Source organism: Meriones unguiculatus, chromosome 10 (genome assembly GCF_030254825.1).
Source record: "Meriones unguiculatus strain TT.TT164.6M chromosome 10, Bangor_MerUng_6.1, whole genome shotgun sequence".
NCBI classification, from domain to species: Eukaryota; Metazoa; Chordata; class Mammalia; order Rodentia; family Muridae; genus Meriones; species Meriones unguiculatus.
The window spans coordinates 79,977,134-80,121,312 of NC_083358.1; the positions used below are offsets into that span (position 1 = coordinate 79,977,134).

Genomic DNA, 144,179 nt, shown 5'->3' on the forward strand with positions numbered 1-144,179 from the left:
GGGTGCCATTTGCTGGGTTCCACCCCAGGTAAGGGAAGGGCTTGAAGGAGAGCAGATGCAAAAGCTAAGAGGGACAAGGGATGAAAGGATCAGACTCGGGACACCATTCAGTTTCATTTCATGAGAGAATGGACAGAGAGGAAGCACATCTCAGTATGGCTTGACCTGCTCTGACAACTTGTGTCTCTTGCAAGCTTTATTTATACACAAAATCATTTCTTCAGAAACTGTGATTATTGATTACATAGCTTTAAGTCTTCCTTGGTTACATAAGTATATAAGAACAAAAGAAATAAAATGAGCAAACAGTAAATTTCATAAGAACTAAAAATTAACATTGTGATAAAATCAGTTTTCTTTTAACTCAAAGTTTCCTTTTTTATGATTAGTGTCATAAATCCCTGCAGTTACAAAAATGCTAGACAGGTTGACTCTACTTGAATTTAATTCTGTTTTAAGTTGCCATAGAATTAATCAGTTAAAATTACTTCCTTTCACCTGTTACATCAAGCCTATCTTCCTTCAAAAGTTCAATTTTACTGACATAAGTTGATCCTTCTTTCCCGTCCTCTATATTTCTTTTATATTTAAAATAAAACTATCATCCTTTCCTTGGATTTTTAAAAATATTGTGCAGCCTTTCTGCTTAAAGGCAGTATGTCCTTTTGTTTTTCTGTAATATCAAAAAAGTCCTTGTCTGACAAGTTTGTTCAAAAGGCGGGCAGTTCACTGAGACAAAATGCTTGTCTCTGTGACTTTGTCATGAACCCTTGTTTCAATACAATTTCTATCTATTACAATCCTGTAAAGAATAGCATACGTGGGTTTCTAAACTTGCTTACTTTGTCTTCAGGAAGGTATCAAGGTCTGTCAAATCTCTTCTTGCCCACACTAGTTCCTTGTTTCTGAAGCTGAACACAAAAGCCTAGTGATTTAGTTACAGCTTGCGAGCTTCCAAAATTTCCCAAAGTTTTTTCTTTTTTAACATTTTTTCTTAAATTCTATACATTATGCTTATTAATATGCTGACACCAAATCTAAATAGATTCTATGGAAGACTCAATATTCTGCATAGCTGTTTTCCCAGGCAACAGCCATTAGTGTTATTATTTTTATTAACAGCAGCTTTTGTTACATTATTCCAACTCTAGCTTTTGGAGAGAAGCCTTTAACAGTAACAAACATCCACCAAGGGCAGTGATGGGTCAATCCAAGATGTTCAGGCACTGGAGCTTTGTCAAGTAAGTGTTGCCCCTAGGAAGTATGGCAAAGATGCTCGGGTCATCCGGGTACTAGAACTTTGTCAAGCAGTGCCCCCAGAATGCTTGGCCTCACCTCTTATACTTAATTCCAAAATATCAGATTCTCCTTAACTATTTTATATTCACCTTTTAAATCATATGTTTAGTTAAGGACAGGAATAGCTTCACATCTAGGAGGCACAGTCTTCGATAGTATCATCCCTTTCTTTGTGAATGAATATCCTTTCTAACAAGTGTTACTACAATTTAACTGGAAAATATTCTTAGGTACAGTATATTTACTATTCTCTAGTAAGTAAACATATTTGGTAAGACTTGCAAGTGGACACTTAAACTTTTAAGCAGCCCTGGCCTTCTAATCACTTACTTCATTAATTACAACATTCACAGTGCAGGGCAGTGAATGCACTTACATCATGAGGGCTCTGCTGAGCAAGGCTGTGATTAAGTATTCTATGATCTCTTCTTTGTTACATTTTCCTGTATGCCAACTCCATGAACATAAATGTAATTCTGGATATCTGTGATCTACATTGCTTATAAAAACTAGTGAAGCTTCCCACAGAGAAGTGCATCTTTGAAAATTACAGTAGCAGGCAGGATGAAACACAGGTTTATTGTAAATAGGTAATATCTTCTTGGCTCAGCTTGCAAATAGTCTTGTTAGTAAAAAGAGTAAATCTTCAGCCAGATGACATAAATGCTACCATCAAACAAATGTTTTTTAATCTATTGCTTATTTGAGATCAATCATATCATGCAATTACCCAGCAGCATTAATTAACCACATTTTATGCCTCAAATATTTATAATAGGTGTATTTAATAATTGGATATCTTGTTTCAAGTCTATGTTTAAAAATACAAGTTTCCTATTTTGTAAAAAGCTTATATTCACAAAACTTAATCATGTATTTCATTCACATATTTTGCTTGTATACTGCCTGGAGGAAGCCCAGATGGGTGAAATGTTAAAAAAAAAAAAAGCTTATATTCAACAGTAAAAATGGGTTCAGTTTGAATATATATATATAATTTGATTTGATAAATTTTAAGATTGACTTATTTTTACTTTTGTGTTTCTCTGTGTAATGTACGCTACATGTATAGGGGAGCCTATGGAAGAGAGGAGCAAGTGCTAGATCCCTCCCAACCCCAGGAGTTAAGGTTCCAGGTATTTATGAGGCACCTGACAAGGCTCCTGGGAACAGAACTTGAGTCTTCCGAAGGAGGACAAAGTACTCTGAACTTCTGAACCAGCTCTGTTGCCCCAGTTTCATAAATACTTTCAAATGTAATTACCTAAAATAATGTTGCTATTCTACTAGTTTTAAAGGATATCAACTGTTTGATTGAAGCTTTAATCCATTTCTCAAAGAAAGCTTAAAAGTTCCCATTTAGGACAACAAACTCTTTGGGAGTTGGTCTAGTGCTATGTATTCTAATGTTAATTACTGGTTACTAAGATCTGGTTGCTGCCTAGAGGAGTGCATTCTCACTCTTTGTTGTGTAAACCTTGCTCTACATAATTTAAAATTCATTGGTTAATAATGTTTCTGAAGCCTGTAACTCGGCAGAAGTAGGCAGAGCTTAGGTTCACAGGCTTGGGGTCTCAGAGGTTCCACAAGGCTAGGAGGAGAGGAGAAAGAGAAGCAGAAGAAGAAGCAGGAGGATAGGAAGCCTGGAAATAAATCACTATGAAACAGTTTGGACCATGAGCACGTGACGATGAGGGCTGTCCTGATAAAATAGAAACATCCAGATAGGAACAATTTAGGCAAGTAAGATGGCGTGTGTAGCTGGGAAATAGCAAATAGCTTAGAGGGTTGATACCAGCCCAGTTTCTGTGCTTTAAAGGTATTTTTTGTTTGTTTGTTTGTTTTCCTCTGTATTGAGTATATGGGAACTAGCCCAGATGACAAAGACACACACAAGTGTAATATCTTCTCAACAACACATACTAGTGAACAAGATGTGCTAGATATATAAAATGTTTCTAGTAGTCATTATTCTTTGACCAAAATACAGCTTTATTCAACATACCAATTTTTTCAGTTGTTTTTTGTTTGTTCATTGAGTTATCTCAGAATGATATCAATTGCTGCAACCAAATTCATAGAGAAAAAACAGACTTGTTAGAACAGAAAATTCTTCTAAGGATCATATCACAGGCTCTGTGATGGCCAAACTTCTACAAGATTAGATTTGGCTATTATTTAATATGAAATATTAAAGTAATTAAGTATTTTTGAGTACTTTTACCAATTAGTGAAATGAAATTCAACAAATATCTACTGTCTATCACAATTAGTATAGACACCCTCTTTGTATTTTTTTACTGACTCCTTTGCAAGTTACTTATTTTCCAACATTGTAAACAGAATTTTGGTTCTGTTTTCTGTAATATAGCAACTGTAGAGATGGATTTTAAGTGGTAAAAGCGCACAATGACATATTTTTCCTCTACTTCATGAGCTCATAACCTCATTTGGTCACTGAGAAATGAGAAAAAATCTAGAGAAGCTTCTAATACAGGTCTTCTTTATACAACAAAATAGGTACCAAAGCATAAAGTATCCATTTACATAGGCTTGTATTCTTGCTTGTTACCATGTATACATCTAAGGAACCATGGAAGCTGAAGATAGAAAAGGCATAAATCCAAATAGTTTCTGTGTGTCCCTGTACAAGGCTACAAACCTCCAGCCTGCTTCTTCTTTCTTCTTCTTCTTCTTCCTCTTCTTCCTCTTTTTCCTCCTCTCTTCTTCCTCCTCTTCTTCCTTGTCTTCCTATTCCTTCTCCTCCCCTTCCTCTTCCTCCTCTTTTTCTTCTATTTAAAGGAAGGTAGGGTTTTTTTTTTTTTTTAAGATTTATTGATTATTTATACAGCATTCTGCTTGCACATGTGCGTACATGTCAGAAGAGGGCACTAGATCTCATCGTACTGGTTGTGAGCCACTATGTGGTTGCTGGGAATTGAATTCAGGACCTTTGGAAGAACAGTGTTCTTAACCTCTGACCTATCTCTCCAGCCCCCAGGCTTCTTCTTAAATGAGATAAATATCCTACTGTTTATGTTATTATTTAATGGTAATACAATATCCATAGATAAAAGCATCCATACTGGTATAAGAGACAGGTAGCATGCTGCATCTCTTAGGAGAACATAAAAACATATTTTGATAATCTACCAAGACTGACTTCACAGCTGGCAAAAGCATAGCATAGTCTCTGCTAGAAACAAATCTTACATAGATTTACTACCTTTGACTAAAGACACATCTCCTGGCATGAGTGATTCTTGCTAATATTTCATTATAAATGATCTAACACAATTTTAGGATTTTTGCGTATTTTCTCTAGTTTGCTTTAAACATTTTAGATTGCTATAATAAGTCACATATTCATAATATTCTATGGATTCTTCACTATTTTGGAAAAATTAAAATCTGTTTTCTTCCAAGAGATTATACTTTTAATTCCATATCTCTTTATTAGATTCTTATGTCCATCTGTTTATGCATAAGGAGCAGAGATGTTATTATTGGTGTCCACAAGGAATTCATATTCAAATTACAGACTATTAAATTAGGAGAAATATCTTGCCAAAGAGTTATAAATACATGATGGAGGGAGTGTGCTATGGGAAAACTATCAATATGTCAGATATTTCAAGGACAGCTAGGATGTTTTGTAAAAAAATGGAAACAAAAGTACATTTTACAGCTCTATTTTATTTCTATCACAGCACATGGCTATAGCTTAGAAACTTGCTGGAGAGAACATTGAATAGTGGGTCCTAGTCAATTTAAGCCATATCTTGTGGAATATTAACCAAATGCTAATGTGCTTCTATTCAGCTCACTCTGTTCAACTGATGGAAATAATGATATTGTATGAATTTTATCCACACTGCAAGGCATGTGGAAATATATGTTTGGGGAGGGGTGCTTAGTGGAAGAACTGGATCTACTTGCCTTTTCCTCAGTTCTTTTTATTGTTTTGTTTTTCCATTTATTCATTTTATCAATTTCTTTACAGCCTGATCTCAGTCCCCAATCTCCTTTCCTCCCAGTACCACCCTCATGCCCCTCTCCCTACTCCCACCTCTCCTTCTCAGAGAAGGGGTGCCTCCCCTATGGTTACCAATCCACCTTGGTACCTCAAGTCCAGCAGGACTAAATTCATCCTCTCCCACTGAAGTCAGACGAGAGGGTTAGAGTCCCTGACCATCATGGCTGGGAGCATGGCAGCAGATAGGCTGGCTTGGTCCTGGAGCAGCAGCTGAGAGCTTGCATCTGCTCCACAAGCACAAGACAGTGAGAAAGTGGTAGCTCAGAATGGCATGGGCTTTTGAAATTTCAGAGCCCACCCCCAGTGTCACCCCTCCCCTCTAAAGGCCACACATCCCTAATACGTCCCAAACAGTTTCAGCAATTGGGGACCAAGCATTCAAATTTATGAGCCTGTGGGTGGAATTTTCATTCAAACTACAAAGCCCTTTAAGCTACTAGATTCTATCTTCCCTTAAATTCCTGCCTTCCATGCATGCTTAATAAGTTTCTGAGCTCTGTGATCAGTCCAAGTGGACAACCATATCTAAAAAGTCAAAGCTTCATTCTATAAATAAGACATACATAATTTGTCTTTCTAAATCTGGATTACCTCACTAAGAATTCCTTTTTACAGCTACTTCCATTTTTCTAATTTCATTTTGTAATAGCTGAATAATTTTCCATTGTATAAATATACCATACCATATTTTCATTATCTCGTCATCAGTTGATGAACATCTTAGGCTGTTCATATTTTCTAGGTCTTGTGAATAGAGCAATATAAACATAGATGATCAGGTATCTCTGGCAAGATAAGGAGTCCTTTGGGTATATACTCAAAAGTGATATAAGTTTATCCTGTGGTAGTTCTGTTTCAGGCTCAATGAGGAAGTTCCACACTGGCTTTCAGTGGCAATGCCAATTTACAATCTCACCAGTAATGAATATGTGTTCCCTTTTCCCCACATTCATGCTAGCATTTGTCATCATTTGCATTTTTCTATTTTTTATACTTTGTTTTTTATCATAGCTGTTCTTGCTATATTTGAGTCATATGACATAAAGAAGTCACACTTGTACTCAGCTGGAACCCTCATCCCATCTGGCTAGATTTCATAGTGCTGGAACTCTGGCAAAGAAAAGTAATCATTATTCTTATCCAATTGTGAACCTTAAAAGCTACAATAACAACCAGCCTAGCAAGACCTGTTACTGCTGCAATAGTGGGGAAAAAATGCCATGGGAGTAACTTGCTACTTTCTGCTACAAAAGTTGAAACCCGTTACTGGTACCATTATTGAGGCCAACAACATATACCTAGATAGGTCATAGGCATAACAGAAGAACCTACTGTTACTTAGCTAAATGAGTATAGTATTAAACCTGCTCCTGATGACTTATTATATTTATAGTAATGGGTAATAGAAGATAGAACCAAGGTCATACCTTCATACCTTTAATACAGAGGAAGAGAAAAGTGTGTAATTCAACATGCAGGATGAATTAGCCAAAGCACAGGGGCCAGTAAGCCTGGAGTATACAAAATAGTAACAGAAGCAAGAGAGACCTACTTCAGCAAGGTAAAGGAAGGAACCAACTTCCAAAGATATTCTCTGATCTCTCCTTTCTCTCTCTTTCTCCCTCTGTCTCTCTCTTCCTCTCTGTCTGTCTGTCTCTCTCTCACACATGTACACACAAGAGCATTCCACAGTTTCTCAGTATGTTTACCTTGACCAGTGGTGGAACTCTGCATTCACTGCCATCTGTTGCAAAAAGAAGCTTCTCTGATGATATCTGAAAGACGCACTGGTCTATAGGTATAATAATAAGTCATTAAGAGTTGGTTTAATACTACAATCATTTAGGAATATATTCTCTAGTGTGCTGGCTATTTAAGGGATTTACCTATACTTGCATAACACACCATATTCATTAAGGAGGCCTGCAAACTCATATGATGTAGAAGAAAATGTCCACTCTTGGATACCAAGAACACTACATTATTTGATTGGTCTTGGTTGCATGCCATATTACCCCATCATAGGGAGCATGCACTCAATAAAGCACACCGTCCCATACCATATGAGAAAAGTAGCCTTATTAGGATTTGCCTCTGCGATGCTCCCCTTTCACACAGATCAGCTAAGTTGCATGTCTTATCACTTATCGCAGGGGCCATTCAAACCACACTTCTTCAGTTCATCTTTGATTCTGTTGGTTCCTATTTGCATGCCAATTGTATTATGTTACCTTTTCTAGGGAGGAATGATATCTATTCACCCTAGATATGACATCAATGATAACCCGAAGAAACTATTTCACTAAAGTCAGTTTAGATAACCAACAAACTTATCAGAGTTATTTATAGGCGCATTGGAAGCCAAAATATTCACACCTCCAAAAGGTCCAACACAGAATGTATGACAACTCACAACATCTGCATCACTGGAGCTATTTGCTCTGTGTGTAGGCAGCCTCCAGCCTCTGTGGAAGCATTTTTTCTCCAACAATTGCCTGTGCTCTTATTAGCTGTGGGGAGGGACCATTAGGATACCTTATGTTTCAGAAAAACCCTGAATTTTTAAGTTTCATTTTCTTTTTTACCATAACAGCCTTCCTCCTCTCTCCAGGAATTACATAACCATCTGGAAAACTCCTTTACATTTTCCCCCTGTGTGCAGTGACTAGAAAGCCAATCAAAATTCTACCCTCATACAAAGGAGGATAATTGTAGTAGACAGGAATTCCAATGTTTGGGAATCATCATTAGACCCAAGACACATCTGCACCCAGTTCCAGATATTATAACCTTTGGTCTCATCTTTGTATCCCTCTACCAATTCTAGCTCATAAAAATGACTATTGGGCTTTAAATTGTTCTTTGTATTATATCTCTTTTTATAGCTTACCCAATAATTTGGGTTCAGAACTATTTAACTTGACAGGGGGTAGGCACAAATTATGAATGCTTATGTATATTTCATGTTAGAAATTTTTTAACTAAATTGTAAAGGAAACGTGATCTGCTAGAGAGTATTATTTTGGTGTGTTAGAATAAGGAATTTGTAAACAGAAGCAAGGGGCTCTTTCACTTACCATTGAATTTCATTTTTTTTTTAAAGCAAACTGTATCTGGTTTATGTAAGAGCCTGTACGAATACTACTCAGCAATTAAAAACAAGGAAATCATGAAATTTGCAGGCAAATGGTAGAAGCTAGAAAAGATCATCCTGATTGCGGTATCTCAGAAGCAGAAAGACACACATGGTATATATTCACTTATAAGTAGATATTAGACATATAATATAGGATAAACATACTAAAATCTGTATACCTAAAGAAGCTAAGCAAGAAAGAGGACCCTGGGTAAGATGATCAATCCTCACTCAAAAAGGCACACAGGACAAACATTGGAAGAGGGAGAGAACAGGGAACAGGACAGGAGCTTACCATAGAGGGCCTTTGAAAGAATAGCCAACAAGGTATCAAAGCAGATATGGAAACACATAGCCAAACTTTGGACAGAGTGCAGGGAATCTTATGAAATAAGTGGGAGATAGAAAGACCTGGAGGGAACAGGAACTACACAAGGAGAGCAACAGAACCAAGGAATCTGGGCCCAGGGGTCTTTTCTGAGATTTATACTGCAACCAAGGACCATTCATGGAAATAATGTAGAACCCCTGCACAGATGTAGTCCATGGCAGCTCTGTGTCCAAGTGGGTTCCCTAGTAAGGGGAACTGGGACTATCTCTGACATAAACTCAGTGGCTGGATCTTTGATCATCTCCCCCTGAGTGGGGAGCAGCCTTACTAGGACACAGAGGATGACAATACAACCAGTCCTGATGAGACATGATAGGCTAGAGTCAGAGGGAAGGGGAGGAGGGCCTCCCCTATCAGTGGACTTAGAGAGGGGCATGGGAGGAAATGAGGGATGAAGGGTGGGTTTGGGAGGGAATGAAGGAGGGGGGCTACAGCTGGGATACAAAGTGAATAAATTGCAATTAGTATAAAAATAAAAAATAAATAAAATAATAAAGAGAAAATGCCCACATGATACTGGTGTCCTTATATTACAGAGATATACTATTACTGAGAGATTTGTTCTCTTGCCTGACATACCTTCCATTTTACACTGACCTGTAGACAGTTTATTTGCTATGTTGTAGTTCTTTATGATACAAAATAAAGAAGGCAGTAGAGGAAGACAAGGCAACAGTGTTATTTATCACAAGGTTCCAATGATTGAGTAAAACTTGTTCTGGTAAAACAGTGATATTTGAGTATTAGGAAAAACTCCTTAATTTTTATTGTTTTTTATGTATATAGCAGTCTATTTTATTTCATTTTATATTTGTAGGCTTTGGAAGAGTCAAGACTGGAACTATTAAATAGCAATTCCAAGATTTATTTGGGAGAAAATGTCTAACCAGAGAAAGGGATAGCTAAGTAACAGGATTTTTTAAAACGTAAGTAAAAGGGCAACAAATTATTGCTTATACCAATCTTCTAGAAAAATTCCTTACTAATTTTCTTTTACAATTTTTGTTGGTTTGTTTGTTGAAATATGGTCTGTCTACGTTGTTTTGGCTATTCTGGAAGTTGTTATGTAGACCAGGCTAGTCTTCAACTCACAGAGATCCTCCTTCCTCTGCCTCCTGAGGGCTGGGATTAAGGACATGTGCCACTATGCCCAGCTTCTTTATTATCTTCTTAAACGCAATAAAATTTGCTTTTGATATAAAAAAAAAGTGAGGTAAATATCTTGAAAAGAATCATGGATTCTGAAAGCTTCCTTAACTGTCTCAACATGAGTAAGTACATTAGCAAATAAATTAATATTTAAAAAAGAAGTTATTTACTAACACTTATCATTACAGGACAGTATGAAGAAAAGATCAGAAAGCTTTGACATTTTAGTATTAATTATACTTAGTGAATTTAAAAGCTGTTTTGGATGGATTTTGTAAGCTTTCTCTAACACAATTAATGGTATGATAATCATAAATTCTGCTTGTGATAACCTTGTCCATAAAGTAGAGAGGTTGAAGGATAAGACTTAACCAAGGTCATTAACAAAGTAGCAAAATGGTGAATTCAATTGAGATATGTTTGAGTCAATAACTATGCTCAGAACTATATTTATTATTAGGGAATATCATTAATAAAACTGTGATTCTTAATCTAGTGCCCAGATAGTTAAATCCTCTAAAAACCATTTCTACTTTTAGGAGTTATTTATATGGTAATCATGATCTGCCTGCTGACTGGATTTTGGAACTAGTTGATATTGCCTTGGGCTTACAATAAATTCAAGTTATTATAATACTATTAAAATAATGTAATATATTATAAAACTCTTTATTGCCAGAATCCATCAAAGCATAAGTATAACAAGTTGTGTAATAATAAGTAGCATCTAGAAAGCACGTAGGAATGGAGCCCAGGAAATTTGCTGAACTGAGACTTAGCTTTGATATCATGTGGTATGGCTCTACTCTCCTGTAAAATTGTGGAAATAACCACAGTCAGAGAGTTGATATAGGATAAACAGTAATCCAGTAGAGAGGACTCTAGGCCTTAAGTTCATTAATAATTATGGAAGACAGATTGATGTTACCATGTATTTTCCATAACTGACTAAACCTGGTTCATCACAAACATTTAGAAGTCATTTTAAAGCATCCAAATAACTGGGCACTAGATTAAGAATCAGAGTTTTATTAATGATACTTCCCAATAATAAAAATAATTACAAGCAGCATGGTTAGTGACTCAAACATCTCAACGGAATTCTCCATTTTGCTACTTTGTTAGTGACCTCAGTTAACTCTTATCCCTTAGTCTTTCTACTTTATAGTGGACAGGGTTAATAATGGAATATTTATCCAGGATTTTCATGAGAAGTGAGTGAGGCATTTTGCCTGAAACACACTTGACCTAATGATTTAAAGTAGAAGCCACAATTTTAATAATATTATTAGAATTAAAAATTATTATTATTACAGTCAAATTAGACTTAATGAGTCTCTGTGAATATCCAGACACTGCTACCCAACTCTTCAGACAATCACATCTGAAGGAATGAAGATCAGAGGTACTTTATAAAGTTAAGAAGGTATGTGAAGCTGTAGATGTCCTCCTAAACAATAGGTTCAAATGTTTGAGATTATTAATACAGGGGTGTTGGAATGCACAGCAACCCATACTTCTTCCCACAACTGAACTTAAATGCAATGTGTATGTATTGCATGGTCAACATTTCAAGGTTGAACACAATAAAGATGTGCCATTTCATCTGCCTGTTTGCCTGTCATCTATCTATCTATCTATCTATCTATCTATCTATCTATCATCTATCTATGTATCTATCATCTATCTATCTATCTATCTACTTATCTATCTACTTATCTATATACCTATTATCTATTTACTTGGTTAATTTGGGCTTTTTAAAGAGTTTCTAATGTAGCCCAGACTGGTCTCAAAGTTACTACATAGACTATGATGGTCTTTTACTTCAGAATCTCCTGCCTCTACTTTCCAGTGCTATGATTACAAATGTACATCATTGTGTCTGTTCTATGCCATTTTATACTTGGTTGTGGAAAAAAAAAAACTATTTTTAAAGACTTTAAGGATATATTTATAGAACATACTGGTTTTAAGGGATTATTAATGCACTTATGTACTCACACCCCTGCTAGTGTTTCAATACCTCAATAAAACTTATTAGGTCCCATGGCATTTGTTATGAAGTGCCTAAAATCCACATAGATTTTTGAGTGTAAGATTTTTTCTTTTCTAGCAATTGTTTTCAAGAGAATTTAATATAAATTCTATTATACCTTCTGCAATCTTATTTTCTTAAAATATTATCATATATGGCTATAGGCATCACCCTACCTACTTTTTCTTTCATGTGTCTTGTAAGTGGGTTTGTCTGTGTTGTTTCTACTTGAAAAAAGAAAAAAATAGTGATTTTTATCAGGGAACATAACCGAATCAATGGCAGAGTATGGGTAATAATGCCTGAGCTTTAAAAGAGAGAAAAACAGGAACTCTAAAATTCCTTTTATTCAAAAGTGTCTTCTATTGTTGACCTGGATGTCTCAGCAGTTTAAGGATACTTGACTGATTTTCTAGCAAATCTAGTTTCAGTTCCCTTTGCCCACACGGCAGCTCATAACTCCCTGTAGTTTCAATTTCAGGGGTCTGGCAGTTTTACAGACATGCATGCAAACAAATCACAAATGCACATTATAAAAATAAATATATCTTTAAAAAAGAAGAGTGAGTTTTGAGGACAGCCAGGAGCTATACAAAGAAACCTGGTCTTAAAACAATTTTGGGGGAAAAAAAAAGCTGAAGAGGTGGCTCATCAGTTAGGAGCCTTTATTCATCATTCACAACATTTTCACTGTTAGGTGTCTGTGGAGCCTTCCTAGATATTCTCACTGGGTTCTAGCCTGTACCACGTCCAGCTTTTGTCACACTTACAGGATGAATCTGTGATTTGATCTTTCAGTCCTGAGTTCCTCTTGGGGCAGAGAATTGGGCTTCGTTCATATTTGAAACAGGACTGTAGGTTCTGCATCTATGGACAGTCGATTGTTCATTTGGAGCAAAATGGTTAAAAGTACAATAGAAACAAATGCAATAGGTTTCAATTTTGAGATATAAAAGTTAACTTTTTTATTTTTTAGTACTAAGTAATTTAAGGTAGTAGGCTAGCATGTTTGTCAAAGAAGAATAAAAAGCTATTTATCCTTATACAAAGTTCTTCAGTTCTTGACAAGCTTTCTCTGTTTTTCTTTTCTTGAAACAAATAGAATCTATTCTAAGATCCCCTAAACAAGCCTATATCAGGTTAATCTGTTTCCTCTTCCTTTCTCCTTATGAAGTACCTCATATTTAATGACACTTACATAATCTATATATACACTGTCATGTATTTTCTTAAATGTTTGTAAGATACTTCTCTCTCCAAGTAAGAGAGAGAGTAAAATACTGTGACAAATTTTAAGGAGACAAATTGTGTGTAGTTCTTACCAAACTTTTTATAAATTGGTCTATTTCTAAATAGTAGATGAATAAAACAAATCTAAAGATTGGCTTTAAGAAGTACATGGATATAGGATACAGGAAAAGACAACACAAGAAGAGCTCAGAGTTATTAAAAAAGCTAAAAGAATATGTTCTGCTCTCGCATGCTTCTCCAATAATCAAAAAAAATATCATTAAATTTGATACACTTGCTGGGGTTGTAGTTCAATGGTAGACCACTTACTCAGCATGTACAGTTCAATCCCCCATACTACTGAGATAGAAAAAAAAATGTCCTATAAAGCTGATTAATGTTCCCACTGTTGGAATTAGAAAGAGATTGCACCAAGTTAATGTTTATTAAATGCCAAGGACTAGGAAGCTCTGTCCTCTCTCATTCATGTTTTATATTTGGCAAATTTCACTACAACTTTATGAAACGATATTGTTACATTCATTTTTTAAGATTTGCCTTTACTATTTTAATTATGTATATTTTTCAGGGGTGGGGCACGTGCACAGGGCGCTCAAAGACATCAGATCTCCCCCTCGAGCTGGACTTGCAGATGGTCGTGAGCCAACCAATAGTTGCTAGGAATCAAACTTAGATCCTCTTCAAGAGCAGGACACACTCTTAACCTCTGAGCCTTCTCCCCAGCCCCACATCATATCCATTTTATGGGTAAAGAGATCAAGGCACACAGAAGTTGGCAACACAGCTAACAGATAGTGAAACTCAATTCAGTTCAGCTAAGCTATTATTTCTCACAAGCATTGATATTTTCCACTGAATTCATTTGTGTCTCAGAGTTTCTAGACACCTTGGGCAAAGGTGCTTCTTGCCCTGGACGCCCGCCTGGCAGATGTCGCTGCCAGCACGCACTTTCCGTGGGCATTTGAAATTAACAGGTGAATGAGCTGTAGAGTGAAGGTAGTAGGCAGCAACAACAAGGCTATTTTGTTCTCCCTTGGCTGAAACTTCCTCCACAGATATGTTATCCAATGGAACAATTCTGTAACCTGACCTGTATGAACACTTCCTGTTAATTTGAATAGGAACTTGAAGGATGGATTAAACATGAAAACTATGCTCTCTTCTTTGAAAAGCAGGAGCAAATGTTGTTCATTTTATTTAACCATCCTGTCAATAATACTAAGTTCCAGTTGATTTGGAGTATTTTAAAAAGAAGAGAGGAAGAGAGTGAGTTTTTATAAAAGAGCTTACCTTTATAGTTTCTTTCGTTGTTTCAAAGTCCAAAACCTAATTCAATTCTAATTTATGCAAGGGCATACTACGCTTACCTTGTGACATGCCCTTTCAGTGCTTGGTTGTGATAAACTGCCAGATCATAAATACAAAAATCATGGACATGGCTATACATAATAATCTGGAATGCATTTTTCACTATCTGTAAGTTTGACAAAAATTTACAGTATGATCAGTTCATATGATTTTATTAAGCACACGGATGTGACACAAACTATAGAAAAATAAAATCCAAATTATTAAATTTCTCATTTCAATTTTTGTCAAGAATATATGTATACTTTATTAGGATAATTACACCCAACCTACATGATTTTTGAGAAAATAAAGTTTTTAAAAATATTTACATTCTCTATTGATTGTCATGTTTGATACATGTTTCCAATTTTTTTCTAGCGCAATTTAAACAAATAAATATATGTACGCCCCATTAATCTCCTCAGATCAAGTACAATGATTGCTAACTTACAAAGAAGAAAAATGTGTCATCTCCTTTTTAAATAGGTATGATCTTTGGGCACTACAGTTGCTAAATAGACTTATTAAGAACGATAGTGAATAGATTTTTTTAAAGTACTATTACACAAAGTTTTTTTTTTTTTTTTTTTTTTTTTTGAGGACGGAGTTCCAAACCTGAATCTCCATTTGGAGCAAACAAAACAAAACAAAAAACAAAACAACAAAAACCCGAAAAACAAACCACGAATGACATTCTGAACATTGAAACATAAAATTTGCACGACAGCATTTGAGGTTCTGACCTGGTTTGTGCTTATTCAGAAAGTTGGATCGCATTCCGCTGAGTTCACGTACGTCTACGTGTACCTGTCCATGTGTGTACGACGTGCGTGTGTGTAGTGTGTGTTGAAAAGACTGTCTAGCAGGTTCCACGGGAAATCAGACGACCCTCTCCTAGAGTTCCTGACAATGACAGGGCTTGGCCTGTGGGGCCTGGGACACCTCGGGCACAGGTGCTTCCCGCCCTGGACGCCAGCCTGGCAGATGTGGCTGCCGGCGCGCACCTTCCGTCGGACCCGGGGAGCCCGACCCAACTAGACCAAACTTGGAGCGGGCGGCCCTTCCCGCAGAAGCCGCAGTCGGCTTTTCCGGGCGCCGCGGCCCGCGTCCGCAGCGCTCTCCACGTGTGCGCAGGCGTGCGCGGGGTCCCGCCACTCTCCTCACGGAGCGACTCCGCGTCTCTCAGGCCGGCGGACAGGAAGTGCAGGGGGCTGGGGCCGGTGGCGCCCCGCGGGCAGCTGAGGGGGGGGAGGAAAAAACCCAAACAGCGAGCGACCGGGGCGGCAGGTGCAGCGGCGGCGGCGCGGCGTCTCCGGGCCGCCCGTCGAGGCGCGTGCGCGCTGCGGCGTCCCGGCCCGGCGGAGGAGGCGAGGAGGTCGGAGCGGCGGCCCGGGGGCGCGCGGGGGGGTGGGCGCGCTCCCGAGCGCCGGCGGCGCGCGCCGGCGGCGGGGGCGGGGGGGAGCAAGGGGGGCGGGGCGCGCGGGGCTCGGCGGAGGAGCAGGCGCGCTGCGGCCCCGAGGGAGGGCACCGGGGAGCATCGCGGGCCCTAGAGGGAGAGAGAGAGGGAGAGAGAGAGAGAGAGAGAGAGAGAGAGAGGAAACAGAGAGCCCGTCTCCAGCCCGCGGGCGCGCTGCAGCTTCCCGAAGGCGACGACCGACGACCGCGCGCCCCACGGACCCCGTCCCGCGCCTGAGGCGCTCTCCGACTCCCGCGCAGAGGCAGCGGCGGCGGCGGCGGCAGCAGCCGGAGGACGCGGTAAGCGGCGGGCACCCTCAGGGCGCGGGGCACGGAGGGCTCAGGGACGCGGGGTCGGGTCGCCGCCCGAGGTGAGCGGGCGCCCGCGCTGGCTGAGCTGGTCGACCCCGGCGGGGGGGTTCGTGCTTGTGGAGAGTTCAGTCTTGTCACCCTGCGGGGGTCCCCGGCGGCGGGAGCGGGGCAGGGGGACCTTGCTCTGGAGCGGGGCAGGGGTAGGAGCCTGCAGACGCTCCTGCCCGCCCTCCCGGTTGGGGCTGGAGGTGTTTGAGGGGTGCACCGGGGAAGGAGCGGCCCCCGGCTGCGCGCGCACGCGGGACCTTTCGGGGACCGCAGTGGGAGACAGGGGCGGCGGGGTGGCGCAGACGGCGGTGCGGGGACGGGTCGGAAGGTGAGAGCTCTGCGGGCGGGCTGAGGAGCGCTGAGGCCCCCGGGATGGGCGCTGCGGGCTTGCGGGAGGGGAGCGCATCTCTGGGCGCTCGAGGATGCAGTGCGTCCGGGCAAAAGGACGCTCAGAGGTGTCTCCTGTCTGCACCTGATCAGTGCGCTCCAGGGCACCGGGTTGTGAGGGCTTATAAAGTTGGGTGCGTGTCGCTCTGCGGCACCCAGGGAAGGGGTCGCTGCTGTATCTGTGTGGATACCAAGGTGCTCAGCATCTTTTAGGATTCTGAAGGGCATGGAGTCTCAGAAACTTAATAGGTGGAACTCTCCTTTGGGGGAAGTGTTATCACAAGGAAGGAAAAGAGTGACTTTCGCAATCCTGGCCTTATCTGGAAAGGCACAACTGTTGTGACAGTGTCAGGAGTGTCACAGGCTTCTGTTTCACCTAGATGCCCTCTGAAAAGATTCAAAGAAAAGCACTAAGTTTTTGGTGATTTTTGGGCTGTCAAGTTGTACAACTTTCTCTCTCTCTCTCTTTCTCTTTCTTTCAAATTAATGACAGGAATGTGTGGCAGTTTGGCTACATGCCAAATATGCCATTGTTTCTATCTATAACTCCACATTTCCCCGAACAAACAAATAATACCCTCTTGAATACAGCTTTTCTTAACCCATGTGCCCAGACAAAAAGTACAGCTGTTAGCAAAAGGGTAGAGAAAGTCTTTATTAATCAGCATTCTAATAGCATTAACAGTCACAGATTGTCCCGGGGCTTTTTTTTTTTCTTTAATTATTTGAAAAAAGAAAATCTTACCCTTAAGTATGTGATAAGGAAGAACAGAACTTGTGTTAATCGAATTAACTGTGAGTTTGCAGTTTAACTTCTCTTGAAGACACAATTTCTTGTCAGCTTGAGGCCTTGCTCTGACCTATCTGCTCAGTAACTCTTACCTATTCTAGATGGAATTAGAAAGAGGGAGCATCCTTTGATTCACCTGCCACCAGCCAGCCAGGTTAAGTGCACATCTAGTTTTGTCTGATATAGTACAAGAGGAAGATTTTTAAACGATGGGGAGGTAGTGTCTTTGACATTTAGAAAAACAGCTCAGCTTTGTTTGGCACATTTGAACAACAGCACATAACATTAGTCTTTTTCTTTTGTGGAGATTTGAACTCTTTTGAGTCTAAACTTTACATTTTTTTTGTGTTTATACTGGTACTTAGAACACTTGTTATCATAAATTCAGCAAATAGATTTTATGTCGAGATTTTGTGAGATTATTTTTGATAAGAGTTGTTGATAGTTAATATTTCTAGTTATTTAAATTGGGGCATTTCAAGGTATCCACTAGCAGTCTGAGGTTAGTTATCATTTAAATATTGTTATAAAGCATATCATCCATCCTCAGACTTCTTTTCAAAGTAATCTATGTATCTGAATATCAAACAGTACAAATTTATTGATTAATTAATTCTCAATTTCCAGAGTACATCTGGAAATTTTCCAAGGCACATAAGCAGTGGGTATGTTTGTCTGCTTATGCAATATAGATTATAATGAAAATATTTGAGTTGGTGCTTATTTTCATACAGAAATTTTTCTGGGCAGGTCACACCACAGTATTAATAACCAGAACTTCAAAAAAGCTAGCCATTAAAATTAGCATTTCCTAAAGCTTAGTCTGCCTTCAGAAGTGAATGGATATGCTATTTCTCTTGTAAGTGGCTGGCTATCTTTATTAGTATGAATGTGTACAGGAGCTGACAGTGCCATTTGTTGGGGTATACAGAACTATTTTTGCTTACAGTTCTGCTCTGCCTGCTGGGTTGAAGTACTAGAATGGAGACAGAGGTACCATTCTTCTTTGTGTGCTTTGTCTGGGTCCCCTTTCTGTTATCAGCTATCACTTTCTGCTGCTTCAGGCTGGGAGAGGGTCCTAATGCTAGATTTTTTTTTTCTTTTTTTTGTCCTTGTGAAAAGGTGTTTCCATTGCCAAGTAAAAAGCCTGCAGATTCTGTGATAGATAATTTTTGTTCATGTGCTCTTTGCTGTACTATGTTCTGAATGATTGATATTCTCAAAAGAGTGATGTGTACATGCAAGGCTTTATTGTGTTTATATACAGAAAATTTTGTAGAAAGATCTTTCAAAGAATATCTTCACTTTAGACAATTTGGCCTTTTTAAAACATTGAATCAGCACTTTTAAAAATTATACTTTTCTTATGTAAGCTTGGGTTATTTTTTCTAGGACTATATGTTCTATGTCCTGTCCTTCTTTCTGGCATTGAAACTCATTAACCTGGTGTAGTGTTAAAAGTCCCCTATCCTGGATGCTAAGTAAAAGTGTAATTTGATAATGCTGCTAACTATACTGAGTGCTTGTTAAATTATTTAAATCTTACTTTGCATACCTGCCTAAGGAGGAGCTACATAATCAAATCAGTTTGAAAACAGTCCATTAGTCTTGAAAACAGTGCTAGTCATATGTTCTTAATCTGCAGTATTTTGTGAATATATATTCCTCTATTAAGTATTAATTAACAGCATAACAATTGCCACTCTCTACACTGAGTTTATGCAGACAAATCAAACTGAGATGGTTTCTGGGTCTAAGAGGGAAATCTACTGTTATGTGATAAAGGGCTATAGGAACATTTTTTGTTGGTTGTTGTTGTTATTCAGAAGTACAGTGTCTTGACGTTTGAACAACAGCTCAGTACACTATATCATGTTTTGCACATCGGAGACAAAGTAGTAAACTAATATTAATAAATGGAAGAGCACTGTCATTTAAGTTCTGTGGTGGGAGTGTGATCAGAGTGCCTGAGGAGTGACTTAGGAATAGCTAGTTATCAAGACTTGAAACGATATATGGAAGGTGACATAACATCAAGGTTAGCAGAAATAAGATCCTGGATGTTTGTTTGCCACCCTGAGGATTATGGGACTCTCTCTATGCAGAGTTGCTTTTAAAAGAGGTGTGATCTAGTAGGAGGTCAGCTTTCACAGCAGTCTACAATGATGGATCTCAGAAATCTGAGATAGGAAACAGCTTTTACGTATTGGGATGACCTTCATAAGAGGACCTAGTATGTAAGTGTTACTTGAGTAAAGAAGAGAGAGTACCAAGGTATTTACTTGGTAGAGTCGAGAAGAGCAGGTGATGGATGTGATGGCAGAATACTGAAATTTGGGATAAGAAATTGAGATTTGATAAGCAAAGGTGTCAGGTTCAGCTTAGTGCATAGAGAATCTGAAGTGATATAGAAAGTTTACTAGAGATGTGCTGTCAGTGAGTCACTTAACGAAGTTTTGAGGAGAGAGGTCCTAGGTTAGATAGTAGGTAGGTAGATTAATGCATGGATACATGGATGACAGATGTAGCATGTAGCTTAACCCTGAACATTGAAAGTTGATGTGCTTACCAGGAAGGATGGAGGAAAATCGACAGCTAGGGAGAGCCTAAAATTTGACAGCTAGTTTGCAAAACAGAAAGCAACAAAACTGAGAAAGTGGAAAGCAAGAGGGTAGGCAGAATGAGAGCAAAGGAGATAGCTCCAAGAAGTGATCCTTCAGAAGATAAAAGGAATATTAGACAATCCTACTCTGCCTTCAGTCTGGTATTTCCGTGTTCTGGGGCTTGCAGTTCCTATTCTTATCCTGCAAAATGGGGATCAAAGCACTTGCTTTATAAGGCTTATGTGAGGATCAAAGATCATCTGCCTACACACAGTGCCTAGAAGGTCCCCGATTTGTTGCCAATAAGTAGGAGCTGTTTTAGTGAAAATGAACCTTGGATTTTTTATTAGGACGCCCATAGTGGCAGGGGTTATTTCAAAAACATTTATAAAGTGATCCATTTTGTAGTCTTTTGCTTGAGAAGCCAATGGATTAACAGACATTGTAAAATGAGTAGGCAGCTAATTCATGTCCTAGAAGAGGGGGTAGGAGTTGCTTTTAGAGTTAAGAGGGGGGATGCTGAGTTTCCAGAACAGCCTCTGTTCCAGCTGAACTGTGTTTAAATACCAACTGTCCCTCAAACCGAGGTTCTTAGCATTTTGAGTATGTCTTGGATTATCTCACAAGGTATTGATTGTTCATTTTAATAAAACCAGGAAACAGAAACAAAACTGAAGATAGATATCAAAACTTAACAAACTATAATGTTGTATCAAATGATGTAAAAGACATTTTATAGTTATCAAAGGCCTTAAACTCAATATTGTGAGCAAGTAATGATTAACCTGTAAGGCAATGGGAGGATGATCATGTAGTTTCTTTCCCTCCTCCCTGGAAGTTTATTATACTAATGTATAAATATCCTTGCTTTCTATCTTAGTCTTTTTCTCTATTTGAATGAAGTAATGATGTTTTATATCCACGATAAACACTTGAAATTAAATTTTCATTAATTTAATTATTAAATATCTTGCTTTGTAACTAGTGAATATTTTTGGAATAAAATGTTTACGTATATGTATTGGTTTGGCAACCAGCCAATAACTAAACTCAGTACATAGGTTGTTTACATATTAATTGGAGGGCATAATAGTGATTGCTTTGTTATATGGAATTACACTTAGCTCAAATTAGTAAATCTATTAGTCACTTCTGTCTATGGTTGTTTCACGCTTTTTTTTTTTAATAGCACTCTCAGTGCATAGCTTCAGGACACAGGAATTTATTGAAAAATGAAATTTAATGTTTAACATTGTAAAGGTGAAATGCAATTTGTTCTGCTAATGGGTCGGCTATTTCTCTTTGAGAGTCTCTAGCCACACTTTCTGCTATCAGTATTTCTCTTTGGCAGAGTTGACTTCTTGGGATATTTTTTCCCACACTGTTTACTGAATAGTACATGGTCCTTTTACTTGAAAATCATAGAGAACAGTGGGATTTCAGTTTAAGATTTTTTTTCTATGTCCTATTTGTATACAGACCCAATTTTTCTCACTGGATATTTACTGTCTTTCTCAGTGCTCTATTAGAGAGACAGCAAAGACAAGTTGAAATTTGATTAGAGGAGAGTGTTACATGTAGATAAGCATTGAGCATTGTATAGTAGCCAGAACAAAAATACTTCTTTTGAATTGATGAGCTGTATGGTAGCTCTGCTAGCTGAGGTCAGTCGCTGGGAGGTAGTGCACAGCCCCAGGATGTATAAGAATTTACTGAAAAAAATTCAGTAAATTTCAGGTTGGGTAGTTGACTAAGTTTCAAAATATTTTAGTAGATGGGAAGACTGCATAGTAGGGACATTTTTGGAGATCTTTATTATGGCCTTAAAATATTTATGTGAATTTTTAATGCATAACATCTTTTCAAGATTTTAAATCATGTGTTAATTATTACATTAAGTATACTATGTTGTAACTAGAGGAAACTATGGGACAGCTTTTTCTCCAAGTGAGAAGAATTCAAGTGTATGCACAAGTATTGAAATTGAAAAAGTAAAATTATGTGTATAAATTTGCTATATTATCTGTAAGATTCTCTTTATGTTGCATAAACTGAATTATATGGATTTTAAGTCTTTAAAGGACCAGAAAGAAATAGGACAGACATTTGACATTTGTAAAAATACATCTGATGGCTAGGATGGTAGTTCAGTAGGGTAACCATTTCTTCCACAAGCCTCATGAATTTCACAAGCATGTGAATTTGGGTCTTTAAAACATACCAAGAGCCAGACATGGGAGTGTATCTGCCATCCCAGCATTCCTATGGTGAGATGGGAAGTAGAGACAAGAAAATTCCAGGACACTCGCAGGCTATCAACCCAGCTGTACACAGTTACAAGCAAAACAAAACAAAATAAACAAACAAAAGAACAAGCAACCTTGTCTCAAACAAGTGTTGAAAAGTGAACATTGAAAAGATGTTCTCTGACTTCCACACGTGTGCCTCAATTATCAGGGACACAGGTACACATTCACTACACTGCATATATGCATAACACAGATTTTAAAAATAGTATAGTTGATATTTTGCTATACTAATTACACAACTGTTGTATCACATAAATACTTTTTGCAGGAAAAGAAAAATGTAGCCAATGGTTTAAAGCAACTCATATTTTACATAAGCTAAAGTAAAGGACTTTGCTATTCAAAGCAACATCAAAGAACATCCATGGGAAGAATCTTCTTTTGAGTAACCTATTTTGCAAATTCAAAGCTCTTTATTCTGCTTAAGTACACACACAACAACAAAAATGCTTGGACACATCTCTAAAATTGAATGAAATTCAACCATCTGATTTCCTTTTTTAGTCTTTTTGGTAGCACAGCTGTTCTCAGATTTGTAGTCCCCTAGCCTCAGCTTCCAGAATACTTTGTCCCCACACATAGCTCTATTATAAATTTTAAACACCATTTCAAACAGTCTTACTATTATTCTACACCATTGCCATTGCAATGTTGATAATGTAGAAGAATAGCAAGAGGAATTTATTTTTAATTTCTGGCAGTAACATAAATGAGTATTGCTGAGGTCTCAATATTCTGAAAGATCTGCTCTACACTGCAAGTACTGTGCAACCTTCGCTAAGAAAAATGGCCTGTGTGTTTTCCATAGATTTATCCATTGTCCGGTTGGTCTTTCTTCAGAGTAGGGCAAACTAGTCAAACAGGTTTGCCTGTTTATTTGACAGGGCTGGGGGAGCAGGAAAGGATACGTTTTTATGGATAAAGGCAGGAAAGCTGTTTTAAGGAAATTAATGCTAATCACTAAGTCTGTTTTCTTCTGACTTTGAAAATTTGTTGCAGACATAAGATCATGTTTTAATAGAAATATGATTGGGGTAAGGAAATCTAGAAGGGAAAATAAGAAATGAATGAATAAGAATGAAGTGAGGATGACAGAGAAAGAGAAACCTTATTGGAACAAGAGAACACTCAAAGCAAAGCAGATGTGCTTCAGGGTTAGAGTCTGTGTTCTGTGAGCTGGCTGTGTGACACTAGGAAAGCGGAGTACTGATCTGGGGATAAATGTAATTAAAGCAAAGGCTTGCCTGTGGTATTGGCATCATATGTGGAACCTCTCATCCCAGGTCTGAGGTACACTATGGGTAGGATGGAGTTACTTTCCGAGTCATATGGTAGAAATGGTAATTATCTTCTAGAAAATAGGAAAATAGATCCACCCAGACTTAGGCTTTGCTTTTGAAACAAGGTTACCTGTAGCTGAGGCTGGCTGAAAGTCATTGTGTAGTAGACAATGACCTTAAACTGGTGATGGTCCTCTAGTCTCCACTTCTCAAAGAGCTAGGATTAAAGAAATGTATATAACCATGCCAAACTAGCTTTTTGTGTTGTTGTATGTTCTAACATTGTATTCTTGACTTGCATCAGGCACCTGGCTAAGAGGGAGGAGAATTTTGCTACAGGAATGATGTGAGGGCTCAGAGTTTTTAAATTGCATCTTGAGGTGACCAGTACAGTAAATGGGATTTCAAGGTTAGGACCTCAGTTCCTTGCTGAGAGCTATGTGCTGGAGCTATAACAAACACCTCATTTTCTGAAATCCTTTCATAGTCCTGTGGAAATTACATGATAAAGTTTATTTTAGGCCCCACCGTAGTGTCCATTCCTTTCTCTCTTGCTGAAGACTTCCATCCCTACTCTGTAACTGTGTTTTTCATCTCCTTTTCTGGTTCTTCCTCTGTGTATTTTTCTGGGCATTTTTCTCACCAAAGATACAGTATTCAAACATCATGGAATGTTATTTTTTGCTACTTACTAGTAAAGGTAAAGAATTTTTCCAGTTTTTCTGTACATGTATTGATACTTTTGCTGTTTTCTCCCAAACTAGATCATTCAGATTTGAAATGTTTCTCTTTTTTTTTGGGGGGGGAGGGTATTCTGTGTTGAAATTGTAAGTATTTCAGAGACCCCTGTTCCATGTAGTCTGTCAGAGTGGAAAGGTCTGATCCATAGAAAAGTCATGTCATAGAAGTCTTTATAAAGATCATATTCATATAGCAGAATTTTCTTTTGAATTTACATGGTGCTTCTAGTAGATAAAAATGAATTTTCAAGTAATTCTAAGTGAAGGTAAGAATAAGCAATAACCACAATAGTAATTAAATGTACTTTATGTTTGAGTGTCATGAAATAGTAGTTGGGGTGGGCTACATATACCAGAAATAAGACTTGGAAGCCTTCTAATTTCCTCACCTTGACTTTTTTTTTTTAATTTTTCATCAATTACACTTTATTCATTCTACATCCCCCATAAGCCCCTCCCTCCTCCCCTCCCAATTCCACCCTCCCTCCTCCCTCTGCATGCATGCCACACCCCAAGTCCACTGATCACTGATAGGGGAGGTTCTCCTCTCCTTTCTGATCTTAGTCTATCAGTTCACATCAAAACTGGCTGCATTGTCCTCTACTATGGCCTGGTAAGGCTGTTCCCCCCCAGGGGGAGGTGATCAAAGAGCAGGCCAATCAGATTATGTCAGAGGCAGTCCTTCTTCACATTACTATGTAACCCAATTGGACTCTGAACTGCCCTGGGCTACATCTGTGCAGGGGTTCTAGGTCTCACCTTGACTTTTTATAATAGCAGAAGATAATGAAAATGCTACCCAAGTTGTTTTGTTTTGTTTGTTTGTTTTTGTTTTAATTCTCTTTCTTTGTTCTATGTTTCTCCCTTGGTAATCACCAAAATTCTTGTTCAAAATGGCTCCCCTTCCATTCCTTCCTGGGCAGAGCAGTAGGAAAAGGGATGGGACTAAGGATATATTTTAAAATTAAGACAATCTTTTAATATATTTAAACCCAGGATAAAAATGAATAAGAGGAGAGAAAGAAAAACAGGAACTGTAAAGACTATTAAAGCCTGTACACAAGTTATCTGACTATGACTCAGGCAACTACCATTGGAACTCAAACAATCTAGGTTATTGCCATTGGTCTTAGTTGCCTGCTATAGCTGAACGTCAGGACAATGTTACTAAAGACACCACATAGTTTGATTATAAGACAGAGAATCCAAGCTCGAAATAAGTAGGAAACACTCTCCCTCCAGACTAGCTTCCATAGTTCTACAAGATGCCATATAGGCTATTAGAAGAAAAGATATCAGTGTTCCATACTGGACCCTGCAGCAACATGAAAGGCAAGATGTGTGAACTAATACAGTAGTGAGAAGACATAATTGGGTTAACCAAGAGCTCTCTTGATTGAGTTTTAGGTTTATTCCACAGCAGGGAATTCATGCTTGCTAGTGTTAATATACTCATGGCCTATGGTTAGGGAGGTTATATCCTCCAGCAGGAACCTACTATTATTGTTTTGATAAATGGGCATTTTTTCATACTGCTTTCTAAATACTTTATGTCTATAATTTTGTGCTATAAATTTGTGCTATTCTCAACTTTGTTAATAGAAGCTTTTTATTGCAATGGGTAGTGGTTAATGCAGTGATTGATAGCTGCTCATAGTGCTGAGAATAATGACTGCAAGTCTTATTCTCAGTTGAGGCATCCATATCAACTTCTTACCTGCAGGGCTCATAAAATGGGGTGAAAGAAGTAAGCAGAGGTAGAGAATTGGAAAGAATGCTGTGAAATGTCCTTTGATCATGATATGGCTGTAAATACATAATGAACTTAGAGCAGCTGTCTTTACCTGTATGAGACCTGCTCAAGATAAATCCAGACAAAATTCTAGAATGTATGGTGGAGGGGCAACCAAGCCCCCAACTGTAGCTGAAGAGCTCTTGGAAGTCTGATGGCTCTTGGGTGAAGAATACTTTTTCTTTGGGGAAAGGGAATGGACACTGGTAGATTGCTCCTGCTCCCAAGAAGAGCCACACACCTGAGCACATGTAGGCAATACTAATTGGACAACAAGATAAAGTGTTATGTGCCAGTTTGATCATTCTTAAAGACCTTGAGGGATATGTATTATTTAGAATGGTTATCCTTTAAATAAGTCCATTTTGCAATGTCGTGCCAATAATTTAAACTGTGCAAAGTACATAGACATATCTCTTCTGGACATCTTTGCTTTGTTCCTTTTTTCTTATTCTTCATTATCATTTTGGAGATAAAGTTCTTCTCTTTCTTAGAGAATCCTTCTGCTGGATCCTACTGATGAGCTTACAACCTGAAACTTAGCTGGGCCTGGATGCCCATGACTTTAATCCCAGCTCTTGGGAGACAGAGGCAGGCAGATCTCTGAGTTCAAAGGTAGGCTGGTTTCCAAAGCAAGTTCCAGGACAGCCATGTATCCCTGTCTCAGAAAACCAAAACCAAACACAACAACAAAACCATGGATCTGGTCACCAGAAATTGTGTGAACTTGATTGTGGCAACAAGCAACAATTTAGGCATTGTTAGCTTTTAAAGGCAGCTCAGTATCCAGCTAGAGTTGAACTATAGCCATGTGCTTAAAAAATGTCCATTTATCAAGCCAATTAAAACTTTACATATAAAGTTAATTAGGTACTTACATTATTTTAAGCAGATTGTCCTTTGTGCATTAATGATTTAAAAATAATCTACTTCCTTTTAGGTTTGCATTTTTGACTGCTTAATGATGAGCTTGTCTTGACTACTTTAGGACTGTTATAGTGTTGGCTAGATTCTGGCCTATAATGAGAGTGTATTTACTTTATCTGAGTACCAGCAGCCTGATGTTCCTAAGGAGCTTGTTTCAGAAATACATAAATTGGGCCTCCCACTCCTGGTCTGTCAAAGTGTAATTTGTATTTTAACACATCTTATGAAGTGTGTGTTGAAGAGTCTTTGCAACCTAAATTTGGAAATCAACTTGAATTCTTTTCTCATCTGTAAATTTAGTACTCCATTGATTTGATCTTAACTGTTTTATGAACCAGACAAACCACATCAGTCTCATTAAACCTATTTTTCCTCCCTTTCCTTTTTTTCCCCATCCCCACTCATAAGTTGTTTTCTTAGCTCTTTCTAAGTTTGTTCATAAATCCAGATTTGAGCAAGTTTTATAATAATAAAGCATGTTCAAGACCTTCCAATTTGATAGTCTCACTGTTAGTTTGGATAATTGGGTTCAAAGAAATATAATAGTTTATTTTTTCTTTCATAATAAGTCATTTAATACCCTGCTGGATAGATATTATTATCAAAGCAGATGCTGAGACTCATAGCCAAACCTTGGGCAGAGTGCAGGGAATCTTATGAAAGAAAGGGGAGATAGAAAGACCTGGAAGAGACAGGAGCTCTACAAAGAGAGCAACAAAACCAAGAAATCTGAGCCCAGTTGTCTTTTCTGGGACTGATATTCCAACCAAGGACCATGCATGGCGGTAACCTGGAACCCCTGAACAGATGTAGCCCATGGCAGCTCAGTGTCCAAGAGGGTTCCCTAGTAATGGGAACAGGGACTGTCTCTGACATAAGCTCAGAGGGTGGCTCTTTGATCACCTCCCCCTGAGTGGGGAGGGCAGCCTTACCAGGCCACAGAGGAAGACAGTGCAGCCAATCCTGATGAGACCTGAGAGGCTAGGGTCAGATAGAAGAGGAGGAGGACCTCCCTATCATTGGACTGGGGGAGGGGCATAGGAGAAGAAGAGAAAGGGAGAGTGGGATTGGGAGGGGAAAAGGGATAGGGGTACAACTAGGATACAAAGTGAATAAACTGTAATAAATAAATTAATTAATTAAAATAAGTCATTTAAATACTATTTCCATATTTCAGATATGAGCTAAGCAATCATAGGTTCTCAAATATACTTCCAAGTCGAAATCTTAAAAACTCATTTACAACTATTTTAATTTTATTCCTAAATGAATCTTGATGTATTTTACTAAGAAATTTCATTTTAGTAATGCACTAACAACATAAATTAATGTAGAGTTTCTGAAATGAATTAGATGAGCAAAGGAAAGCCTATTCCTAAAAGGAATGACTATGGACAAGATGGCTGAGTTTTCACTGCTGGAGTACTACTAAGAGCCTTATTCATGTGCTCTTTGAGTCTATAGGTCATCTTAGCAGGGAGAAGCTTATAAAGGTTTTGAGGTTGTTCAGCTGTTTATTCTGTGTTCCGTAGGATCCAGGCTATTACTATTACTCACCATCATTATTATTTTTAGGCAGGGTCTAATTCTGTACCTAGGCTAGGTTGGAACTCATGGTCATCCTCCTATCTCAGACTCCTAAATGCTAGGGCTACAAAGTATCAAATGCAACTTTGATGTTTTAGATAGCTAAATGGATAGTGATCAGGCTTAAGTGGATATGAGGTTTCAAGCGCAGTGTTTGTTGATATTCCTATCTCTCTGTCCTCTCCATAGCCTTTGCTTTTATTTTTCTTTCCACTTGATGGTTGAGGAGAAACTCTCCATATGGACAGGAGCCAGCTATTACTGATAAAGGAAAAGGGTTGAGTTTCTCATTACAGCTTTGCCACCTGTACTGTAGATGTTAGGAAAGAGATAAGTGTGGGTAGTTATAGTGAGGAGTGCTGAGTGTGCCTAGCTTTGGTTGTTACAAAAGCAACAGTAATACCACATTTCTTACAACCTTTTTAGAAGGTATTGCTGGTGATTATTTTGTTTTGTTTTGTTTTTTTGTATTTCATTTATATAAATCAAGATCTGCCTGTCTGTATTACTCCCAAACACTGTATCAGTCTGACTTTCTATAATGGAATATGTTATTATACAGTACAATACAATATGAATATGATATTTTCATCGCGATCTTCCAAATTTTTGTTAGTCATGGGTAATTTATTTTTCTTTTAAAAGTGATTGTGTTAGAAATTTTGACCAAAAACTTTTGACAGGGAGACTCAAATTAATTTATTTTTTAAATCTGTGAAATAGACCTCATTCTTCCTTTTTATTCAGAATTTTTTTCTTATGTATATATAGGTAAACTGTGCATACCTGCTGATTACACTCAAACAAGCATAGTAATGCTTTTTATTGTTGTTTTGTTTTCTGAGTAAATAAAAACCAAAAACTTAGAAAAGTTGTACATTTTGAAAATCTAGTTATCTATTCATTAACTGCTGACATTCATTCTGAGTTTTGTCAGCCTATGACTTTCATCCAGATTTCAGTTCAGTTAGTTCAGAGTACCAAACATCTACATCTATCTTTCTTTCTTTCTTTCTTTCTTTCTTTCTTTCTTTCTTTCTTTCTTTCTTTCTTTCTTCTTTTTTTTGTTTGTATTTTATTTTTTATGTCCGTGGGTGTTTGGCCTCCATGTTTGTCTATATACCACATACATGCATGATGCCCTAGAAAGGTAGAAGGTGTCAGATCCTCTGGAACTGGAGTTACAGATGGTTGTGAGCTGCCATGTGGGAGGTAGGAATCAAACCTGGGTCTTTTGGAAGTTCAGGCATTGCTTTTAACCACAAAGCTATCTTTCCAGACCTCCCTCCCCCATCCCCATCTCCTTTTCTTTAAGGTGCTAGCTAACTGATAGCAGGGGGTGGAGGGATGGGGGTGGAGGGATGGGATGGAGGGGTGGGGACATACTTTTCTAAATGGTGTGTTCTTTTTCCACCCCAAGCTGAGAAGCTCCTATTTTATGAAAGGGATTTTACTTTCTGTGGCTCATTTTCAAACAGCTAGTCATAATTTACTCTAGAACATCAGATTTTCTTTCCTGTGAAAGTAGTAACCATAGAAGTACAGCTGGGTTTTATCCAGTGTGTGTATGAATTGGAGACATAAATGCATATGTGTGAGCTTTTTTCCTCTATCTAGTGGGGTAAAGTGGATTAATTTACTAGGTATTAGCTTTTTCAAGTTCTTACCATTTTAGGCTCATTTCATAAAATGAGGGCACCTGTCTTAGTGTAAGTGAAGTAGTGCTTTCAAGTCTCAAGAACAACAACAACAAAATACTACAAGGCCAGAGCTATGAGGTGAGCCCTTTGCTTTAGTTGCTCGGGGATTACTTAGTTTTAGTACTGAAATGTCCATCCCTTTGGAGCTCTCTTAGTTCTGGGAAGACTATGATGATTTATCGCCCTGGTGTTATTGGCAGAGACAGTGCAGTGGCTGAGCAGGCAGGTTAGCTCCTCATAAACACTAATCTGGCATAAGCAGGGAGGAATAGCATTTCTGGCTCCAAGCATCTTTGTGGTTACACCTTTCTGGGTTTACTCTTTGGAGTACATGGTCTATATTGTTAATTACCACAGTCTCACTCCACCTACAAGGCATGCAAGACCGCAAGACCGATAACTATTATGGCAAAAATTAGAAAATGCACACAACATTTCTCCTCCTGTAAGAGTTTTTAGGACATAAGTCTAGCACTGAAAGCCCCAGCATTCTGGCTTTGGCCACCAGCCCCCATACACTGTTTATAGAGAGAAATTAAAAGCAGAGACATGTGGACATGCTGTGAAGAGGAACTAAAAAAGGGGTACAGTGACCCTAAGTCCTTCTTGAGGAAACTCACAGGAGCTTTAGATTTAGAAAACATCGTTTCTACCTGACATTGTTTGTATCAGGTCCTGGAAGGTGATCTCAGAAAGAAATCCTTATTGCCAGAGGGGCTGAGGTCATTCAGGTAATGGTTACTTCCATTCCAGGGCTGAGGTTGTCAATGCTAAACCCTTACTTTATTTGGGAGGGATTCATATATATGTGTAGGATCCATATATAAAGTGATCCAAGGATAGCGCTTTAAGCCAAAATAAAGGAGACAGATCAATGGCAAGAATATTAGCTTTTCATCATGTTTCAGCACCCGTGGGCCCCAGTGAGGAATCATTGCTTTTAGGCAAACGAGGTTTCTAGGTCCCCTGCTTTACTCCGTCTCCTGTAGGAAAACTTAGTTATATGACTGAAACCAGATGCTGAAAAATGCTCTCTTTTATAATTTTGGCCATGAACCAAGTTGAAGTAGAGGACGCTATTGCTTGAAAAGAGAACAGAAACCACAGTCATCGTCTTTTGCCTCAGTTTGCCATCTAGCATGTTCCAGAATCCTGTTTAGTGTATTTACTACAGTTTTGGTTGAGTATAATGGTGATTCTCTTAGCTGTTTGTAACAGTGCTGTGATTATTGGGGTTATCCAAGGAAGAAAAATAGAACCTCCAAAATCAAAGAAAAGCTCTCAATTGTCAACAGCAGTGTGGCTATTGGCTGGAGACTCAGCTCTACACTGCCTCACTGGAGCAGCCTTCGGGTTTCTCTTCAGAAATATTTAGTCAGGTGAAGCTGGGGTTTTTGACTGTGCCTCAGAAAATAATTTAGGACAAGTCAGAATGAAACAGTTGGAATTTATTATAAAGAGATTTTAACATGACTTAAGCACAAGGTTTAATAGGATGAGATAAACCCAGGTGTGGTGGCTTCTGGAGAAGTGCCTTTATGTTTAAGTATTCTCAGGTTTAAGTGCCTTTGCCTTTACAGTAACCATATATATGATTTGAGTGGCTTCTGAAGTTACTGATACTGCTTTACAGCCCCATTCAAACCTGCTCTGGTATAATTGCTTATTGTTTTACCTAACGTAAAACAAATAAATATTCTTTGAAATATATAATGCCAAGTGTTGTCTTGTGTCACACATTGGAATTGGTGGGTCATAGTTAATCTAATGTAAAATCCTCACACAGTGGTATAGAAACATCAGTTCTAATTTATAAATCAACCAATACATAGTCAAAGTGTTTTGATGAAGAGGAAATTTGTAAATGCTTATAGATAAGGGATTTAGTGCCACATCATGTTTTGTAAATTAAACTTTTTCCTATAAAGGTTTTTTAATTATTCTTAAATTATTATTATTTCTTCCTGTCTTTCACCTGAGGTGAGGGAGGGTAGATGAAGGGAATGGGAAAATGGAAAAGCTTTCCCCCACGAAAGCACCGAGTGGGAAAGCCACAAGTAGAGAGATCGGAGGCCACATTGTCCCCATTCTCCTAGATTAGGCCTCAGGTCTCTCCAGCCCTGAGTACCACTACTATCACCTGAAATCTTAAGATGAGGCCCAGGTCACCTGACCTTCCTCTTAATATATTACATCATCACTTTTAAAATAGATACAGGGTCAGGTCTGTCACTCCTCCCTGTGTGACCCCCCCCACTGTTGGGGGACCTGAGCAGCTATGCAAATGGACATAGAGGTACATAGTGCATGAAGAGCCCTGGGTCCCTGAACCTGCTCCTTTTAAGGACCTACCCAGGCAAAGAGGGTAAATAGTGCAAAGCAGATCCCAGGCTTCAATAGGAGTCCAGTGCCTAGCGAGGAGAGGGTAGGGGTAAAGATTCTTCCCACCCCACGAGAATTGGCAGTTAAAAATATGAAATTCGATTTCAACAAGACCATCAGAAGAGGCTATATATAGAATGGGGGTGGACTCAGTCTTAAGAGTGGCAGGCAAGGTCCAAGGAAAGTATCCCTGTCCCCTAGGTCTACTTAGCATCTCACTTTTCAGAGGGGTTGCCTAGCCACTTAACAAGAGGGCACCTGCTCACAGGCCAGGATGGTAGGATCTGAGTCTAGGTCACCAAAGTGGTCACTGGGGGCGCTCGCCCATACAAGGCATGGCCACCAGAGGGCGCTGCCTCACTGAACCCACCCTACTCCTATCTCCATCCCACCCCCCAAAAAGGGCTAACTCAACCTCTCACCCATCCTTCACCCTGCACCCTGCAGCCAGGGAAGGCTTGAGTCAGGGGCAGCAAGCAGCAGAGATGGCTCCTGCTTTCAGCTGGACAGGGAGGTAGGGAGAAGAGGGTAAGAAGCCCAGCCCTCTGGCACCAGGGAGGGAGCACCAAGAACAAACATTCTCTGCCCTGAGAAGAGATGGAGCTCTTCTGCTACCTCCAGGGTCAGGCAAAACAATTAGGCAACCCTGCCTCTTTCTTATCCAAGTCCCCGTGATTCAGTGTTGGTACTGGGTAGATAGGGACAGGGATGGCTCCATCCTTACAGGCTCAGTCCCGCCACCCCAGTCTTTCAACCTTCATCCTGTTCTCCCATCTACCCATCTTTTGCCACCCCTCTCTGAAGAATTTAATACCAGGAAAAAGAAAACAGGAACCAGAAAGGAATCTCTACAGGGAGGGGCAGTCCACTCCCTCTCACACAGCCAAAACCCAGGAGGCAAGGGAGTAGGGCAAGGTTTTCCTCCTGAGCCCTATCCTGTTACAAACTCACATAGTCAAAGTGGGACCCCACAAATCAGAGATACATTATGGCTTCAATTCCCCAGTAGCTGCTGGAGATAGGGACCCCTCCCTCTCCGTGTGTGTGTGTGTGTGTGTGTGTGTTTGTGTATTTGTGTGTATGCACTGTGTTTCATGTAATACTCCTTGGGTGATCATTCCAATCTAGAGAGCTTGTGCCCGGAAACCTCAGCTTGGAATTAGAATGAAGGCTCCTGGGAAAGGGGTTTATTCTGATGCCAACAAGGCTCAGTATCCCTGACCCAAACTCCACTTGTCTTATTGTGCTCCCTGTTGATGGCATGGCATCCCAGGCCTTGTGCTGTTCCAGCCTGGCTATTCATCCCTCTTTTAAGAGAATTCTATGGCACCTTCAGCCTATGGTGTGGTAGATGTTCCCTCTTCCTCCTTAGAGGGTCCTTGTGTAGTGACTAGGGGTCCTGTATGGGCCGATTACTCCAAGAATCGAACCAGAGAGAGGCAGAAGTGTCCAGCTGGCCATTGGAGAGGTCAAGGTAAGGGATGGTAGGTGAGGGCGGTGGGTTGTGCTGCTGTGTAGCATTCTTGCAGAGCCTTAGGGTGTGCACCTCCAGGCAGTTCTGGCCCTTAAAATGGTGCTACAGGTGTTCCTTGTTGCTACAGGTGTTCCTTCCTTAGTGGAAAGCCTTGTGACACAGGTGGCACTAATGGGCCTACCCATAGATTATCTTGTAATAGACTGGGCACTCAGGGCATCTGTGAATGGCATTTATTCGCCAGCTCTTCTTGGCCATCCAGGCCTGGTGCTAGGGCATCCTGGTGCAGGGAACTTAGGTAGTTTATCAGATCAATGGTATCTTCATCTGAGCCCAGCTCCTCTGGTGATAGTGGGGCTCATTGCTCTGTGCTCCAGCTCATCCTCTTCTTCCTCACCCTCAAAGCTTTCATAGGGCAGGGGCCCCTCAGGAGGTGAGGCAGCACCTGAGGGAGGACTGTAGCTATCCCCAAGCCCGCTGCCCCCACTGTTGCCCACTCTACCAACCATCTCTTCTTCTAAGGTCAAGGGATTGGTGAGTACTGTGGGTGCCTCAGGGACCCCTTGGTTTGAATAAAAGCTTTTTGGTGCTTGTGGCTAAGGCAGCAATAAGTCAAGGTGTTGTTGTTGTTGGTGGTGGTGGTAGGAGAGGGACCTGTGGAGAGCTGTCTTCACCATTGGGGGTTCCTGAGGTTGCAGCTCTGCTGGTGGCAGTGGCAGAAGCCTCCAGGTACTTCATACTTGTTCAGTCATCCTCATCTGTTCTGGGGGGCTTCTAGCCTGCTATCTTGTAGAATATTCGTGTAGGCAGCAGTGACACTGGGGATTTCCAGTAGCTATCTCCAATAGCTTGGAGTACAGCTGGCATGCTGACACTGCTGGTGGTCAGTGTGGCTGTGTAGGTGAATTCAAGGAGGAAACCCAAGGCTTCAGGCCCTACGAAGACCAGCTCACACGCCCTGGCCCTGCTCCTCCAGCAGCTGCTGTCCCCATCCCACTCCCCAAAGAGCTTCACCAAGTAGTGCCTTCCTTTAGCCAGCATAGTCCTGTGGGTTTTTTACTCAAGACCCTGCATCCTGATAGTGAGGTTGCATAGAAGGCCCAGCTGTTGCTGCCTATGGAAGCAGCTGAGGAGCTCATGGTTGTGCTCTGGGAATGGAATTCTAATCAGATCTTCCTCAGGGTTTCCCATCTTCTCCTCTCAGCTGCAGAGGCAGAGGATGTGGGAAGAAGCATGACCCCTGCTTGGCTGGGGGTTGGGGGAAGGGGCTTTTGGCCCTTTTCTCATCCTGGTCAGAAGGCCACAGTCAGTGGCTCACTGCTCATTGTTGGGGAGCACCTCTTCTGCCACCCTTGACTCCTCCTGCTTCCCCCCCCACCCCAGGGGCCACAGAAAGCCATACATTCCACTGGCTCACACCACTCTTCAGGACCTTGTCCTGCTGTCTCACCTGACCTCTTGCTTTCCTTCCATCCCTTCCCTCCCTCTCTCCACCCCTGTGATTCCCAAACTACTCCCAACCCTTGTCACTTCCTGGTTTTTCATTGCACCCCCTCCCCTGCACCTCCTTCTTCCACCCAATAAGGACATAAACTTCAGTCTCTTCCAACAGCTAGTTACAGCAGGGAGCTTCTGGGTTCCTCCCTCCTGTTTGTCCCTCCATTTTAGCTTCTTAGGCTTTCTGAACTTCTCCTGCACTTTTCCTTAGCCTTTCTATCTCCCTTCACCTGCCCTGATCTCTCTCCCTCTCTGCTTTCTATCACTACATCCCCCACTCCACCTTCACCTATAGAGTTTTTAATAAACAGTCTTCCTAAAACACAAATGAGTATAAAGATAAGATATTGTATAAAACACCAGAAGATCATTATCCAGTGGATGAGCTCAGATGATTCTGGACTAGGAGAACTTCAGCATTTGTTTGTAGCTGTGCTCCATCATTTCTTATTCACACAGTGATGCTTACCGTGCTGGTTTCTGTGCTTCGGAATTGCCATAATCTTTCATAATTGATCTTGTGTTTAAGTAGTGGAACACAGTGACCTAATTGGTGTTGCTTTCTTATAGCCACTGCTTTGTATTGAATGCATGGTAGACATTATTTTAGAAGGTATTTTACCTCGAGAATGTTGATATTTAGAATCAGTGTATGGAGCCTGTAGTTTTAAAATCTTATTTTCAAGGACACTACTCATTAGGTACATGTAGCTGAACTATTAATGCAATTTAGATCTCAGCTCTCAGAAATCTGCTCATTAGTTACTGATGAATACAAGATGGCCAATAGAAAAAAATGGGATCCACATTTTTCATCTCACAGAATATTCTCCTGCACAGAGCTATTCTAGAACATAAGTTCATTAAAGCAAAAACATCTTATGTTAATTCTTATTAATTTTTAATAAAGACTGAAATAAAATACTAAGATAGGGAAGAGTAAGAAACACAGAGGAAAGGTTTGTTTCTATGCTGGTAGTGTTAATGTTATTATTTATTCAGTTATTTATGATCATTACATGGCTTTGAGCATGACTGAAGTACATGCTAATTGTCAGACCAGCAGAATAGAAGAGTAGCTGTCTGTCACGGATCCATCCTTAAGTAGATCTTGGGTATGCACATGGTGACAGTAGACAACTGTATTTATGGCTTACCTGCTTTTCCATAAGTCTCATCCATAGAATTTATAGCACATGTATGTAAAATGTCTATTTTTTTCTTTAAAATTGGAAGAAAATAACATCAAAGAGACATATCAATATGAGGCAAAATCATAGTACATTTAAAACCCAGGAAGCTTTTTTAAAATTTTTATTAATTACAATTTATTCACTCTGTATCCTCCCTGTAGCTCCGTCCCTCCTCCCCTCCCAGTTTTACCTCCCCTCCCATTTTTACCCTCCTTCCCCCTTCTCCATACATGCCCCTCCCCCAGTCCACTGATAGGGGAGGTCTTCCTCCCCTTCCTTCTGATCCTAGTGTATCAAGTCTCATCAGGAGTGGCTGCATTGTCTTCCTCTGTGGCCTGGCAAGGCTGCTCCCCCATGAGAGGGAGGTGATCAAAGAGCTGGCCAATCAGTTCATGTCAGAGACAGTCTCTGTTCCCATTACTATGGAACCCAGTTGGACACTGAACTGCCATGGGCTACATCTGTGCAGGGGTTCTGGGTTATCTCCATGAATGGTCCTTGGTTAGTATATCAGTCTCAGAAAAGACTCCTGTGCTCGGATTTTTTTTTGGTTCTGTTGTTCTCCTTGTGGAGCTCCTGTCCCCTCCAGGTCTTACTATTTCGCACTTCTTTCATAAGATTCCCTTTACTCTGCCCAAAGCTTTTTTTCCACTCCAAATTTGACTACTTATTTCATCCTACATAGACATTGTAATTAGAAAAAACATTTGCTGTGGAAACAATTCACTGTTTTTTATAGATTTGTTTACAAATCTAAGTAGTAATTCAGGCAAGATTTAATATTTATAATATTTATAGAATGCATTGCTTTTATTTCACCTGGACATGAGAAGGTAGAAAACAGCTGAAAATAGAGTGTATTTATTATTGGAAGAATACAGCTTATTTTGTGTGTCATTATTTTAGATTGCTTGCAGAGTTTAAGTATTGAGAAAGTGTATTTGTTTCAATTGTGTTTAGATAGTGGGGATTTGCCTGAAGAGTATGGGTAACATACAATCATGAGCAAAATTACACAAGTGAACCATCATTTGTTATGTATGTCTAAACTTATTTTATGTTGATCCTTGAAATCAAAGTGTCCAGTTTCCCTGTGTAACTCTTGAGACTGGCTCTCTGTTTGGGAGTCTAACTTGGCTCCTATGTTGATTATATTGAGTAGGTTTTATTTACAGTTATTAGCTCTCCTACGCATAATATGTTTCTTTCTTACAAATATCAGAGTAAGACTTTCTACATAAGCCATTAACCTGAAAGGCTAGGAGAAATATCTGACTTGAGGTGTACATCCGTCTGACAATGAGGTTGGCACTCTAGGTGAAGGTGGAACATAGACAGTGTGGTCTGGAGCATATTCGTTCATCAAATACTTCAGTACTTGGTTAGTTACTCTTTGGAATTTTCTTTTGAAAGTCAATCACTTGCCCCTGAATTAATACAAATAAAATGTTACATAAATACAGACTGTCAGAATATTTAGTGTACTTAATGATTAAGAAAAACATACTAAAGGTCATTTTATCTGTGAGAGGGAATGCATTTTCTACAGAATTATTGAACTACTACTTAATTGTTAACTTTTTTTTTAGTATGACCTCTCTTAGCAACCTTTAGTCACAATTTAAAATGTTACCACTAAATTAAAATTATTTTAGTAATGATTGTATACTGATACATCTGAAAATTAAAAATTGCCACTCTTCTTGGAATTAACATTGACATTTTTTAAGAATAAGAATTTCTTAATACTGTTTCATAGATAATGTTCAAAGAAATGCTGTCACTTGGTTCTAGACCTTTCTGAAGTTTTTATCTAGGTTAAAATGTTCTCCTTTACTGAGGAAATAACATTTTCAGATTAGTCTTAATATATATTGTATGTTAATTTTTCTCATTCTGTACTTAAACAATATTGCTGTTTTGGTTTCTTTTTTTTCCTTTGGATCATATATTAGGCTTATTTTTTTTAAATAATTAAATCATTATATATTTTTAAAAATAAAAATCTTTGTGATTGTTTTGAATGGCCAGACTCTATATAATTGTTTTAAGTCATTTTCTGGTTGTCTTTGCAGCAATGAAGTCTTACACTCCATATTTCATGCTCCTATGGAGTGCTGTTGGAATAGCAAGGGCTGCCAAAATCATCATCGTGCCGCCAATTATGTTTGAAAGCCATTTGTACATTTTCAAGACACTAGCATCAGCCTTGCACGAGAGAGGCCACCACACTGTGTTCCTCCTCTCAGAAGGCAGAGACATTGCCCCATCTAATCATTACAGCCTCCAGCGATACCCAGGGATCTTCAACAGTACCACCTCAGATGCTTTCCTACAGTCTAAAATGCGGAACATTTTCTCTGGGAGATTGACAGCAGTTGAACTGGTTGACATACTGGATCACTATACAAAGAATTGTGACATGATGGTTGGCAACCAAGCCCTAATCCGGGGTTTGAAAAAGGAAAAATTTGACCTGCTCCTTGTGGACCCCAATGATATGTGTGGATTTGTGATTGCTCATCTTTTAGGAGTTAAATATGCTGTGTTTTCTACTGGCCTTTGGTATCCTGCTGAAGTAGGAGCGCCTGCTCCTTTAGCTTATGTCCCAGAGTTTAACTCACTCCTCACAGACCGCATGAACTTCCTGGAAAGAATGAAAAATACTGGCGTTTACCTCATATCCAGAATAGGGGTTAGCTTTCTGGTTCTTCCCAAATATGAAAGGATAATGCAGAAGTACAACCTGCTGCCTGCGAAGTCCATGTATGATCTGGTTCATGGGTCCAGCCTATGGATGTTGTGTACTGACGTAGCACTGGAGTTTCCAAGACCCACCCTGCCTAATGTTGTGTACGTTGGAGGAATCCTAACAAAGCCGGCCAGCCCACTGCCAGAAGTAAGGTTTGCTGAACTCCTTGGTAATTTTTCCTAATTATAAGAGTCAATTTTTATTCTGCAAGAAAAAGTATTGGTTAAGCAATTATTAGTATTGGTTAAAAATTTATTAGTATCACATTAAGATCCCATAGCTGATCAGCCCTCTTTGTGGATCTTTCACGTCTCTGGAATTCATCAGCTTTGGGTGAGTGTACCTGAAGTATCAAGAAACTCTCTGTTCTGTGTAGTGAACACATCGAATGGGAACTAGATTTTTAAGTGATAAGTATAGTCTATTTGTTGAGAATACTTAGCTGTTTAGTTTTACCAAACACAACTTATTTTGCTTTTAGTTAAACATCCTGTTTTCGACAATAGTATGCAGAACTTGCTGTTTATTAAACTCAGTAAAGACTGAAAGAATAAAGGTACTTCTTTGGAAATTTATAAAGACTAGAACATTTCCTTTCTATAAAGTAGGAAAACAACTAATTTAAATCAATAACAAACATTTTAAGAAAAGGATGCCCTATTGCAGGTAAATTTTAAAGACAGAATCAATGGTACTTTAGAAACATCTGTCTGCTCAAGCCTGCATACATTTTGCTAGTTGAGCCATCAGCAAATCCATTGTTCTTCAGAAATTATTTTTCCATCCTATTTTCTTTTAATTAGCTATCTAAACTGTCATGAGTCAATTATATGTGTATTACAAAAGCTTTTCTAACTTCAGGGTGGCTCAGTACTTGATACCACTTACAACAGCATTAGTGCTTATATAATTTTACCTGATCTTATCTCTGAAAATAGACACCTCCACAAATGGTTCATTTTCACTGTGGACACTAAATACAAAAGTCTGTCAGGCCCTCAATGAAGAGAAAACCCAGATTATTTCCTGTAGGTATTACATAAAAATGATCACTGGATAGTACTTTCTTACAGTGTAGTCAGGCAGCTGCAATGTAGATGTGAGGCTTTTCTGGTAGAACCATTTGAGTGATACTTAAGAAATACCTTGCTATAGTCCATGTGACATGGAAGCACAGAAGTAGCTGGCTTCATGTCCAGGCCAGTGTTAGCAGTTTGAATTGATGAAGCCACTGGAGTGTCAAGGGCACTGCTGCACTCTCAAGTGTAGAGGATGAGAATTAACCTTAGCTTATCTCAGCCTTTCATGACTTTGTCTCCGATTTCAGTCCTTAAATGTTCCCCGCACAAGTCACCTTGTAATATATCACTCTCCTACCTAAAGATAGGTAAAGTAGGATTTTAAAGGCAGATTCTCAAGGATTTAGTAAGCAGATCTGTCTTTACTCTAAGAGGGTCATTTATAAGGTCACAGACATAGCTTTGTTCTTTTCACAGCTTCATCATTTCCCACTGAGAACAGTGCTCTCTGCCAGCTTCATCAGTTTTAGCCTGAGTACATTCTCTCTGTCTTTCCACTCTCTCAATTAGAGAAAGATCTTCTGATTGTTTTTTACTCTTCAGTTTCTATGTGTATTTCTTGAGTTGCATCAACTTTAACAACTAACTATAGGTATACAAGACTATTTTATGCTGGCTTTTTTATGTGCTTTCTGTCTTAAATAAGATACTGCATGCACATTTTTTTCCCTATAGTTTGAGGTTATTGTTACTGCCTTCGTTCCCTCTGTTCATCCATATCTTAACTAGCTCAATTATTGTGTTTCTTTTTTTTTTTGCATGTGTTTTTCTTTTTTTTAACTTTTATTAGTTACACTTTATTCACTTTGTATCCCCCCATAAACCCCACTCTCCTCCCCTTCTAATCCATCTTCCCTCCCCCTTCTTCACGAATGCCCCTCCCCAAGTCCACTGATAGGGGAGGCCCCCCTCCTTCCTTCTGATCTTAGTCTATCAAATCTCATCAGGAGTGGCTGAATTGTCATCTTCTGTGGCCTGGTAAGGCTGCGCCCCCTTCAGGGGGAGGTGATCAAAGAGCAGGCCAATCAGTTTATGTCAGAGGCAGTCCCTCTTCCCATTACTATGTAACCCACTTGGACACTGAACTGCCATGGGCTACATCTGTGCAGGACTTCTAGGTTAGATATCTCCATGCATGGTACTTGGTTGGAGTATGAGTCTCTGGGAAGTTCCCTGTGTTCAAATTTTCTGGTTCTGTTGCTCTCCTTGTGGGGTTCCTGTCCTCTCCAGATCATACTATTTCTCACTTCTTTCATAAGATTCCATGTTCTCTGCCCAACAATTGGCCATAAGTCTCAGCATCTGCTTTGATAGTCTGTAGGGCAGAGCCTTTCAGAGGCCCTCTGTGGCAGGTTCCTAACTTGTTTCCTGTTTTCTTCTGATGTCCATCGTCTTTGACTTTCGGGATGGGGATTGTGTTTCTTTTTAAATTTAAAATAAAATTATTTATTTTATGTGTCTGAGTGTTTTGACTGTGCACCACATGCAGGAATTAGAGATGATTGGCAATCAAACTTGGATCCTCTGGAAGAGTAGCCGGCCTTAACTTGGTTAACACTGGTTTGACCTACTTTTTGAGTTTCTCACTTCCCTTTCCCTAGTTGGGTTCTCTGTAGTGATTCCTAATGAATGTGAGCTTCTGATTAGCAGCAGTTGCTGTATGTCTATTGTATGTAGCCCTTTCCCTCAACCCCTCCCAGTCTCACTTTTCTTCCCTTTTTCTCCTACTTCCTCCATCCCCTTCCCCTCGTCAATTGAAAGGGGGAGTTCTCCCTTGCCATCTACCCCTAGCTTATCAAGTCTCATCAGGACTGCCTAGATCCTCTTTCTCTGTGGCCTTCAGACACCAGAAGCAGTGGAAGTGGAAGAGAGGGAACAAGAAGGTTTGGATTCTAAATGCTGAATTAGTCTTTGAGTGTACAGTCTATAGTATGGATGTTTTGACAAATATTTATCTTACTCTTTTTGGTTTTCCTTACTGTGTTGAAATTTTATATGCTCTGAGAATGTTTTCCTACTGAAGTTTTTCTGTTATCTGAGATAAACTGTACAATAGTAGTATAAAAGTTAATGAGTTTCTCAGGTGTTCGTGTAGTTACAGGACATGTGTATGACACTAAAATAGGAGGTCCAGCAAGCAGCTGGTGAGAAATGTCATTTAATAACAACTATCCAACAGTTAATTGCCTTGGCATTTCATACTGGGAACATAGTTCTTTTTCTAGATGTTTGGAAATGACTTAACAGTGGATTTTCATTGTACAGCATGGGATGAAGAAATAGAAAAAAATTCTCAAAGATGTTTTTAGAAGTTTTTATGATGTTTGAGTATACAGAAATTAATGTATCTATACCAGATCCATTCAGTAAATTTTTCTGCCTTCAAAATATAGAGAATAGACACTGTAGCCTATTTACTTGTCAAATAGTCTTAAAGAGTATGAATGGCTTATCCAAGGCCAGAGTCTGGGAAGCCACTTGTAGCATGGTTTGCTGTGCTATTGATTAGTTTTTCAAAATGAGTATTCCCTTTGTAACTCATGCTATTTATTTATACATGTAATTGTGTACATGACTATACAGAGATAGCTGTTTCTTCAGTCTTATTTGATATCCCTGGTTGTGAGTGCTTAGTATGAGAATCAGTTGAAGCTCTTTGGACTTTTACGTTTTAAATATTCTATGTTGATCATAGGTATAAATATAAACATGATTTTATTAATAAAGTGCTTTATTGATATAGTGTGAAACAATTGTTTAACCTGGATAATTAAAGAAGTAAGTTAGAAATGTGGCCAGGGAAACTACTCCTGTCATGCCATGAATGCTTGACTGTCCAGAGTAGGGTCCTAAAAACTTGCTACAGGGAAGACATCTGTGTTAGGCCACATTCTGTCCCAGGGTTACCTACTATTATTACAAGTCAGTAGAAAATGCCAATTTTCTAAAAGATAGTTTGCCTTAGCCTAGAAAGAGGCCTTTTAATAAAACTGTGTTTAAATGGGCCCTTTAATGTTTACTATAAATGAAATAATGACATATGGAGTGAGTACAGCTTGAAGTAGTTATATTGGACACTATATACATATTATTTAGTGAGTCTATCCATTATTAAATTAAAATGTTTCCTATGACAATTTTTTATATTTCCTTAGTGGCTGCAGTTCTCTAGCTCTGACGGGCTGCTAGTGTCTGTCAGTTTTCAGAATCTACAATATTGAACTCTAACAGCACCTAACTACTGGGCCTTCACTGTTAGTTTGACAGATTTTGTTTCCTTAACATGAGTGTGGATACCTCAAAGGGTCTCATCATTTTTGTACCCTGAGTGTCTGAACAATTTCAGGCACTCAGTAGATGTTTTGTATTGAGTGAAACAAGTATAAGTAGCTGCCAAAAGATAAGATAATTCAGCTGGTAGCATATTGTTGTTAAAGATTAAAACCATGATCTCTTCCAAATTTATGTCTACCTGTTATTCTTCAAAGCAACTTAAACTTCCAGACCAATTATTTTAGTGAACAAAAATAGGTATACTAATGGTTTTGATTGATAAAACCTAACTGGTGAACTAAAACGTCACTTTGATTTTTCTGAATATGCACATAAGGAGTGTTGGTAGTGAAAGAGACCATTTGTTGCTATCTGGAAAGATGACTTTAGCTGGTATGCTTCTCCAGGTAAAGAATACTACTGCCATCTGCATTTTACCAGTTCTGTAGGTTTTTCTTTCTTTCTTTTTTTAAAGTTACAGAATAAAGTCATGGAGAGCGCTACAGGAACTAGATAAGAAAAAGATAAAAAGAAACAGGATCAAGGACAGGGTTATGACACACTCCTTATTTTTTGTCATTTGGTCATTTGCCAGAACTGCCTCATAGGGAGAAAGAGACTTGCATAACAGATTTAATAGATTAACCTCCCAAAAGGTTTGAAAGGCTAAAGTTATAAGCACAATGAAAGAAAGCAGTGGCTTTCCATATTCAGTATTCAGTTTCCATTGACTCGCTTGATAAATGAAGGATCTATGCTGTGATATGCTACCAGTGTCCTTGAGACTAAAAGGCTTAATCAAGCTGCAGTAGGTAGCTGTTAAAACTGAGGCCATTTTAACAATATGTTTTATCAATATCTGATGTTAAGTTATTGTCTTAAGGATGGAGATTAGATTATAGCCATTATATGCCATATTGATTGAAATGCTAGGTTTTAAAAGTGTCACTTATAAGGATGTATAATCCCTATCACTAGGTTCCTAGTATGGATTCCATCGGTTTATAAAATGTCTTCATACTGTTAATGTTGGTATTTAGAAAACAGAAAGTTGAGGACCATAATGTTTGAAGAGTCTGCAACTTAATTCCATTTGTGCTCAGATGTTCGCCACAAAATGGGATTTGGGGAGGAAATGGTAGATTCAGGTTTTTACAGTTTTGTGAGTTTATCAGAACATTTTGACATTTATTTTGCAGTAAAAAGCCAGAAGTTTTTTTATAATGCAAATGTATTGAGAAAGTAGTTCAGAAGCTGTGGGAGCCATCAGTAACTTACTATTCAGTTCACTGATATAGACATTTTCTACGAAACATTGTAACAACAAATAACCTATCTGCTGCTCCTGTAAGCATTATGAACTAAAGGGATTTATTGACATGATATGAGATTCAATTGCATGACCAGATTCTGTTGTCTGCAGTTGATATCAAAGGGTTTAGCATAATTTTAAGTTCTCTGCCTCAGTGTCAATCCTTAAACTGTTATTATACACTTGTTAATTTATCAATTTGATATTGATCAAAAATTGGCAATGTTAAAAGAAAATATTTTAACTGATATTTCTACCAGTGAAAGTTATAATAATAATAATGTTGGCACCATATACTTGCTCTATTTCCCATATATTTTCATTCCAAGACGAATATTTTTAGTTAATTAAACTTGCTACTGTCGAAGAGTTTGGCACATTTATTTCTTAACAATAGAATATTGTAATACAGTTTGAAACATAAGAAAAAAAATTCAGGTAACAAAACCACAAAACAAAATTTCCTAAATTACATTTCCTAAATGGGTCAGTGTGACAAATGTATTCAGTTACCAGTCATGTCTAATTTCTGCTGCACTAAAGTCAGTGCAATTTAAAGAAAGCCCAAATTTACCATCACTCCTCAAAAATAATACATATTTGGTTCTTTTGGTATGCAAAATGTTTCTTGCTACTTCAACACTCAGAAACTTGAATTCACATATCCACCAAAGGAATGAAGGAAGAGGTGAAGGAAGGAAGGAAGGAGGGAGGGAGGGAGAGAGGGAGGAAAAGAAAGTGGTATGTGTGAATCTTGTGGTTGATTGATTTTCAGCTTTTTGAAGACTCTCCACATTAATTTCCAAGGTAGCTATCCCAGTTTTAGCGCCATAAGCATTGATTAAGTTCAACGTATGTTATAAATTTGTTTTATTGCCCTTGACCACAGGGTAGTTTTTATTTTATTTCCTTGGTAACTAAGGATGTTAAACAGTTTTTTAAGTGCTTCTCAGCCATTTGCATTTCATCTTTTGAGAGGTCTCTCTCAGTTTAGTTCAGTATACCATTTTTAAATTGGATTGTTTTTGCTTGGAATTCAGGGTTTTTTAGTTCTTTGTTTATTTTATATACTAACCTTCTGTCTGATGTAAATTATAAAGATCCCTCATTCTCCAAGCTGCTTTTCTGTGGTGGTATCTTTTTGCTGTGCTAAAGCTTTTGAGCTTATTGGTATCCAATTCATTAATTGTTGATCTTAATGCCTGTACTACTGGGGTCCTGTTCAGAAAGTCCTTTTCTGTGCCAATGAAATTTTCTTCTGTCAAATTCAAGGTGAACTCAAGTGGTGACACAAGATCTGCACAGGTTCAAACCAGACAAAGTCCAAGCATTGAGAAGGAGTGAATACCAATTCCCACTCATAACCAAGAACTTGAAATTGACACCTGCTTGGAAAGGGAAACTCAGTTTTCTCCAATGGGCATACCTAAATCACCTTCCAGGGCAGGCCCCATTCCCAGGAATAGTTGACTAGTTTAAAACAGTCTCTGTGGTTTTCATATGTTTTTGGTTTGTTTTGGTATTTTTTGTCTTTTTGTTTGTTTTAGTTTGTGTTTTTATATTTTTTTGAGAAAAAAGAATATAAACTTGGGTGGATAGGGAAGTTGGAGATGTTGGAGGGGAAAGTATTAATCAAAATAAATTGTATACAATTTTTTTAATTAAAAAAAAGCAATTTTAAACTGTCCAATTATAAAGCCACGAAGGTAACCAAGAAGAAATTATATTTAGGAAAACATATGTGCACCAAACTCTAATACAGCCAATTTCATAAAAAGTATACTACTAGACCTCAAGACAGAGGTTAATTCCAAATCAGCAGGTGATTTCAATACCCTGCTTTCTCCGATAAACAAATGATATGGACAGAAATAAGCAGGGAAACAGAATTAAAGGGCACAATACATTAAATGGACCTAACAGATACCTACTGAATATTAAACCTCAAGCTAAAGAATATGCATTCTACTAGCAGCCTGAGAAGTTCATGTAAAACAGACCCTATATTATAACATAGAAAAGCACAACAAATATAGAGAAATTGAAATAACTCAGTGTATATTCTCTGACCACAATGCAATAAAAACCAATTCCAACAGCAAAGGAATCTCTAGTACACTGGTTCTTAACCTGAGGTTTTTTTCTCCTTTGGGTTTGCATATCAGATATCAGATTAGGATGCCTAGAGGTGGCAAAGTTATAAAGTAGCAACAAAATAAGTTGATGGTTGGGGGTCATCACGATAAGAGCAATTGTATTAAAGCACCACAGAACTAGGAGGTTGAGAACCACTGCTCCAGTAATTGCACAAACTCATAGATAAAAAAAAAGCACAGTACAGAATGATGGATGGACAAATATATAATCAAGAAAGAAAGAACTTTATTTTTCACAGCACAAAATAATGTTTACAAATTTTTCTAAAAATGTAATTGTATTAGAGGATATGGAGCTATAGCATAGTGGTTGAGAGAGTGCCACTCTCAGAGAGAACCCAAATGATTCGCAGCACCCAAGTAGTAAAACAGCCTGTAGCTTCAGCTTCAGGGAGTCCAGTGTCCTTTTTTGGCTTCAAAGGTACCTGTATACACACTCTGTATTTTCATGCAGACTCATGGATTTACAAAATAAAATAAAATAAAATAAAGATCAATCTTCTAAAAAGAGAATTTTATTTTTAATTTGATTTTATTTATGTATTTATTTATCACAATTTATTCACTTTGTATCCCCGCTGCAGACCCCTCCATTGTCTCCTCACAGTTCCACCCACCCTCATTCTTCTCCCTCTATGCCCTTTCCCTAGTCCTCACCATATATGCAATTTAGTTTCGCCTCTTAAGAAATTGTATGTCCCATCTTTGTATAATGGAGGCTTTTAGGAATAAAATTTTGTAAAATACTCACATCTTTACTTTTTTAAGCAAAATTTCAGAATATAGAGAAATACTTCAAGCATTTAAAAACTTAATTTTATTTTGGTAAATTTCAGATGCATACGTTATGCATAACGTATGCATCTGAAATTTACCAAAATAATATGCATACGTTATGCCCTCTATGGTAGGCTTACAGTTATTTAAGCTAAGTTTTAAGTAGAGAAGTTTTGTCTGTCATATTTCTTTGTACTTTTTTTTTTTTCAATGCAGTTTATTCAGGAACCTTGAACAATCCTCGGACCCTGGGGAAAGCCAGCCCACAGCTTAAATAGCCTCTGGGTAGCCAACCCAGGCGTGCCATGTGGGCAATGCAGATAGGTCCAATAGTAATTGATGTAATATAAAATTTGGATCGAGTTTCTGTTATAAAGATGCTATTTTTAATAGTTTAGGTGTGAAAGTCGTTACAAAGAAGAAAGGTAAAGGTAAAAGAATTCCCTTCTCTACTAAAGTATATATATACATACATATATATATATATACATATATATATATATATACATACATATATATATATAGATATATATATATATATCTTTTTTTCTCTTGCGGTTAAATGCCCCAAACCCCTATTTTTATTTTTCAAAGTAATAATAATGTTTTAATATAAATGGTATAGTTCATCACAGTAGATTTGCTTAGTAATAAAATTAAACACTTTTCAAATTCTCATCTAATAGAAGTCATATTTAGCCTAATGTGATATTAACACAATAAGTTTTTAAACTGGAGTTATATTCTATTTATCCCATGTAAGTTTTCAACAGAGCTGAAAAGTACATTAGCTGTATTCACATATTGTATACATAATCTGTACTTACATTGATAACCCCACTTCTTTCAGCTGAATGGAGCCTCAAAGTTTGTACATCCAGGATTTGAGTAATGTGTTATTCCTTTAAGAAGGCAGTATTAGGCACTACTGGTTACTACCAGTTGAGGCTTTACACAGCTGTGTACTTAGCATTTAATCATGCAAAGAATTGCTAATGAGAAGATCACACTGGACAAAGCACACCCAGTGAATCTGATACAATACCATTTTTGTTTGAGAAACATAAATAAATAATCTTCACACATTAGTAGTTTCATTAATAAGTATTTGTGCCTGGTATGTAGAGCAGTCAGACATTAAGAAACTATCTTAAGCTGCTACTAGTAATTTATTCCTCTCATACAAATTCATATTCTCTTTAAAATAAAACTCTTAGTCGTATTTCTGTCTGTATTTGACTTTTACCTTCAGTATTTTAATTTTCCTTTCAACAGTTTCTTCCTTACATGCCTATAAAGTATCTACTGCTCTCCTCTCCCACTTCTGTCACTCATAGAGAGAGCCACGTAGCCAAAAATCCCAAGTAGAAAAGTCACTCCAGTAACTTTATAGTGTCTCACGCTGCCAACTGTCCCCGTTCTTTCATCAAAAGCACCATATCTCTACCACTTGAATGCAGTAAGTTGTAGCAAAAGGAATGGCAACTAAATTCATTTGTTGCAATATGTTAAGTGCTGAGAACAACCTGATGTATTACCTTTCTAGAAGTAGTAAATATTTTATGCTGAAATTTGAGTTAGAATGACAGTGAGGTGTTGAGTCAGAATAATCAATACCAGCCATGTAATTAGGCTGGAAGGCAAATGGTAGAAGATGTTATTTCAGGACAATTGTATGGAGTACTCAAGGTCTCCCCATGCCAGTATTTCTAGCTGATTACAGGTGGGATTATCCCTGAAATAATTGGAATTTCCTGGAGGGAGTAAATTCTGAGCTTATGCAGTTCACATTTGAGTCACAAATGTTTTTTATACAGCACATTTGACCAGTTGATCTGACTTTCACTTTAAGGCTTCGGAAGAAAATAGACCAAACACATGCTGTATTGGGAAGCTAATGTGTGCAGCAAAAGCCGTTGTTAGCCCTCAACACACACACCTGGAACTTGGCCTTTGTAGAATAGCAGTGCTTCCTTAATTGATACCGCTTGACTGGGGTTCTATAAACAACCATGGGTGCCTGAGTTCAGGGTCCAGGAGTTTGAGCTGCAGGCCTGCTCCCAAGAGCTACTTTCATTTTCATGAGGCTAGAAAGTTCAAAGAAAAACAATGATTTAGTCACTATTAAAACCATTAGTTGTAGATCTTTTGAAATATTTGTACTTACAAATTCTGGAACATTATAAGAATGAAAGATTTCCATAGGATTCAATGGCAATTAACTTTATTTAAATAAATATATATTATATCCTCATATCCTCAATGTCTTATTTGTATTGCTACTAAAAACTAGAAAGTAAGTCTGTACAACATTTGAAAGGCTGGAATAAATATTATAGTATCCAGGTCACTACCCTGCTGGGTAGAGTCTTTCAGAGGCCCTCTATGGTAGGCTGCTGTTTTGTTCCCTGTCTTCTCCTGCTTCTGATGACTATCCTGAATGAGGATTGAGCATCTTCCCTATGGTCCTGTTTGTTGTTTTGCTTTGATGCAGATGCTGATATTTATATCACCAAACTTTGGTCAGAGTGCAGGGAATCTTGTGGAAGAAGGGGGAGATAGAAAGACCAGGAGGGATAGGAGCTCCACAAGTTGATTAACAGAGCCAAAAAAAATCTGGGCCCAGGGGATCCTGCAAAGACTGATGAATCAACCAAGGACCATGCTTAGACAGGACCTAGACCCCTGCTCATATGTAGCCTATGGGCAGCTTAGTATCCATAGGGGTTACCTAGTAAGGGGAGCAGGGACAGTCTCTGTCATGTACTTTGTTGCCTGCTCTTTGATCACTTCCCCCAGGCAGGGTGACCTTACTAGGTTACAGAGAAAGAGAATCTAGACAGTCCTGATAAGACCTGATAGGCTAGGGCCAGATAGTAGGGGAGGAGGACCTCCCCTATCAGTGGACTTGCGGAGATGCATGGAAGGGGGAAGAGGGAGGGATAGTGGGACAGACCAAGAGGATATGAGGGAGGGGGCTACAGCTGGGATACAAAGTGAGTAAATTGTAAATAATAATAATAATAATAATAATAATAATAATAAATTTAAAATGTTATATCCAGGAACTAAAACTGATATCCTTGACTCACAATAGCTACTTTTAAGCCCCTTTCACATAGTTAACTTGCTTTAATTTTATATCTTCTAAGGATCTCAGCTATTTTATTTCTAAAACCATAAAAGTGTCAAGCAACATCTATAAAAGTAAAAGGAGACACACTGAAGGTGGTTAAACAAGACAACGTCATTCAATTTCACTGTCAGAGAAGAAGAAAAGCTCCTCTAGAAAAACAAAAAACAATGTACGTGATACGAAAAGGACAAAGGCCCTTGGGCCATTTAGTATCATAGACCCAGAGGAAAACATTAACCACCACATCATATCTCATAATTACATTCTTAACCTTGGAACTGGGCAATCAAGGAAGGGAGGACAACATACCTTCTCCAGGGGTTTCTTCAGTAATAGCTTGTGGTAGTTACTTTTCTTGTCAGTGTGGCAAAATATCTGACAAAAACAACTTTTAGAAGGAACTATTTTTTTTTTTTTTTTTACTCATAGTTTGGATATAGAAACTTGTGGTGGGAATGGCTAGGTGAAAACAGTTTGAGACAGCTTACAATATTGATTCTATTGCAAGGAAGCAAAGGGGTGAATGCTGGTGGATCTCAGATGAATTTCTTCATTTTTATACAGTCTGACACCTCAATCCTTGCAATGGTGCCATGCCCATTTAGAGTGAATATTTCTAGCCTGGAATACAAAATATAGACAGCCCAACACAGACCTTGTTTTCTTTTTATGATTCTAAAACCCATCAGGTTGACAACCAATATTACTTATCACATAGGCTTCATGGAAACTGAAAGGTTCCAGACGGTGGCAATCCATACAGGCTTTGTACTTAGCTAAGGAAATCCAGATTTATTCATCAACATAGGTCCAGATTATTTTTGTGCAACCTGAAACTGGCCTTTAGAATGTTTTGAACATTTTTATGTATATGGCATTTTACCTACATGTATATCTGTGCACCACTTTATGAAATGCTGGCGGCCAGATGAGGGCAAGAGATCCCTGGGACTGGAATTACAGATGGTTGTGAGCTGCCAAACAAAACTTAGGTCCTTAGCTGTAAAGTAGTGAGCCATCTCTAGTTCCCACAACAAATTATTTCAATAACAACTTTATTCAACAAAGTTTTCTAATACCTATGGAAGTAATAAACATTTTATGAACTTTGCAAATATTGCTCATTCAGAAGGTAAGTGTAGAAGCAGAGCAAATGGTAAAAAGTTACAACTATTTATTGAATTGTTTATTGGAAAAAATACTATTTTAAAAACAGAAACATTAATCTCTAACACCTTCACATCTCCCTGGATGTCAGATACAAGTTTATTCTTACAACATTATGACTGACTTGTGTTGCAGTAGTGGTAAGACCTGCTTTAAGGGTCTGGTGAAGTTACCCAGGAGGTCAGGCACTGGTCTGAAAGCATTACATCTGAGTTCCATTCCTGGAACCCACATCAGAGCAAACTGACTCTTAAAAGTTGCCCGCTGTTACTACTCATCAATTAAAAACAAGGAAATCATGAAATTTGCAGGCAAATGATGGGAACTAGAAAAGATCATCTTGAGTGAGGTAACCCAGAAACAGAAAGACAGATGGTATATACTCACTCGTAAGTGGATATTAGCCACATGATATAGGATAAACATACCAAAATCTATACTCCTAAAGAAGCTAAACAACAAGGAAGACCCTAGGGAAGATGGTCAATCCTCATTCAGAAGGACAAGTGTGATAGACATCAAAAGCAGGAAAAGACAGAGAATAGGGCAGGAGCCTACCACAGACTCTGAAAGACTACTGATTGAGGTATCAAACCGGAGGCTGATCTCATGGCCAAACTTTGGGCAGAGTGCAGGAAATCTTAAGAAAGAAGGGGAGACAGAAAGACTGGGAGGGGACAGGAGCTCCACAATGAGACCAACAGAGCCATAAAAAATGAGCCCTGGGGTCCCTGAAGAGAATGATACCCTGACAAAGGACAGTGCACAGAGAGGACCTAAAACCCCACTTCAGATGCAGCCCATAGACTCAGTCTCCACTGGGGTCCCTAATAAGGGGAACAGGGACATTCTCTGGCATGAACTCAGTTGCAGGTTCTCTGATCACCTCCCCCTAAGGGGGTGCAGCCTTGCCAGTCCACAGAGGAAGACAGTGCAACCAGTTCTGATGAGAGCTGATAGGCTAGGGTCAAATAGAAGGGGAGGAGGACCTCCCCGATCAGTGGACTAGGGGAGGGGCATAGGGGGAGAAGAGGAAGGAAGGGTGGGTTTGGGAGGAGATGAGGGAGGGGCCCACAGCAGGGATACAAATTGAATAAATCATAATAAATGATAATAATAACAAAAAGAAAAAAGAGTTGCCTACTGACTTCTGCCTGAGCACACAGCATGCCCATGCCCAAACATGCACATAAGTGAATACAGTGTAGTGATTTTTTTTTTAAGACTGAGGAGTTGCTTTGATGTTTGTTGACATGAGAAGAACTACTAGGGTAGACAAGAAACTAATGTATTAAGATATTGGAGTGAATCTTTCTGAGAAGAATGGTGGAAAATACTTCATTTTTAGAACCTGAGACACACAAAGTTAAAATTTGATGCAATAATTAGATTAAATTTGTTCATTGCCTAAACTAGTCGTCTTACATATATTGACCTAAAGATTTGTGTTATAATTTCCTGTCTGCCTGTGCAACAAAAAATTACACCAATCAGATGTATAACCTTAAAATAAAATTTAAAGGTTGTAAGATGAGTTTTAATAGTTTTAAAGTACATGTGAATTAATACTAAATGGAAAGAAATAAATATTAGTGGAAGGAGGCAGTAGGGTTCTTTATTCTTGTCACACAGCAGAAGTGGGGAGGTGTCTCAGTCTGCAACAGTATTTGCTGCACAAGCCCGAGGATCTAAATGTGGATCCTTCCAAATTAAAAATCTGCACACTGCAGTATGAATGTCCAATTGCAGTGATGGGAGGCAGACACAGGAGAAACCAGTGTGGGCAACCAGTGAACCTCATTTTTAGTGAGTTATCCTGTTGAAAAGGAAAAGGAAAACTGAGACATTGACTCTTATCCTCCGTGTATCACATATTCACAGAGGATTACAGAAGCACACAAGCATTTCTCTGAATACAAGAACAAAACAAATGAAACCATTAATTGCACTCTATTTGTTATGGCTTATTTATCCCCTTAAGAACCTTAAAAACAATAAATGCCTTTTGAAATAAAGAATTTTCTTTATCATACACCAACAGAAAGTTAAGCAGTAACTTTAATCCAATGCTTACAAACCAAATAGTTACAGAATGGTTAAGTAAATTGAAGTTCTACTCATTGAAATAATCAGTGCTGAGTTTACTCAGCTGTCGATGCCAGGTCGGTGATTCAACATCATGCAACTGCTCAGTCAAGTGAAAATAAAGGAAGCAAAATATCTACAGTTCAAGACATTGATTTTAAAATAGAATTAGTAGAAAAGCGTACAGTGAAAAGAAAGCATCAGTAAAATTCTACACTCTAAATTATAATCATATATACATCTTGCTATAAGGTAGATAATAGCTACTGATTTAAGTACTAATATGTGTTGGCCATGACATTATGTAAAGTGGTTATAACTTACTCTGTTTTGTTATGACAACTACAAAACATCACCATATGGTAGACTGTCTCTCTTTTTTTTTTTTTTTTTTTTTTTTCAATGCAGTTTATTCAGGAACCTTGAACAATCCTCGGACCCCGGGAAAAGCCAGCCCACAGCTTAAATAGCCTCTGGGTAGCCAACCCAGGCGTGCCACGTGGGCAATGCAGATAGGTCCACATACATGGAAGCAAGCCAGATCCTCAGCCTTAGCCAAATGTGGAATTGTTCCTGACAGAGAGCACTCACCATCCGGAAGGTGGAAGGCAGAAACCAGCTCCATCTTTAAGGCACAGCATTCCGCAGCTCTCTACAGTTCCCCCTTTTTGTTTTAGACGCATCAGGCAAGAGTAGAGGTCTGATCTCTGATATTAGAAATAAATTGGGACTTTGTACCGATGTTCGTTTAGGTGTCATCCACCCAAAGAGCATCAGACCCGTCCGATACCTTTTTCTCAGAGGCAGGACCTGGGGTATCAACCCGCATGCAATCAGACATGCTCTTCTCTGGGTCCAAAGCGGCTGACCCTGAGTGCAGTGCTTAGCTTCGCATCCTGAGCGTAACATTTTAGCTTTTTATGGTATCCAACCATGCTTGGGGAGACTGTCCTGCTTCAATGGCTGTAAAGGCCTGAAAGATCATGGCTGCATCACACTGTTGTGAGACTCTAATCTTGCATATATACCACAGGCAAGACTGTCTCTTTAAAGGAGGGAACAGAGCATCTTTTTGTGCTTGTCATTCCAATGCTATTTTATCTCATATGTTTGGTCAAAATCTGTGGTTAGAAAATATGAAGGTGGTACTGTGTTCATAAGTCATACTTTTTCTGACTTGTTTATATTTAATAATGAAAATATTTTACACAAAATGGTGGAAATGGCTTTGTCTACAATTGCACTTTCATATTCAAAAAGGACAGAATTCAATGATTAAAATTTAATTTGGTATCTAATAGTTATTCAGGAGTAGACAGTTATACAACCCATGAATCACTTGAGTTGTATGTGAAGTAGACAGGAGGATCTTTGAAGAACAGCACTAAACCCTACAATGGTAAGAAGTTTTTCTATGAGTTCTCTGCCTTCTATTTGATGCTCATAAAGGAGCTTATGAGGCTTAGAGGAAAATGTTATACCACATGTGAAGCTAATAATATTGAGGGGATTTTAGGTGACATTATTTTAGTGTAAGGTTCTGTTTCATAAACACCAGTATTTCCTTATGTATTGCTGATCTCTGTTCATGTGCATAGCATGTTCTCAGTAAAACCTATTAGGTGAATGAATGCATTTATAATTTTTGTCAATTTCTCAGAGAAGCACTGCAAGAGTTTATTATTTTCTTTCTGTGAGCTAGATCTTTGCCAGGTTTGAGGGACAGAACAGAGAATAATACATTTCCTCTAAAGAATTCTTGAAAGGAGAATGTATAAACACATGAATGCAGAGATAATGTTTTTGTCATATTTAATATGAATAATAATCAATATTTCAGGAGATTCACAATGGACCTCTAAAAGAAAATTAGCTCAGAGAAGCCTCGTCAGAGGCACTTAGATTTTACTGTTTTGCAGAATTTATAGGAAAGCTCCTAGATTATTATTCACACATCCCATTGCTCTCTTGCAGTGTATACTGATCATTTCTATTGCTATACTTTAAAGCACCTTTGCTGTTTTTAAAAAACCAAACAAACTTGTAATATGGTCCTTAAAGAGAGCTTTCTACTACCCATACTCGGTGGCATGTACCTATAATCCTGGCACTCAGGAGGCTGGGTCAGGAAGGCTGGGAATCTAAGGCTAGTATGGGCAGCAAGGTAAGTGTTAAGACATTGGCTAAAAAAAGTATTAGTGGAAGAAAATAAAGAATTCCATGAAGTTTACTAGTGGCATAGAACAAAAGTGCATTAGGGAGAAAAAGGCCATTTATATTTTTTCTGGTAATAAATAGTATAGTTGAAAAGAGATAACATTAAGTATGTGAAATTTTCTAGGAAAGGGTTAGCTCCTCATTTAATTGCACTAGATGGATGCATACATTATTTGTGCTATACAAAACAACGCACTTCAGCTTCACTTGCTTGTGAGATTAAAAAAAAAAATGCAGAGCACAACAGAACTGTTGTCCTCCACAGCAACAGCACCTGGAACACGGTTGCTGCTTTAATGAGCAGAGTAGTTTCACAGAGGTAGTATTTATTATTCAGAGTTCTGTGGGAGAGTTACACTACAGAAAATGATAAGAAGTGGTTCTTTGTGGTTTGGGCTCTAAAGGTGGTAGTCAACTAGAACCATCCCGGATGTAACCAAGGAAAGCTATTTCATTAAACTGGATATTCTAGATAGGCTTTAGCCTTCATTCTCCCACAAAACCCTGGGGTGAGGAAGTACCTACATCAGGATTCCTACTGAGACTTGCCTTCCATCACGACATGACATGGGGAATGCCTAGAAAGCATCTTTTGTTTCAAGTACATTTAAGCAAGCTTGCGGTTTAGACAGCTTCCTGCTATTCAGTTGTTTGGGAAGTTTATGGGCCAGCTTCTTGTCACAGCCATAACCCATAAGTGGAGTGCTGCCAACACTGTGCAGTCCTTGCACACCGCTCGGAGTCTGGGATTGCAGTTTAGGAACTCAACTCTTAATTTAAGGAAAATAAACATCTTTCATGGGATTTATTTTGATCTCTCCATCCTGAGAATACACAGCTAGACACAGGCAGGTAATATCAGTGGTCATCCTTTTTATAGTCATGTTGGCAGCTGTAGAGATTTCATAAAATGTTTTAATACATGAACGTCTTCCGGGGAGAGTCATTTGAGTTATAAATTATGTGTCCATTGTTCCTTCCTAAATAAATAAATAAATAAACCTTTAGTAATAGCTTCTGAATTTATATATTTTTTTATGCTTGGGTGTATGTGTGTGTGACCCTTAGTGACAGCTAAGTAATAATAGCTACTATCCACTAAGCATTTTTATATACCTTTTTCAAGCAGTTACTATAGATTGCCTTGTTGAAGCCTCATAGCTTCTCTATGAGACAATAACTGCCATGGCTCTTCATTTTACAAATGAAGAATTTTAGGCCCAAGAAGTCCATGTAACTTTTCCAAAGTGATGGTAGAAGACAACATTTAAAACCCACACTCCTTGGAGTATCAGTCTCAGAAAACGCCCCTGTGCCCAGATTTTTTGGTTCTGTTGCTCTCCTTGTGGAGCTCCTATCCCCTTCAGGTCTTACTATCTCTCCCTTATTTCCTAGGATCCCCTGCACTCTGCAAAAAGTTTGGCTATGAAGGACCATACACATGCACAGAAGTAGCCCATGGCAGCTCAGTGTCCAAGAGGGTTTCCCAATAATAGGAACTGTTTCTGACATGAACTCAGTGGCTGGCTCTTTGATCACCTCCACCTGAGGGGGGAGCAGCCTTACCAGTCCACAGAGGAACACATACAAGCCACTGCTGTTGAGATCTGATAGACTAGGGTCATATGGAAGGGGAGGAGGACCTTCCCTATCATTGGACTGGGGGAGAGGCATAGGAGAAGAAGAGGGAGGGAGAGTGGGATTGGGAGGGGATGTAGGAGGGGCTAGAGCTCAGATACAAAGTGAAAAACTAATTAATAAAAAGAAAAGAAAAAGAAAGAAAAAAACTCACACTGCTAAATCTTAGATATTACTTTCCCCTCCCTTCACTCTTTTACTCTCTAGCACTATACACACACACACACACATATAAATGACTTTCCCACTTCCCATTTTTCCTTTTCTTCCTCCAACCCTATGTGTATTTATGTACACAAAATTATGTCTGGTGTCCTTTGACATCAGTAGATATACTGGAACAGGAGACAGGAGACAGCAAGTTTGTTGGGAAACAAACTGGGCACTGTGCAAGAGCAACAAGTTATCTTAACTGCTGTAGCATCTCAGAAGACTTCATTAATAGAATGGTTAGTACGAATCAATTAGTCTTGTTTGCCACTATGGTGGTTTTCTCACACCCAGAAGGGTCTATAGCATCAGCTTAACGGTGCCTTTCTTTGAGGCGCTTTGCTGACTATTTTTCTTCTTTTTTTTGTTGTATATTTATTTATTTATTACAATTTATTCATTATATATCCCAATTGAAATCCCCTCCCTCAACTCTTCCCAGTCCCATCCGCCTGCCCTCTTCCCCACTATGCCCTCTTCCCTCCATGCTCTCTTCCTCCCTATGCCCTTTCCCTAGTCCATTGAGAAGAGGAGGAGTTCTCCTCTTCTGCCTCTGCCCTTAGCTTATCAAGTCTCATCAGGACTGCCTAGATCCCCTTCCTCACCAGGGGGAAGTGATCAAAGAGCAGACAATCAAATTCAAGGCAGAGGCAGCCCCTGCTTTCCTTACTCAGGAACCGATATGAACACTGGGCTGAAAATCAGCTACAGCTGAGCAGGGGTCTAGGTCCTCTCTATGCATAGTCATTGGTTGGTTCATCAGTCTCTGCAAGACCCCTGAGGCACAGGATTTTTAGTTTTGTTTGTCTCCTTGTGGGGCTTTTCTCCCCTCAGTATCCTTCTATCTTCTCCCTTTCCACAAGTCTCCCTACACAGCCCAGAGTTTGGCTGTGAGTCATCAACTGCCTCTTTTGCCTGTTGGATGGAGCCTTTCAGAGGACCCTCTATTGTAGGCTCCCATCCTGTTCCCTCTCTTCCACCACTTTGTTGTCTGTCCTGTTTGCTACTCTGAGTGAGATTTAAGCATCCTTTCTAGGGTCCTCCTTATTGCTTAGCTTCTTTAGGCCTGTAGCTTTTAGTGTATGGTTAGTCTACATTATATATACCATGTGTGTCTTTCTGCTTCTTGGATACCTCATTTAGGCTTATCATTTCTAGTTCCCAACATTTGCCTGAAAATTTCATGATTTCTTTGTTTTTAATTGCTGAGTAGTATTCCATTGTGTAGATGTACCACAATTTCTGTGTCCATTCCTCAACTGAGGGACTTCTGAACAACTTTTTCTTGTCTTCTCATGGGCTGTTTTTCTTCTGTTTGTTTTGTCCTATTCTGATGTGATAAGCTTTTTTAATCTTACTATATTTTATTTTGTTATATTTCATTATTATTTTTCAGAAGCCTGTTTGTTTTCCAGTGAGAGACAGAAAGTCTGTGAATCTGGATGGAAGGGGAGGTGGGAAGGAACTGGAAGGACTAGAAGGAGGGGAACCCATCCGCCTGCCCTCTTCCCCACTATGCCCTCTTCCCTCCATGCTCTCTTCCTCCCTATGCCCTTTCCCTAGTCCATTGAAAAGAGGAGGAGTTCTCCTCTTCTGCCTCTGCCCTTAGCTTATCAAGTCTCATCAGGACTGCCTAGATCCCCTTCCTTACCAGGGGGAAGTGATCAAAGAGCAGACAATCAAATTCAAGGCAGAGGCAGCCCCTGCTTTCCTTACTCAGGAACCGATATGAACACTGGGCTGAAAATCAGCTACAGCTGAGCAGGGGTCTAGGTCCTCTCTATGCAATTATATTATGTAAGAAAAAAGTTATTTTCAATAAAAGAAAAAAATTTAAAAACTGAAGAAAGCTGCTATGAACATAATTAAGCAAATGTCCTTTTTGAATGGTGGGGCATCTTTTTGGTATATGCCAAGGAGTGGTATAGCTGGATCTCGAGGAAGCACTATCGATAATTGTCTGAGAAAGTGCCAGATTGATTTCCAAAGTGGTTGTACAAGTTTACATTCCCACCATCAATGGAGGAGGGTTCCCCATTCAATACATCATCTCCAGCGTGTATCATCCCTTGAGTTTTTGTTTGTTTGTTTGTTTGTTTGTTTTATCTTAGCCATTCTGATCTGTGTAAGATGAAATCTCAGGGTCATTTTGATTCGCATTTCCCTAATGACTAAGGATGTTGAAAATTTGTTTGAGTCCCTTTATTCTTCATTATGTAGGATGGGATGTCATTGCTACATATTTGAAGCCACTTTTAGCAGATCAAAGTGACACATTTATGTTCAAGGAAGGTGATATATGTCTCGCCTGTAATAAGGAAGCAGTGTTTAAATGGTTTATACACATTTTAATATAGCAGCAATCTATATAAAATAGTCTGTTCTTCCTCCTCTTCCTCATTTTACTCCCTCTTAGTTAAGTCATATCCAGAATAAATAATGATTGGTATTCTGACTTCCTGTAGACATTAGCTTAAAAGTATTGCCATTATGGCACAAAAGTGGGGCTTACATGTATAGGATGTAGTTCAATTTTTCATGATTATTTTTTTTTTAAATAAAGACCTAGATGAGGCAGGAGAGTTCCACAAGGAGAGCAAAAGAACCAAAAAAAAAAAAAAAAAAAAAAAAAAAACCCACAAAACAACAACAACAAAAAAAACCAACTGGGCACAGGGGTCTTTTCTGAGATGTCTACTGCAACCAAGGACCATGCATGGAGATAACCTAGAACCCCTGCATAGATGTAGCCCATGGCAGCTCAGTATCCAAATGGGTTCCCTAGTAAGGGGAACAGGAGCTGTCTCTGACATGAACACAGTGGCTGGCTCTTTGATCACTTCTTTCTGATTGGGGCAAGAGGGGAAGCCTTACCAGGCCACAGAGGAAGACAATGCCACCAGTCCTGATGAAACTGATGGACTAGGATCAGATGGAAGAGAAGGAGGACCTCCCCTATCAATGGACTTGGGGAAGAGTCACGGGAGGAGAAGAGGTAGGGAGGGCAGGATTGGGAGGGGGCTACAGCTGGGATACAAAGTGAATAAATTGCAATAAATAAAATAAATAAATAAATGTAAAAAATGAAATACTTAGAAGAAACAAATTTTAAAACTACAGTAGCAGTGTAGAAAGTAAAATAACATCTGGATTGAAGGGGGAAGAAAACAAAACAACAAGCAACCAAACACCACCAACAACAATTAAAAAATACAACAACAACCAGTAAGTACACAAAAAATATAATTGCATCAGGAGAAAACAGTGCCAACTCACTGTAGCACTGGCTGACAGTTCCTCTTATACAGAACTGTTTTCTCTTTAACCTTGCCAATAGGTTGGGAACATTATCCTCTGAGGAATATCCATGCATTGAGTGAATTTCAAAGCCTATGAATTAGTTCAATTTTTGTATCTTTATTCTGATGAGGAACTCTAAACAGTCTTTGTCCTGTCTCATAGAGTATATGGCCACACCAGCATTTTAGAACAAAGGCCATTGGTCAGGAAGTTAAGCATAGTACATCTTCTCATGGCCTCCTCTCAGTTACTGTCTTACTTTGATTTCTTTCGTACTAACTTGAATAATTGTTTTTCTTTTCAATTACTGATGTTAGGGATGGTGCTAGATTATCATTTACAACTTCTGGTCCATTTGTTATTGCAAGTTACCAAATATAATATAAAGGTATTCTGATTTTAAAGCAAATCAAATGATCCAGAAATTAATATTAATAATTTGCAACATGGATTGCTGCAGCCATGAATCATCTGAAGGAATGGGCGGGCATGGGAGTGTTAGCAGGCCTTCTGGTGTTGGTCTCCTTGGTTTGCCTGTGGTATATATGCAAGATTAGAGTCTCACAACAGTGTGATGCAGCCATGATCATTCAGGCCTTTACAGCCATTGAAGCAGGACATTCTCCCCAAGCATGGTTGGATACCATAAAAAGCTAAAATGATACGCTCAGGATGCGAGGCTAAGCACTGCATTCAGGGTCAGCCGCTTTGGACCCAGAGAAGAGCATGTCTGATTGCATGCGGGTTGATGCCCCAGGTCCCGCCTCTGAGAAAAAGGTATCGGACGGGTCTGATGCTCTTTGGGTGGATGACACCTAAATGAACATCTGTACAAAGTCCCAATTTATTTCTAATATCAGAGATCAGACCTCTACTCTTGCCTGATGCGTCTAAAACAAAAAGGGGGAACTGTAGAGAGCTGCAGAATGCTATGCCTTAAAGTTGGAGCTGGTTTCTGCCTTCCACCTTCCCGATGGTGAGTGCTCTCTGTCACGAACAACTCCACATTTTGCTAAGGCCGAGGATCTGGCTTGCTTCCATGTATGTGGACCTATCTGCATTGCCCCCGTGGCACGCCTGGGTTGGCTACCCAGAGGCTATTTAAGCTGTGGGCTGGCTTTTCCCGGGGTCCGAGGATTGTTCAAGGTTCCTGAATAAACTGCATTGAAAAAAATAATAATAATAATTTGCATTTCGTACATACCACAGAGGAATGAATTTGCCCAGCTGGGCAGGCATAAGAAAGCCATACAGTGTTAACCATTTTTATGATTGTGTTATATGCATACACATTACTGAAAGGAAATAGCTATATACAATCAAATATATTTATATCAAATCAAGGACTTTTTGAGTTAGAGCATGGTGTGGCAGTGCAAACAAGTGAGTTGGGGAGCCAGGTACATCCTCTTTGGTTTGCCACAGGGTGCTCCTTTCATCTGGAGGTTCTTAATAGCTGCTATTATCCCTCTATTGGAAGCCTTGTTTTTGCTTATATCTCATTGGGATGAACTTTACTAGCCATGTTAATGTTAATTAACTTAGCTTCAGGTTTCTGGAAAACATGTTTTTTTGTTTTGTTTTGTTTTTGTTTTTGTTTTTGTTTTTGTTTCCTGGGCTGCAGTATTTGTAGCTAAACATTGAACGGCTAAAGAAGTAGGAGAAATGAATAGTGCTGGGCAGTTAGCTTTCTTTTTCCCACAGTGATACATACTTCTATATTTTCCATAAAATAAAGGTTATTTTGCTGTAGCCGTATTTATGATTATAATGATTATTCCCAGATAATACATTTATCTGTGGCCTTATAGTAATATGTGCCTTTGGTGCTCTGTCAGAGGCCAGCCCCATAAGTCAGATAGATTCCAGCAGAGGAGATAAGGATCAGGGAGAGGGGAGTAATGAGTCAGAGATCATGGCTGGAAGACACTTGCATTTCTGTCTGACTAGCAACCAGGGTGTTTCTTTATTTATACAGATTCCACAAAAGGGGCAAACTTGCGATTTCAAAAGAGATACAGATCATATAATTTTGTCCTTGGACAAGTGTTACAAGAACAGAGAGAATGGGTGTCATCAATATCAAATAATTTTAGACTATGTGAGCATTTATGACATATGACATTTTATTCTTCAGAAAAGTGAAACATTAAATAGATTAAAAAAAATCTGAGTCAGTCCAGTTGAGTTACCAAGCCTTAAACAATGCATAGTGGTTGAAATACAACTTCTGAGTTAGCCTTGCTTAAACGTTTGAAAGCTCTCCCAGGCTGTAGGCTGCCTTGTTCTATTTATTTGTTTTCTCTTTGATTTTTCAGTTTAAAGACTTCACTGTAACAGTGTAAGCCAGACTTCTTGGTAAATTCTTATATTTCTTTTATATTAATTTTATATTATTTATATATTATCAAAGCTTGTTTTAGGCAAACAAACTTTATCAAAATTTTATCGGACAATGTAGACTACATATAGGAGGAATCCTGTAATCTAATCGGTTGTCAAATCTATTGTTTCTGAGTTTGCTTAGAGGCAGGTGTGCCAAGAGAGCTTTGGTGCTTTCCAACAGTTTGTGCTTTTCACAATCTCCAAAGTAAGGAAGATTCCCAAGTAGAGCCAAATGAAGTTACTTTTTTGAGAGCAGAGAATATTTGGCAGCAGGGGCAGAGGGAGGCATAAATGAATCATAATGTAAAAACAAAAGTGAAAAACAGCAGAATGGCAAAAACAGCATTGGCCTCAGCTTTACTGGACTCTGTCAAACAGCTGTGCTGGTTTCATGGCTCCGGTTGTTTTCACTAGTCATGGCTGTGACAGTACACATTGTTTCTCATCTCTGAGAACTGATTCATATACAGTTATTTTAATTCAGTGAACAGTGATTATTCCATGAGTAATGGCTTAAATTTGTGAACTATTCATTTAAAGCAGTGGTGTTTTGGACCAGTGGGTTTTAAAGCCACACTTGATTGGTATGCAGAGATTTTCCCAAAGGAGTTCACAGCAGAGATTCTGCCTCCAGGACCTCAGGTGTTAGGATCATTGATTTTCTCTGCCAGGGCGGCAAAGGATTTCCAGTGACTGGCTGTGTGGTTACACTTAGTGCCCTTGGAACTGTGTTATGCCAAAGTGGGCTATGATCTCACCTGCCTGGTGTACTCTGGACCCATTGCGGTTTACATGGGAATTCTTCAACTTTCAAATTCTGCTTTTGTATGAGATGTATTTTTTTAAATATATTCCATGAAACATTCACATTGTTACTACCTCTTACAAATATATGAAGTCATTTTTTACATTAAAATATAATACTTTTAATGAAAAGCTTATCTAATATCATGATTGCATTTTCTAGTTCTGTTACAGTTGCTGTCCTAATGGTACTTTTTACGTCTGCTGGTAGATTTTCAAATCTATATTGAGGATTTATAACTTTTCAGAAATTATTTACCAGATAACTGGGCCCAGAATGAACTCATGACAAATTCAGGATTTTTTTTAATATTAAATTCTTTGTAAACTGCTTTTTAACCAATCAAGCTCATTTCTTTCTTTGGTGTAGCAAAGCATTTCTCACAGATATGTGCATTTTCTTTCTGTTCTAAAACTCTTCCTACAGTTGTCCATTGCACATACTTATTTTTCTTTACTAAATAGTCCTTTTTAAAAATCTTCTACCATCTCTTCTATTTTAGTAGCATAAATTTCCCTGCTTAAAACTGTCCTCTCTAGAAAACTCCTAATTTTGTTTGTCCTGGGGAAGGCTCATCCTTGTTTATTTTTTTCTTTGTGGACTATGACTATGACAAAACTTGATGAGACATTGAGATCCTTACAAATATACCTTTTTTTATCGTAGATATTAATTTAGAGGTGCAAAATTTTTATTCTTTTTCTTTTACTTTTTCATTCTAGTGGATAGTTTCCCAAGAGATATATCATGAAAATTTGTGAACATTTAGACCTAAAGAGATATTCAAGTTTTGATGGACCTAACTTGTCTTAATTGAGAATATTTAAAATGTTCTTCTAGAAATGTTGCTGAAACTGTTTTCTTTCTAGTCATGATTTTCTATTACCAATGTGAAAGTCTCACAATGCCATTTCATTTCTTGGAAAATTTGACACAATTTCAAGATCAGAAACAATGAGAGATAAATACATAGGTATATAGATACACACATAGATATAAAATATCTGTCCCCACCTCCTATTGAAATGCTCCAAGTGGGAGTCTTTTCTGAGTTTGCTGCTAGCATGCCTTAGCCCAACAGTTTACCTCATGCTCCCTGGTAAGGAAGACATTTTCCAGTGATGCAGAGAATGCACTGCACACTGGTGCTGTGGCGAGGTAGGAGAAAGCATGAGTTGATGTCTAAATATTCATCTCTCAGGTGTCTTTTCAGTAATAGCTAAAGTTCTAGAATATACCTTAAATCATCTTAAATTTCCAGATATAGCAACACTAGATAGAGAAAATGCACACTGAAAACTTCATGTAAATATTTAGAATATTTTTTAATAAGTTGGTAATGTTGTACGTATATCTACAAAAATAATAAAGTTATCTAAATGATAACTACATAAGACGTAGGACACCAGGCAGAGTGGCACATGCCTGTAATCCCAGCACTTGGGGAGGTAGAGGCAGGCAGACCTCTGTGAGTTTGAGGCTAGCCTGATCAAAGCAAGCCCAGAACAGCCAAGGGCTATATAGAGAAACCCTGTCTTGAAAAAAGGAAACCAAAACCAAAACCAAAAAACAAAACAACAACAACAAAACAAAAACAAAAAAGAAAAAAACTAAGACATTTTGGATGAAATTTATTATTCTTGATGCCTTGATTTCAAGAAAAATGTGATCTACTAAGGGATATGATTATGTAAATAATGTATAAGCAATTCATGTATGAATCATGCCATAGATATATGTAGTAAAAAGGAAAAATGAAGAATGCATGATTAATCTTGGCAAGATGAGATAAGAACTGATGCAGTAAAGTAGTATGTGAGCTGACCTTAAATGACTTTTTGAATTAGGATAGATGAAAATACTATCATGTGTAGAAAAGCTGTGTGTAAAACCTCCAGAACAAGAACAGAATAAGCTAAGAGAGGAGACTGCAGTTAGTATAAGTTGTACATAATATGTAAACCTTGGATGAGCCATCAAAATTTTAAGTGTTCTTATGAAGTTAAAAAGAAGGAACTAGTATTAAGAACTTGAGCATTGGGCATGGATTAAAGATTGAGTAAAACTTTGGAGTATACTGTTTCAGACAGGTAAGTGAGCTTTCATGAGAAGGGCCAGGAAATAAGTAAAGGGAATGGGTGTGAAAGCACATCAATATTCTGCTAAAGATAATCTCTCACATAGCCTTCTCTGCATCCCCAGAGTGTTAACAGGATGATTTAGTCTTGGGATATAACAAGAGCAGATTAATTCATGTTTTAGTGCTATAGAATTGGCTGTGCAGTACATATTATGACTGGTTGTTCTTGCCAGCCATTTGTCCAGGGTATCCAGCATTTCCAGTTGGGGTTTCAGTGATGTTGGATAACTGAAGTTCATACTTCATTTGTATAGTCATTACTGGATTCAGATAAAATTATTTTCTCAGCCAGATGAAACTATCATTTTCTCAACAGAGTGAGATTTACTATTTTCTTCGTAAGGTTATACATGGACAAATAGAGAGTCTACCAGGTTGTTACTGTGGTTCTGCCCAAGGCAAACATGCTTTCTCTGAGATAACCAGCTACTCGTTCTGAGATCAATGTACATTACCCCTATCCTTCTGGATCATTAACTTTATTGTATAATAGTAGTTTACTTCCTGTATAATTGGAGAAAGTTATTATCCAAGTGATGAATAAAAGGAAGAAGGGCATATATTACATAATCACTTCTGCCAAAACAAGTAGACCACAGACTTTTCCAGCCTTCTTCAGTTTATACACTGTTCAGCTGATCAAACACAAACACTGGAGCTAATGGAAATATCCATGAAGTCGTGGATATTTGGCCTTTGTCTAACAGCAGATGCACTATTTCATAAAGCATTTGAGAACAACTGACTTAAGTGTCATCATCAACCTGGAAAGATCTATTTGAATGATTTACCTTAGTAATTATGTTAAACTAGTTATAAACTAGCTCTCCTTTTTCCTGTTTTGCTCTATACTGGCTTATAATTTAGAAACATCAAATACCAATGTCATAATATTAGAAAAAGAATTTCTAATATTTATAATTTAGTTATTATGCTTCCAGTGTCTCTTTACTACTTTATTTAACTTAATCAACTCTAAATGTGAGTCTAATACACTCTGGAAATATTCCTCCACCTGGAATTGATTGTCATCAAATTATATCTGTGACACTGCAACTCTGAAATCAGGAGCAAAGTAAGATGTAATCCCCGGATATTTAATATAAATGAACTTTCTAACATTTAAAATTTAATCCTTGCAGGGAATTTACTTGGTCAGCATGGGGAGTGATACAGCAAAGGGAGTGTTAATTTATTGTTAGTGAAGGCCAGGAGTCTGAGCTGGACTTTGAACTCCCAGGCAGGAAACTCTATCTTGCTCTTTTATATACCTGGCATGTAATCCCTTGCACATAAAATGTGGCCAATACAAGTTTAACAGTGATTGCATCATTGATGAAATGAATAAGCCTGCAGATAGATAAAATAAAGGCACTCTATCCTTTCCCTTTAGACTATAAGGAATACACATGCCCATTTTGTACAGCATAATTTTGCTGTTTACCCTGACAGGAGATTAAGGAATATGTGCTTCAGGCTGCAGAGCTGTACTCTGCACTCTTTCTGAAAGAAAGGTACCTCGGATGCATCTTGGTCTCTTCCCTCTTGTGCACATGCTCATTTCAAATTAGTTTCCAGATCTCTTGTTTTCTTACATCTCTGGATACTTCGTTTACTTGTGTAACATAAGATTTACATATCATTTTGAGTGGCTTTTTTCTTTTCTGTTCTGTTTCCTCTGTTTGTATTGTATCTGCTCTTTTATTTACCCCGTGCCTACCTTCCACAGAACCTTAACACCTTGCTCAACATCCTTGGGATATTTGAAATGCTTGTCTGCAGTTTGCTGAAGGTCTGAAGAACCTTGAAAATGTAACTTCCTCAAAGGGTTTCAAATTTTGCTTACTTCTAATTGTAAAAATTAAAAGCCTACTGGAAAGGAAAAAAGACACTTCAGTGTCTGGGTGGGAACTAATGTGCCTTTCAGGGTTTTTTCATTCTCTTGAATGTTCAGTGTTGCTAAGATTTAGCCATCAATCACCTTGACATTGGTTTCTCTATTGCCTCTTTATATTGGTTGTGCCTTAGCTTCCTGGATAAACTTGGAAAGCACTGGAATTTTTTCTTTTAAGAAAACTTGACAACTTAATACTGCATGAAAAACATTGTACTATTTTTCCTTTATATATTGCAACTACCTTTATTCTAAGAAATATAAAATACGATAATAAAATGCAAAGAAAATGCCTTGTTTAGGAGAACTGTCTTTTCTTATCTTTTCTTTTCTTGGGATGAGTATCTTTTAATGCCATAATTTGTGTATTCCTTATTAGATGTCTTAGCTAGGAAAAAGAACAGATTTGTTTTTAGCTGACAAAGTATTTTTTTTAAATATTTGATCCCATTTAATCTCAAAGGCCTGTGAATGTATTACCTGCCCTTATGGAAGTGAGCAAGCCAGGCTTTTAGTGACTTAACATCACACAGCAAGTGGTGGAATTGGTCTTTGTGGAAATTCTTTTGTCAATATGAAAATAGTGATTGGTATACGTTCATTTTGAGGAGTAACATTTAAATATTCTTTTTTTTCTCCTTTTCTTTCATGTGTTCGTGTATGTGTGTATGTGCGTATGTGTATATGTGTGTTTTATATATACTTTACCTGTGCTGGTGTGTGAAGACCAGAGATTGACATGCAGTGCCTTTTATTTTTTTGAGACAAGGTCTTTTACTGAGCTTAGAGCTCACCATGTTGACAAGACTGACTGTCAGGATTTGCCTGCCTACATCCCCTAGCTCTGGGGTCACAGTTGGGTCCTGGTACATCTGACTTTTGTGTGGGTGCTGAGAATCTGAACTCAGTTCCTCATGCTTACGCAGCAATCACTTTACCCCGTGCTACATACCTTGCTCTGCTTTTATATTCTTTTTCTTTTCTTTTTTCTTTTTTTTTTTTTAGTAAGTCTTCTTTAACTATTTTGGCACTACTCAAAGATCATGTGATACCTAGTTATTTTAAAATATTTTGCATCAAAATATTTGCTATTATTCTAGTTGCTGAGTTTTACAAAGTAAATATTTCAATTATTTACAGCCCACCTGACCTAAGCAGAACATTCTTTATATCCAACATGGTAAAACACAGAAAAAAGGCCTATTGATGCTGGTGTTGGGAACAACAAAAGTGGCCTCTGCACCCTCCCCCTTGTCTTCTATCACCATCTTTGTGTAGGACTCACTCACAGTCCAGGCATTCTTTCTCTCAGAATGCATGGGGCTAACAAAGGGTGCAGTGTTTTACAGCTTTCTTGACTATTCTGGCCCTCTCTCAGGGCTCCCAGTTTTGGGTGAAAAGGGGATATAGGTTTGAATCACTGGGTGCCAGCAGGATATACCTAAAGCTACCTACTGCTATTCAGTTTATTATCAAGCACCAGACATGAATATCTTTTCTGTGTCTGGAAGATTCTAATATCCTCAGAATGAAGCCTCAATGAGGATGGAGATGGAATTGTAGCATCTAATCTTCCTTTAGTCTTTTTTTGGTTTGGGAGCAATTATCTGAGGAATTAAATGATCTAAAATTAATAGGAGACTGCTATTTGTTTTTGAATAAAGAGATGAATATTAATTATTCAGTATGGTCTCTGAAAAGCAGGCTAGATTTTTATGGTGTCATTGATTTCTTAACATGTACCATATAGAAGTATTACCTCAGAATACTGAAATTATTATACTTTTGGATCATTATTCTTTAATCCCTGTGTGCCCAGTCTCCTGTTAAAGAGCACAGGTACTGTATTCCATGCTGTGCAGCTCTCAAAAGAGTGGGTGAACCAGTAAGAAGATAGCTCACACACCTGTTTTCTGCTGCATATAGCTAAGTCAAATCATTTGGTATATACTTGATTCCGAGGAAGGAACCTGGCAGCAAGAAAACAAAACGCTGACTAGTCATGTTGTGGCTGTAAAGAAGGCAAATATTTTAATGTACAGCATATGATTATGATAAATGTCAAACATAAACATCTTCCTTATATTTTCTTTACTGCAAAAGGAGCAGTCCTGCTAGGTCACAGAGGAGGACTTTGCAGCCAGTCCTGAAGATGCCTGATAAAACAGGGCCAGAGGAAAGGGGAGGAGGTCCTCCCCAATCCATGGACTTGGAAAGGGGCAGGGAGAAGCGAGGGAGGGAGAGTGGGATTGGGAGGGAATAAGGGAGCGGAATACAGCTAGGATGCAGTTAATAAAATATAACTAATAATAATAAACAATAATAAAAAAGATTTAAGCAAACTTAACACTGCAAGAAGATAATATGATTACTTTTATTTTAAAGCTATCTTTTCAAAATGTTCACACAATAAACACACATATAAACATACAGAGAGAGAGAGGAAAAGAAAAAAAGAGGAGAGAGAACCAGCAATTAAACTGTAAAGAAATGAAATTATCTACATGTAGTGGAATAGAATCTAACATCTTTGTTACTATGATTATGTATAATATTTGATTCATTGTTTTGATCATTGGCATTCATTTATATTTAGAGGATGGGAGAGTTATTCCTCTGGGGTTTTGATTCTCTTGAATTCTTAGGATTGAATTGTTTGAAGACATAACTGTGTCTGTGTCTGCCATGCCACCTGGTGGTGTAAAGTATGTTAGTGGAAGTTTTGAATTTAAAAGGTAATTAAAATGTACAAATGTAAAGATAACCTAATTGAAAAGTAGAATGTAATGAAAGAAACTGAACCCTGCAAACATTAAAGTATATTATAAAGTAAGAGTACATAAATTTTAGAATTAGAAGGGATGACAGATAAGTGGAACAGAGTAGTATTTAGAAAGCGACTATGATGGTGAAAGTTTGAATTATTGAGGAGATGAACTATTCAATGAATAGTATTGAGAAATATGACTAATGGGATGATTAAAATAGTGAGGGAGACAGGCATTATGGTGCTCTTGGGAGATTAAGGCATGGAGATTGCTGTGGAGTTGAGGGTATTCAGAGCTACATGGCTAGTTTCAAAGTAAAAGGAACGAATGTTGAAAGAAAATTGTAAAACTGTAATACATAGTAAATAAACATTAAAATGATTTCTTTAAATGTTTCAAGTTAAATGGATTAAATATTAGCATTTAATAGAGTGCTTGTAGATGTTAGAAAAACATTAGCATTTAATAGAGTGCTTGTAGATGTTAGAAAAACATTTTGAGTTTCTGTTCCTCTGAAGTAAGGTGAGGCATTTTTCTGGAACGTTTATTCAATTTGGCATTCTGTAGGAGAAGTTTACCCAAGTCATTTACATATATTTCTGTCTATTTGGTTTTCATAATAATCCTTTATTATATGTTCTGAATTCCTTCTTGTTTATTTATGGTTTTGTTGCTCCCATCTTTGTAGTCTGCTTTATCTCTAGTGAGATATGCCTTTTTCTTTTGTGGTTTCTGGTGTCTCTGACTCAAGAAGACCCTTCTGGACCATAACAGAAGCATTCTTTTATGTCTATAGGTAAATCATCTGTTTCATTCAGTTTAATATTTTTTACTCTGCTGTGATTCATGATCTGTGGAAATGTAGAACCTTGTGATCATATTTCCCCTAGACCTATACTTTTATATAATCCTTTACTCTCAGTGACGATCCCCAGCTCAAATCTGACAGCAGCTTGTCTCCATCAGCTCTGTCCCATTTGCTAACATAATTGCTCTAGACTCTAGGCCATGTTAGTGCCTAAGAAGTAAACTGTCTTTCCTCTTCTGAAACTCCTTAGTCTTCTTGGTGTATTTTCATTTTTAAATGAGTATTTGTTTGTTGTGATAATGTGTTTATGTGGCCACGCATGCGTATGTATGTGTGCAGGCACACATGCATTTATATGCATGCATGTGGAGACCAGTTGCAGACAAATCATGCCTCAACTTATTTTTTGAGACAAGATCTCTTGTTGACCTGGCTAGAGAAGCAGCCAGCACATCCCGGGGTCCTTCTATATATATTTCCAAACAGTGGGATTATAGACATGCACCGCTATGCCCAGCTGTGGATCTCAACTTTCGTCCTTGTGTTTGCACAGCGAGGAGTTTACCAATTGGCATCTCCCTGGGATTCCAATTTGTTTTCTGAAGTTTTAACTCTCTTTTATTAGTTTATGAATTCTCTTGGAAAATGCACTGATAACATACTAAGTTTAATTTTTCTAAAAATTGGCACCATTCTAACATTAATATTTACTACTCATATTTTTTCCTTTATTAAAATGTTCATGTTTTCTTCAAGTGTGTTTTATATTTTTCAGCTTAGTGTCTTCTTACGTAATTATTAGTTTGCTACAATTTTTATACAATGGAATACTATTCAGCAATCAAAAAGGAGGAAATCATGAAATTTGGAGGCAAATGGTGGGATCTAGAAAAGATCATTCTGAGTGAAATATCCCAGAAGGAGAAAGACAAACATGGGATATACTCACTTATATAGACCTATAAGATATGATAAACATAATGAAATCTATACACCTAAAAAAGATAATCAAATGAGCGGACATGGGGTAAGATGATCAATCCTCGTTTAGAAAGACAGATGGGATGTGCATTGAACGTATGACAGGAGTCTACTGAGCGCATCTGAAAGACTCTAACTAGCAGTGTTTTCAAAGCAAAGACTCATGACCAAACCTTTGGAAGAGTACAGGGAATCATAAGAAAGAAGGGGAGTTAGTCTGATGGGGAAAGGATAGGAGCTCCACAAGGACCAAATATATCTGGGCACAGGGTCTTTTCTGAGACTGACATTCAACCAAGGACCATGTATGGATATAACCTAGAACCTCCACTCAGATGTAGCCTGTGGTAGCTCAGTAACCAATTGGTTTCCCAAAGTGAGGGGAACAGGGACTATTTCTAACAGGAACTCAGTGACTGGCTCTTTGGTCTCCCCCCCGAAGGGAGGAGCAGTCCTGTTAGGCCACAGAGGAGGGCTTTGCAGCCAGTCCTGAAGATACCTGATAAAACAGGATCAGATGAATGGGGAGGAGGTCCCCCCTATCAGTGGACTTGGAAAGGGGCAAGGTGGAGATGAGGGAGGGAGGGAGGGACTGGGAGGGAATGAGGGATTGGGACACGGCTGGGATACAGAGTTAATAAAATGTAACTGATAAAAAAATAAAAAATAAATAAATAAATAAATAAAGAAAGAACTTTTAGCCATTTTTTAAAATTTGGTATTTTATTAGGGGGAGGAAGGAAGTTTCTAAGTACTCTTATATTTTATATTATTAAATTTTGGCAATCAGGTTTTTTTGTCAAATTTTTATTCTGAAGTTAATTTTCTTAAAGAATCTTTACAGAATCATTGAACCATATCTTTAAATTCTGGAAGATATATATATATATATATATATATATATATATATATATATATATATATAGTAACAGCTAGAGCTTCCCAACCCATTGGAGCTTAGACATATTTTTCATGAAATTCCAGTTTAAGTCTGCTGTAGGCTTATCAGCCATAACATTCCTGTAACCTCTAACTCAAATGTGTTTTCTGCGTGTCATTCTAGCCAAATCCAAAACTGTCAGTTTCTTCAGTGTCCCCCTTGTGCATCTGTCAATTCAATATTCTGTGCACTTGTAAAGATTAGAAACCATGGGGAAAGGAGGATTTCATCAAGTAGAAGCCAGGTGCCCACTCATTTCCCATCTGTACTCTGGTCATTCTCCTCATTTCTTTTACCTTCAACCCAGTATGAATATCACCTTGAAGCCACATTGCCTTTCTAAGCCAAGAAAAGTATTATATTACCTACCGAAAATACTGAACACTTTTCCTGTAGGTAACTATGATGAGGACAACTTTTTCTAGTTCTTTGCCAGTTAGTAAAGTCTAAACAAATATATTCTTACTATGGTTAATAGTTGTGGTAGGGAAAAGAAGGAAAACTAGGTGTGTGGGTTTTATTTTACATCATTCAGAATAAAAACTGGAGTAGTGTTTATTGCAAGGAGTTCATTAAAACTTTAGGATGTTTACAGTCTTTGTGAAAGAAATGGCATTATTATTTTGCATATGAGTAAACTTTTTGCACATAATATCGATCCAAAAATTGAGTGGTAGGTGGTGAAGACAGGAGATAGGAAAAAGGTGCCGTGTTTCATGCACTCTCTGTGTAGCATTTGTACTCATGTTATATATGTCTGCGTTAGAGCTGTGCATATAATTTAAATTGTGAATAAATTTGCTTCTGTTTCTTACTTAGAATCTAGAGGTGTACTTAAATTTCATATGTGAAATAAGACCTGGTAAATGTAGCAAAGTATAAATTAATAGTTTGTAATCTAAAATGAGATTGGCTGGGTTTTTATACAATTATAAATTAAGTTTTCTAGAAAAATGCTTAATAAAGGTGTAAACCAAATAATCAAAGTGTGTTTTCTTCCCTGACTACACTCTCCTTCTTACAATGTTTTTACTCGAAATTTCATTTGAGATATAAACAGAGGTCCCCCCCCCTTCTCTAGGAATGAAATATCACAAGGCCCTTTATATAATTATCATTAATTTTTTTAAAATGTAGATCAGATGTTCTCTTTATATATGCAAGCTGAGCTGTAGTATCAGTGTGATATAACTCTTACCATGTTGTACTCCTTGGCTGTGAGTTAGTGTGTTCTATAAAGTGGTATCAAACTGTAAAACCACAGTGACACAGGTCAGCACTGATGCTGAGCAGAAAGGCAGGGTCTGCATACTTGCCTTGACAGCAGGCTCTGCTCCGCAAACACTACTACAAAACTGAGTCACACCCTTGTTTTGATGACTGCTAGTGCAGTAGACAGCAGGGTTGTCCTTAAGGGAGTTTTTGTGTCCTCAAATGCTGCTGGACCTGTTAGGTTCACACTGTAAAGAGCCTCCACATCTTTTAGAAGGATTCATTTACCTGGATGACCCTTCATTAACCTAGAACTTGTGCTTACAGAGCACAACTAACAAGAGTAGTACCTATTTAAGGACTGCTTTCATTTTTGTACAAATTATCATTCCCATCATAAGTTTGAACGGATTCACCAAGGAGTTTAGCTGTAGGGTTTGGCACATGGTCAGTCTGACTCTTTGCTCATATTCTCACATTTTTCTTTAACCACAGGCGGATCAACTATTAGAATATTCTGATCTTTGAGGTCTGACACTATCAGCTATTATTTTTTTAGGTTGTTACTCAGTAATGAGAGAGAGAAGAGGAGAGAATTAAAAACATATGCCATCCTAGTTCAGTGAGCATTGTCAGAAGAAATTTATTTCATTTATTTTATGCCTATGAGTTTTTCATATATATGTCTATGCAGTCTGCACATACCTGTTTGGGGCATAAATCAGAAGGGAGTGCTATATCCCCAGAAACTATACTTATGGACAGCTGCATGTGTGCATTGGGAAATGAATCCAAGTCCTCTGCAAGAGTGGTAAGTGTCTTTAATGGGTGAAAAAAAAAAAAAACTCTGGCGCCTGTAATAAACCTTTTAAAGCAGTTTGTAGTTTTTAGAGAAAAGGGCTATATAGTGTTTTGTTTGTTTGTTTGTTTTTTGGTGTTTTTGTTTTTGTTTTTAGTTTAAGGAAGTTATCTGAAGACTTCAAAGAACATTTTTATGTCCCTGACTGAACTGTGTCAGTCTTCATAAACTCACCTTCCATGTTTCTATTACAGGATCTGCAGAGGTGGGTAAATGGTGCTCAGGAACACGGCTTTGTCCTGGTGTCTTTTGGAGCTGGTGTCAAGTATCTGTCAGAAGACATTGCTTACAAACTGGCAGGAGCCTTGGGGAGATTGCCACAAAAAGTGATATGGAGGTAAGGTTATGATATTTCAGGTTCGTTTTTGCTGTTGAATCTCAATATTTAATTTTTAAGCCCTTGTAGACAATGGCACATTGATTCATTGGCTAGAGTAGACGGTCTCGGGGTTTCATTTTGTTTCTAATGCATTGAAACCCACAATTCATAAAGGTCTCTGATTGATAAAGATAACTTTATAGAATATATGCAGAATATATGATATGGAATGGGATAGACTGTTGGACACAGTTTTATGTTTCTTTTAGATTAAACTCCCATTTTTTCTTATTTTTAAACTTTAGTTGTAATTTCATGACTTTCTATATATTTCTTCAAATAAGTTTGGAATAAGGTAGATAATGATGAATGAGTAAATAATTTAAATATATTAATTCGGGTACTTTGCACTGTCCCTGTAATATCTCACCTATATTAATATTTCTAGATTCTTAGTCTGAGAGACCGAGCTTCTGAAACTCAGGACCTTACCAGCTAATTAATATTGATTAAGACAAACTCTGAGGTATATTTCAGTGCCTACCGAAGGTACTGCAACAGGGAGTCAAACCTACATATTTCATGTATTTCATTTATTTGCATGTGCCACTATTTTGGAATTCTGGGACTGTATTAGTGAACACAACACCACAAAAAGGAAAAAGTGTCTATCCAGCTATTATATATACTCCTAATTGTCTAGGTTTTTAGTTTTATAATGTTGTGTAAGGCTGGGCTAGAAAATGGGTACTGACTTTATTCTGAGCAGGACTTTTCCCTTCTGACTCAGGTTCCATTGAGATTTTTCTATTGGGCTTAACTCAGAACATACCTGTGTTTTATTGAGGACAGTTCTGTCTGTTTTAGTCAGACTCTTGTCATACTGTGGTTGAGAGGATGAAGGCAATGACAGCCCAGCAATGTTTGCTTCTCTTGTCTGTGGGTAGTTGTGTAGAGTTAAATTTAACACATATTCATTTGTGTCCCCAAATGTTTTCTTGTATATCTCAGAAGAATAAGTGGAAAATTAAAAAAAAAAAAGAAAAATAAACTTTGAGAAAATTATATCTTATCTATCTGTGGAATATGTTATTATAAAAGACATTTTTACTGATACTAAACAAAATTTCACTCATAAGAATATCAGTAATTTATCATGTAGCATAACACTTGTAAGTTTATAAAATTAACCCTGTTACAAGGCATCATTTCTGAAAGACCCATTGTCTGGCGTCCGTTGTAGGTTTTCTGGAACCAAACCCAAGAACCTAGGAAACAACACTAAGCTCATAGAATGGTTGCCACAGAATGACCTGCTTGGTAAGTCAGAAGCAGCACTTCTTTGACTGATAGGTCAACATGGTGTGAGTACCTGAGTGGTTTGGTGTGTCGGTGGGATATGTTGGACTCATTCTCATCTAATCCTTCAATTCTTAAAATAAGACCACTAACCCAGATTTTTTTTTTATGTAAAGTCATTTGTAAAATGCAGCCTCTAGAATCTATAATTTAAACAATCATCCATTTTTAATTCTCCGCAAAACACGTATTAAATTGTATAGTGACAATAACTTAAGGCTATATCTGTTTAGGGTATTTGGTAAAAGCAATAAAAAATTTAAAAAAAACACACAACCTGAAGTTATATTTATTTATAGATGTATCTAAATCCTAGATAATTTGGGAGTTATTCACTTATCTGAAATGAAAGGAAAACTGAAAATAGTGAAAATAGTTAATTAATGTTTAATTTGATTATTTACTTTAAGTCTTCCTGAATTACAAGGTAGTTTTAATAAAGAGATATTTCTTTTAAAATTTTATTTGTTGTGATTTTTGTCTTCAACACAAAATTAAAATAATATTGATTACATTCTTATCCTTTAAGTATGCCTTAATATAAATTATTTTACCTTGTTTAATTAGTACAGACAGTAAAAATGAAAATTTTTGTTCATTAAATTTATTATTCAATCCCATGTCATCCCTTATAATGTGTATTAAAGAAATTATAACTAAGGTGTCAGTCTGAAAAGTATTGGCCACCACATACACATAAATAACACCAACTATCAAATAAGATGACTTACTTTAAAATCACTGGTGTTAAAATACTAGTAACAATCTTAAAATACTTTAAAATTGTTATTTAAAATTACACTTATTTTAAAATATGCTTTCTTGATGCTACAGTTGTCTTCAAAGCCATATATTTCTATTAGTATTGCCATTATTACTTTTTAATGACAGCCTCTCATACAACCCAAGTTGTCCTTACTCTCAACCATATAGCTTTGAAGTCTTGCCTCTACACCCCACGTGTTGGGATTACAGTTGTGTAGCACCAGAGAGTTAAATGAGTGTGGGCAGGCGTTCAATCACTGAGGATTGAATCCAGGACCTCACATAATTGGCAAGTAGTCTACCATTAGACGGTACCTTTAGCCCACAAATCTAGCAATTTCAATTTTTAGCTGTAAAATAGTGAATGACTTTAATATATGACTCATTTTCTATGTAGCTTCTTCTACATGTAATAAATGAAACTGTACAAAAGTAAACATAATTCCCCAATTCTTTTATTTTTTCCTTCTCTTACCTATGTCATTGTTATTGTTATTTTAAAATCTATGTAAGGTAGGAAAAAGCAGAAAAAAATCATAGAAAAGTTGACCATATGCTAGCTCAGTGCAATAGTGTGATGTTTTTATTTAGAAACACCTGACCTTTACATGTGGTACCAACAGCAAAAGACAGCTGTTTAATGGTCTGTGAGGAAGACCTCTTCAAGTGTATGACTTCTCCAGGTTCTTCTTGTGTCGGTATTCTGACACAAGTTCCAAGATTAGTGCTTTCATATTACTCTGAGCATCACCTCTACAGGTACTGTGATGACTTCTGTCAAAGTTTATCCAGGACAAGGAGGCACCAAACCACTGTCTTCACTCTGTAGTCCCCTGTTTTCTTCATATGCCAGCTCTAGTTGATTTTTCAATGCTGGACTTGGTAGTATAGGTTTTGTTCAAATGGGGGTTCTACTTGCCGAAAACTTTTACATCTAATCCCTTAGTTAGCCTGAGATAAGGGATAGGCACTGTCTGTGCAACACTACAATAGACAAGTACCTTGACAGCTCATTGCTAGAGTAGTTTGTACAGTTTCATACCTGGTGAGTATATTTAGTAGATTTGTATTTCTGCATCCTATAATTATTTACTACCCAACAACACACACTACCTGTATATATTTTTCATCCCTCTAATGGAATATAAACCATTTACAAGAAGGGATACCTCATTAAAATTTTGACAAGGTAACCTTTCTACATGATACTACATTTCTTTTTTATAATTATTTTTATTTTTATTAATCACAGTTTATTCACATTGTATCCCCCTGTACCTCCCTCTCTCCTCCCCTCCCAATCTCATCCTCCCTCACCACCCTTGTCCCTCTCCCAGTCCACTGAAAAAGGAGGTCCTTCTCCCCTTCCATCTGATCTTAGTCTATCAGGTCTTATCAGGAGTGGCTGCATTGTCTTCTTCTGTGGCCGGGTAAGGCTGCTCCCCCTCAGGGGAAGGTAATCAAAGAGCAGGCCAATCAGTTCCTGTCAGAGACAGAACCTTTCCCCATTACTATGGAGGCCACTTAGACACTGAACTGCCATAGGCTACCTCTGTACAGGGGTTCCAGGCCATCTCTATGAGTGGTTCTTGGCTGGAGTATCAGTTTCAGAAAAGACCCTTGTGCCCAGAATTTTAGGATCTGTCCCTGTCCTTGTGGAGCTCCTGTCTTCTCCAAGCCTTACTATCTCCCACTTCTTTCATATGATTCCCTGCACTCTGCTTAAAGGTTGGCCATAAGTCTCAGCATCTGCCTCGATACCCTGCAGGGTAGAGTCTTTCAGAGGCCCTCTGTGGTAGGCTCCTGTCCTGTTCCCTGTTTTCTCCCTTCTCTGATGTCCATCCTCTTTTCCCCTCTGAATGGGAATTGAACATCTTCGCCATACTCCTCCTTCCTGATTAGCTTCCTTAGGTGTACAGATTTTAGTATGTTTATCCTATATTATATGTCTAGTATCCACTTATGAATGAGTATATACCCTGTGTGTCTTTCTGCTTCTGGGATACCACACTCAGGATGATCTTTTCCAGTTCCCACCATTTACCTGCAAATTTCATGATTTCCTTGTTTTTTATCGCTGAGTAATATTCCATTGTGTAGATGTACCACAATTTTTATATCCATTCCTCAACTGAGGGGCATCTGGGCTGTTTCCAGCTTCTGGCTATTGCAAATAAAGCTGCTAAAAACATAGTTGAACAGATGTCCTTGTTGTATAATGGAGCGTCTTTTGGATATATGCCTAGGAGTGGTATAGGTGGATCTTGAGGTAGTGCTATTCCTAATTGTCTGAGAAAGCACCAGATTGATTTCCGAAGTGGTTGTACATTTCTTATAGTTGACGCTCTCATGACTTTTTATTTACTTTTATCAATTAAAATGTGTTGCTAGTCATGTGACATTTGTACTTGAGAGAATGTTGTCATCTATTTCATGATTAATGTTATATGTTTAAATTACCTAAAAACGGCTTTTAGTTTATACACACACACACACACACACAACATTTTAATTGGTATAAAGAATGGATTACCACTTTAAAACTTCACTTTCTAAATATATGCTTACTGTTGTGTTGGTCTTCTAAGAAGCATCTGGATAAATCTGGAGTAACAATATTTTTTTTTCTTTTTTATCCTTTAGGTCATTCAAACATAAGAGCCTTCTTAAGCCATGGTGGTTTGAATAGTATTTTTGAAACTATGTATCATGGTGTCCCAGTAGTGGGAATCCCACTTTTTGGAGACCATTATGACACTATGACTCGAGTACAGGCAAAAGGCATGGGGATCTTGTTAGAATGGAAAACAGTTACTGAAGGAGAGCTGTATGATGCATTGGTGAAAGTTATCAATAATCCCAGGTAAGGTTTCAGCTCACATAAGCAGATAATTGTATGTGCTCACTTATCCACATTTATCTATGGACATATACTTACTTGCATATATTTATTTACACAGTGTGTTGGCAGTTAGTCTTCTGTAAGTTCATCATGGACAAATATTACTGTTAGGCCTTATGTGTGTTTTCTAAAAGTTTGAAGTTAGGTGTATCTGTCATCTAGCCTTCTAGCCAAAAACCTTTGTTTTTTCTATGTTAACGTTTTATTTTTTATATTAATTACAGTTTATTCACTTTGTAGCCCAGCTGTAGCTCCCTCCTTCATTCCCTCCCAATCCCCACCCACCCTCCCTCATCTCCTCCCTGCCCCTCTCTAAGTCTACTGATAGGGGAGGTCCTCCTCCCCTTCCTTCTGACCCTAGTTTATCAGGTCTCATCAGGGCTAGCTGCACTGTCTTTCTCTGTGACCTAGCAAGGCTGTTCCTCCCTCAGGGGCAGGAGGAAAGGTCAAAGAGCCAGCCACTGAGTTCATGTCAGAGAAAGTCCCTGTTCCCCTTACTAGGGAAACCCACTTGGATACTGAGCTGCCATGGGCTACCTCTGAGCAGGGGTTCTAGGTTGTATCCATGCATGGTCCTTGGTTGGAGAATCAGTCTCAGGAAAACAACCCAGATGTTTCTCAATGGAGGAATGGATACAGAAACTGGTATATTTACACAATAAACTACTACTCAGCAATTAAAAACAAGGAAATCGTGAAATTTGCAGGCAGATGATGGGATCTAGAAAAGATCATCCTGAGTGAGGTATCCCAGAAACAGAAAGACACACATGGTGTCATTCTTACTTAAAAGTGGATATTATACATGTAATTTGGGATAAACATACTAAAATCTGTACAATCCTCATTCAGAAAGACAAATAGGATGGACATTGGAAGTAGGAGAAAATGGGAAACAGGACAGGAGTCAACCATAGAGGGCCTCTGAAAGACTCTACCTAGCAGTGTATCGAAGCAGATGCTGAGACTCATAACAAAACCTTGGGCAGAGTGCAGGGAATCATATGAAAGAAGGGGGATTTATTAAGACCTGGAGAGGACAGGAGCTCCACAAGGAGCCTGAGGTTTTTGCCACCAGGATTTGTCACACAGAAAAAGGAAGGTGGGAAGTCTCTCTAGTGTGTCAGATTTTGTATTTGCTATTTACCTTTGATACTCATTTAGTCATAGTTGTCATAGCTCTGACCAAGTACTTGACTAGATGTGACATAGAGGAAAAAGGATTTATTTTGGCACAAGTGCTTCACAGTTGTGGTTTAGGGAGCTTTCTCACATCTTGATAGGAAAGCAAAGAGTAGATTTATAGTGCTGCTTTTCTGGCTTTCTTCTTTTTCCTCAACCTGAGTCTCCAGCCATAGGACAATTCTATAATATTCATATTTCCCCTCCTCAGTTCCCTTCTGGAACTGTTCTCATACATATATGCAGAAGCATGTTTCTGGAAGAATTCTAAATTCACTCAAGTTGACAGTGCTGATCAGCCATCATGCTTGTCGCTGTCTTGTATCAGAGTCGCTGGTCTCACTGTAGAAATGAGGCACCCGAACTTCAGAGAGCATCAGTAATTTGTCAACATAGCTAATCAAAGAAGAACTGAAGACAGAGCTATCTGATTCCTAAACAGAGCTCTTCATCCTGCCTGACTTCCCCAGCACTAGCTGTTGCTGAGATATATTTGCTCATGATGAATTAGAATCTTTATTTTGCCTTTTAAATTTTTGATGTGTCCTGAGTTAACCCACTTCACAAATGAGTCTCAGTGGACAGCTGGCCTGGGTGGTTTTAAACAAAGCAGTGATTTTTATCATTTAAAGACATGGTGTATTGTTTATTGTGTGCTTCAGATAACATTAAATAGCTGAAGATAGTAATCTAATTTTTGTTTATACCCAGGTGGTGTGGCTGGTTGAGAGTCGTTGCTATACGAAATTCAACATGAAAAAAAATGTTTTTCTTAAACAGTTGTCAAGCTTCCATATGGAATTTTGAAATCACTAAAGGTTGCTTATGCTACCTTTTGTAGGCTCCGAGGTGGCCCTGATCTGTGGCTCTTAAAACAGTCAATGTCTTGGTCGCAAATGTGACACTTGGAACACTTGACATTCTGTGCCTCAGGCCCCACCATACTACCCCTTCTTTAATGTATAGTTTCCCTTGTTAGATCTTATGCAGTCTGAAGCATGTTCTTAGGAAAATATTTTCACATAAGCCTGCAATCTAAAGGAAGGATTTGGAGAGTTGTGGAGCTACTAACATTTGTTCGTTATATAAGAACATTTACAGAAAGTAGTTCAACAAGGTGGTTTGTGTGTTTGTTTTGATTGTGGAACTGGAGATTGAACCCAGGGGCCCGCACATGCCAGGCAAGCACTCTTCCATGAGCTGTGTTCCCCGTTCAGATTAACAGTGTTCTCTGAGGTGTGAGCCAGCATGAATTAGGGAAAGATGAGGTTATACTCATTACATTGCAATGAAATCCTAACCACAGAGTCTTGAAGTATACATAGGTACATTTATTGTGCCATTCCCTGAAAGTCATTATATAAACTGAAGTAATTTACCTGAAATGTATGACAAATGTTCCATTTCTTATGTAAAATCATTATTTAAAAGGCTAAATTTGCCTCATTAACATTATATTCAAAATGCTTTATTTTATGCCAAGTAAAGAATCTTGCTAAAGAAAGCTTTTTGTTGTTGTTGTTTGGTTGGTTTGTTTTGGCTTTTGAATCCTAAAACCTACATGCTATTGTTACAGTCCTACTTCCTTTGCTAGTGTTTGCTTTTTTTCTTAATGAAAACCTGCTACCTTCTAAGGAAAGCAATAAACAAAGGTGAACTGATCCTTACGATGCCACTTACCTAACTCATGGTCAACTTTTACAATGAGAGACTTTTTTTTATAAATTCATTGAATAGATTGTGATTTAATTACCTTTTCCCAGCATTTAGAAAAATTTATTACAATTTATTCACTGTGTATCCTGGCTGTAGTTCCCTCTTTTCCCCCCTCCCCATCCTGCCCTCCATCCCTTTTCTCTTCTCCCCTTCCCCCAGTCCACTGATATGAGAGGTCCTCCTACACTTCCATCTGACCCTAGCCTATCAGCTCTCATCAGGACTGGCTACATTGTCTTCCTCTGTGGTCTGGTTAGGCTGTCCCCAACTCAGGGGGAGGTGATCAAAGAGCTGGCCACTGAGTTCATGTCAGAGACCTTTTCCCATTACTAGGGAACTCACTTGGATACTGAGCTGCAGTGGGCTACATATAGGGATTCCACATCATCTGCATGCATGGTCCTTGATTGGAGTATCAGTTTCAGAAAAGACCCCTATGCCCAGATTTTTTGGTTCCTTTGTTCTCCTGTGGAGCTCCTGTCTCCTCTAGGTTTTTCTATCTCCACCTTCTTTTATAAGATTCCCTGCACTCTGCCCAAAGTTTAGGTATGAGTCTCAGTATCTGCTTCAATACCTTGCTGGGGTAGAGTCTTTCAGAGGCCCTCTGTGGTAGGCTCCTGTCCTGTTCCCTGTTTTTACCCTCTTCTGATGTCCATCCTGTTTGCCTTTCTGAATGAGGATTGAACATCTTACCCAGGGTAAGATTTAATTACTTTTAATAAGAAATAATGTCTAAGATAATCTGCTTCGTTTTTCTATTTAAATAAAAATCTTTTATCTATGTACATATTTTTTTATAAAATAGAATAAGAAGAAATCTTTTATTTTTCCATCAGTTAGAAAGAATGATGCCGTGTAAAGCAAGATGTAGGGGGGTTCACAATATTTGGGTGAAATTTTTAAGTCATTTTCAACTGGACTCATTGTAGAGGAAATAGTTATAGCAGGGTAAATGTGCCCATAAAAGCTATATCCTTTCATTACATAGATATGGAAAAAGCCTATATTTGATTTTCTTGGCTTGCTACTCACCCCAGTCCTAATCCCTTTTCATTCATTTTCCTGATTTGTTGCCATAAACATTATAGATTAAATATTTAGGTCTATAGCTACGTCATAAAAGGAACATCATGTCAGTTAATACAGCACTGCAGACTTTCTATGAGGTGCCATCATCATATAACTCCTTTCATCACATCCCGTGCTGTCCCCACTATGGCTAGTAGTCTGCACCTTGGGTACTAACTGTTCACCAGATCTGTGGTAGTCTGCAGGTTGCAAGAATTCCAATTGCTTCTGACTTCTCTTTTACTTATTCTACTTTACTTACTCTCATATTGAACCCAGGATCTTACCAACTCCTACCAACTCTTTCACTCTACCATTCTTTCCCATCTAGTTGAACCTTTTCTCTCACTTTTTTCTGTTCATGTGGTTGTTTTCATGAGCATTTTAGCATCAATATCTTCCTCTCTCATATACTATCCATTTCTAAGATCTAATGGCTATTTAGTTCTATGATTTAAGCTCTATAATTTGTTGTTCAGTAAAGCCTTGAGGACCTTGACTGGACACCCCTTGTGTTGCACACTGCTTGTGAATGAATTTACACTTGGAATGCACTTGTGCTCTCAGCTTTCTGATTCTTCACACACTTCCTTTAGCATGCCAGGTCTTCACATTTGCCCAAGTCTTTCTTCTTTGGTAAGGCACCACTTCAGAACCATATCTTCCGTGATATGTTAATTTTTTTGAAGTAGAACTTACTCCTTTTATCTAAGCAATAAGAACTTTTGTCTGGGCCATATACTTTAAGAGAACATAATCATCTGTCAGATTGTCCCACAAATGTATAGTTACGAATTTTCAAAAATTTCCTCATAATATTTTTATTATTTGGAAATTCCATGCATTGTTAAATCCAAACAAAATGTTTACATTACATATATCACTTTATTTGTTTTTAAATTAGCCTCCTAAGGAAGGATTTATAGCCATGTAGGTACATGCGTGCCTACATTCATATCTGTAGTACATCATATTATTGTGCTCCCCAATCTTTTTTTTTTTTTCTGTTTAAAATTACATTGTTGCACCATCATTTGTTATGCCTTTAAGTTAAGTAACTGAATGACACTACTTTTTAAAGAGCTGGTAGGAAAAATGTCTGTGCTTTTCTCTTTTTTTGTAGAATTTGAAAATGTCCTTTTTTTGATGAGACACTTTGGTTAACAGCATTTGGAAGCATCTGATGGGTAGGCTATATGATGTGTAGGAAGGGCCGAGGTCAGAGAATATAAACCTGCCTCTCATCTCGAATCATTTCATGTTTTCCTCACCAGCTTGAAATATATGGAGATACTGTAAGTATTCAAAACATTTAACCCAGTGCCTGGAGTACACTTAGGTGCTTAAAAATGAATGTCAGTCATTTTTCACATTTCTAGGTTGAGATAGCCATCAGTACCAAACCTGTGTATACATGACCATATCATCTTTGTCCCCATTGCAGCTATCGGCAGAGGGCTCAGAAGTTATCGGAAATTCATAAGGATCAACCAGGCCATCCTGTCAATCGGACTACCTACTGGATAGACTACATTCTCCGCCATGACGGAGCCCATCACCTCCGTTCAGCTGTCCATCAGATCTCTTTCTGTCAATATTTTCTACTGGATATTGCCTTTGTGCTTTTGCTTGGTGCTGTCTTGCTCTACTTAATTTTGTCCTATGTGACAAAATTTATTTATAGAAAAATCAAAGGTCTGTGGTCTAGAAATAAGCCTAGCACAGTTAATGGACATTACCAAAATGGAATCCTCAATGGCAAATACAAAGAAAATGGTCATATTAAACATGAAAAGAAGGTAAAATGAGCCAACAGCCCAGGTGATAGGAACAAATCTGTTCGGTCATTGAATTTGTATTGCTATACTTTAGTCTAACAGCTACTAAAACTAAATGTCAGCAAACAATTCTAACACTTCCTCATCAGACCTTACTAATGAAATGTCATGGATAAAATGTCTGTAAAGAGCACAACCGTAAATGCAAAAATGTATTTTATTCAACTACTGATGCAGAAAGTCGGCACCGAACCATTTAGAAGCCTTAATTATTTAAATCAATTAAGTGATTGGTCAGACCTTAGTTTTAAATGTTATGTATGCATTACAGGTGAGGAATGGGTATCTTTTCTCTTAATAAGATGTGTGTATGTTTCCTGTATCATTGAGTTTTAGCTTGTTGAAAGTACAACATGTTCAGGAAGGGAGTAGGAAGATAGGACCCAAATGTTTTATCTGCCAGTGTTTAACATATGCAAATTTAGAATACTACCTTCAAAGACTGCTTCCTTCAAAACTCAATGCAAAGAAGCAAGTGAAATGAAGGGTGACACATTTTTTGTATTTTTGTTTATTATAGGATTTTTATTTGCCTCTTTTGTATATGCCCCTTTCTTACCAACTTTGGATGATTGTGAAGGAAAACATGAATTGAAGTAAATGAGTGAATTGGTTTTCACATTTTGCTTATGTTTTTCTACCAGTAATTTTTCTCTGGAAGAATTTTCTAATCTTTTCTGTCTTCTTTTATTAAGTAATATGCTAAATGCATAATTAAGGCAAAGCAACAAAGCTCTTACTTTTGTTCAAAGTGCTGAAGATTATTGCTCACATGACACTTGGAAGTAAAGCCATGGTGTAAATGTTTCTGTGACTATTGGATATTCCTTAATTTGAGTTTTGAATATTCAGGTGTCACCCATTCTAAAATTTTAACTTTAAAACACCACCTTTCCTTTCTTTTACTATCTGGGTCACACAATATAGTACATAGGTGCCAACATATAATTATTTTAGGCAGAACATTTGCAGTTATCCTGCGTTGTCTGCAGGGGTTTGAAGTTTGTCAGCAAATAAGACTTTACATGCTACACGAAAGTGACAGAAATTGTACCACCCATTTGTGCAAATGAGTTCTCATCCCCTCCTCACTCCATAAGCTCAACTCAGCACCTATTTTACGTCATTGTGTCTGACATGGGACAGTGACAGTATTCATTTTGGGGACAGGGAGGCAAGTTATAGCCTTCACAAAATCAGGACCTCCCTGCTGAACTACTTACTGGACGGCAACTGTAAGCTTATTCCATGTCACTGTTTACTGAGCATTTGCACTACACATGCCGAGTGTGTGCTTTATTTATTTGTGGTTGGAAATCCCACATTTGACACTTGAGAGTAGAGAAATGAAATATTTACTTAATGTCACTCACTAACATGGGAGAGTTGTAAAAATCTATAATGTTGTAAGTCCTTGTCATACACTATGACATACAATTTTGTGACACTCCCACCAGGAGCCATTCTCATATACTTAGAGGTAATATCAATAGTTTTTTAATGCACAATGCATACAATGTACTGCTTTCTGAATACTTGAAGAAATGGTATATATACAAACCTGTTAGTTACACCTTTTCACAATCCTATCACAATATTGCCGTTAAAAGAGGAAAAAAAAGATGCAGGCAATGAATGGTGGGATGGTAACAGAACATAGAGTGTATGAATGAGTTGATTTTACTTTTGGCATTTGATGAAGTTGACAGTAGGCACTAACTGGATGATTAAGCATACATTAATTTCCACTGTGATTTAAACAAAAACCTTAAAACAATAAACAAAATTGAAAATATAGAAATGTTGTTGGAATAAGATTTTTATTCATATTTTATTTCACAGTATTATATATATTTACATTATAAACATGTTTCTAAGGCCTCTCAACTTTTGTATGTATATATGAATGTGAAAACAATGTATTAAATGTAAGAACGTATTTAATAAAAATTAAATGCAGGGATTTATCCTTTTAAGTACATCAACATGGGTCTTTAAATTCTATCCCAGAATTAAGAATGTTAAGCAAAACTCTTATCATGGTTTCTTTGTTTTATTTGTTTTGTTAATTTTTTGATGTTCTCCTCTCCCTGCTCTGGACTGCCAGGAAGCCTATTAGCCAGTTTTAGCAAATAGGGTGATTTAAAATTTCCTATACTTAGGCTAAATTCTCTAATGAAGTAAAGTTTTCAAGAAGGCATTTATTTGTTTACTTTTCAGAAAGAGTCTCTGCAGCAGTAGGTGTTTCCATAAGCTGGTTTTAGCAAATAAAAATTGGGATTTTTTTTCTTCTAAATTGGCAACTTGTAATATCTCACTAATAGCAAAAGGCAAGAATTTTGATAACACAGATGGGAAAGAACTTGTGTTTAGTTGGAAGTGATACTGTAATACTGAACTTGAAGGAAACTAGACATTTTCCTCACTAAATCCTAAATTTACTACTAAAACTGAATGACTCGACTTTAAAAGGCTTAAGAATGGAAGAACCATGAGGCTGGCATATTGCTTATAATGAGGCCATGGGTTAATCCCCAGAACTTTTCATCCTACCATGTCTTCCCAAAGAACCATAGTTGCAAAACAACCTCAAGTAATAATTTAGCGTTTTATTGAAAGTGTTAAGTAATTCTTTTCTTAAAAGAACTTTAAGAAATTCTTAAATTTCTTAAGTCAACAGGTTTGTAGATGTCACATTTGACAGTGTCCATCATTATCAATAATGAGATGAAGGAGAGAACATTTTTTTAAAAATACACTTAATCACTTTAGTTATCCCAGCCTCCTCCCTCCTCTCCTCCCCAATACCAAGCTAGTCTACAAGTAGCAGCAGGACTAAGAGCACCCTCTTCCACTGAGGCCTGACAAGGCATCCTGGCTAGGGGAAGAGAATCCAAAGGCAGGCAAAAGAGACACAGCCCGTGCTACCATTGTTAGGGGACTCACATGATAACCATCCTGCACATCTGCTACATAAGTGCAGGTCTAGATCCAGCCCATGCATGCTCTTTGGTTGGTGGTTCAATCTCCCTGTGCCCTCGTGGCTTTACTCTGTAGGTCCTATGGTATCCTTTACCCCTACAGCCCCCTCAGTCCTTCCTCCCACTATTCTACAGAACTCACCAAGCTTGGATTGTTGTTTGGCTGTGGTCTTTACATCTGTTTCTATTAGCTGATTGATGGAACCTCTCAGGTTCCTGTCTGCAAGCATAGCAGAGTATCATTAACAGGGACAGGGGCTGACTGTCTCCCATGGGAATGTCTCAAGTTGGGCCAGTCATTGATTTGCCATTTCCTCAATCTCTGCTACACCTTAATCCCTGCACTTCTTACAGGCAAGACAAATTTTGAATCAAAGATATAATGGGTGAGTTGCTGTTCCCCCTCCCTCCACTGGAAGTACCACCTGGCTACAGGTGTTAGCTACTTCAGGCTCCTTACTCCCCACCCCAATGCTAGGAGTCCCAGCTAGGGTAATTCCCATGACTCCCAGGAGCATCCCATGTCCAAGAGATGCCCCCTACCTATTTCCATTCTCTTTCAGGGTCTTTTCCCTGCCATCTTCTCACAAGTGATTTCAACCCCTGTTACCCTTTCCACTACCTTCCTCCCTCCATCTACCTCAGATGTCTATTTTCTGTTCTCTTTTGAGGGAGATTTTTCCCTTAGGCCCTCCTTGGCTTTTTTGGATCTATGGATTGTAGAGTAATTATCCTGTACTTTATGGCTAATATCCACTTGTAAGTTAATACATACCATGGGTGTCTTTATGGGTCTGGCTTAACCCACTCGGGATGATCTTTTTTAGTTCCATCCATTTGCCTGCAAATTGCATGGTGTTTTTGTTTTTAAAAGCTGAGTAGTAGTCCATTGTGTAAATGTACCACATTTTCTTTATCTGTTCTTCAGGTGAGGGACACCTAGGTTGTTTAGAGTTTCTGGCTATTGGGAATAAAGGTGCTATGAACATATTTGAGCAAGTGTCCTTATGGTATGGTGGAGCAGCTTTTGGGTGTATGCCCAGGAGTGGTATAGCTGAGTCTTGAGGTAGAACTACTCCCAATTTTCTGAGAAGATGCCAGATTGATTTCCAAAGTGGTTGTACAAGTTTGCACTCCCACCAGCAATGGAAGAGTATATCCCTTGCTCCACATCCTCGCCAGCTGTGCCGTCACTTCACTTGAATTTTTTTATCTTATTCTGATGGGTGTAAGATGGAATATCAAATCATTCTGATCTGTATTTCCTGATGAATGTTGAACATTGAACGTTAAACATTTCCTTAAGTGCTTCTTTGCCATTAGAGATTCCTCTGTTGAGAATTCTCTGTTTAGCTCTGTATCCCACTTTAAAAGTTTATTTGGTTATTTATTTTAATTTTTTTATTTATTACAATTTATTCACTTTGTATCCCAGCTGTAGCCCCCTCCCTCAACCCCTTCCAGTCCTGCCCTCCCTCCCTTTTCTCCTCCCTTGCCCCTTCCCCAGTCCACTGATAGGGGAGGTCCTCCTCCCCTTCCATTTGATCCTAGCCTGTCAGCTCTAATCAGGACTGGTTGCATTGTCTTCCTCTGTGGCCTGGTAAGGTTACCCCACCCCCCAGGGTCAGGTGATCAAAGAACCAGCCACTGAGTTCATGTTAGAGACAGCCTCTGTTCCTCTTACTCGGGAACCCCTTGGAGACTGAGCTTCCATGGGCTACATCTGCGCTAAAATCTGAACACCTAAAGAAGCTAAGCAAGAAGGAGGACCCTGGGTAAAATTCTCAATCCTCATTCAGAAAGGCAAACTGGGACAGACATCAGAAGAGGGAGAATGTAGGGAACAGGACAGGAGCCTACCACAGAGGGCCTCTGACTCTACCCAGCAGGGAAACAAAGTAGATGCTGAGACTCATAGGCAAACTGGGCAGAGTTCAGGGAATATTATGAAAGAAGGGAGAGATGGAAAGATCTGGAGGGGACTGGAGCTCCACAAGAAGAACAGAAAAAATCTGGGAACAGGGGTCTCTTCTGAGACTGACATTCCAACCAAGGACCATTCATAGAGATAACCTAGAGCCTCTGTACCTCATTTTCAATAGGGTTATTTGGTTTGTTGGTATTAATTTCTTGAGTTCTTTATATATTTTGTATATTATCCCTCTGTGGGATATAGGGTTGGCAAAGATCTTTTTTCATTCTGGAGGCTGCTGTTTTGTGTTATTGACAGCGTCCTTTTTCTTGCAGAAGCTTTTCAATTTCATGAAGTCCCATTTATTGATTGTTGATATTAGTGGCTGAGCTGCTGGTGTAGTGTTCAGGAAGTTGTCTCCTGTACCAATGAGTTCAAGGCTGATCCCTGCTTTCTCTTATGTTAGATTTAGTGTGTCTGGTTTTACATGGAGGTCATTGATTTACTTGGCCTTGAGTTTTTTTCCAGATTGATAAATATAGATATGTTTGCATTTTACATGCAAACCTACAGGTAGACCAGCACTGTTCATGAAGATACTTTATTTTTCCATTGCATGGTTTTGGCTTCTTTGTCAAAATTCAGGTGTCTATAAGTGTGTGGGTTTGTTTCTGAATTTTCAGTTCAAACCTATTGATCAAGCTGTTTTAATGCCAATACCATGTGGTATTGCTCTGTAGTACAGCTTGAAATCAGTAAAGGTGATACCTCTAGAAGTTATTCTATTGTACAGAATTGCTTTAGCTATCCTGGGTTTTTATTTACAAACAAAAATTGCTCTTTCAAGGTCTATAAAGAATTGTGTTGGAATTTTGTTGGTATTTGCATTGAATCTGTAGCCTGCTTTTGGTAAGGTGGCCATTTTTAACTATATTAACCCTGCCATTCATGAGCATGGGAGATCTTTCAGTCTTCTGATACCTTCTTCAAAGACTTGAATTTCTCATTGTACAGGTCTTTCACTGGCTTGATTAGAGTTACACCAAGATTATTTTGTATTATTTGTGGTTATTGTGAATTGTATTGTTTCCTTTTCTTTCTTAGCCCATTTATCTCTTCTATAAAGGAGGCCTAGTGTTTTGGTTTATTTTTGTTGTTGTTGTTGCTGAGTTAATTTTGTATACAGCCACTTTGCTGAAGGTGTTTATTAGCTATAAGAGTTCACTAGCAGAAATCTGGGTCACTTATGTATACTATCATAATCATTTATGAATAGCAATACTTTGGATTCCTTCTTTCCAATTTGTGTCCCCTGGATCTCCTTCAGTTGTCTTATTAGTCTAGCTAGAAATTAAAATACTATATTGAATATACAGAGAGAGTTGGGCACCCTTTTATTGTCCTTTGCTTTTAGTGGAATTGCGTTAAGTTTCTCTTAACTTAATGTTGGCTATTGGCTTGCTGTATATAGCCTTTATTGTGTTTAGCTATGTGACTTGCATACCTGATCTTTCCAGTACTTTTAATATAGAGGGGTGCTGTATTTTGTCTTAGGCTTTCTCAGCATCTAATGAAATGATCATGTGGTTTTATTTCTTTCAGTTTGTTTATATGGTAGATTACATTGATGGATTTTTGCATGCTGAACCATCCCTGCATCCCTGGGATGAAGCCTACTTGATCTTGGTGGATGATACTTTTAATGTGTTCTTGGATCTGGTTTGCAAGTGTTTTATTGAGTATTTTTGCATCAATGTTTATAAGGGAGATTGGTCAGAAATTGTCTTTCCTTGTTGAGTCTTTATGTGGTTTGGGTATCAGGGTGATTGTGGCTTCATAGAGTGAGTTTGATAGTAATTCTTATATTTTGATAATTTGGAATAGTTTGAGGAGTATTGGTATTAGCTCTTCTTTGAAAGTCTGGTAGAATTCTGTGTGAAAATCATCTGACCCAGAATGTTGTTGTTGTTGGGAGAATTTTAATAACTGCTTTTGTTTCTTTAGGGGTTATAGGTCTATTCATAGTTTACCTTATCTTTATTTAATGTTGATAAGTGTTATCTATCAAGGAAATTGTCCATTTTGCATAGATTTTCCATTTTGGTGGAGTACAGGTGTTTGAAATGAGACCTAATGATTTTTTTTTAATTTTTTCAGTGTCTGTTGTTATGCCCCTCTTTTCATTTCTGATTTTGTTAACTTAGGTACTATTTCTCTGCCTTTTAGTTACTTTGGCTAAAGGTATGTCTATCTTGTTGATTTTCTCAAAGAACCAGCTCTTGGTTTTGTTGATATTTTGTATTATTCTCTTTGTTTCTAAGTTATTGATTTCAGCCCTGTGTTTGATTATTTTTTTGACATCTACTCTGCTTGGGTGTGTTTGCTTCTTTTTGTTCTAGAGCTTTCAGAATTGCTAGTATGAGATCCCTCCAATTACTTTATGAAGGTGCTTAGTGCTATGAACTTTCTTCTTAACACTGCTTTCATTTTGTCCCATAAGTTTGGGTATGTTATGCCTCCATTTTTTTTTTTGAATTTTTGAAAGTTTTTATTTCTCTATTTTCTCCATGACCCAGTGAACATCAAGTAGAGAGTTGTTTAGCTTTCATGAGTTTGCTGACTTTCTGGGGTCTTCTGTTGTAGTTGAAGTCCACCTTTAATCCATGGTGATCTGATAAAATACAAGGTATTATTTCAATTTTCTTATATCTGTTGAGGCTATCTTTGTGTCTTAGTATTTGGTCAGTTTTGGAGAAGGTTCCATGAGGTGCTGTATTTGTATTTGGACGGAATATTCTGTATATATTGTTAGGTCTATTTTATTTATAAGGTAGGTTAGCTTCATTGTTTCCATTTAGTTTTTGTCTTGACCTGTACATTGGTGAGAGGGGTGGTTCAAGTTCCCTATTATTAATGTCAGGGTTTCAATGTGTGATGGAAGCTTTATTAATATTTCTTTTACAAATGTGAGTGCCTTTGCTTTGGGGGCTTATATGTTCAGAATTGAGACATCATCTTGGTAGATTTTTTTTTCTTTGAGTATGAAGTGTCGTTTCATAAAAGGAACTTTTATTGTCCTGTTTCAATTGTTGTCTCAGAGGCTTAGTTCCTCCTTCTGCGATCCTAGACCTAGTCCTGGAAGCTTCTAGCCTCCATACTAGGCCTAGAATGTTTTCAGCCTGAGACTTATTGCTTAATAACCTCACCCTTTCTTGCTCTCTCTGAGCTCTGAGCGGCCATGTACAGCTCAGCTTTTCTTGCTCAAACTCCTCTCCAGGCTAATTTATTCAATCTGGCTTCTCTCTTGGTCCAGATTTGCTCTGCTTGGCCTCAAACTAACTCAAGCAATCTGCTCTAACCTCCCGGCTCCTTTTCATTCTCTGGTTCATTCAGTCTTCACCGGAGCCTAGCTTGTTCTCGCATTCAACTTCTCTCTGTAAGAGACTCCAGGTAAAAATGCCTCCTCTCTCTCTGTGTATTGCCCCTTAAGTAGCTTCCCTTTCCTCTCTCTAAAGAGAGTTGGACCTATCCTATTCTGTCAAGTCTCACTGTTTCTGCCACTCAATTGGAGATCACTTTCAAACTTGGGTGCTTCTTTCTACAAATTAACTTTACCTTCATTGTTTGGAATTAAAGGCATATACCACCATACCTGACCTAAGCTTTCTTTTTTTTTTTTTTTTGAAGAATTGAGTCCACTGATGTTGAGAGCTATTCATGACCAGTAATTGTTAATTGATGAGGTGGTGTTAGTATGGATGTGTTTGTGTGTGTTTCCCTTCCTTTGGTTTTTCTGTTGTGGAATTGATTATTTCCTGTGTTTTCTTGGATGTTATCAACATCCTTTGGGTTTGAGTTTTCCTCCTCGTATTTTCTTTAGGAATATCTTGTTTTCTCAATCTATGGTGATCAAAAGCAAATTTTAAAAGTTCCTGAAACCATGAATAGTTTTGTTACAGACATCTTCTATTCAAATAGGAACTTTTCAGTTATGTAACATAGAATGTGGAGTATGTGCAATTTAGTGTCTAACCTATTAGAAACATGCATTCTATGTATGTAAAAATTTATGTAAAATTTCTGTAAAAAAATTATGTAAAAATTCTGCTTCACTTTTTCTCAGATTTTGGTCTAAAAGTACATGTAGTTTCTTGCTTTTATAGAAAATGGGAACATTTGAACTTAAAGACATTGCTAAATTGCAAGCACTATGCAAGTCAACAATGATTTGTGCTGAGGTACATATGAGTGGCAACTCCCAAGTATGGCATGTTAGAAACATTCAGTTTTGCTTTGAATCTTGATTCTGTCTTCTAGTCATATCAAAAGACTGAACTTACAAATTGCAGGACAATGAGAACCATTTTACAGTTAAAGATCGGCTTATGAGACAGGATTAAGCAAAACAGGCAAGGGTCATAAAGCTCATAAAAATTACAAAGTTCAAAGCTTATCAAGGTATGTAAGCAACAACAATTGTTGAGAACAAGAGACCAATCCACCAAGCTGTCTGCAGCTGTTAAGGGAATGTATATTTGTGGACCACATTAGGATGATGCCTGTGGGTCTCCATGCTGTTGTTAGTAACCCCAGAAAACTCACTGATTGACTCAGTTTACAGCAGTGCCCTAACTGGGGTGAATGGACATTTGTTTACATCTCCCCAAGAAAAGTTACAAAATATGTATCCATAGAAGTAAAATACTTATATAACTTTATTATTGGCTGGTTCCAGTGTCAAAGCCCAAAGGGAGATGTTTGGAACTCGTGAAAGAAGTTGAACCAAGAAGTACAGTTCACACATTCTGACATTGAGACAACTCAGGCCACCTTTATTTACCCATGTATTTTTCACAGCTGAAAATATTTTATATTTGTTTTCTCATGTACATAGACATATAATATAGGATAATCATACTAAAAGCTGTACACCTGGGGAAGCTAATCAAGAAGGTAAGAAGATCAAGCCTCACTCAGAACGGCAAATGGGACAGACACTGGAAGAGGGAGCAAACAGGTAACAGGCAGAAGCTTACCACAGAGGGCCTCTGAAAGACTCTACCGAGCAGGGTATCAAAACATATGCTGAGATTCATAGCCCAACTTTGGGCAGAGTGCAGGGAATCTTATGAAAGAAGGGGGAGATAAAAAGACCTGGAGGGAACAGGAGCTCTACAAGGAGAGCAACAGAACCAAAAAACCTGGGCACAGTGGTCTTTTCTGAGACTGATACTCCAAAAAAAGACCATTCATGGAGATAACTTAGAACCCCTGCACAGAAGTAGCCCATGGCAGCTCGGTGTCCAAGAGGTTTCCCCAATAATAGGAACAGGGACTGTCTCTGACATGAACTCATGGGCTGGCTCTTTAATCATCTCCCCTTGAGGGGGGAGCAGCCTTACCAATCCACAGAGGAAGACAAAGAAGCCAGTCTGATGAGACCTAATAGACTTGGGTCATATGGAAGGAAAGGAGGACCTCCCCTATCATTGAACTGGGGGAGGGGCAAAGGAGAAGAACAGGGAGGGGGGAATTGGGAGAGGATGGCAGAGGGGGCTACATCTGGGATACAAAGTAAATAATAAAAATAAAATTTAAAAAGAAGTTCCTATTTTTAACAATAATATGCACATTGAACTTTTCCCCTTCCCTCTCCTCCTCAACCTCCACAGTTTCCTGGTAACCCATGCAATATATCAAGAAAGAGTTAAAAGCTTCAGCAAGCAGTTAATATCTAACCCAGAACATTGTTACATAACCAAGTGACCAGGCTTGGCAGCAATTGTGGATGCAGTACAGAGAGATGATAGACCTTATACCTGGAAATTCTGATTTAATTATGGCACCTAGAGTCTCTCCACATCCTACTCAGGAGAACTAATTCTTCTAATGCCCAGGGCTCTGAGCAAATTAGTAACCTGAGTCAGTTTCCCATCCTTGCGCACCTCTGAATGTTCCTTAATAGTCTTGGACCAACAGTCCAGCAAGGCCTTCCTAACCCTTTTATAATCATTTAGCTGTTGTTTGGAACAGGTCAGTGGGCAAGTTGTAGAACCAAATTCCCATTGGGAGAGAACATGGGACTTTAACTGAGGTACCCAGACCAGGCTCTCCTGTTGACTCAACTGTATCATCATTATTAACAAGCTGAGGAGAGGTGACTAGTTCTTCTCAAAAGATCCTCAGAACAAGAGTGAACAAAGCCTGAGCTTTTTTTGATTCTGGTGAGAACCTCTGTCACAGAGAACGTGAAGGTAAAACTACTAGATCCTGGCTATTACAAATAGAGCTGCTACGAACATGCTTGAGCAAAGGTCCTTGTATAGTTGAGCATATTTCAGATATATGCTTAGGAGTGGTATAGCTGGATCTTGATGTAGCACTATTCCTAATTTTCTGAGAAAGCACCAGCTTGATTTCCAAAGTGGTTGCGCAAGTTTACATTCCTACCAGCAATGGAGGAGGACTGATACCCTAACCAAGGTCCATGCATGGAGAGGACCTATAACCCCTGCTCACATGAAGCCCATAGGCTGCTCAGTTTCCAAGTGGGTTCCTAGCTAGGGAAGCAGGGGCTGTCTCTGACATGAACTCAATAGCAGGCTCTTTGATTACCTCCCCTGATGGCTGCATCCTTGCCAGGCCACAGGAGCAATATCCCCACAGATCCTTGCCATGTGGGGATCCAACCCCTCCATCCTTGCCATAAGGAGAACTGTCTGCATTACGTTTGTGGCCTGTTCCTGGAAGAGGCTTGGCCACTGGCATGTCGACATTTGATTCTTTGTGAGTTACATTTTCTGAAATCTAACTAATAAATGGTTTGCTTTTCCTTAAGTGACAAATCTGTCTCAGCACTTTCTTTTAAATTAAGAAAGGCTGAGAATAGCTAGCAAATTTTGGAAACTTTAGAAATTCATCCTATAATACTTTTTTTAAATCAAAATATTAAAGAAATAGAATTAAAGAGTTAACAAAACCAATCCACTGTCTTACTTATATTATTTCATGTCATTCCATCTTTCTGGGTTATTCTAAAATAAAAACATTTTAAACATTAGAGTGTAAACTATGTGTAGATTATAGATATAGGTAATATTTACTGTAATTTTGAATTTAAATGATGAGACCTACTTTCCTGCTGTTTTACAGAAAATTAAGAGAAAGGAGTCACTTATTTGGATGCATTAGCAAATTTCATGGCTCTAAGGAAATGGAAATGGCAGTGTGTGCTGCTTTAGAAAGCAGTTCTGAGATTATTCAGGGACAGGGGCTATTTAGCTCAGATCTTATACTGTTAATTGACAGAGCCCAATCTTCCCGTTCTGTTTGCTTCTGTTTTCCTTCTTCCAGACTTTCTGTTTTCTTCCTTAGCGCTTTACTAGTTAAACATTTCATACTCACTGGCATTCCCAAGTGTAGGGTGCACAGTTTGTGTGTGTGCCTCTAAAACTGATGCTGTTAAGAGAATGTGGTAAGGCAACTAAAAGTTGAAACATTCCAAAAGATATACTGCATTGAGCAAATGCCCACCATTAAAAAAGAAAGTCCGTTCTCCTATCCAAGCATAGTGCTCCCATGGACACTGGGAGGAGGGTGACCAGTGTCTGGACACTCCTTCCCTCAGGGTTTCATGGGACCCTCTGAAAGTGGCACGGTGCAGTTCTGTGGGGCATAGCTCCGTGATCTTTAAACAAGCGAGCAACACCACCAACAGCCTTTTCTGCCTTCCACTTGATCAGTTAAGATTCTGATAACAATAATAGCTTATATTACTAAAGACTTTTCTCCAATGAGGACATCATGACATGTTAATTTTTTTCGTACTTTAGTAAAGAATCCTGTACTACAAAATGTGTTCTATTCTGAGTACATAACTCTTACCTAGCTTCACTCAGCGTTAGCAGAAGGTGCTGGAAGTACAGCCAGCTATTTTGAGAGCCCCAGGAAATCCTAGATAAGAGGCCGCATTCAAAACTTATGCAATCTCTATATTTCACAAGGATTAACTTGTATATAAAGATAAATAGAAAGATGTATGTAGGAAAGCCACGAAGAGACTGGGAAGGAAGCAGTGTTAAAGAGATTTCAGATCAAATGTCTCTCAGCACACCTAATATTTCTTTGTATTAGAGTGAAGATGGGAAATTAGGCAAATCAAGTAGATCTTTAAAGGTGAAGATGGGATCCAGAGAGACTAAAGGGATTCAGCAAATGAAGGGAGCAATATGAGCCCTGTTACATAGAGGGGACTTGGAGATGGTGTTCCCAACATTAGGTAATGTGATCCCTGAGAAATGCATTAAAGTACTCTAAGAGGGGCATGTACAGGCAGCTCATCTGCCTGTGAATGCCATAATGGACTAAGACTGTACTTTGGCTGTCAGTGACTTCAAATTGAGAAAAATATCAATTTAATAAATTTAAAGTTTAATTTTAAAATAAATTAAGAATTTGGCTGTATGGAAGTTTCTTTATGCCAAGTGTATTCTATCACTTTGCCAGCATGCAGATTCAAGCCCAATTTGTCTACTATTCTTCATGTCACTGACTATAAAAGATGTAAAGAAAGAACAGGTAAGGAAAAAAACTTCAATTACAAACAGCATTTTAAACACACTGTAAAAGTCCATCTAACTTATATTGCTTTATTTCTACAGAATGAATATTCAATTTTCCTCTTACACAATCTTTCTATATCTTACACTTTAAAGTTTCACTTGGCTTAGTCATCCCCAGGTCCTGTAAGTACAGAGGGAGACTATATAATATTAAAACAGTTAAAAACTAGGTAGCTGGTTCTTGACTGTAAGATTGATACTTATTCTAAGCTGCCTATGAGATCTGACCATCACATTTAAAGATTAATTCATGTCTCTGTTCATGTGCATGCACTTACACACTCGAGTATTCCATGATGTGCATATAAGAGTCAAAGGACAAGTTGCTGAAGTTAATCCTTCCTTTTTACCATGTGGTCTTAGGGATTGAACTCAGGTTGTCAGGCTTGATAGCAGGCACGTTTACGCAGTGAGACAGCTTGTTAGTATCCTCATTTGCATATCTCTTGAATAATTATAATTACACTTCACCATCCTCTATACCCTTCCTGCACACCTTCACGTACTTCTCTTATTTCACTAATTGTTACTGTGTGCACATACAGGGCTGTTCAGTCTGTATAATGACACATGTATGGATGTTTCCAGGAACAGCCACTTAACACTGGACAGCCAATTGGTATGCTGTTTCCTGTGCAAGACCACCTCTCCTGCTTGCAGTTGTCCTCAGTTATCTACAGTTCTCATTGTAGTGTTGATGGCTCCTAGGCTTTCCCCATCCACTTTTACATGTCCATTGGTGTAATCTTTGTTTGGATCATGTACAGGCACTCTGGTGTGATTTTACAGCTGCAGCTTCTCATATTATGAGGAGACACTATCTCATAAAAAATTCCCTGATCCTCTAGGTCTTACAACCTTTATGCCCCCTCTTCTGCAACACTCCCTGAGCCTTAGGTGCAGATGTGTTCTCTAGGTGTTTCCATTGGAACTGGCCTCCACAACTCTGAATTTTTATTGGTTATGATTTCCTAAAGTGGTCTCCATCTGTTGCAAAGGAGAGAGGTAACCAACAGTCCTACCAAGCTATAATGTCTATGAACATTATATATGTCTATGAACATTAGCGACCAACATGGCACAGAAACCTGCAGGGTGCTATAGTGGCATGCATACCTTATCAGTAACCAAAAGCTCTCATTGGACTGAAGACCTGTTCAAAAAGAGGGAAAACATGCTTGGTACTGAACACCTAGAGAACTACTAAATACCAGTGAAGGCATGACTATTGGAAGAGAATCTACAACCACTAATTTACTAAGCCAGCATAATTCCCTAACAACAATCTGTAAGCATTTCTCCTTAAACCCATAGACAAGTGTAATCTTCACCCATGACTCTCACTTTTGTTCCTGCTCTAGAATCCCTGTACCAGCCACTCTAATAGCCTTCATGCATTCAAAATAGAAATACTTCTGGGTGTGATCTTGTTGTTCTTGTTGTTCTCATTTGGTGTCTTCTAGAAAAAAAAAAAATCTTAGATTTTATTATGTGTTAAATATCCATTGGCATTGGTTTAAGCTCTACAAAAAAAAACATTTGAAGATCTATAGCAATGAAAACATTTGTATATTTCCATTGATGTTTGAACATCAACCTGAATATTGCTACCTGTTGGGATAGCATTTTGCCCTCATTAAGTGGACCTTTCTACGTCTCAGACATGCCAAGGTCACCTTCCATGCTGGCTTTTGCTATGCATTTCTCTCTTTTTTTTTTTTAGAACTTTTTTTTATTTAACTTTTATTAATTACACTTTATTCATTTTGTATCCCCCCATAAGCCCCTTCCTTCTCCCCTCCCGGTCCCTCCTCCCCCCCTTTCTGCATGCATGCCCCTCCGCAAGTCATGGCAGTTCAAGTTATCTTTTCATCGTAGTCTGCCTGCTCCTTTACCTCAGTAGCTGTCTTTAAGATTGTGTTCTTATGCTGTTTTAGTATCAAGCCCCAGTATTTTATTGTTTTCCAGTTTCTTTATTAATATATACATTTGAATGAAACATTCTCCATTTACATTGCAATTTCCTTTTTTTTTCTAAAAGGGAAAAGTTCCTACTAGCTAGTTTTTAATGTCCTTTTGACCCAAGCCTTTGACCATTCCATTCATTCTCTACCATCCATTTTTTTAATATATTTTTAAAAAATTTACCTAACAAGGGCTGTTTAAGAAGAAGGGAGTTCACAGATGCCAAAGGAGAAAGTAATTGAAAGGAGGAAATAATGTTGCATAATATTGAATGCAAAGTACAACACTCAAAAAATACCACAATAATTCCTACTCATTTTGTTATCAATTTTAATCGTACTAACATGGCTTATGCTCTTAAGTTGGATGCCATCTGTAACGTTTATTTTAAATTGTATTTCTTAACTTATAACACCACCAAATAATATTCCCTTGTTAGTATTGTTATCCATTCGGTCTCACTGCTGTAAGTACAGCCTTTATTAAAACACAAACAAACATTGTTTTCTGTGCTTCTAAAGTGCCAGGCACTGTATGTGATCTAGGGATGTGAGGATGAGGAAGCCATAGTCTTTGCTTTCACAAGAACATTTCTAGCAAATAGGCAGTTTCAATAAGCAATGGAATATTTGTTGTAGTGTGGATATAGACAGTGAGCTATTGAAACAGAAAGAAAGTGAAGGGAGTTTCCACATGGAGATTGTTTCAGGTGAATCATGGAGAAATAATGGAATTTCACAAGCTGAAAATGGGTGGAAGTTATCTTAGAATAGCATGCCCTACAGTCAAAGGCACTGAGTTACAGAAGAGTGTTAGACATTTGAACCTGCAGGCTGTTTGGTCTGACCGGAGAGTGTGTGATGATGCGGAAGTGACCATTCTACTAAGACAAATGCCAGTTTTCTCACGGACCTCAACATGCCTTTAGGCTTTGGTTTTTCACCATTCAGTCTTGCAATAGCTATTCAGTAACTTTCCCCAGGAGGCCCAATTTGATGCCTATGTCCTATGCCTGAACATATGTCATATAATGTTTAAGGACTGTTGGTACCAAGTTTCTTGAGTTACAGGCTAAGATTATATATATGCCTTTTATTCGATCTACACTGGATCAACAAAAGGATAATACTCACATTTTCTTATTCTTCGTCTAGAAAAACTGAAAAAATAGTATTATGTACAGCTTCTTAGCTAGAGTGAAAAAAGATAAAACCTTTTTTTTATTTGAAAAATTGAATGAGTAAGTTTTGGTAATGTAAGGATTCAGCAAAGCAATCTGTTTAAGGTCTCAGGTAGCCTTGGCTGGCCTCAAACTGGTTAGGTAACTAAAAAGGATCTTGAACCCTCATTTCCCTACCTCTACCTCCTGAGTCCTGGGATTACAGGTGTGTGTTAAGGGACTTTTATTTACCTGCTTCAATTGTTGTTTCAGAAGCTTACTACCTTCATTTACTAGCCTAGTCCTAGTCCTGGAAGCTTCTAGCCTTCGTCCAATTTAACCTAGGCCTAGAAAGTTTTCAACCTCTGAGACTTACTGCTTAATATGCCCACCCTTTCTTGTTCTTACTGAGCTATGGGCTGGCTAGTTCAACTCAGCTGTTCTGTCTTAAACTACTCTTCCATCTGACTCACTCAATGTGGCTTCTCTCTTGGCCCCTGAATTGCTCTGCTTGGCCTCAAACTAACTCCAGCAGTCTGGTCTAATCTCCTGGCTGCTTCTTATTCTCTGGCTCATTTTGATCTTCACCTGAGTTTTCTCTCTGCAACCTCTCTCTCTATACTGTCCCAGTATACTGCCTCTGTCTTCTGGAATGCTGAGATTGAAAGCATGTGTTACCACATCTGGGTAGGTTTTTCTTTTTTTGAAGTATTTATTTATTTTATGTATATGCACACCAGAAGATGGTTGTGAGCCAACAAGTGGTTGCTGGAAATTGAACTCAGGACCTCCGGAAGAGCTGCCAATTCTCTTAACCACTGAGCTGTCTCTCCAGTGTCCCTGAAAGACTGAATTTCTCCCTTTTGTCTAAATAAAGGACTTTCCCTCTAACATCAATAAACTATATATACTATCTGATAAAAAATAAATTCATAAAATCCAGTCCATCAGTATTTGGCAAACTTGGAGAAAGTATTCTACCATCTGTCCTGTCTTGGTGAATCCAAAGTACTATTCCTAAATCACTTTGTATCATAACTTGCATTACCTATCAAAGAATATTTTTTTAGACCTAAAACATCTTCTTAAATCCTAAACAACTTAAGCTTAATTTAAAGACTATAACTGTTTAGTTTTCAACCCCATCAGAGCCCTGAGAAGGATAAATACTATCTGAATAAACAGGAATTACATGGCAAGCAACTTCCAAGACTGTAGAGAAGACAGAGACTGCTGGCAACCTGGACAGTCATCCAAGATTTTGCTATAAGGTTGGAACATTGTCTTCAACCTTCTGGCTCAGAATATCTGACAGATTTTTCTGTGAAGGAGGTATTATGAAGGAATTGCCTAGCTTGTCCTTGCAAAGCTCAGTAGTCAACTTTCCTGCCACCAGTTTGTCCCATATTCTGTTTGTAGTAGAAGCAAGAGTATTTTCCTGATCAGTGGCTAGATTGCCACATATGAAGCCATCTTTTAAAAAAGAGTTTTTTTATGCTAATCAACCTCTTTAACATCAAAAGGGGTTGCTGCCAGGAGCTGACATGGGTCAATGTAAAAAAATATTTTTCTCAAATAAATAAAACATCTTTAAGTGCCAGTTTCTGTAAATCCATGAGGTTTTTGAAGACCACTTATGTATCTCTCAAATATCTGAATTGCTTCTAACTATGTACTAACTTATTAAGTTAGAAAACACCTGTGATTGATTAAAATAGTACATAACAAAACCACAAGTTTGAATGACAATTAGTTTGCATTTCATTTATTATTTTTTTATTTATTATAATTTATTCACTTTGTATCCCAGCTGTGGCCACCTCCCTCATCCCCTTCCAATCCACCCTCCCTCCCTCTTCTCCTCCCATTCCACTTCCTCAGTCCACTTATAGGGGAGGTCCTCCTCCCCTTCCATTTGAACCTAGCCTATCAGCTCTAATCAGGACTGGGTGCATTGTCCTCCTCTGTGGCCTGGTAAGTCTGAGCCCCACTGCACAGAGGGAGGTGATCAAAGAGCCAGTCACTGAGTTCATGTCAGAGACAGACCCTGTTCCCCTTACTAGGAATCCCATTTGGAAACTGAGCTGCCTGGGCTGCATCTATACAGCAGCTCCACATTATCTCCATGAATGGTCCTTGGTCGAAATATCAGACTCAGAAAAGACCCCTGTGCCCAGATTTTCTGGCTCTGTTTCTCTCCTTGTGGAGCTCCTGTCCTCTCCCGGTCTTTCTAGCTCCCCCTTCTTTCTTACGATTTCCTCCACTGTGTAGTTTGCATTTCTTAATTATTCTAAACTATCTGCGATAGTTGCTTTCAAAAGGACTAGAATTTCATATTGCATCTTTAAGAATTACTTAGATACAATAACTTTTTTTTTGGCCTGGCATAACACATTTATTTTTTTTTTTATTTTTACAATTTATTCACTTTGTATCCCAGCTGTAGCCCCCTCCCTTGGCTCCTCCCAATTACGCCCTCCCTCCCTCTTCGTCTCCTATGTCCCTCCCAAAGTCCACTGATAGTGGAGGTCCTCCTCCCCTTTCATCTGACCCTAGCCTATCAGGTCTCATCAGTACTAGCTGCATTGTCTTCCTCTGTGGCCTCTTAAGGCTGCACCCCTCTCAGGAGGAGGCGATCAAAGAGCCAGTCACTGAGTTTATGCAGAGACAGCACCTGTTCCCCTTACTAGGAAACCCACTTGGACACTGAGCTGCCATGGGTTACATCAGGGCAGGGGTTCTAGGTTATCTCTATGAATGGTCTTGGTTGGAATATCAGTCTTAGAAAAGATCCCTGGGCCCAAATATTTTGGTTCTGTTGCTCTCCTTATGGAGCTCCTGTGCCCTCCAGATCTTTCTATCTTCCCCTTCTTTTATAATATTCCCTGCACTCAGGCTGGAGAGATAGTTCAGAGGTTAAGAGCACTGGCTGCTCTTCCAGAGGTCCTGAGTTCAATTCCCAGCAACCACAAGGGGCTCACAATCATCTATAATGAGATCTAGTGCCCTCTTCTGGCCTGCAGGCATACATGCAGACAGAAGATTGTATATATAATATTCCCTGCACTCTGCCCAAAATTTGACTATGAGTCTCAGCATCTGCTGTAATACCCTGATAGCGGTAGCGTCTTTCAGAGGCCCTCTGTGGTAGGCTCCAGTCCTGTTACCTGTGTGGAGAAAGGGGAACCCTCCTTCATTGCTACTGGGAATGTATACTATGGAAATCAACCTGGTGCTTTCTCAGATAATTAGGAATAGTGCTACCTCAAGATCCTAGGCATATATCCAAAATATGCTTAACTATACAACAAGGACATTTTCTTGCCATGTTTATAGCAGCTTTATCCGTAATAGCCAGAATCTGGAAACAACCCTGATGTTCCTCAATAGAGGAATGGATGTAGAAATTGTGGTACATTTACACAATGGAATACTACTCAGCAATTAAAAACAAGGAAATCATGAAATTTGCAGGCAAAATGGTGGGAACTAGAAAAGATCATTCTGAGTGAGTTATCCCAAAAGCAGGAAGACACATATGATATATACTTTTAAGTGTATATTAGGCATATAACATAGAATAATCATACTAAAATCTGTACACCTAAGGAAGCTAATCAATAAGGACAGTGAGTATGATTCTCAATCATCATTCAGAAAGGCAAATGAGATAAACAGGGGAAGAGGTAGATACAATAGCTTAAAAAGAGTTGCTACATAGTATGTAGAAACCAAAATTTAACCTTAATTTTGTATCAATAAACAATGTAATTAATTGTAACCTGAAGTTTGTAGCAATTTAAAAATCTATATAAGTAGATTGAATAATCTACCCTTTTTTCTTATTGTTTCTATATCATTCTATATGTCTCTTTTGTCTAAATAAAAAGATTTTAACTCTAATGCAGTAAAATTATTTGCAAAAAAGAAGCAATTTTTGCTAAGCTTTCCACAATGCCCAGCTTGTTTGTATTTGGAGGTCTTAGGATTAAGTATTTTTTAGTTCCAAGTTCAGTAAAATGTTCATGTTAGTCTCATATGAACTCAGCAATTTGAATGTCCTAAGCAGTTTGTAGTCCAAAACTGATCCCTGGATGGTGTTTGTCAGTTTAGTGGCCATCCTGACTAGGTAGAACATAACAGTCAACTCAGAGGTGTCCACTCTTTGTGCAGAACCAGGCAGCAAAAGCAGCATGGAGCATTTTCCCAGTGGTTGGTGTTACAATCCAGGTGGATCTGTCATTGCGGACTCTCTCATCTTCTTGGAAACCTTTTTGGTTTCGGTGAGAAGTCATAGAAAACCTAAACATTTTAAATGCCATATTCCACAGGTCTCAGAAAGGTTTGAGGATAATAATCTATTCAGTGCATTTGAGCTACACAAACTTTGTTCCTAGTAACTTCCTTCAGACTCAAACCTGGAAAACACTTATAGGAAGCTAGATGAAGCTTATTTCTAGGCTTAGCTAATATTCTGTATGACTGCTCCTATCACAACAGAAAGTCTGTGGTGTTCTGCTCCACAATGGACACCAAAATGTTGTTATAAAAAAAACAAAATTGCATACATACAATTTTACCAGTGAAGACTCAAGAGCCAGATGCTGGGGTGAAAACCTGCTAACTCAGAGAGGCAGAGAAAACTCCCAGCTCATTTCCCAAAGGAAAAAGCACAAAACCAAAAGCCCAAAGCTAAAAGCTTGCTGACAGCTCAGCTGACAACCCAGAAAGAAAAGGCCTGCTAGTTCACCTGATAGCCCAGGGGGAAAAGCCAAAAGCTAACAGAAGAGCTAAAGATCCAAAGAACTAAAGAGCCTAAAAAGCTAAAGAGCTAAAGAGCTCCTCCTTCTTCTCCATACTATCTTAAATACCCTTCAACTCAATACCCCTCCTTTCTACTTAATATCTGTGAGCGGGTTTCTTGTTCCACCTCTTGACCTAGGGTTAATTTTATTAAATCCTGCATACAAAAAGTTATTGGATTAAAGGTGTATGCTAGGGATGAGCCAAACCATAATGACACATTTATAATCAACAGAAAGTTCTTGGATTAAAGGTGTGTGTTAGGGGTGAACAAAACCCCTAAAAGAGTTTTTAAAGTTTCCAATCTTGGGGTTCACAATGGGATCAAATATCCTGCAACAGCTGTGTGCCAATAATACAATTTTATATGGTGCTGGGAACCAAAAGGGGTCTTCTACATGCCAGGAAAATACTCTACCAACTGAATTATATGCCCAAACTAAAAACTCAATTTATTAAACATTTTTCTCCACTTAACATGTTCCTAATAAAACACCTTATAATACTGACTGCAACCAGGTTCAAGACAAACAGTGATATAAGGAAGGTATGATGGCTCATACCTGCAATTTCTGCACTTGGAAAACTGATGCAGGAAGATCAAGCCAACGGCAACCTGGGCTGAAGAGAGAGACCCTGCCTCAAAACACAAAACAAAAGGCCACCAAGATGGTTTGCTTGGTAAAGGCACATGCGCAAGCCTCTTTACAACTTGGCTCCAATCTCTGGAACCCACGTACAGGCAAAAATAAAGAACTGATTCCAGTGTGGTCCTTTAACCTCCATACACATGCCTATGGCATATGTACCTCCACACGCACGTTCACAAACACTTTTGTGTGTGTGTGTGTGTGTGTGTGTGTGTGTGTGTGTGTGTGTGTCCTGGAACTCTTTCTGTAGACTGGCTTCAAACTCACAGATATCCACCTGCTTCCATCTCCTGAGTTCTGGGATTAAAGGCATGCACCACCACAATTAAACACATACACACACACACACACACACACTCCAAAAAAACAAAATAAAACGAACAAACAAACCAAAAACAAAAAGCAACAGTCTCCCCCTATGCCCCTCCCCTAGTCCACTGATAGGGGAGAACTTCCTCCCCTTCCCTCTGACCCTAGCCTATCAGGTCTCATGAGGACTGGCTGCATCATCTTCCTCTGTGGCCTGGCAAGGCTGCTCTTCCCAGAGGGAGGTGATCAGAAAGTCTGACACTGAGTTCAGGCCAGAGGTAGCTCCTGCTCCCCTTACTAGGGCACCCACATGGAGACTGAGTCTGTGTGCTACATCTGAGCAGGGGTTTTAGGTCCTCTCCAAGCATGGTCCTTGGTTGGGGTATCTGTCTTTGCAGGGCTCCCAGGGCCTTGGCCTTTTTTTTTTTTTTTTTTGCTCTGTTGGTTTCCTTTGGGAGCTCCTGTCCTTTCCAGGTCTTCCTATCCCCCTTCTTTCTTAAAATTCGATGCATTCTGCCCAAACTTTGGCTTTGAGTCTCAGCCTCTGGTTTGATACCTCGATGAGTAGAATATTTCAGAGGCCCTCTGTGGTAGGCTCCTGTCCTGTTCCCTGTCTTCTCTTGTTTCCGATATCTATCACATTTGCTTTTCTGAATGAAGATTGAACATCTTCTCTAGGGTCTTCCTTGTTCTTTAGGAGTATAGATTTTAGTGTGTCTATCCTATATTATAGGTCTAATAGCCACTTATGAGTGAGTATATATCAGATAGGGTGGGATTGGGAAGAGACAAGGGAGGGTGTCACAGACAGGATACAAAATGAATAATTTGTAATAAATAATAAAAAAAGAAAAGCGAAATCTGATAACTACATAGACTTGACACAAACCAATTTTTGTTTTACCCTTGTTGGAAATGGTTTGAAATTCATGGCTCTCAATATGCAATGATGATAATGTTCAACGCAAAGAAAAAGTAAAATGATGACAATCAACACTGTAGATAAAAGCAAAAGACAAAATAAAAGATTACAGTTTCTTGGAAGTAAATGTCAATGCTTATAGTGCTACATAATATCTTTGGGTGGGAAGATAAATTACCATAAGTAATGACTTCCTATACAGAAAATGTCATATTAGGATTGGGCATATAACAATACTTAACTATTTTAAAACATAATTCCATACATTACACAATCTGCATTTGTCTCTTCCTACAATTTCTGGGTTGGTTTTCACAGTCATTGCTCTATTTTCGTTAATCTCTTTCAGCAAAGCACATATACAATCACCAAACCCATGTCCTAAGTCACAGGTGCCTTCTGAGGCTTCCCAAAAGAGTGGAGGAGAAGATAGGACAAACAAACCCCAGCACTGCCAGGGAAGCCAAGTGCGCTGGTGAAAGGTCAATGAGGCAAGCCTGGTCTGTGTCTGCTCAAGAAGTAGACCTCAGATTCAGTAGTCTCTCAGTGAATGGAGAACACAGGATGGGGTATAAAGCTAAGAAAATTTTAGGTTCAGGTGCTGTCTAAGTAGCCCCCTTTCCATGGGTTATATTCTGTTGCCTGTAACTCATTGAGCCTTTGACATCCTGAGAGCCAACCTTGACACTTTCCCCTTGGGAATGAAAGCATGCTTTTCTTTTCTTTTCTTTCCATTTTTTTTTCCTTGATTGTGACACATTTTGGGGAGGAAATGAAAGAGGCTTTTTATACCAAAAGCTGATGATAGGATAACAGAAAGAGTAGCAATGTAAACCCCCAAGTATAGATCTGATATTTGTAAATTATGTTTGCTCCCATAATAAACCCCAAACTGCATTGGTATAAGGTTATAGCAGGTTTTAGGTGTCAGATATGCTTCTAGGCCTTGGAAGGTATGAAGCAACTCCAGGTCAAAAAACCCTAGGTAAGAGAACACTCGCTGTATGCCTATCCGATGAAAAGTGGCTTAAAGGGTTGCTGTGAAGACAATGTTCAGTAAAACCTTTACCTGTCCTCCAAGAGTTTTGATTACCTGTGTTTATCTAAGAGAAAAATCAAATTTTCCTCTCCTTGCCAATTCTTTTTTCATCATCTGGGATAAAATTTAAAAAAAAAGAAATACAAGTAACCATTGCCTAAACACAAGACATCACTGACTTCTTTTCAGGACTGCTTTATATCATTGAAGATAAGTGGTAGGATTCTTGGTAAGCAATTCCACTCAGATGAAAGCTCTTTATACTCATCGAAGTTTGAAACTTAATACAATGTTATGATTGAGTTTGGATTAAGACCTATACAGATCTTCTAAACAGTTTGTGCACCTTTTGCTTAAATTTGTGTCTTATTTCCTTGGAGTTGTCAATGTGTTTGACTTTTCCTCCATTCCTCCATGGCCATCACCTTTTTGGCAAACCTGGTATTTCTTATAGGCCAAACTCTTCATTTGTGAAAAGTTCTATGACGGATCTTCATTCCTATAACAGCCTTCAATCATTCCAGCACCCCCTGCCTCTACTATTCATGACTACTCCCCTAACCCTTGCTTAACTCAATCTAAAACACCTGATGTTTTCTGATAATCAGGGCTTTTGTTCCATAAGAATTTTAAATTTCATATATTCACAAACCTTGTCTTTACTGCATTGCTATACTCATGTGTCAAAACACAGATCCCAGATCAACCCAGCCACCTTTGAGATCCAGCTAGTCCCTGAGTTCATGAGCAATATTGTAAAAAAAATAATAATAACCCACTAACATGTTCTACTGAAAAGCATGTGTGGGATCAGAGAAAAGCTTTGAGGTAAACACTTTACTGGTATGCCTGAGGCTCTGGCTGCATTCCTCAGGACCATAATAAAAATGAAACAAAATGAAAATCAAGGTCCTCAGCTTCGTTTGAAGATGCCAGTGCCACATTTTAGATGTTCCATCACAGCTCCTTTTCTTATTTTCTAGAACTATTTCAAATCTTCATCATTTTCCCTCAGTTTTTATTCATTTTTCATCTTTATTGGTTTCAGCAAAAGATACATTACTCACTGAAAATGATAATACCAGTATGCATGTATTCCTTCTGTCCCTTCTTTGAACACATTTGTATCTACACACATTTTTCTTCTTTACTAGAGTGCTAGTGAAAAGTATTGTACCAACAAAATAAGAACATGTACACTAGTTTCTAGTACCCAAACCACTCATATTGAGATTTACTTTGGAATTCTTTACTTTTGTGGAATCATCAAGCTATCCAAGAGGAAAGGTCCAGAAGAAATTTTGATAAATCGGTCAGGACTTCTGGGGTTGAATCTGACTATTGGGATTCAGCTTCAGCTAAAGAAGAATGTAAACAGGGGTAGAAAAGCAAGTGACTGGCAGTAAATATTGCACAATACTATACACTCCACAATACCAATAAACAATCCTCAGTGCTAGTAAAGAGCATTTTACCTTGCTTCCCTCAACCTTTCCATTTCTGCATCATTCTTTCTCTTTTAGTGCTACCTCGAGATCCAGCTATACCACTCTTAGGCATATACCGAAATATGCTGAACTGTATAACAAGGGCATTTGCTCAACCATGTTCATAGCAGCTTTATTCATAATAGCCAGAATCTGGAAACAACCTAGATGTCCCTCAACTGAGGAATGGATACAGAAATTGTGGTACATTTACACAATGGAATACTACTCAGCAATTAAAGACAAGGAAATCATGAAATTTTTAGGCAAATGGTGGGAACTAGAAAAGATCATCCTGAGTGAGGTATCCTAGAAGCAGAAAGACACACATGTGTCTTTCCCACTTATAAGTAGATATTAGACACATAATATGGGATAAACATAGTAAAATCTGTACACCTAAAGAAGCTAAGCAAGAAGGAGGATCCTGGGTAATATGCCAAATCCTCATTTATAAAGGCAAACAGGATAGATATCTGGAGTAGAAGACAGGGAACAAGACAGAAGCCCTCTACAGGGGGCCTCTGAAAGACTCTACCCACCACGGTATCAAAGGAGATGATGAGACTCATTGCCAAACTTTGGACAGAGTGCAGGGAATCTTATGGAAGAAGGAGAGATAGAAAGACCTGGAGGGGACAGGAGCTACACAAGGAGAGCAAGAGAGCCAAAAATCCTGGGCCCTGCAGAGACCGATAATCCAGCTAAGGAAGATGTGATGACCTAGACCCCCTGCTCAGATGAAGTCCATAGGCTGCTCAGTTTCTAAATGGGTTCCCTAGTAAGGGGAACAGGGGCTGTCTCTGATATGAACTTAGTGGGCCACAGCAGAATACAAAGTGAATAAATTGCAATAAATAATAAATAAATTTTAAAAATATCCCTAAATAAAAAAATCTGTGTGTATGTCTTTCTGTCTTTGTATGTGTCTCTGTCTCTGTTTCTCTCTTTGTTTGAGTCAACTGTACATGTATCACGGGGGCATGTGGATGTGAGAGAATATCTGAGAGTCAGTCTTTGCCTTCTACTTTGTTTTGCACCTTCTCACTCAGGTTCTGCTCTTGCCTTCGTAGCCACTCCTTTGAGATGAATGAAAAACCCTTTCACTGTGCAGCTTTCACTTGCTGTCTGTTCCTCCCTTCCCGTGTATCTCCCTACAGACTCTTTTCCCTGCACTTACAGATAAATGTCTCTAAATGCAGTTTTTCATACTCTCCTTTCTTCAGTATTCATGCAGCCCCTTTACAGGCATGTAAAGCCTCATTCCGTGGTGCTTGACTATATCCTCAAGTCCCTTCTTTCCTATTTTGGCACCTTCCTTAAACTAGATGGAACTGTATGCAACTTCTCATACTCTGGGTGCTCTTTAGTGAAGACAAGAGAAGGATTTGGAGTTTCTCTCTTCTGAAAACCTCTCTGAACTGGACCTTTCTTCACTCCTTTCATGTTGCTCCTTCACCCTTTCCTAAGCTGTAGCTTTTCCCCTTGGGTTCACAGAGAAAGACATGTGAGTATTTTATGTCACCTACTATGTTCATGGCTATTCATCATGGTTCCTTGTATATTCACTTCTCAACTAATGATCTGTGTTATTGACTTTCCATCTGCATTCCTAACACAACACAGAAGTGAGACATAAAAAACAAAACACATAAAACCATTAACTGAAAGAGTCAAAGAAGCATTGTATTTCTTTCATTACATTCCCGCTCCCACATCAGTACATGGTAAGATATAGGATGATAACTTGATGTATAAATAAACCTAAATGTGTATGTGATGAGACAAAATATACTTGTGCTACTCTGGGTTCACCTCAACACAAGGAAGACCTCTAGCTAAGTTTCTCTGGCTTTCAGGGCTGGTGTGCTTTCCTTTCTCCTTGCATGGACTTTGAGTCACTGACGCCTGGAATGAGTTGACTGATGTGCCGTCAGTTTCTGGCACAGGACAGGCTTTCAGCAGAAGCTGAGGGATTTATTACCCAATTAACCACTTTCCTCTCTAAGACTTTTAGGGGAAGAGGGGGAGTGTGTCTGGTTCTTTCCTGTCTTCATAGCAGTCTTGATCCTTTAAGGATAATCTTGTTTCTGAAACTTTTCAGTCCTCAGTTATCTTTCTTTCTGGCTTCCCAAAAGTATATAGATGTTACATATTAAAACCTGAATGCACTGGTTTTCTGTACTCATTTTCACATACACTGAAAGTACTCTAAGCACATGATACATATATAAATACCTATATTTCTGTGTGCATATAGATGTGAACTGTAGGTAATCGAAATATAATTTATAAAACACAAATCTATATAAATACATAGTTCTGGAAACTCAAAATAATCATAGAATATATCCCTGTGAAAAATCAACCAATAAACATTCTTTAACGTTTCCATGTGTGAAGGTTTGTTATTTTTGATGGGTTAATACTGACATGATGCAAATGAGTTTCTAAATAGTGCAGGATTCACCAGGAAGTTATAAGTAGCCAATTTTTCCTCTAACCCTTAATGGACTCTGATTTTTACATTTCTACACCTTGAACACGAAATACTTTAATTAATGTTCTTGTTGCTTTCACTTTATAGGATAAACTGTAAAAAAGCTAGGAGAACTGCAGAATTTCTTTCACAGGTGCTCCCCCTATTTCTGGATTATAGTTCATTCCAGATATAGTCAAGTTAACAACCAAGAATAACCATCATACTACTTACTGCACAGCACCCAGTATTGCTAGAGAACACACCATGCTGACCAGCCTTTCATCACACTTAAGAGCTTCTAGCTACCTTTCTGCTTCCTGATACCACATTCAGGATGACCTTTTCTAGTTCCATCCACTTGGTTGCAAATTTCATGATTTCCTTGTTTTGAATTGCTGAATAGTATTCCATTGTGTAAATGCACCACCATTTCTGTATCCATTCCTCAGTTGAAGGACATCTAGGTTGTTTCCAGATTCTGGAATAATTTATTCTGTTATGAATAAAGCTGCTATGAATATAGTTGAGCAATTGTCCTTGTTTTATGGTTGAGCATCTCTTAGATATTGCATGGTATAACTCACTTTTAAGTGGCTATTAGCCATATAATATAGGATAAACATACTAAAATCTACAGTCCTAAAGAAGCTAACCAAGGGGAAGATGCTTATTCCTCATTCAGAAGGGCAAACAGGACAGACATCAGAAGTAGGAGAAGGCAGGAACAGGGAAAGAGCCTTCCACAGAGAGCTTCTGAAAGACTCTACCAAGCAGGGGCTCAAAGCAGATGCTGAGACTCAAAGCCAAACTTTGGGCAATATGCAGTGAATCTTATAGAAGAAGGGAGAGATAGAAAGACCTGGAAGGGAGAGGAGCTCCACAAGAAGAGCAACAGAGCCAAAAAAAATCTGGGCATAGGGTGGCCTGCAGAGACTGATGAATCAACAAAGGACTGTACATGACAAGGACCTAGACCCCCTCTCATACATAGCCCATGGGCAGCTCAGTTGCTGTCGGGGTTCCCTAATATGGGGAATAGGGACAGTCACTGGCATAAACTTGGGGGCCTGCTCTTTGATCATGTCCCCCTGGCGAGGTGGCCTTAAAAGGCCACAGAAGAAGAGGATGCAGACAGTCCTAATGAGACCTGATAGCCTAGCATCAGGTCAGGTAGTAGGGGAGGAGGGCTTCCCCAAATACTGGACTATAGGAAGGACATATAGGGGGGAAGAGGGAGGGAGGGTGAGACTGAGAGTAGATGAGGGAGAGGGCTACAGCTTGGATACAAAGTGAATAAATTGTAATTAATAATAATTATTATAATAACAATAATAATAATAGAGGAAAAAGAACTTCTACCTTGAATGGGCTCTCAATGCAACCTACCCCTTCAGCCTTCTTCGTGGGGTTGCTATTTCTGCATTCTTTTCATTCGTTTTCCTACAATTGCTCCTTTACTTTGAATTCAGGTGATGGCTATAATTTTCTCTTTCTTTCTTTCTTTCTTTCTTTCTTTCTTTCTTTCTTTCTTTCTTTCTTTCTTTTTTTTTAAGAAGACAGAATCTAGGGGACTGGGATGGGATGATGGCTCACCTGGCAGCGTGCTTTGTATGCTTTTGAGGGAAAGCATCAGTGCATATCTGTAACCAAACCAGTGCTAAGGCAGGGTCAGGGACTAGCAATCCCCAGGGCTCACTAACCAGCCAGTCTACCTGAATTGGGGAGCTCCACTTCAGTGAGAGGCAATGGCTCAAAAAATTAAGGAGGAGAAGAACTGAAGAGGGTAGTAGACACTGATTTCTGGTCTCCATCTACATAAACAGCATAACCACCTGTACTCTCATATACACTTATGCCTGTGAGGAGACAGACAGGACAGAGTCACACACACACACACACACACACACACACACACACACACACGAATGAAATGATCTCAAAATTTCTTAGATTCTCACTATTGAATCTGCACATCTTTTCAGGCTTAACTGGCTACCTTCCACACTCGCCAAGTCCGTTTTTCTACTTCCTGACCTACATACACTGCTGTGCTCTAGGACTCAGTCTTCAGTCCTTTTATTCCATCTCTTCCCTCTTTGTTCCCACAGTTTGCTGTTTGCTTCATTCTTTTTTTTTTACATTGACCTCTCAAATTTATACCGCCTTTTCTGTCCTTTGATGCTCACCTTAGCTTACTATTTGGCACCTCTGGTTTAATGTTTTTTTTTCTTTTTTTTTATTTAGTATTTAAATTTTAATTATTTCCTTTTGAAGGGGTGCAGATGAGTCTTTTAATAGAATAAAGAAAAAAAAAACCACAAAAAAAAAAAAAAAAACCCAGAACCACACTGCAACAACGTAGTTTTCCGGTTCCAGACAGCTCTGAGTTTCAGGTCTTCGCCTTGGAAGGCGGCCTGGACACACCTACAACCACAGCGTGGATCTTGTTCGCAGGGCTCTAGTGTCAACTGTCCCTGGGACTTCATGCTCTCCTGCTGCATCTTTTTCACTTCAGATACAAACACAGCTTCCGCTGAGGCCCTGGAGTTAATGCAGTTGGCCTTAACGGAAATCACGAAGTGTCCTCCATTTCGTAGGAAGGTGTGGGCAGTCAAGGCCCCAATCCGGTTTTGGTCTAGCTGGGCTGCATCAGCGAAGATCACATCCGCCATCGCGATAAGCATGTGGTACTTGTGTGGGTGCCAAGCATCGTCAATCACAGGGAGGGATGGTGTTCTTCTTCTTGACCAAGCTGATGAGGTCACGGCCAGAGCGGTGGGAGAACTCAACTGCACAGACCAGACCCTCCTGGCCTACAACATCAGACAAGTGGGAGACTGTGGTGCCCGAGGCTGCACCAAGGTAGAGCGCCTTGGCGCCCCGCCTTGATGTGGATCTGGTCTATGCTGCCTAGGATTGCTGCTGCCAGCTTGGAGCAGAAGGGTTTCCAGGCTCGGAACTCAATCTTATCATCTCCATACACGGGTCCTCCAGGGAACAGAATCTTAGTGAGAAGGGCATCCTCCTTTCTGCAATAGATAAAGACGCCTTCATGCCAGTGTGGCTCCACCATCACATTCTTCCCTGACTGGTTTCCTCTTTTGCCTCCCAGGCCACCACCTTGACCCTGGTTGTCCCCAGACTGGAAGCCTCCACCTTGGCCGCCGCCTCCTCCTCTGCCTCCTCCGCCTAGGCCTCCTTCTCTACCGCCTCTGTCACCAAAGCCTCCTCTGCCACCAAAGCCGCCACCACAGGGGCTGAAGCCTGGCTTCATTACTGCATTCTAGTCGCGCGGTTCCAGCAATCTGAGGCATCCCCCAACTCCACGAGTCTCAGGCTTTCACACGTAGAAAGCAACACATCTAATTATATTCTTTATCATATACATTTCAATGCTATTAATTTTCAGCATAGCTTCTAGGCTTCAAAGCAGACAGATAATACCATAAGAAATAATAAAAACACAATATAGAAAGATAATACAATTTTCCCTTTCCCTCAGTGATGATGAAATGACATAGTGTTTTTCCCATATTATAATTTCTTACATTTATGTTTTATTTATTACAATTTATTCACTGTGTATCCCAGCTTGTAGCCCCTTCCCTCATTCCCTCCCAATCCTGCCTTCCCTCCCTCTTCTCCTAACATACCCCTTCCCTAGTCCACTGATAGGGGAGGTCCTCCTCCCCTTCCCTCTGACCCTAGCCTATCAGGTCTCATCAGGATTGGCTGCATTGTCTTTCTCTGTGGCCTTGTAAAGCTGCTTCCCCCTCAGGGGAAGGTGATCAAAGAGCCAGCCACTGAGTTCATGTCAGAGACAGCCCCTGTTCCCATTGCTAGGGAACCCACTTTGTAACTGAGCTTAAACTTAGTCAACGTTTTAAGTTTAAAATCAACAAAGAGAATCTGTAAGTTACCCAAAAACGTTTATATGTTGTAAATGGTACTGTTACACACCCAGTTAGTTAAACACTATACAACTATAAACAGGATACAAGTTTCTGAGATGATTAAGTACTCATCTTCAAATAAAACTCTTACACTTTCCTTTGCAAATGTGACTTGTAGAAAGAAAATATTGTGTGCTGGGCAGCCTTTTCTGACTGTGATAAGCTGGAGTCATCTGGGAAGAGGAAATTTCAATAGACAAAATGCCTCCATCAAATTTCCCTGTAGGTAGCTTGTGAGACTCTGAGTAATAATTGACATGAAAGGGCTCTCCTTATTGTCAGTGGTGTCACCTTTGGGCAGATATCCCTAGGTTGTATACAAAAGCAAACTGAGCAAGCCATAGGGTATATGCCAGTAAACAGCATACTTTCATGAACTTTACTTCAGTTCCTGCCTCTAGGTCTCTGCCTTGAGTTGCTGTCCTGAATTCCCTTCATGATGGTTTGTAATCTGCAAGATAAAATGACCCTTTTCCTTCCCAAGTTGATTTTGGTTATTGTCTTTTTCACAGAAAAGTAGGGCACACTGCCAATGTAATACAGACAATATTATATGTGGCTTCTGATTTTACCAGACTGAGGGTTAGCTTAGTCATGTATCATTCATACATTTATTAATGTCTTCAACAAATACATACAAAGCACACTATGTGTTGCTAACTGTGTCCGAAAATGAGTCACGGATTAAAAAGACCATGATATTTCTCTTTGATTAATGGCACTAAAGAAAATATAAGTATAGCCAAGATCATCATACCAGAAACATCATAATTTCAAGTAAACATTATATATGGCAATCCAGAAGCATGCCACTTCTTTTTTAAATTCTACTTGGAAGGGTTGAGTTGGTGATTGACTATATGATTTTGGGTTTTCTATCCATCTATTCAGTCATAGAAAATATACTATCCAAAAGCAAAACATTACCGGTAAGTTGGGAAATCTACATAAAAAAATAATTCTGGTCCTAGAGATTAAAGTATAATCAGTGACTGTTTAAAGAAGACCAAACATTCCCAGAGAAAAGAAAACACCTTGAAAACAGATGCATAGCACACTACAGAAAAATATTTAATAACCGAACTATGAGACAGTACATTATGAAGATTAGTATCTACACTGAAGAGAACATATTCATTATTTTAATTTTATCCTTAGCTTCCTTTCTTTGATGTTCTTCAGTTGAAAGTCTGTCAGATGAACTTCCTTTTAACCATACTAATCCAAGAGAGAGACTCCTGGCATTTTTTCAAATTATTCATGCATGCTGCATGGAATTTCCTCTTAAAAGGAATTCTCCCATACAGCAGTATGCTGCAAATTGTTCTGCTATTACTTTTTTTTTGGAAATAAATATAATTAAACTTTATGACTAAATAATTTAGATCAGTTAAATATAAAATTAAGCTTCTGCTTCTTGCAACTCTTAGTGGTGCTCATTATGATGTGAGCAGGACCAACTGTAGTGTTCTAATTATCTACATCAGTGAAGTGCTTTAGGGTGAAAGACATTAAGTTTGTGACTATTTTGTAAAGAGAGATTCATGAAGTCATACACACATAAACACGAGTGTATATGTGTGTATTCGTGCTATAGGAATATATCCAGTATGAAATAACTCTGAAGATTGTACCATTTATTAGCTGTGTCTCAAGAATTTCAAAGTGAAAATGACTTCTCTCTAGTGTGCATTTGAGGTATTTTGTATTTAAAGGCCAATACCCATAAAAACATACTAGTGAGACACTGGAGAGTCAGTCATCATTAAGAATATTTTACTAAGGTTGTTGCTCATTAATTAATTTATTTACTTTACATCCTGATCAGAGCTTCCTCTCCCTCATCTCCCAGTCCTCCCTCTGACTTCCCCTCTACCTATGCCCCCCACTCTTTCTCCTCAGAAAAGGGGACACCTAGCATGGATATCAGCCCTTGACATAACAAGTTGTAGTAGAACTGGGTATGTCTTCTCTTGAGGCTTGACAAGGCTGTCCGGTTATGGGAAAGGGATGTAAAGGTCAGGTAACAGAGTCTGAGACAGCCCCTGCTCCTGCTGTTAGGGGGCCCACATGAGGACCAACCTGCACACCTGTTACATATATGTAGGGAGCCTAGGTCCATCCCATGCATGCTCTGTGGTTGATGGTTCAGTCTCTGAGACCCTATGGGCCCAGGTTAGTTGATTCTGTAGGTATTTTGTGGTGTCCTTGACCTCTCTGGCTCTTTCAATCCTTCCTCCCTCTCTTTGACAAGACACTCTGAGCTCTGCCTAATGTTTTGCTATGGGTCTCTATATCTGTTTTCATCAGCTGCTGGATGAAAGCCACTTAGATGACAGTTATGCCCTCCTGTCTGCAAGTATAGCAGGATATTATTTATAGTGTCAGGGATGGATTCTCTCTCTCTCTCTCTCTCTCTCTCTCTCTCTCTCTCTCTCTCTCGACATGGGACTTAGGTTGGGCCAATCATTGGCTGGACATTCCCTCACTTTATGCTCCTTCTTTATCCCTTTACCCTTTACAGGCAGGACAACTTTTGGGTTGAAGGTTTTTTTTTGTCTGTTTGTTTGTTTTTTGTTTGTTTGTTTTGTATTGTTTTTTTGGCCTTGGTTAGTATCCGCATTCCTTCTTCATTTGAAATCTTGTCTGGTTATAAGAGGTGACTTTTTCATGTTCCGTACCCCCTATTGCTAGGAGTCTTGGGAGTTTCCATTGTTCTAGATTTCTAGTTTGTCCCAGAGATACACGAGATATGCCCCCCTCAACTGATTACAGTTCTTTCTCCCAGGTTGTTGCTTCTTGATCATAGCAGTTTTATTTGTAATAGCCAGAAACTGGAAACTACCCAGATGTCTCTCAACCCAACAATGAGTATATATTCAGTGGAATACTACTCAGCTATTAGAAACATGGAAATCAATTTCCAGGCAAAAAGATGGAACTAGAAAAGATCATCCTTAGTGTGGTAAGTCAGACCTAGAAGGACACACATGGACGTGCAGGCGTAAAGATGGAGCAAAGAAAGAGGGAATGGCCAACAATCACTGCCCCAGCCTGTGACCCACCCCATAGGAGAAAGCCAACACCAACACCTGACATCAATGAAGACCAACAGCATTAACTAACCTAGGTCCATAGGGGCTTAAAGAAACTGAAGCACCTACCACAGCACATGTAGGGAATGGACCTAAGTTCATGACACATATGTAACTGAGGTGCAGCTTAGTCTTCACGTAGGTCCCCTAGCAACAAGGGGATTGCAGGACATATCTGACATAGACTCAGTTGTCTGCTTTCAGATCACTTTCTCTTAGCTGGGCTGCCTTGCCTGGCTTCAATAGAATATATATACATATATATATATATATATATATATATATATATATATATATATAATAGCCATTAAGTAAATTAATATTAATGTTAGATTAAATGGTTTCAAGATTTTTTTGTTGTTACAAATTCCTTCTGAAGAGTTCTGGGCAGAGTGTACGTATTTTAAATGTGTCTAATGAGTCTTGTCTCCAAGAAATCCTTCAGTGTTACTTGAGACATTAAACTTGAGCAAATAAGTTAAACACACTGAAGTAAGAACAGGACAGAAGCTAAACACTAGAGCAGATAAGTGATCAAATATGGGTTTTTATTTTAAAAAGCAGAACAATGTTGCCTTTTTCTTCAGAACTAATAAACATCTTTTCCAAAAGTCAAAAAAAAAAAAAAAAAGAGGATGTAGTAAGTCCTCATGCGACGGGATGGGCCTGGGTGGGTTTATAAAGGGTAAGGGTGGGTGGCTCCCCTTTTCTGAGGAGAAGAAGAGGGTGGGGGAGAGGAAGAAGGCTGAAAAGTGGGACTGGAAGGAGTGTAGGGAGGGGGCTGTGATCGGGATGTAAGAAGAATAAATGAATACATTTATTTAAAAAGGAAGGAAGGAAGGAAGGGAGGGAGGGAGGGAGGGAGGGAGGGAGGGAGGGAGGGAGGGAGGGAGGGAGGGAGGGAGGGAGGGAGGGAGGGAGGAAAGAAAAGAATTAGAGCAAATAGTTTTCCTGACAGAAGCCTCAAGCCTGAGAAGGTGAACAAACCTTTGGTGACATCTAGTGGTCAATCTCAGAGTTATTTAAGCACATTTTCCAAAGCTCTGACAAATGTGGTTGGTCCCTAACAGGGAAATTTAATAAATTTATATTCTTCATCAAAAATACCTTCAAAATGGTTAAGAGTAAACTGAAAAATAAAAAAAGATCAGAAGTTAAATTTACCAAGTGTGTTTCAAACTTGTTTAGAGCAAGTTTTGAATAACTAGCTCCTTACAAATGTTTCTATCCAGATGCTTGGCTTGCATGACTGTTTCGCAAATCTACATGTGAGACTCTCAGGATATTCTTTGTTCTGCTGTAGTCTTTCAAGTGAATTTGATTTAATTGGCTAACAGTGAACAGTTTTTCCCATCTCCCACCAATGTGCTAGTATCAATGTTTTCTTATTTGAGATCAGCAAGTGACAATTTCTATACAATTAATGACAGATAATTATCTTGCTCTAACTCCTCATTTAATATTTGTTTTTACATAAAACCATTTGACCACAAAATAAAATAAGATAAAAATATTTTAATATTACCATCCTGCAAAGAACAAATTATCGATATTTTTAACAAATGTACTCGTTCAGTCCTTTGATCATATTTCAGTGCAGAGAGACCATGCTGATTATGCCCACAGCCTGTCTTTAAAGGGTACGTGCTAATAGAAATCAGGAGAGACTGTGAAACTTTGTTGAATCCCAAGATTATTTTCAGAAAGAAATACTGACTGCATAAATGCTAATTTTTCTATGACCCTACTATTTACTCTTTGAAATAAAATTCTGCCAAGTAGCTGGGGATACGGAGAGGTCGCAGCTGCATCTAAAAGTTATGTAGACATTACAAGTGGAACTGGACTTTTAATAATTAGCCAGCTAATTTAATTACTTTAGGTGTTTAAATACAAACTCAACATTTCATAGGGTCATTGGCCTACATGAGTGTGTCTGTGTTGATTAAATTAAAGGTTTAGCTTCCACTTTGCCATGCTGAGTTTATCCTACAAAATGACATATAGCAAAGGCTGTGAGATGATGTAAAATATTGTATTCTCTTGAGATACAAATATTTCCTTTGCACTAGATAAACCCCGCTGCATTAATCATACTGTATAAGTAAACATCGATTTGAAATGCAAGATCGAAAATTTACGCTAAATTATATTTATTCCAAAGTCTTACTAAGCTCCTATGTATACCAATTTGCATTTGCACTTTAAATAATTATTGCAGAACCTTTTATTATGTAATGGCAAATTTCACTGTGGTTTAGTTACTTTCTTCATCCTACAGAAGCTTTCTGTTTAAGACCAGCATGTGCGCCTCTCTTGTTCAGGACTTTTCTTCCTGTAGAGACTTTTAGTATAGCTGACATTTATTTATGAAGCAAGTGGCTATAACTCTGTACATTTTGATTGTCCAATACACTTAATGACACTTAGGTCTTCTAACACCAAGTCTAAGTGTCTGTCCTTTACATTTTGCTCTTTCTAAAGTTATCTTCATCATTATTTACAATATATTCACTGTGTTTCCCCGTTGTAGCCTCATCACCTCCCAGTCCCACCCTCCCTGCCTCTTCTTCCTTTATCCCTCTTCCCTAGTCCACTGATAAAGGAAGTCCTCCTCCCCTACCATCTGGCCCTAGCCTGTCAGGTCCCATCAGGACTGCCTGAATCCTACTTCTCTGTGTGCTTGCTAGACCACCCCACCTAGGAGAAGAAATCAAGGAATTTACAATTAATTATCTTTTAATTATGTTGATCTTAGCATGCAGGGAATTCGGAAAACTCTGTGAAGGTAGTTCTTATTCTAAGAAAAGTTAAGTGTCTGCATTTTTGTTTGTGGTGGTGGCTGTTTATTTTATGTCTTTTCTTTTTGAGTCTTCAGTATTTTATCAATTAGCAGAAAGACCCTGACTCAGGAGGAAAATCAAAAGTAATTTATCAACACAACAGGTGACAAATCTGGGAGAGATTGTTTGTTTGTTTGTTTTTCTACCTACTCCACCCACCCTTTTTACCAGACTGGAGCCAAAACATTTTCAAAGATGCTCTTCCACGGGATAATTGTGTGCAGTTTATGAACAAACACACTCTAATCATTCGGAGGAGCAACTGCTACTGTCCTGAAATAGCAGAGCAATTCAAGGACAAGCAACCCTGATACCTGTTACCCAGTATTTTATGTTGGATGTAAATTCGGCATTCACAGTCTTAATATGAGTTACACGTTTGAAAGGTAAAACAGAAAAGACATGAATATAAACTCAGTTATAAATACGACCCATGTCATTAAACACAGTCTGTTTGGAAACATTCACAAGGTATAGGGAGTGATTTATTTGTTTGCGTAGGTAGGCATGGAAATTCACCCTCACTAAACAATCTCATTCCAATTCTTCGTGTTCAGTAAATTCTAAGCACTGGGGAATACATTTTCCGTCCTATAACTCAATGCGGTTTGCATTAGTCCTTAATAAATATGTTATGATATGCTCTATACCTCCGTTTGCAGCTTTACAGATCACTGGGCAGCTTCCTGCCGACTGCCTCCAGAATCAACAAACAGGTTGTTGTGCGCAAGGTGAGTAACTGTGTGACTTTTAAAAATAAATTATTATCATTTTAATAATTAATCATCCTCGCTTGCACACTAACCCAGACATGGTACTGACTCCCGCCCCTGTAAACCGTTTTAAAGGTTATTCAAAGAGATCATGTTATTTTCAAATCACTTCAAATACATTCATTTCTGAACCAACAGAATTCTGAGCCACTCACAAAGATATTCAAGCCAGGATAAGACAATGATGTCACTAATTGATTATATAAAAGTTTCTAATAGAGCTTTGCATTTGCTCAGTAAAATCTCAATTTTTTTTCGTAAAGTAGGAATGCCAGTAATGTTTTAGTTGTACAGAATTGATATCCAATGTTGATGCCAATTAAACCTTGTTTATTTCTTTTAAAGAAATACAAACACATCATAGTATTCCCAAGAAAAATTCCACATTGAAGAACTAATTCAATTTTAAGCCATAGAAATTGCTATCTCTGTACTGTCTCTTCCAAACTGCATTCCAGCTTCCAGGGAGCTGCCAGTGTGTTTGGGAATTTTTCCATCATCACCTTTCTGTTCCAGTTGGAAACTTGCTGCAAATTCTTTTGTCTTTGTTCGTCATATGACAGTCACTGAACATATCATTTACTTATACATAGTAATAATTGTGACATCAAAATGGAACTGAAGGGTGTTGTTATTGAAGACAGCCAGTTACTGTAGATTTCCCTACATGATTTGATAGCATCAGGTTGAATCAATGTTGAGTTGATTTTTCTTTTTCTTAAATAATTTATTATTTGTTTTATAAATTACATTTTATTCACTTTGCATCCCAGCTGTAACCCCCTCTCTCATTACCTCTCTCTCCCTTGTCTTCTCTCATGCCCCTCCCCAAGTCCACTGATAGAGAAGGTCCTCCTATCTTTCCCTTTGACCCTAGCCTGTCAGGTCTCATCAGGACTGGATGCATTGTCTTTCTCTGTGGCCTGGTAAGGCTGCTCCCCCCTCAGGGGGAAGTGATCAAAGAGCCAGCCACTGAGTTCATGTCAGAGACAGTCCCTGTTCCCATTACTAGAAAACCCACTTGGAGACTGAGCTGCCATGGGCTACATCTTTGCAAGGATTCTAGGTTATTTCCACGCATGGTCCTTGGTTGGAGTATCAGTCTCACAAACGACCTCCAGGCCCAGGCTTTTCGGTTCTGTTGGTCTCTTTGTGGAGCTCCTGTCCTCTCCAGGTCTATCTCCTCCTTCTTTCATAAGATTCTCTGCACTCTGCTTAAAGTTTGGCTATGAGTCTCTCAGCATCTGCTTAGACACCTTGCTGTAAACTGTCAAAGCTCACACACTGTGGTGATTTAATATTCTTGATATAATGTGCAATTATATCCAGATTCCTAGTTACTCTTTTGATTGTCCCCTAGAAGCTGAGTTGAAATAATGAGGCTGAGCTGAATAGCATGCCATTTACTGGAAGCTAGGCATGCTGGGATTTCTTTCTTGCGTGGTTAGTTTAAGGACTTTTCATAACAAACTTTCTATTAACAGGGTTTTGCTATCCAGTTAGCTCTGACTGTAGCCCATTTTATTAAAGAAATTCTTGGCAGTGATCCATTGTGTGTGTGTGTGTGTGTGTGTGTGTGTGTGTGTGTACACAACCACTACAACACATGTGTTTCAGAAGACAACTTGCTGGAATCAAAGTCGCTTCCTTTCACCGTGTGAGTTTGTTAGCAGACTCATCAGTTTATGTCTTTACCTGCTGAGCTACCTTGACATTACTTTTTTTTAAAGTAATTGTTTCAACCAAAGTCCTCCATTAATATTTCATATTGCAATATGTTATGTTCTTATTTAGTAGAATGATTTGTTATGTTACAGAAATATTTAGCAGGACAGTATCCTGAATCGTGCATGTGCATGATTGTTCTAGAACTGGCCACACTTATATTTAGTACCACTTTATTTAAGACAGTCCAAAGTGATCAAATCATCATTCTTTGATTCACTGGTACCTTCTCAGCCTGTAAATCCATAGACAGAGATTATTCAGGGTTACATCACACTGAGTATGATTGGTTGGTTGGCAATGTCCAAAGATTTACAGTGTAATATGAGTAAGGAAACCAAAGCGAGTAGGAGTGGGCTATTAATGCATGAGCTAATGCCTTCCAAAGGAAGGAAGGCAAGAGTGCATTCTGGTCACTCTCTTTCCTCATTTCATAAATATTTTATACTTCAAGATGAATATTCATTCCTCTACTAGTAACAATTGAAAAGTAACATCTTCTTCTATAAAAAAATGATTTTCATTTATCACCAGAATTTAATAAGGGGCTTAATATAAAATGGTACCAACTATGTAATTTCTGGCAGACAGAAAGGATGCAAATAAAATATTCTAAAATGAAAGTTGTTATATCAAGCAAAACCTTCATCTTCTCTACGACACTTGGCCCACAGGGGACAGAATGTGCAGGCTCATCTTGTACCACGCAGAGCTCAGTTTGCTATGGGTGAGCTGCAGGGACACTTCACAGCTGAGCGCCGCAGGGCTTGTTTGCCGGGTTACACGATAGCACCGTGGGAACTGATATCAGATGATGATGTCAGTCTTACCTAGGGAGTGACTTGAATCCTTCAATAAAACAGACAACAACAACAACTGAGCAGCTCTCTAGTTAGGAGTCTTACCCTTTTCAGAATTCTAACTTCTACAAAGGGGTGTGAGCCTGTTCTGCATTGAACTGCCTACTGGAGGCAACTTCTGCAAGAAAGGCAGCTGTTCCTGGGGTCCTTTATCAGAGTATGACTTTGACCTCAGTGTTTCCAAGAAGTTGGCCAAGGTGTAAAATTGTTGTAGAGTACTACATCCAGAGTTTATTATTCATTCATTCAACTAGAGCTGTGATTTTAAAGTGCCTTCACTAAGAAATCCCTTTTCTCTGTTGAGTCCTTCTAAGTATTTCAGTAAATGAAATATATTCAAAAAGGAATTTACAGTCAGAATTCTTACTTACCTGAAAGGAGGTTCCTGATGTCTTCAAAGAACCCCAGAATGGTGTGATGAAAACGTCTGAAAAGAGACTCCGTAATGTAAGTGGTGGCGCAAACTACTGTCTTCAGGGGTTTCCTCAGAGAAATGTAATAAGTCTGAGTCACATTTCTATGTCTATATATGTGTCTACGCATATTAAGAGCTTGCACACTTCCAAACTATGTCGTTGAAGTGTGATTTATTTGTAAAATTCTCTACTATCAAATAAAAGCACATATAGCTTTGACTCTCTATTTTGTTACTCTTAGGTATTAGAATTTTTAAATCTTTTACTTGTGTTACAGAGCTATAAAGTATATCACATTTCTATATAATATTAATATGTGCATAATATTAATAATATATATACTAATTTGCTTAATTTTGGTTGTCAGATTGTAATGAACATGATGTACTTTCTAAAAGAAACATCCACCATATGCTTGCTGGTGAGGTGTCTAGTGATTCTCAATCTACTAAAGATAACTTTGTATCTGGATATCTGAAGCACACCTTCTGAAACTCTAGTCAAGCTTTACTAAACCTAAAATATCAAATCTGATACTAAAACCCAGAAAAATTAGGCAATTATCATGACAAAATTTTAAAAGCACATTTTTAAATGAAGTCAACACAAAAAGGCTATGTACTGTGCAGTTCCAATAATTGCACATTCTTTAAAAGACAAAACTTTGGGGACAGTAAAGCCATCAGTGTTAGGCAGTTGGTTAGAAGAGAAGATGAGCATCTCGAACACTAGAACAACTACAATTTTTCATACATTTCTGAACCTCACTGGATGTATAACTCTAAAAGAATCCTATAGAAATGCACGAACCTTATACAATAGTATGCCATTTGGGTTGACTGTGACAGATTTTTACTGTTGCACAGGAGTTTTACAGTGGGAGAGACTCATGAATGAAAAAAAAGGGTCTTATGCAAAGGTGTACTCAAACTAGAGATAGGTTATGAGCAACAAAATTTGAGTATCACTGATTCAAAGGTTTTTTCCCCTCTTTCTGTGCCCTATAGAGATGGTAAAAACTGTTCCATGAATGTGGTCTTGAAATAGTTTTACTGTACAACTTTGAAAACATTCAAACTGCTTTGACTTCTGTAATTACTATCTTCTGCTTCTTTGTGCTAATAAAATTAATTTTGTTAATAAAACCACTTTTTTAAATTTTTACATTTTTAGTTTACCAGGCTAAGACCTTGAATTATCTACTAAATCAAGACAGATCCACTTTAATTCATGGTAGGTAAATTTTCTCTATTGATCAGTTAATTTAGTTTTCATTCATATATACTTTTTGATTCTTTGTACTTTTTTCAAACATGTTGATTAGTGGCCTACTACACATAAAAAGTAAATGCATTGCTTAAATTTCCTCAAATACATTAACAGTTTTAAACTAGAAAATAAATTTATCATATAATTACATAATCTAATAAAGATGAGATACTTAACAGAGTTCCTGGAACGTAATCAGCATCCAGTTATTTAGCATTGGCCATTTTATTATTAGAATAATACATGCCAACATAGAAGTTAATTAAAATGATGAATTCTGTTTTGAAACTGACAGCTTTATGTTTCCATTTGATTACGTCCTCTTTTTATTTGCTGAACTATTTGTGAAATAAATTACCAACATAGTTACAACTCCTCTCCAAGTCCTTATAATGTGCATCTACACACAAATTATAACACATACCCTGGAAATAATATTGCTAAGTCTGAAAACTAAACTCCCTCTTTGTCAACGAGGATTGAGACTACTCTCAAACTTTGACAATTGTCTGCAAAATGGCTTGTATAATTTGTTTGTAAAACAAACAAACAAACAAAATTTTTTAAATGTGAAACCATTCGTTAATGGCTTTCTATATAGTATAAATGCCATTTGGCAATTTCTAGGCAATAAATTTTATGCAAGTTGGCTAGTGGAAGAGAACAAATGTTAGGCAAATGGCAAGGGCAAGAGAAAGCCTGGCCCAGGCAAGCTGCTGCATATGAGCAGACAGCAGAGCATGCTGTTTATAGTAATAGGTATTTTTACAGTTGGACTACACTGCCGTGGGATAGGGGGCCAAGCTTTTAGAATTCCTAAGTTTAAGGCAGAAAATACTAATACAAACCTGGAGATTGCAGGTATAGAACAAAAAAATTCATGTCTCTATAGGAAGAAAGCATATGATAAATTCTGCATGTGACTGTGTAACTGGATGACGTTACCTGCCATGAAGCTCCAGTGTATGGACAAACTTGTTTTAGTTATACATTCAAGTATCTAGGGTATTTCCCATGGGGAGAAAAAACAAAGGACCACAGAAAACAAGTGTTTCTTTTCTCCAAGTTAGTTTACTAATAATCTCTGATAAATAGTAAATTACGCTTGAACTAAAAGTGTTAAGCACCAGGAAATATTGATAAGAAGGATTGAGGAGCTGGTAAGATGGCTCAGTGACTCAAAGCCCTTGCTTCTCTTGTGGACAACTGGGTTTTGGTTCCTAGCACCCACGGGGTGGCTCACAGCCATCTGTAAATCCAGGTCTATGAGATCTGGCACCCTCTTCTGACCCATGTAGTGCAAACAAAACACACAAATTCGCAAAATAAAAATAAATAAGTATTTTAAAGAGATTTTAGTGAAGTCAATGTGGTTCAAAGTTTTCAGCAGAAATAATTGGGATATTCCTCCCAAATTCAGGACTGAGCGCTTGTATTTTTTTTTCTATTATGCATCTTCGCAACTGAACATCTGTTTTTTTTTTGTTGTTGTTGTTGTTTGTTTGTTTGCTTCTTATACTTCAGGCTAAGGTTTTCTAGATTTCATGAAACTATTCCATCAGGTGGATTCACTTTAAAAAAGAAAAAGTAGAAAAAGAAGAAATAGTAGTAGTAGTAGTAGTAGTAGAAGAAGAAGAAGAAGAAGAAGAAGAAGAAGAAGTTGTCTGGTCTTTTAAAGACTAAAGCAAGGCTAGCTAGCTCATTTCCTCTTCTAATCTCCCAATAAATACATACAGTTTGTCAAAGTCTCTATGTAACAATTTTAGAAAAAATTTGACAACTTTAAGGATCATTGCCATGAGTTATCACATGGGGCACTTGGTTTGCCTGATATTTGGATAGCTGGAATCAATTCACACAGTTTATTTCCTTTTTGGGTCTTTGTCTTTATCCAGTGGTCAATATATACTAATTTTAAGCCACTTTTTTATGTGGTTTAATTTATTTTGTTTTTATCATGTCCATATTAAGAAATACAATTAAATGAATAAATACTGATAAATCCCTCATTATGCACCAGGCTTTGCTTATGCATTAAGGATTTAACAGATCTTACCACTCATCAAAGACTTCACTGATGCATGGAAGACCATTACAGAAAACCAGGAGTAGTCAAATTGATACAATAATAACACAACTCCTGCACCCAAGACATGGGAAATATTGCAGACTAGGGGATAGAAAGATTCTAAATGCCAGAGTTTCATTATGTCTGCTGTGAGTTTGTTACTTATATCTATGACAAGGAAGCTAGGCTCGTGAAATAATGACAGCTTGGTTGCCTAAAAACCTGAACAATTCCAACAACTTGGCATGCCAATGTAGATAAGTAAAATTGCATGGGACACCAATTCTAGATGAATAATTACGGGCAAGTATCAACTGATGAAAAATAATTAGTCTTAGACATATAATTTAGGATAAAAGTACTAAAACCTGTACACCTAAAAAAGCTAAGCAAGAAGGAGGAACCTGGGTAAGATGATCAATCCTCACTCAGAAAGGCAAATGGGACAAACACTGGAAGAGGGAGAAAACAGGGAATAGGACAGGAGCCTACCACAGAGGGCCTCTGAAAGACTCTACCCAGCAAAGTATTAAAGCAGATGCTTAGATTCAGCCAAACTTTGGGCAGAGTGCAAGGAATCTTATGAAAGAAGGGGGAGATAGAAAGACCTGGAGGGGACAGGAGCTCCACAAGGAGAGCAACAGAACCAAAAGACTCTGGGCTCAGAGGTCTTTTCTGATACTGATACTCCAACCAAGAACCATGCATGGAGTTAAGCTAGAACCCCTGCACAGATTTAGCCCATGGCAGCTCAGTCTCCAAGTGGGTTTTCTAGTAATGGGAACAGGGACTGTCTCTGACATGAACTCAGTGGCTGGCTCTTTGATCACCTCTCCCTGAGGGGGGAGCAGCCTTACCAAGCCACAGAGGAAGACAATGCATCCAGTCCTGATGAGACCTGACAGGCTAGGGTCAGACTTGGAGAGGGGAATGGGAGGAGATGAGGGAGGCAGAGTGGGATTGGGACGGGATGAGAAAGGGGCTGCAGATGGGATAAAAAGTGAATAAACTGCAATTAAATAAATAACTAAAAATTAAAAAAAAAACATTAGTCTTCCTCAGATATCAGCCTCCTGATTGCTTATCTACTACTGAGTGGTCAGGTTTAGAAACATACACAGACGTAAGCACTGAATGGAACCAGGGTGGTGTATTTATATGTTGGCTTACTTATATGTATATGTAACACCAATGACAAAAGAAGAGAAGACCTTGTTGGGGAAGGAGGGATAGTTATTTATGGGAAGTGTAAGAAAGAAAAGAAGGGATGGGGGAAATGGTGTAATTTATATTTTAGGTAAATGCAGAAAATGCTGTAGTAAACAAGATAGGCAAACCTTTGGAGCTTATATTTTTATGGAGAAAATAACAAAAATAGACAGGTAAGGTATGTAAACAATATGCTTTGAAGAAAAGTAAGGCAAAGAGGCACATAATTCTGGTGGTGCCATAGTGAAGAGAGAATCACAATTATCAATAGAGTAGATAGGGAAGATTCTTTTTTTAATTTTTATTTTTTTATTAATTACACTTTATTCACTTTGTATCCCCCCATAAACCCCTCACTCCTCCCCTCCTAATCCCACCTTCCCTTCCCCTTCTTCACGCATGCCCCTCCCCAAGTCCACTGGTAGGGGAGATCCTCCTCTCCTTCCTTCTGATTCTAGTCTATCAGATCTCATCAGGAGTGGCTGGATTGTCATCTTCTGTGACCTGGTAAGGCTGCTCCCCCCTCAAGGGGAGGTGATCAAAGAACAGGCCAATCAGTTTACGTCAGAGGCAGTCCATCTTTCCATTAGTATGGAACCCACTTGGACACTGAACTGCCATGGGCTACATCTGTTCAAAGGTTCTAGGTTATCTCCATGCATGGTACTTGGTTGGAGTATGAGTTTCTGAAAAGACCCCTGTGTTCAAATTTTCTGGTTCTGTTGCTCTCCTTGTGGAGTTCCTGTCCTCTCCAGATCTTACCATTTCCCGGGGAAGACTCTTATTATGCTAGCAAGCATTCAGTAATGAGTTTTTACTTGTTAGAAGTAAAGAAGGTTGATGACGTTTTTGTCCAAGTGATAGCTTGAGTGAAGCTAGGCTAGAAGAAAGTAAGAAAAGATGGTGTATGAACTTTGATTTTCGCCCCTGGGATATGGAGCTACTTGGTAGCTATGACAGGGCAACTTATGGAGTTGTCACCAGATCCAAGCAGTACAACTGGGAAACATCAGTAGCTATAAGAGGCTTAGTCAGATTCTGAACATATCTTGAAAGCAGAACCAAGTGAGCATGAGGATTAGCAATAGAGAAAGGTGAAAATCGCCATGGAAGTCTTTTGTATGAGAGTCGAACTACTGCTGAGTTATGGACTGTAGAGTGAATGAGGAACAGTGTGTGCATTCAACAGGATTTAACATGTACTAGGCGCTTTTGTGTTTTGTTGTTTTCCTAGGGTAGTTTTGTTTGCTTTTGTCTCTTATTTGCTTGTTTTTTGCTTTGTGTTTTGTCTTTTGTTTGAAAGAACTAACATAAAGTTGGGTGGATCTTGGAGGAGTTGGGGAAGGGAAAATAGATCAAAACATGGTGGTAAGTGTTGTTTTTTTAATTAAAACTCAAACATTTTAAAAGGAAATGTACTAGAGTTTGGATCATAAATGTCCCATGTATCACAGCCTTAGTCCTGATGAATATCCTATCTCAAGCTTGTAGAATTTCCAAGAGGTGAGCTCTGAAAGGAGTGCTCTAGGTCACTGGGAAATGACCTAGAAGGAGGTGGCACTGTTTTGGCTCTTCTTCTTGCTGCCATAGAAAGTTACTAGTTTATAACAATGAAAAGTTTAATTTTATAATCTCAAGTAAGATAAGCATGAAATGTATGTCGCTGAACTAAAATCAAAGTGGTGGTGAAATTGAACTTCTTTTAGAATATCTAGCATAAAATCTACTCTTTTGCCATCTCCATGTTCATGTGTGTACAGGTATCTGCACTTAGACATGTGTATACAAATGAGGCCATGAACTGACATGAGGTGTCTTCCTCAGTCACTAACTCCATTTGTCCCCTTCTTCCCCAGTTAGGCACTACTGCATCCACCTAGATAAACCAGGGCATTACATTTCTTTCATATTTATTTCACTTTATCTTACTTTTGACATCCTGGGCTGGAGTTCAAAGCCAAGGACACATTTATGCATAAATATGTTCTATACCTGAAACACAACTCCACCCCTATTTACGTGTTTTAAAGATTAACTGATTAATAATTTAATCACAGTTATACCTTCAATTCATGTTTTCCTGTAATGTATTAATAATTAAAATGCAGCCATCTTTGGGACACATTATTTTTCCCATACCAGGTCTTTGAAAGTAGTAATAGAAATAATGAAAATAAATTGGGAAAATGTATAAGATAACAAGTCCTCAGAGAGAAAATGAAATATTTATTTGTTGCCAAAATGTCTAGAATTGGTCATGGGGGTGAAGCATTAACAGTCTGAACAAGTGGATGGTCAGCCTAGGAGTGTGGTCTAGAGATACAAGAGGTAAAATATTTTATATGCAGTAGTGTATTAGCCAGGGCTCTCTAGAGTAACGGAACGTATAGAATGAGTCTATCATCTCTCTCTGTGTCTGATTGGGAGATTTATTAGAAAGGCTTACAGGCTATGGTCCAGCTAGTCCAACAATGGCTGTCTAATCTTAGCGTGTGCAGGAATCCAGTTGTTCAATCCATGAGGCTGAATGTCTCACCTGATCTTCAGTATATGCCAGAATTTTGAAGAAATAGGCTCTAATGCTAGTGAAGTGGACAGGCCAGTGAGAGCAAGAAGGAGCAGGACAAGAACAAATGCTCTTCTTTTATGCCTTTTATATAGGCTTCCTGCAGAAGGTCTAGTGAGCATTCTGATGATAAGGGATTTGAAGCTTTTCTTTTTCAGGAATCATGGAGGTAAAATAACCTAGAATCTATAACAAGAAACAAGGGCATTCCTCCACTATTGGTCTTGATGACAGGAACAATGGAAAGAAACTCAGTTTCTTCCTGAGGTTTCAAGAGAAGCAAGGTTCACAACAGACATCTGTATTACTGGCAAAGGATGAAGGGAGGGGAAGTTTGGAGGGAGCTGATGCTGTATGGCCCTGAGGAAAGATCCCACTTTGTTCTTTTATTCAGATAAAAATTTCTGTTGACAGCCAAGTTGAGTGATTTGCCATAGGGTATCAATTTGCTCCTGCACGAGGTCAATCCTCTGATTGAACACCATCAAGCTTCCTTTTAGTTGAGCATTAATTCCTTTATGTACAACTAAGGCATGAGCTGACTTTGAGTCACTAGCATATAACATGAGAATTTTTCCTGTGCTGCAAATCTGTCTAAACAATTGTCAAGCTATATTTTAGGTAATTGGACTGGAGAATTCGATACTACGATGGAGCAGCTGAGAGTGGCCATTGTCACAGTAAATTCTACCAGAGTGGACGCAGGACTAGCCACAGGATTATCAACATGGATTGCTGCAGCCATGAATCATCTGAAGGAATGGGCGGGCATGGGAGCATTAGCAGGCCTTCTGGTGTTCGTCTCCTTGGTTTGCCTGTGGTATATATGCAAGATTAGAGTCTCACAACAGTGTGATGCAGCCATGATCATTCAGGCCTTTACAGCCATTGAAGCAGGACATTCTCCCCAAGCATGGTTGGATACCATAAAAAGCTAAAATGTTACGCTCAGGATGCGAAGCTAAGCACTGCACTCAGGGTCAGCCGCTTTGGACCCAGAGAAGAGCATGTCTGGTTGCATGCGGGTTGATGCCCCAGGTCCCGCCTCTGAGAAAAAGGTATCAGACAGGTCTGATGCTCTTTGGGTGGATGACACCTAAATGAACATCGGTACAAAGTCCCAATTTATTTCTAATAGCAGAGATCAGACCTCTACTCTTGCCTGATACATCTAAAACAAAAAGGGGGAACTGTAGAGAGCTGCGGAATGCTATGCCTTAAAGATGGAGCTGGTTTCCGCCTTCCACCTTCCCGATGGTGAGTGCTCTCTGTCACAAACAATTCCACATTTGGCTAAGGCTGAGGATCTGGCTTGATTCCATGTATGTGGACCTATCTGCATTGCCCACGTGGCACGCCTGGGTTGGCTACCCAGAGGCTATTTAAGCTGTGGGCTGGCTTTCCCCAGGGTCCGAGGATTGTTCAAGGATCCTGAATAAACTGCATTGAAAAAAAATTTTTTTTTCTGTTGTTTGGTATATTTCACAGCAAGATGAAGCAAGCCAATTAAGCAAAAATTACCAAGACTGAACACATTATTCCCATAAACATGCTTTTCTAACATCTCCTAAGCCAAGAAAGACAGACATCTCTAGTTCTTTCTTTTAACACATGGCATCAGCGAACAGGTCAAATTTATTATACTTTCAGTGTATTTACCAAATTCATTACCATTTTTTTCTTTCCTCATAATTATGACACAGAAAATGTTGAAATAATTTTCTAAATGCGTTCATATCTCTAGTATTACCTCCAATTAATATACTTTTCTAATAAAAAGAACATGGGTTCTGGAATCAGATATCTCTTGGTTTGCATATTAGCTTTGAGACTTACCATAGTCCAAGAGAAAGGATAATTAAAGCTTTATGAGCTTAAACTTTCCTCACCTGTCAAAATGGAACACAATAAAAGTACCTAATTTACAAGGCTGCTGCTAGAGTAAAATGAAACAGCACCTGGCTAATTTATGGCACTAAATGCTGCCCAATTAGTGTTGGTTTCCAATATCCTGTTATAGCTCTATAGTCTCCTTCTATAGTAGGAATGTGACTGTGTGAAAAGAAACCTCAGCATCTCTTTCATTATAGAAAGAAATTTTTCTACCATGGCATAGAACATGATTGGTAGGTTTATACTTCATTGGTGCTAAAGCTGCAGCCTTGAGTTCTGAGTGGTACACCATCCTGGGGTCAGCTAAAGCATAAACTGCCAGCTGCTCACTCAAACTCCATTTTCCTTTTCTGTGGTGCGGCAGGAAGTCACCAGCTGGAACTAGTATTCATGTTTGCTTTTTCTCTACACCCTTTATACGTTCTAATTCTTACATTAAGGTGAGGCCGTGCTTCTGAGTGATGGGCAGTAGAGTGGGTGTGGCCCTCAGTGCCTGACTTACATGCTCATGTTTATGCTCTCTTCCTTTATCTGCCAAGCAAATGTGGATGACACAATACAGTAGAGGATTCTGAAACTCCAGGAATAATAGAATCATAAGATGTCATGCATTTGCATCCTGATAATGTGATTACATAAAGCAGCCCACCCAACAATAACGCCTCAGACGCTGATGTGAACAAAAAGGATGTTTTCAAATGGGATAATCCATTAAGCTTGATTGTTGATTACAATAATTGTTGGCTTGCATATTTAGCACAGAAACCAAGAAAAAAAAATGGTGCTACAATAAAACCTAAAAAATGTGCCATTGGTTGGCTGGTTGAGCAATGGGCTGTAAAGAGTAGCTATAAGAGGCCAGCAGTAGAAATCCATCCTTCACTGTCATAAAATATCTGGTAAACATTTAACTTTCAGTGACTAGAAAGGACAGACACTACTATCATAACCATAAAACAAGTTTAGAAAATAGAACGCTGATTTTTTGACTCTAGGTTGTTGTTAGTTTAATTTGGTGGAGAATTGTGAGAAAGAGAAGAGCTTAGGAAATAATTATTCTATTTTTTTGGAGGGGTTGCACAGATGTAGCCCATGGCAGCTCAGTCTCCAAGTGGGTTCCCTAGTAATGAGAACAGGGACTGTCTCTGACATGATCTCAGTGGTTGGCTCTTTGATCACCTCTGCCTGAGGGGGGAACAGCCTTACCAGGCCACAGAGAAAGACAATGCAGCCAGTCCTGATGAGACCTGATAAACTAGGGTCAAAGGGAATGGTAGGAGGACCTCCTCTATTAGTGGACTTGGGAAGGGTCACGGGAGGAGATGAGGGAAGGAGAGTGGGATTGGGAGGGTAAGGGGGGGCTACAGGTGAGATACAAAGTGAATAAACTGTAATTAAAATAAATTAAAAAATAGGCGTCATCTTCAGGGCATTTCAAGGTAGAAAAATCAGTTGATTTGAACTTCAAATCAATTTCTTAAGGCAAAGATGTAATTGAAAAATAGCTTTGAGATGAGAGGACCCAGTGAGAGTTTTCACGTGTAAGGTTCTCAGTAACATTAGGAAAATCAAATTGAAGGTACTTTTGCCTCCAAACCAGTTGGTTCACATGGCATTCACCTGCCACATTAAGATGAGAGAACAGGTCTACGGGCAAGGAGCAACCAAATAAAGATAGAACTGTCCAAGTAGTGGGTGTGCTAATGGCTTAGAAAGGTAACTGGAGCAAATAATTTAGAAGTGTGCTAAATGGAGGGAGCAACAGAACCAAGGAATCTGGGCCCAGGGGTCTTTTCTGAGACTGATTCTCCAACCAAGTACCATGCATGCACAGATGTAGCCCATGGCAGCTCAGTCTCCAAGTGGGTGCCCTAGTCAGAGGAACAGGGACTGTCTCTGACATGAACTGAGTGGCCTGCTCTTTAATTACCTCCCCCTGAAGGGGGAGCAGCCTTGCCAGGCCACAGAGGAAGACAAAGCAGCCAGTAGTGATGAGACCTGATAGACTAGGATCAGATGGAAGGGGAGGAGGACCTCTCCTATCAGTGGACTGGGGGAGGGGCATGGCTGGGGAAGAAAGTTAGGGAGGCAGGGGAAGAGACAGGGAACTATAGGTGGGATACAAAGGGAATAAACTGTAATTAATAAAAATAAAAATCAAATATTATAATAAAAAATAAAAAAATTAAAGATACTAAAAATTGCACTTTTTAAATTTCTTTAAAAAGAAAAAAGCCTTCAGCGGATTACTGTAAATGTTCCATGGCTGAACAGGAGTTTTCAAGGAGGCTCTGCTGACAGTTACCAAAGGACCACCCTCTTTATACTGCTTTGATGGTCCTTAAATCTGTGTGGGCCTTTACTCTGGTAAGATGACAAAGGGATGGAGAGTCAAGGACACGACCCTGACTGAGAGTAGTGTCCAGTTTTGTGGACAAAACTTTTTCACCTGACTCCAGCTATGGAAAATTGAACAGTGGGGCATAGCTGTTTGTCATATAAAATAAAAACCTGGTGGCAAATAGCCAGTCTATGGTCTTCTTGCATCGAATATCCCTTTCATTATCCGCGCTTAGAGATACTATGGTCATTTCCTTTGTTATTTTCCCAAAGAGATCATCCAGCCCTGCCCCAGCTCAAAGTCTACATTCCTGAGCACATTCTTGTGGGACACAGTAACAGCTGAGCAAAGAAGAAGAGCTGACTTGGATAATCTCTACCCAATAAGTATGTTCTATGTTTATGGACCAGGGATTTACTTTGAGTATCTTTATTCCTGCACTTTACTATAGGCTATATAATGTAGTTTCCAAATGAACAAATCATGTGATTGAACTGTTTTACAGAGGTCAAAGAATCCAAAATGTTTTATAAATATACTCAATAAATAGTAAATAAACACTGGAGTTTGAAAGTAAATTTCATTAAGAAGAGGTGACGCTTTGAAACTAATGGAAGAACTGATTTGCTTGCTAGTTGTAGAATAGATCCTGATACTGTAATGGCCATGGAGGAAGGTGACAGGAAATTCATAATGGATGTTGTTCTTTCCCCCTCACCTCAGGTTAAGCATGGGTTTTAATTATTCCTGAAAAACACATTAATTATTCATAAGCTTGATGGGCTGATTGCTCCTTTCTCCTCCATCAGAGTAAGGTTTCAGCCCCTTCCAGCTTTTCCTGGGTGTGGGCAGAGGAAATGCTGTTCGTTTTAGTCAGTTACAGAGGTGTCTTAACACATTTTTCAAGGTCCTCTCTGAGTAAATAGAAATCTTTATTTCAACAAACAAGTTCAAATGGGAGAGGAAGTCACTTGGAAAACATACATGAAACTCGATTTCTTTATGTGTAGTTTACTTATGCATGTGATTTCTGAGTCTTTTGATTTAAAATATGTAATTAAAACTAAATATCAGGGCTATGACTTAGATGTACTTACATTGTGTGGATGGAGTCAAGAAACAAAGGTTAAAACAAATAGCTCGCTGTCTCTAGAGAGAAATCATTTTAAAAATTCCATCATTTATATGTTTTTACATCAGAATCTTTGATCCGCTTCCCAAAGGCAAGCTGGGTATAGCATATTGCCCCAAGCTTAAAGCTGTAGCCTCAGTATTTCACTGTTCTTATTTTTCTATGCATGCTGTTGAAATACATGGAGCCAAACTTTCATTGGAAACTGTTCTGCTTCGGATGACCTTGAAGTGACAACCTCAATATTTCACATGTATTTTTGAATATCAGCAATGTAATAGACAATGTTTTTATAAGCCTTCTTTATAACAACGCTGTACGCTTTGTCAAGTTGGGCCTAGCTTTTGTAGATGTTACTAACTTCTTTATAACATATAAGTATTCAATTTCATATGGTATTTTGAAGTTCTACCATTTAAAGAAAAAACATACTGATATCTGAGAGATTAGCTGAGCTGAGATGTAATCTCATGATAAAACATGTAGGTGGAGTTCATTTCTCCCAGAGTATACAGTTGCCTGTGTAAGCAATGGAATACACTTCAGCAGCTTGAAGTCTATAGTGTGGTGCTAAACCATTTGATTCCAATGAATAAGAAGTTTTGATGTCTGCTTTGTATTTTCAAGATCACAAAACAATTAGGAAAAAAATATCGATCTTCCTTGGTGGTATAATATTCCTTCCACCCTGTGCTTTCTTGATCTGGGCAAGCGATATCATGGCATGCATAGTGGGAAGAAAGAATAAGAGAGCTTGAAGTTTTTTTGTGGGTGGTTTGGTGTTCTCCTTCCTCCACTAGGAGTCTTGTCTAATTAGAGGGTGTCCTCTTCAGTCTCCATGGCCTCTGCTACTAGGAGTCTCAGTTAGAGTTCCCCTCATATCCTCCCAGGGACTTCTTCTGACTTAGGTCTCCAGCTTGTTACAACTCACCCACAAGAATTTCAAACCAAAATTTACCCTGCCTACAAGACCTGCAGGGACAAAGATAGAACAGATAGAGCAGAGATTAAGGGAATGTCCAACCAATCCCTGTCCCAGCCCAAGACTCACCCTATGGAAGAGAGCCCATCCCTGACACTATCAACAATACTCTGCTATGCTTGCAAACAGGAGCCTATCAGAATTGTCCTTTAAGAGGCTCCATACAGCAACAATTTGAAACAGATGCTGAGACCCACAGCACACTGGACGAAGCTTAGGAAGTCTAGTGGAAAAGTTGGGGGAAAGATAAAATGACCTAGAGGTGACAAGGTCTCCAAAAGAAGACCAACAGAGCCAAAAAACCAGGGCTCAGATGAGCCAGGGGAGTCTGAAGCACCAAACTAGGACCATGCATGGACTGGACCTAATATGTCCACATATGTAGCTGATGGGCAGCTCAGTCTTTATGTGGGTACACTCATAAGGAGAGTGGGGGCTGTCTCTGACATGGACTCCTTGCCTGAATTTTGACCACTTCCCCCTGACGGGATTGCCTATGGCCTAGGGGAAGAGGACAAACTCAGTCCTCATGTGAATAGATGAGCTGGGGCAGAT

General features: G+C 38.6%; 1 protein-coding gene, 1 long non-coding RNA gene and 2 pseudogenes across 2 annotated transcripts in view; 1 reads left to right on the top strand and 3 right to left on the bottom strand.

Annotated features, from left to right (window-relative positions):
- The first annotated feature begins 16,268 nt into the window (after positions 1–16,268).
- Positions 16,269–89,970, top strand: Ugt8 (UDP glycosyltransferase 8). Its single transcript, XM_060392788.1, has 6 exons — positions 16,269–16,405; positions 39,202–40,025; positions 77,215–77,357; positions 78,583–78,659; positions 82,107–82,326; positions 87,776–89,970. The coding sequence occupies exons 2-6, from the start codon at positions 39,204–39,206 to the stop codon at positions 88,137–88,139; spliced, it is 1,626 nt and encodes a 541-aa protein (XP_060248771.1). The 5' UTR covers positions 16,269–16,405; positions 39,202–39,203; the 3' UTR covers positions 88,140–89,970.
- Positions 34,614–36,443, bottom strand: LOC110554356 (zinc finger and BTB domain-containing protein 7B-like; annotated as a pseudogene).
- Positions 89,971–118,888: 28,918 nt separating the features above from the next.
- Positions 118,889–119,776, bottom strand: LOC110539858 (rRNA 2'-O-methyltransferase fibrillarin-like; annotated as a pseudogene).
- A 7,818-nt stretch (positions 119,777–127,594) lies between these two features.
- LOC132656904 (uncharacterized) overlaps positions 127,595–144,179 on the bottom strand; it is a 19,513-nt gene continuing 2,928 nt past the window's right edge. Inside the window, exons 2-3 of the long non-coding RNA XR_009594699.1 lie at positions 130,120–130,175; positions 127,595–129,737 (exon numbers count right to left, since the gene is read on the bottom strand). This is a non-coding gene — a long non-coding RNA (uncharacterized LOC132656904). The remainder of the gene's footprint in view (positions 129,738–130,119; positions 130,176–144,179) is intronic.

Coding starts and splice junctions, on each gene's coding strand:
- Ugt8 (XM_060392788.1), top strand. CDS start 39,204: ATGAAGTCTTACACTCCATATTTCATGCTCCTATGGAGTGCTGTTGGA. Junction 78,660..82,106: donor GCCACAGAATGACCTGCTTG/GTAAGTCAGAAG, acceptor TTTATCCTTTAG/GTCATTCAAACATAAGAGCC. Junction 82,327..87,775: donor AAAGTTATCAATAATCCCAG/GTAAGGTTTCAG, acceptor TCCCCATTGCAG/CTATCGGCAGAGGGCTCAGA.